General features: G+C 34.7%; 5 protein-coding genes and 1 long non-coding RNA gene across 15 annotated transcripts in view; 3 read left to right on the forward strand and 3 right to left on the reverse strand.

Moving 5' to 3' along the window:
* Positions 1-1,528: 1,528 nt before the first annotated feature.
* LOC125682068 (uncharacterized) lies at positions 1,529-21,263 on the reverse strand. 4 transcript variants are annotated; one of them, XM_056153870.1, is made up of 12 exons: positions 21,149-21,263; positions 18,262-18,379; positions 15,713-15,930; positions 15,492-15,553; positions 15,287-15,391; positions 15,000-15,123; positions 14,674-14,841; positions 14,428-14,575; positions 13,889-14,028; positions 10,019-10,089; positions 9,774-9,923; positions 1,529-3,036 (listed from the first exon to the last, which is right to left on the reverse strand). In XM_056153870.1, exons 1-12 carry the CDS (start codon positions 21,187-21,189, stop codon positions 2,687-2,689), a joined length of 1,695 nt encoding a protein of 564 aa, XP_056009845.1. In that variant the 5' UTR covers positions 21,190-21,263; the 3' UTR covers positions 1,529-2,686. The 4 variants fall into 4 exon arrangements, with proteins under 4 accessions (XP_056009845.1, XP_048778411.2, XP_048778409.2 ...); XM_048922454.2 differs by having other exon boundaries at positions 10,019-10,104; XM_048922452.2 differs by lacking the exons at positions 18,262-18,379; positions 21,149-21,263 and adding an exon at positions 17,266-17,604 and having other exon boundaries at positions 10,019-10,104.
* Positions 21,264-25,655: 4,392 nt separating this feature from the next.
* Positions 25,656-93,521, reverse strand: LOC125682069 (uncharacterized). 5 transcript variants are annotated; one of them, XM_048922457.2, is made up of 8 exons: positions 93,392-93,508; positions 57,386-57,518; positions 48,176-48,604; positions 47,024-47,311; positions 44,730-44,829; positions 42,924-43,052; positions 31,015-31,131; positions 25,656-26,017 (listed from the first exon to the last, which is right to left on the reverse strand). In XM_048922457.2, the coding sequence occupies exons 3-8, from the start codon at positions 48,435-48,437 to the stop codon at positions 25,840-25,842; spliced, it is 1,074 nt and encodes a 357-aa protein (XP_048778414.2). In that variant the 5' UTR covers positions 48,438-48,604; positions 57,386-57,518; positions 93,392-93,508; the 3' UTR covers positions 25,656-25,839. The 5 variants fall into 5 exon arrangements, with proteins under 5 accessions (XP_048778414.2, XP_048778415.2, XP_048778416.2 ...); XM_048922458.2 differs by lacking the exon at positions 93,392-93,508 and adding an exon at positions 57,802-57,867; XM_048922459.2 differs by lacking the exon at positions 57,386-57,518 and having other exon boundaries at positions 93,392-93,521.
* Positions 54,131-79,645, forward strand: LOC125682072 (LIM/homeobox protein Lhx9-like). 2 transcript variants are annotated; one of them, XM_048922461.2, is made up of 7 exons: positions 54,131-54,148; positions 58,093-58,221; positions 58,367-59,021; positions 59,746-59,951; positions 65,579-65,931; positions 76,618-76,838; positions 77,723-79,645. In XM_048922461.2, exons 3-7 carry the CDS (start codon positions 58,872-58,874, stop codon positions 78,026-78,028), a joined length of 1,236 nt encoding a protein of 411 aa, XP_048778418.1. In that variant the 5' UTR covers positions 54,131-54,148; positions 58,093-58,221; positions 58,367-58,871; the 3' UTR covers positions 78,029-79,645. The 2 variants fall into 2 exon arrangements, with proteins under 2 accessions (XP_048778418.1, XP_056009846.1); XM_056153871.1 differs by lacking the exon at positions 54,131-54,148 and adding an exon at positions 55,913-56,062.
* LOC125682071 (serine/threonine-protein kinase Nek7-like) lies at positions 83,319-89,695 on the forward strand. The gene has a single exon (XM_048922460.2). It carries the CDS (start codon positions 88,218-88,220, stop codon positions 89,475-89,477), a length of 1,260 nt encoding a protein of 419 aa, XP_048778417.2. The 5' UTR covers positions 83,319-88,217; the 3' UTR covers positions 89,478-89,695.
* A 10,879-nt stretch (positions 93,522-104,400) lies between the features above and the next one.
* On the forward strand, positions 104,401-114,117 carry LOC125682073 (glutamine synthetase 2 cytoplasmic-like). 2 transcript variants are annotated; one of them, XM_048922463.2, is made up of 8 exons: positions 104,401-104,689; positions 105,212-105,281; positions 105,546-105,710; positions 105,994-106,155; positions 111,011-111,157; positions 111,533-111,660; positions 111,856-112,055; positions 113,130-114,117. In XM_048922463.2, exons 3-8 carry the CDS (start codon positions 105,554-105,556, stop codon positions 113,419-113,421), a joined length of 1,086 nt encoding a protein of 361 aa, XP_048778420.1. In that variant the 5' UTR covers positions 104,401-104,689; positions 105,212-105,281; positions 105,546-105,553; the 3' UTR covers positions 113,422-114,117. The 2 variants fall into 2 exon arrangements, with proteins under 2 accessions (XP_048778420.1, XP_056009847.1); XM_056153872.1 differs by lacking the exon at positions 104,401-104,689 and adding an exon at positions 104,925-105,026.
* Positions 114,118-141,872: 27,755 nt separating this feature from the next.
* LOC130051639 (uncharacterized) overlaps positions 141,873-144,179 on the reverse strand; it is a 5,429-nt gene continuing 3,122 nt past the window's right edge. The window contains exon 2 of the long non-coding RNA XR_008799906.1: positions 141,873-144,179. This exon is cut by the window's right edge and continues 671 nt beyond it. This is a non-coding gene — a long non-coding RNA (uncharacterized LOC130051639).

Below are 144,179 nucleotides of genomic sequence, written 5' to 3' on the forward strand. Positions count from 1 at the left end.
AAACATTCTATATGATTTTGCGGTGGAAAATTTTGTGTTTAATAACACAACTAAATGTTATATGAAACAAGCATTCTGAGAGTATTGCATGGCAATACATAGTCCCCTACCGGTTGCAAAAATTACTGTACCACAACATTATTCAAAGTTCATTATGTAGGTTATGGTAAAAGGGAAAATTGGGAAACCAGGATAGGAATGGTTGGAAATCAACTACTATTCGAGTAGAGACTAGACCAGGAAAAAAGACAAATTTGTAAACAAGTCAATAAACTGCGATATGTAGGAGATCATGAATAATTTAGTTATATTACTATGCTAGAAGTTTTAATGAGTGTAGTACTTTTTTATCTACAGAGATGAGAAACTTGGATGTAAACTAACAATTCATGCGATTTTTCTAAGTTCAAGGGCCATAACTTAATGAAAAATCAACGGACCGATACAAAATTCGAACTTGATCTGTAACTTGTTATGGCAAAGCAATCTACCAAATATCAAATAAATATCTGATAGCACATCAAAAAAAACAACAACAAAAACCAAAGTGCGGAAAACTGATAATTCATGCTATTTTTCAAGTCCAAGGGCCATAATTTAGTCAAAAATCAACGGACCGATATGAAACTCGAACTTGATCTGTAACTTGTTATGGCAAAGTAATGTACCAAATATCTGCAAGTACGTCAATAAAAAAAAATAGGTCCGAAAAACTAATAATTCATGCTCTTTTTCGAAGTCCAAGGGCCATAACAGTGAAAAATCAACGGACTAAGACGTAACTCGAACTTGATCTGTAATTTGTTATAGTAAAGCAATGTACCAAATGAATATCTGCGAGTACAACCAAAATAATTCTGGAAAACTGATAATTCACACTATTTTTCTAATTAAGTCCAAGGGCCATAACTAAGTAAAAAATCAACGGACCGGGACCAAATTCGAACTTGTAGCAATGCAAGGGTCCTGGGTTCATACCCCGATTCTTACAGATTTCTCTCTCCTTCTTTGAATCCCATTAGAGTAGGTCCTCAGTACGCCTTGCTTGTCGTAAGAGCCGATTAAATGGGGCGATCCTTCAGATGAGACTGCAAAAACCGTGGTCCAGTGTCACAGCAGGTGTGGCACGATAGAGATCCCTTCCTGCTCATAGGTCGTAAGCACCGAGCATAGCCTAAATTTTGCAGCCCTTCACCAGCAGTGGTGACTTCTCCATATGAAAGAAAGATTCTCGAGAGGGACGTTAAACAATATTCAATCAATCTCCTTCTTTGCTGCAGTAATGTCCATTTATACAATTTACTGTAAAACAGAAGAGCTGAGTTTACATCTTACTTACAACAACCAGGGACTATCAAAACATGCTAACTCTAAAACAGACATGGTAATAGGCCCCAAGGTTTTTTGTAGAAACGAGATAGAACACAAGTGAATTGTACTGAAATGTCACGAAAAATTATACATATAACCATTGAGAATTGTTGCATATGTCATTAAGCTTAAACAACAGAGTAATTCACAGAAAAAAATTAGTTTGTTGATTTATTTTAAAATAACAGTAACAAAAATCACAAAATATTTTTTTGCAAACTGAACAAGTCATAACACGTAGATTGATAAGTTTTTCAAGGTTTACACCAAGTCCGCAGTACATGTATTTCAAGACACATTGGTTATTACAGAAAATGAACAAATCAACATAGCACATCTAAATACAATGTCTTTTACATATATACATTGTGCATCCAGCACAATTTAAAGTTTATAATATCAAAATAATGTACATTAGTATCATGTCAAGTGTTAGTGATATATAATTCACTCACCAAGATTAGACAATGAAAAGGATTTTTCTTCCCACCAAACATCAATATTCGTAAAACAATATTCATAATATTACTTGCATCAAATAGTACAATTCGTCTTTACGCTACAACAAATGACCTGCATTGCAGCATTCACCCCTATCTAGTTCCTCAATACTTGACATAATAACAAGTCTGTTAATTTACCTGGTACATTTGTTTTCTTCATGTGAGCAAAATTTAAAAATAGAAATCCAGCAAAATATCCAACAATAACTGTCCTCAACAGTGTCAAACAAAAAAAGAAATTTGGTTGAAGTAGCAACCAAGAGAAACTAAACAAATAATCTTAAAAAAAAACTACATAAAAAAAAAAAACAAGAGGCCCATGGGCCATAATGCTCACCTTAGTTACCTTTGCCCTGGTGTTCTTCAGAAGATTTTTAGCACCCTCATTCATTCCCTCACAAATTTTGACCACATATCATGACCCCAACCTAGCCCCGTGGCAAGGCTGGCTGAAATTGGCTCCGTTATTCTGGAGCAAATATTGAAAATGTGTAAAGTTTATAGACAGATGTAGAGACAGATGGACGCCATACAACAGGTGATCAGAAAAACTCACCTGAGCTTATAACTCATGTGAGCTAAATATATTAATTTTCTCTAAAGAAAATACAACCAAAGTGCAATAAAACTGTTGAGATATCTCTGTTATGAATGAATGGTACTTTTCAATTTTTATTTCCTTGTCTAATGTAAAGTTTGAGTTCTGCTTACAATTTGAAATGCTACTTACAATCCCCATTAATTTCCTTTATAGAGTTTTTTTTTTTTGTAAACCACAAATCTACTGCGCCAAGTGATCAAGTCGATGGAAATTATTCAGGTTTGGCATGAGAAACTGGGGAAGATTGCTCACAAAGTTCATCCGATTTGATTTTACTGTAAGCTACAGGCAAGACGGCATTGGGGTTGACGTAATCTGTCAAACCACTGACATTGTAACCATTGGCGAGCGCTCCACCACCATAAAAGTGGAACAGCATCTGGTTATCCATGTACATCCCATCCCGTTCTATCTGCTGTTTGTTGGGGTTGGTAGGATTGTAATAAGGAGGAGCTAAGTACCCTTCATAAGCACTGTACATTCTGCATTGAGGATCATACTCGCTGTATAACATCTGAGAGGACAGCTGGTGGTAAGGATAGCCAGGATATGTGGTATGATCTTGAAATGAAAATGGAGGGATTATAATGCATATTTTATAAGTGTTTGCTAATTATGTGCCATTTACAGACCAACAACTATTAACCAGTCAGCAAGGGTCTTACTAAGTGTTACATAGAAGGAGTGATAATCATAACCACTGAAGATTTTTTATCTTTGTCTCTAATGACCTTGACCTAGTGCAGATGACCTTAGGTAGGGTTCATTATACAGTTAGTTATCCTGCAAAGTATTCTCTAATTTCAATAAAAGACTCATAGGCCAAAATGTTCAAGTGAGTTAAATTAACTTTACAGATGAATAAAATTCTAAAGTTTGATCACAAATGGTAATATGACATAAACAAAAGAGTCTCTACATTAAAATGTAATCTAGTAGATCCAATGTTTATCATTTTTGAGCAATACTACAAAAATGATTTCATAATGGTTTGAAATATTGCAGCTTTTGTTCTCCCAAGATATTTTAAAGTATATGTCCCATTGTATCTCAGTCCTATCCTAGGAAGGGTTGCAGCATTTATATACACTCATACTCCTTTTTTCAGTTAATCACTTTTTATAATCTTATATACATAAGGTATTCAGGGTATAGTATATGCAGACATGCCCTTTTAATTGTGACATAGGCCATATATAAATATGCCACAAATGGTCCTATTTTCAAGAAACATTTAACCCTGAAATGGTTTATCAAAAGTAAAACCCCTGTTTATTATAAGATACAATAAAATCACCATTACAGACCCTGAAAAGTTCTACTTTCACACTTCAACAGCAAACGACAGTAAGCAAACAGTGAATGCACACATGCACCGTTGTAGAGAAGAAGATTTTTGAAAATTGGTAAATTTTTGCACTGCCCCTAAGGCCCCAAAGGTGCAGGAGTCCTGAAATTTATAATTTATGTCCCCTTGTCCTATAGATGCTTCATACCAAATTTGAAAAGAATTGAAATAATAGTTATCAAGAAAAAGTTAACAAGAGGCCCACAGGCCTTATCGGTCACCTGAGTACCAGTGAAAAGGTATCACTACTCCCAAGGGCTATGAAATCTAGAAAAAAATTCCTGTTCTGAATATCTAAGCTAAATTCTAATGTTCGGCAACAGTATAAAACAAGATGTGTTCTTAAAACTTCAATGCCCTCAAAAGTGTATACACTGATGAAAGGCTTTACATAATATATTAAGAGTATTAACATTAAAAGATACGACTAATTTGGACCCATCCTACAGTCAAAACCCTAGGTTGTAAAAGTCACAATTTTTTTGGTACATCCTTTTCTGTTATTCCTAAGTATGCTTTCAGATTTTATACAGTATCAGCAAAGTTACACATAAACACTATATACTAAGTTTGGCCCCACCTTGGGGTCAGAAACCTTACCCCAAAAATCATCAAACTTAATTTTGGTAGAGGTCTTCCTGCTCTACATCACTATGCATTTAGCAGGTTGGGAACACTTCCCCTATAGCGAGATATTCTCGCTAAAACGTGATTATCCCTCTCTAGCGAGAATAAATATATTCCGTACAACCGAAAAAAAAAACACCCACGGAGTACATCTCTTCGTGATTCACATGAAAAGAAGAAAAAGTGCTAAAATACTTCTGCAAATACATGTGTATGACTCAAAACAAAAACACTCACGATGTGTATTGGATTTCAGACTGCTTCCCTCTTACGCAGCAACTTTGATATGCAATTTCATGACTATGTTGTCAATTTCATAGAAACAATATGCATTATGTTGAGTGCGTGTCGCACTTATTCCGCGTTGCACGGGATTTGCCATTATTTTCAATAACGACGCCAAAACACCTGTTTATGGTAATGTTTATTTCTCGCTAAAGAGGGATAATCGCGGGGTCCTTATTATCTACCACTAAATGGGAACATGATCTTTTCTTTGAACAAATTTGAAAGCAAATTACCTATGGATTTTGGTTGAAATTGGCTCAATAGTTCTCAAGACGATTATAAAACGTAGGATCTAATCATTATCAATTACCTGTCCTTGAAAGAGTTATGGCTCTTCATTTCACCGGCAGTGGTGAAGTCTCCATATGAGTGAAATATTCTCGAGAGGGACGTTAAACAATATTCAATCAATCATTTTAACCACACAATTTTCAAAATGGAAAAATTGGGGGTGAAAATAAATTGAAGCCTGGTTACAGTTATGTATTATATATACGCATACAGGACGGCATTTTAATATGTAAAAAATTCTCCTTGGGTCATTTCAGGTCTGCTTTTGATAAAATTGTCACTCGACAGTTTATCAGTAAAATTATTGCAGGGATATAATAAGAAGTCACTTTCTACATGTATTTTATATCTCTTGATAATTTAATTTAAGTGAGTTGTAACAGTATGATGGGCCAGGCTCATTGAACTGGTAGATTGTATTTTTCGATCTTAAGTCAAATAAGTGTATTTTTCAAAATAAAAATGTTTGGTACATGTAATTTCCATTTTGTAGGCCTAGTGTAAGTAGATGGAACCAGCGACAATTTACTGAGATATACTTTCATCGAAAATTTATTTTGTTAAAAAACATTGGAATGTGCGAGTATGATACAACGTCAGTCTACAAATGTTTTCAGCTTGTTATGGAGAATCAAAAGGAATCAAGCCCCTTTTCTATTGTTTGTTTTGTAAATATTAGATTTACCTTATTTTTTTTTTAAACATCTCAAGACATTCCTGGTAAATGATAGTCAATACTTATTGATGGACCAGTCTATGGTGTAGACGGTGATTGTGTATTCATGATTCAAAACGATCTCCCCCCCCTCCCCCCCCCCCCCCCCCCAACATTTGAAATAAAGAAGTGAACATTAATGATATTTTAAAAGAAACAAGAGATCTTTGTAAAATTGATGCAACATTGAAAAGGGTTATACACACACATCAATTGAATTCAAAATACTGAACAGACAATATCTTCCTATGTCAAAAGTAGATTGACCATGTGACCTAAAAATGAATAGGGGCCGTCATCTACTCCTTATGCTGTACCAGTGTACCAAGTTTGGTGTCAATCAAGCAAATAATTCTTAAAGGCATAGGGTCTAAGATATTGGTAAAATTTTCCATGTTCCAAAACGGTGGTGAAATTAAAGATCATAACTAGAAAATCACAAAAAGTTCTTTAGAATGTTTACAAACACACTGGATACGATAGTAATTACAAAATAATTCTCATTTGCCTAAACTGGTACCCTGTTGACTCCGCATCTCTTATGTTTGTGTGTAGCCACCAATCAGCAGGGTACCACCTTAATATATTGTCCTCCAGACAAACATTTTATAAAGGACTAAAATGTCAAAATTACTTCAATTTCACAGCACTGCAGCTATAGATAACTCATAATTAATACCACAAATTTGTATTTTGGAGTTCTTCTTGTAAAATATTGTGATGTCATTTTTTAGATAAAAGATAGACCCTATGCCTTTAAAATATAGGAGACATTATTATTATATCCAGTTTAACCCTTGACCTTTGACAATGTGACCTCAAAATCAATAGGGGTCATCTTCTCCTGAAGGTGTACCAGTGTACCAAGTTTGATGTACGACAAAGGGTTCTCAAGATATTGAGTGGACAGTATTTTCAAATGTCCAGTTTGGCCCTTGACCTTTGACCATGTGACCTCAAAATCAATAGGGGTCATCTTCTCCTGAAGGTGTACCAAGTTTGATGTCCATCAAACAAAGGGTTCTCAAGATATTGAGTGGACAGTATCTTCATATGTCCAGTTTGACCCTGACCATGTGACCTCATCAATAGGGTCATCTTCTCCTCAAGATGTATCAGTGTACTAAGTTTGATGTCTATCAGGCAAAGGGTTCTCAAGATATTGATCGGACAGTATATTCCCATGTCCACTTTGACCCTTGACCATGTGACTTCAAAATCAATAGGGGTCATCTTCTCCTTAAGACGTACCAATGTACTAAGTCTGATGTCTGTCAAGCAAAGGGTTCTCAAGATATTGAACGGACAGTATATTCCTATGTCCAGTTTGACCCTTGACCATGCGACCTCAAAATCAATAGGGGTCATCTTCTCCTGAAGACGTACTGGTGTACCAAGTTTGATGTCTGTCAAGCAAAGGGTTCTCTAGACATTGAATGGTCAGTATATTCCTATGTCCAGTTTGACCCTTGACCTTTAAACATGTGACCTCAAAATCAATAGGGGTCATCTTCTCCTTAGGATGTACCAGTGTGCCAAGTTTGATGTCTTTCAAGCAAAGGGTTCTCAAGATATTGAGCGGACATTATATTCCTATGTCCAGAGTAGATTGACCCTTTGACCTGAAAAACAATAGGGGTCCTCTTCTACTCATAACCAACCCACATATGAAATACTATTATCATCAAGTGAATGGTTCAAGATATTGAGCGGACAACATGTGGTCTACCAATCGACCGACCGACCAACAGGTGCAAGCCAATATGCCCCTCTTCTTTGAAGGGGGTGGGGGAGGGGGGGGGGGAGCATAAAAATATTTGCAACAAAAATGTGTGTAATGTGTACTATTTTATTGAAGAGAAGCATTGTAACTGATAGTGGCACTTTTTAAATTTTTCAAGACATGTATACAAAGCAGGACATAGATTTATTACATTTACATGATTAGAGGGCATTTACAATTTCATTGTTTAGTTCAGAATTCTATTTTCTTTACAATATTAACATTCGAAGATGATGGCAAGAATTATGACAGTAATTAGATGACTTTTATGTTAAATATTTTTTACATGATTTTGTGTTTTGGTACATGTATGTGCTGTCAGATCATATTTAAATCCAGACCTAATAGACAAGTGCGAGTTACACAATGGACAATAAGCATCAAGCTGTCCTCAATCAATAAATCCATGTAGAGTAGTTTTCCCAGATTTGTGGGTACATCGTTTCTTTTTGTTGGCATTTCTGGTGTCCTTGATAAGGATCTCTTCTTGGTAGAAGCCATTTTACATAACAACTTCAATCCCCGATTTGTCAAAACAACTCGCAGATAATTGTTAACATCTACTTTGATAACTTATCTGTAATGTACACGACCATTTATGTAGATCAAAGCTTGTGTTGCAAACTGGAAATAACACGCACGAACCAAATCTGGAAATCGGGTGAAAGATATGACCCGCTGGGTCATAAAAAATAATCGGGTTACAGGTCGAAAAATCGGGTGTAACCCGACAAAATCGGGTTAGTTGGCAACTATGCCTTGACCTTTGACCATGTGACCTCAAAATCAATAGGGGTCATCTACTCCTGAAGATGTACCAATGTACCAAGTTTGATGTCTGTCAAGCAAAGGGTTCTCAAGATATTGAGTGGACAGTATATTCCTATGTCAAGAGTAGATTGACCCTTGACCTTTTGACCTGAAAAACAATAGGGGTCCTCTTCTGTTCATAACCAACTCGCTTATGAAATATCAATGATCAAGTGAATGGTTCTCAAGATATTGAGCGGACAACATGTGTTCTACCGACCAACATACCGACCGACAGGTGCAAAGCAATATGCCCCTCTTCTTCGAAGGGGGCATAAAAATAAAATTAAATAGTGTCTACAAACATGGCACACTGTACTTAATGTTTTATATAGAAAGGCGGCAGTACGCGTCCGCATCGTTTCAATATTCGTGGTGAATTTATTGAAGGTACACATACTCAGGTATGTCCTGTTTTGACACATGAAGACAGAGATATCACAGAAGTCAGCTTCACCTGAGGCGTGGTGGAGTGCGTTCCTGAGGCGTGGTGGAGTGTGTTCCTGAGGCGTGGTGGAGTGTGTCCCTGAGGCGTGGTGGAGTGTGTTCCTGAGGCGTGGTGGAGTGTGTCCACTCATCCGTTTGGAAGTACACTGCTGCTCTAGCAACTCAGAGATTTCTTAATTCACACCCGCACTTACAAACTTGAAGTAAACATTCCAACAATATCGCCAAAACAGGTGACTTTTTCCCCAATTCAATATCAATACATGTACTTAAATTCACTTCACACTGAGCATATGTAATTTGAAATTTTGTTTGTTTCAAAACTCCTTTGCTGTCCAAGATGGAATAACATCCCCTAAAACACAATATTTTTTTTCTTTGCTTGTCTTCTAGAAATGGAATGCTGAACCGAATGGTGTGGGAATGAAGCGATTATACATGTAATTGGTTCAATTGGTGTAGTAGCACGCTTCAGGGTCTGAAGTTTAACTCCTACAACTTTATTGTGCATGGGGCTATTCTTATCAGCTCAGGCAATTCCATTCAAGTTTCACTGTCAAGAGTTATTTCATACTACACATATGAAAATTAGTCGAATTATCAATATTCAAGTCTCATGATTCTGGTATCACAAAAACTGAGAAGCATCAAAATCAAAGTAACCTCTCTTAGTAATCAACATTTCACATTCAATTTTAATTGGTATAAAGTCCTGAAACTCCAAAATCACAAAAAGGAAAATTGTGAAAATGATTAAACCACTGTTTAAGGTATTGCATGCATACTGTAAGAAGTGCATAGTGCTCGTAAAAATTGTGGACAAATTGACAGAATTAAATCTGTAGGGTTCATCATAAACCCAAATTTGGACAAATTCTAATCTTTAACTTCATTTCTCAGTATTTCTGACTTTCAACGTCACAATTATATCTCAGCTTATATTTGAGCCAAGGGAATTTTTTTTCGAAGCCTTCAATATCTACACATACCAGGGAAGGCATTTTCTGTTTTGGGAACTTTAAGAGCATCAATGGAGGGTAGCACAGCCAAAGGTTTCTGGACGTGGTTATACTCCTCTGTTCCCGACTGGATCCGGATTCTCTTCACTGGGAATATATTGCCATTACCTTCCTCCAAGTCTGTAAAATATTACTTTAGATTGTAATGATATGAAATGGAGTACTAGTAGTATATGAATAGAATTCATTCTATCTGAAATGCGATAAATCCTTACCTCTTTTGAAACCAGTCTTGATTTTGTCTGTATCTGCAGGCTCTCTGGAGCTTTCTTCTTTGCTGATTTGTCTATGACAAGCATATCTACATTGACTAATTTCTTAGCAATAATCCAATGTTGTATCAATGCATTATATTTTTCAATAAAAACAGACTTTTCAATTTGATATCTAAATAAGTTAATAACAAAATGTAATGTATTATAGGAATATCAAACAAGAGGCCCATGGGCCATATTGCTCACCTAAGCAGCAATAAATTACCTTTAGAACTGACTGAATATTGTTTAACGCCCCTCTCGGGAATATTTCACTCATATGGAGATGTCACCACTGCCGGTGAAGAACTGCAAAATTTTGGCCTATGCGCGGTGCTTATGGCCATTGAGCAGGGAGGGATCTTGATCGTGCCACACATGCTTTGACACGGGACCTTGTTTTTTTTCGGTCTCGTCTGAAGGACCGCCCCATTTAGTCGCCTCTTACGACAAGCAAGGGCTAATGAGGACCTCTTCTAACCCGGATCCCCACGGGATTACCTTTAGGAAAACTATTATTAAACCAGCACCTTGGTTTACAAATTTTTTTTCAAAGGTAACCACTAAATATTCATTACTTGATTATTATCTCCCCTTGAAGAGGATTATGATCCCTAATTTGAACAAACTTTACCTAAGGATGCTTTGTGCCAACTTTGGTTGAAATTGGCCATACCGGTAGTGGTTCTGGAGATTTTAATAAGCTGTCAATGTATTTTCGCTATTATCTCTCTTGGAGAAGGGTGTCGTCATTGATCTGTAAAAACCTAAATCTTCACCAAAGGATTCTTTGTGCCAAGTTTGCTTAAAATTGGACCAGTGGTTCTGGAGAAGATTTCAATAGTTGGCAATGTATTTTCACAATTTCACTAATATCCCCCTTTGATACAATTGAGGCTCTGCATTTGTACAAGCTTGAATCCCCTTCACTTAAGAAAGCTTTGTGCCAAGTTTGATTGAAATTGAACCGCCGCAGTGGCCGAGAGGTTAGAGCGTTCGCCGAGCATTCGCCCCGCATGCGGTAGGCCGGGGTTCGAATCCCGGCCGCGACAGACCCAAGTCGTTAAAATGGGTAGTGATAGTTCCATCGCCAAACGCTCAGCATCAGGTGTGAATGTCACGGGTCCTCAGAGATGACCTTAAAAATGGATGTCCCGTGTCACAGTAGGTGTGGCACGCTAAAGAACCCTCACTGCTCAATGGCTGTAAGCACCGAGCATAGGCCTAAATTTGAAGCCCTTCACCGGTCTTGGTGACGTCTCCATAGGAGTGAAAAATTCTCAAGCGAGATGTTAAGCAAGATACAATCAATCAATGATTGAAATTGGCCCAAAGGCTCTGAAAAAGATTTTTAAAAGTCATCAATGTATTTTCTTTATTTCACTTTTATCTCCCCTTGGAGAGGGGCATGACCCTTCATTTGAACAAAAATGAATCCCCTTCACCAAGGGATGCTATATGCCAAGTTTAGTTGAAATTGACCCAGTGGTTCTTAAGAGGATGACTTTTTAAAAAAAAAAGTTATTATATTTTCACTATTATTCATGTTATTATTGTAACATATGTTTTTTGTAACCTATGAGCAGTACTGCTTTGATAATAAACAATACAATACAATGTCCTCTTAGAATAGGGTATAAGCCATCTTGAGTTCTCTTTACCCAAGGATGCTTTGTGCCGAGTTTGGTTGATATTGGCTTACTGGCTCTGGAAAAGATTTTTAAAGATTTTCCTTATATATTTGCATGTAAAACTTTGATCCCCAATGTGATCCCACCCTATCCCCAGAACCACGATTTCAACAAACTTGAATCTGCACTATGTCAGGAAGCTTTTATGTATATTTAAACTTCTCTGGCCCAGTGATTCTCGAAAAGAAGATTTTTCAATTACCCCACCACATGGTCCTTCATGTGAACAAACTTGAATCCCTTTTACCCAAGGATGCTATGTACCAAGTTTGATTGAAATTGGCTTAGTATTTCTGAAGAAGATGAAAATGTGAAAGTTTACAATGACAGTGACAAACAAGGAACAAATTTTGATCAGAAAAGCTCATTTGAGTCTTTGGCTAAGGTGACCTAAAAATGAAAGCATGGGAAAATTTCCGTATAATCGGTTTTGCTGATAATACTAATTACCCTATATGTCTATTGTTTAACCCCAATGACACAAATAACCTAGATATGCATTCCTCAAGTAAAAGCAATAATTCTCAATTGTCCCATATGTAAAGCCAAATTTCTGCCCCATCCTTCCTTTCCCCCCAAAAACTTAGTGCATGATCTAATTAATCAGGACTGGAATGCACTAAAAATTATCAAACTGTTCAAAGATGTGTTGGGAGTGAAATGTGTGCAAATTTGACGGGATCTGGAAACAAAGAAAACCATCACCATTAATCTTCATCTTCTATAATAGCTACATGTGATCCCAAGTATTATCGGACGACCTTTTCCCAAAACTAATGGGAACAGGATCTTGACAGTTTTGTAAAGGTTGGTAATGGGAACAGGATCTTGACAGAGTTTTATGAAGGTTGGTAAGGCCAAGTAAAATTAATTAGGAGATTATCATTCCCGCCCGCCCCTCGAAAATCGCCCCACCCCGATTTTTTTAATTTTTCAAAATTACGATTTCCGGATATTTTTATGTCCGGTCTGGTATCGTAAACGTACTTTGTTTCACTTTGCCTTTTAGAATCCCAAATACACATGTAATTATGATTTATAAAGCCTTTTCTCAATGAGAGAAGGCATTTTCGAGGTCAAGAATACCATGGCGAAAAATAAAAAATAAAATCCTCCCACCCACCCCATTTTTTTGTGAAGTTTGAATGATAATCTACTAATTAATTTTACTTGGCCTAATGGGAACAGGATCTTGACAGTTATGAAGGTTGGTAACAAAATAAATAACATTGCTATAGCGTACATACATGTAGTATGCATATCCATCAAGAAACAAGATGTGTTTGTGAAACACAAATGCCCCCGATAATGGCCAATTCCGAAGATGGCCAAGGTCACAAGGGCAAATATCTTGGTGCCAGTAGAAAGATCTTGTCAAAAGAAATGCTTATGTACAATATGAAAGCTCTAATATTTACCATTTAGAAGTTATGACCAATGTAAAAAATAAAATTTAAGTAGGTCAAATGTCAAGGTCAAAAGGTTCAATACCCACGGAAAGGTCTTGTCACAAGGAATACTCATGTGAAATATCAAAGCTCTATCACTTACTGTTCAAAAGTTATTAGCAAGGTTAAAGTTTCAGACAGAATTACAGAATGACACACAGGACAAAAACAATATGTCCCTCGATCTTCGATCTGGGGGGCATAAAGACAGGACAAAAACAATATGCCCCCCGATCTTCGATCTCGGGGGCGTAAAAAATGTCAGCAAAAATTAAACTAGGTCACATTTCTATGAAAACGTCAAACATGGAAAAGTACCTTCTTAGTTTGTTTTTATTGACACATATCAAAATAAAATGCTTAAGTACAAATAATAGAATATCATTACTATTTTTCTATAGTCAAAGAAAACCATCATTATCACCAAGGGGGACCATACGGTGACTTTACCAGCAACAATGATGCCATATATTACTTTGTACTCTCAGAAGAATGAAAATAAAAATTGGCCATTATTCATCATTAGTGTTTATCTTTTAAAAATAACTTTGAATTTCCCTAAATGACATAAATTCATTAAATTTCTAATTCCATGGGTCTGTGCATACCCACCAGTTCCCAAAAATTAAAATTTGGGAAATCCTCAATGAAAAATACAATAATTTTATTTTTATCAAGTGAGTAATACCTACTCCGATTCAATGGATGACGTCACGGTGTTGGATTCTCCAGGGGACATTGGTATTTTGACACATTTCCCTCCTTTTTCACACCTCTTTCCACTCCTCCCTGATCCTTCCACGACAGGCCCCTTGGTCATCAAGTCAGCAATCTATCATTAAAAATTTAACATATTCATGCTACTAATAAACAAATCAATGCATTTGGTGCAATTACATAAAGGGCAACAGGGATCAAGAGCTCTTTTTTCTGCCTTTATAAGAGCAGAGTACAGTGAGAGAGAGGCAGAGCCAGTGGGAGATGGTTACAAAATATAGCTAAAGAAAGGAAGTCTTTGACTTTCCCTGACATTTTCAATAGGATCAAGGCAAATTTCTATTAGAGTTTTCTTCACAAATATCAAGTTTTTGGGAATGGGGAAAAGGTGGCATTTAAATTCACTCCTACACGAGGTGATGCGCAACATTTGGTCAGTTTGCAGATTATTTTTTCATGTCATGAAATGTTTCCTGTTTTTAAAGTCCACCTCACATCTACATTGTACACTTACCTGATTTTGAAACTCCTGAGGCAGAGCCTCATTGACAAGTTTCAAATATTCAACACACATTTCCAGTATGGAAGCCATGTCTGTTTTGCGGCCCCTGACATATGGCAGTAGTACCCTCAACTGGTCACAACTATCCTTAATCCGTTCTCTATATATAAAATTGAAAAGACAATTCTTTTAAAAATACTGTCCATGAAATGTTAATATATGTATAATAAACATTTAACATTTTTGGACAATTTTTACCTTCTAACTTTCTCCTTTGTAGTATGATCAATTGCAGTATTATTCTTAGGTAACTTGCCCTGTCTTAGCTTGGGCACCATAGCTTTAAGTTGAGAAAATGATGGCAGTTGGACTGTGCACTTATCCTGATGAAGAGCAGGAGATTCTATTCCACTATCCAAAGACATCCTGTACAATGTAAACAATTCATTTATACTATATAGTCGTCTGCTGTGTCTGCTTATCGTTTGAAATATACGCGTAATCAATTTCACTTGTGAAATCAACATCTTCCTAGACTGAGATTACCTGAAGCATCAACCGTGTTCATTTCTCATATTACTTACGCCACACTGCATCCATCCCCACTTTCGGAGGCAGGAGTGGAGGGTGTTGTTGGAGTAGTAAGTGTCGATGGAGTCGAGGGACTAGAGAAGTCGGGGAGTTCCGCATCCTGACCATCTCTTAGATCTACATTTTCACCAAAACTAGTTTTAATTACGCACCACAATGATCAACTCGTCTTTGATCATTTATGAAGGATTGGTAAAGAAAATTTGCAGTTAACTCTAATGCCATAATCATATATCAAATTGTAGGGGGGGGGGGGATAATAAAATATATTGCAACACACCCGTGTTAATATGTGTAGATGTCCACTTGGTGTATTTCTCGCATACGTCTTTGTTGCTCACCGGCTGTAGAATCATTTCATCGATCCCATGTAGTCTCAGATCAACTAAAATTGAGAGAGAAAAAATATATGTCCTGTTGAGAAAGAATGCTGATTGCCGTTATGAAGAAGAAATTTCAGAAAGCGGATGTTTGACACGACATACCAACAGATTGACCTTCTGAGATGCCAATAATAACCGTACTTCTATTGCAACTGCTTGCATATCTGCAAAAAGAAAATCTTACCTTGAAATATAATTATCATTCGATTTTCAAAAAGTGAAAAATCAATATGCTCCATTAACAAAAAATGGGATTATAATCAATATCCTCTCCAAAATAGGGGGATTGAACAGAATTTTTGACTTCAATAGCCTATCCTCACCTGATAGAAGTGGTGAAACTGAGGACCTCCTGTGTTACAGGCATGTCAATCAACACCCAGAGCAGCAGATAACACTGCGCATTACACGCTTCGAACGCATCCTCCAGCCGACACATACGGACCTCGTGTGCCACAGTCAATCTAGAGATCATGTCACAAAGGTCCGATGCCCGGGACCCCTCTCCAACAACCAGGGATACTGAGTTCATTCCGGGAGTCTGCAAGAAAGTAGACCAAATGAATAGAATGCCCCAGTTGTCGTGTGCAAAAGCCCTGGAGAAACTCTTTGATACTATGGTGACCTGACCTTGACATAATATTCAGGCCTATGTCACTGGTCTCCGTGGTGGAAAGAATTCAAGATACATGCATATCGCTTGATTTGATACGTTCGGATGCATTTAAGGTAGCTATTGATAGCTAGCCCCCAAAAAACCGCTCATTGAATTTTTTTCAATTTTATTTATTATAACATTTTGACTTTATCCTAAAACATATCAAAAAATCAACAAAAGTAATCAGGTTAATTTTAGAGGAAAGCGAGATTGAAATCCCCTCTTTTGCAGCCCCAAAAGGCAAAAAATGCCAAAATTGAGCAAATTAACACAAAAGCCAATAAAATTTTTATTGACACCAGAAATATTGTTTGTCATATACAGTTATATATAGTTATACCACTAAATGATTTTTAAAAATCTGCAAGGAATGAAACACCACACATTCAACATCATTGACAAACCAGATGGATGGCCATTACTAGTAAAAAGGAATAACACTACAGGAAAATTCGATATACATGATGAAAGGTGGAGGATACGTACAGTTATATTTTGAAATTGGAAACTTTCTTTACTTTCTTCAGTCAAAAAATGCAGTTTCAGTAGAGAGTAACCGGAATTTTTTTTAATCCATCAGCAGTCACACGTTAACCGACTGAGGTACCCAACTAGGCCATCAAATTTAAAAGGAATATATAAATATTGCTGATCATTATGTTTTAATTCATGATTAAAAAGGAAGTCAACCATTATGACGATGTTCATGTAGTATAAACCTCCTGAGTAATTTTTCTTCAAATAATCAGTGGCGGATACAAAAAAGATGGGGTGGGGGGAGTCTGTACCTTTTCCGCTTAAGAATAGGGGATGGGGGGGGGGGGGGGCGGGGGCTGAAGACACCTAAATGGATAAAAGACCTGTCTTTAAAAAAATTGTTCAACCGGGGGGGGGGGGGGGGGGTAATCCTCCCAACACCAACACCCCCCTTAGATCCGCCACTGTAATAACACACATGCCATAGAAAGATTGTAAGATCGCAACGTTCAATACTAACTGGATAAGTAACCTATATATATATATATGTCAAAGTCGGTCATAGCAACCTCTACGGCATTTTACTAACATTTATTCCCCGCACACATAATATTGGAGTGAAAAGGGGTCTTGGATTCTACCATTCACTTTCATAGATAGAGGAAGTAAACGAAAACCTCAGGTACACAGTATATACACGTATTTATGAATATGCATTTTCAGTTTACCTCCCAAACCTACCAAATCTGGAAGTTCTTCCATAGAAAAGGCCATATCGTCTGGGGAATTATCGCTATAGGTCTCAATGTCGTCAAACTCGAGGAAGGACTCGGGACTTATCGGCAGTTCCACCTGGTCAGCGGGATTATCGCTGTTTCCATTGTCCAGGGACGACGATACCACCTCCTCTGTATCTCCACCAGTCTCCTTTTCCATCCCCAACAAATCCTGGGTCTTTTCCGTCTTCGTAGCCCTCAACCTCCCTTTCCGCTCACTTCTGCGCTTGCTTTTTGCCAAAGGTTTCATATTTTACTGTTCACCAGCTATTGTCGACAACACCACCATGGCTATTTTATACCGACCAAGGTCAACTTTTGTGTTTTATACAAACACAACCCTGTGGGGGCCCCGTCGTTCTTTCATTGGACGATACATAACATCAACATGTGTCCTGATTGTATTCGAAAGGTTATTCGTTCTTTGTGTGAGTATCACCCAACATATTGTTCACACTTCACACTGCCAACTTACACATGTGCACAATGTTAATGCAAAGTTTGCTATATTCATGAATACTGGCATGGAAGAGGGGGATATTCGGTGTACACAAATGTCTATGACAAATAAATAAATACTTAACCTTTTCCAGAATTTTACAAACTGCATCATGTATTCTCTTGTCTCAGACCTTAAGCAACTACCCATTACATTGTAACTTCAACCACAATGTACAATATAGTGAAAATCCCCTCCCCCTTTTCATAACCAGTCCCTTGCAGTATTTACCCGGCGACCAATTTACACATAAGTATACAGATACTCGCCGTTATAAAATATTCCTCTCGCGAAATAAACATGCACAATTATGACATTATTCAGACTTTCTTGGTGTCACAGAGATATTTTACGGGAATACATAAAATGTATACATGTATATAGTACCACACTCCACCCCCTTTCTCTGATACTGATAGTCTAGATTATTTTCTTTTGGGTGTTACATTATTTACAACCTACCTTGTAGTTGCTGCATCTCTTCGGAAGAAGTCTACGTTTCATCTCAACAAGGAATGGATATCTGGTGAGCAAGTCCTGAACGACAAACAGAATCTCCTCCCCTGGTCTAAAGTCTGAACTGTAATACAGAACCCGGCCAAACAACGTCAGACATATTATACATATTCTTTTATTTCAAAACACTTTCATTTTATCATTTTTTGAATAGGAAATCGTAACTTAATACTGGCCCATCTGAAAAGGGCTGGGATCTATGAATTTTACAGATTTTTCACTTCTAGATTTTGTATTCAATTTTCAAAACTTTTTATAAGTGTCTCTCACTTTGAAATTGCTTCATTTGCTGGAATATTAAAAAAATCATTTGAGTGATGAAATATTGGCTCCAACAAGAGAAAATAAAATCAATACATGTACATATGTACAAAACTTAGACTAAACTATATGATTAATGAGTGAATATTCACAGAGGTGTAGGAATTTTTTTGGGGGGTGGGGGGATCTTAAAGGGTTTTTACCACGATTTTTATTGTTTGTAAATTTATATGAAAATAATGGCGTTTTGAATCGTGCTATTATTATTTTTTCGATATAAAGCGTGCTTTAGTGATTATTTTGTGTCGAAAGTGCAAAAAGCCAGATATGCATATTCTCGTTAGAGATTTTCGCGCCATTAGTATGTGACGTCATACGTGCCAATCGCGGTGAAGTGAACAAGCATGAAAACATTAAAGTAAACAAGTTGTGAACAGCACATACAGCAGGCTATTGATACAAAATGGAAAGATTCAACAGTTACAAGTCCCATTATATTGCGTTGTACAGTATATACATGTAGTTGTAATAATCAGCACAAAAAAGACGATTTTCTTAACTTTTACCAACGAGGCAAGTCGGAGAAATTTTGTGAGCTTAGAACTAAATTTAGAAATACTTCAAGCCAACAGAAAACCATTTTCAATGACGAACTTACATATTGCATTCTAACCCATTTTAATAATTCATGATATCGACATTTACAGGGGCGTAACTAGGACTGTTTCAATGTGTAGGCACGAAAGATGAAACTGAAGGTTTCACCGAGGCGCGAAGCGCAGAGGGGGTAGGTGCAGGAGGGGTGGCCCCCTCTCGCTGGGGGTGGGGGTCGCGGGTCACCTCCGAGAATTTTTTCAAATATTAGGACTCATTTGCTCTACGCTGGGCATCAAAATGATTGCAATGGACATTAAATATTGAGAAAAAATTAAACTGTCAAGTTCGAGAGCGAGTCATTGTGATCATCAAAGTTTAGAAAAAAAACATATAACCATTATGTACAATACATTATAAAAAGAAAAGGTCCGACGGAATGATAATTTCATATCCGATTTCAAATACTAGAACAACTTATATTTTGCAAACATTTATGGACAAAAATGTGTTTTGAAAATAAAGGGAAAAAAATGTGTAGGCACGTGCCTACTTGAGCCTAATGAAGCTACGTTTCTGTTTACAAATTAATAGGCTCGTTGTCCTTCAGACTGGACATAATCAGAGACTGCCTTCAGTTTGAGAACTCTTATAGACTACCAGGTATTGAGGCAATCGGTGAAGTCGCCGCGGGTCTGGCAACCACAACTATTTCTGTGTAGCATACACTTTTTATATATATGCACCTTTGATTACATATACAACGATATTTTGGTCCCCCCCCCTGCGCGTTTGAAGTTTTGAGTATTGACACCATGTACGAAATGACTACACGGTCTATCAGACTATCTTTACACCCCCCCCCCCCCCCGATTAAAATAGTAAGAAAATAAAAAAAAGTCGAAAAAATGCCAGTTAATAATCGTCAAAAATGCCGAAATACGGCGGCTTTATATATATTTTTTTAAAAAGACGATGCGTGCCAACGTAGTGAAAAAAAAATTGCAACAATATAATGAATGATAGCCCCCCCCCCCCCCTATATTTTTGTAAGTAATGAGGGATGATTATAAGGTAAAGGTTACGACTATTGGCCCCAGGTCTCCCCCCCCCCTTCTCTCTCTCCCGCCCTCTTAAACACACACTATAGATTTAAGAAGTCGATAGATTTTCATCAGATTGGTAATTTTAAAATCTCCCCCCCCCCCCTTTTTGAAAAATAAGATTATAAATTAAATCGATATCGGTAAGTCGACTGTTTCCTTCGACACATTGTAGGTCAATGCATTAATTAATAGCAAATCTTCTCTACCTTCTCCAGTGTAAGGGTTAGAGAAGAACTGATTTTAATTAGATCAGCATTGGCTAGTTACGCATGTTACACTCTACATATACAGACCTCTAATGCTTTAAAAATATTATGATCTACAGGGGAACACAGTCAAAATGTTTGCAAACGAATTGTGTTATTCAGGTATTTACCAGAAGTTGAAAACGTTCCATCCTTTCTGTGAGCAGGATTTCCGTCCGAGTGGTCAATGCCGATGTAGTATTAGGCTGAGGGAATATTTCTTGAAGATTTGGATCAGCGGCAGGTTCAAATATGTATGGCGGAATATTAAATACTAACGGGATGTCATCGATGTCGGAACATTAACTATCCATTCTGTATAATTTATGACTTTCAATAGAATCTATTCACACACACATACATAGCTGCTGCAGCACATTGACACGTATGATGTCATGACATATCACATGACTAGATAGCTCATTAGTGACGATTTGAGAAGCGGAAGCTTTGAATATATGCAGATAAAATGCATGTTTGTATCAATTATTGGGAGTAATGAAACAAAATAACAGCAGAAACGTACTTTATTAAGGTTACTCCTTCTGATTTTAATTACATTAAAAATCGTGGTAAAAACCCTTTAACATTTTAAGTTTATCAATTCAACTGGAATACCTCACTAACCTTGGTTTCTTTTGCCTTTGCACGGGTAGTGCGAAGTCCATCGTGTGTATTGCTGATGTCAAAGTTATTGCAATAAGGAAATGTGCCAATACTCATTTATAATGGCCACAAAGATGAGTCACTTTCATTGACCGAAAAAAGTCAGTGATTTAGGTTCACGTGAAAACATGTTTAAACGCGTTTCAGATTGCACGGAATTCCTGGGAAACCCCTTGTTCTATTCATAGAAGAAGGGTAATTTGCATGGAGAACGCAAAAGTCTTGTATTAGTATAAGTATCTGAACTGGTGCTTACGTATTCAAATGAGAACATGTCATTTCATTAAGGCATTGAGCTCATGAATAAAATTACATATTAAATATCACTGTTGTGACCCTTTGCTCTTTGTACTTGTTCTCTGATAGTGTCCAAATTGGAAACTAACCTGTCCATTCTGAAGCAAACACTGCCTAATTTACAGAATTGGATAGTTAGTGGTATAAAACATATTTTGATTCCAAGAATGATTGATTGATTGTATATTGCTTAACATCCCGCTCGAAAGACGTCACCATTACTGGTGAAGGGCTGCAAAATTTAAGCCTATGCTCAGCGATTACGGTCTTTGAGCAGGGAGGGATCTTTATCGTGCCACCCTGCTGTGACACGGGGCCTCTGTTTTTACAGTCTCGTCCGAAGGACCGCCCCCATTTAGTCGCCTTTAATTACAAGCAAGGAGTACTGAGGACATATTCTAACCCGGATGCCCATAGGAATCAAAGAATGATTGAAATTCCAAATGCATTCACCTAGGCTATGGAGGGATATCAGTATCACAATTCTATTTTGATCTTCATATTTTCAATTCCAACTTCTTGTTTTTGTATTCTTATTTCTTACTTTCCCAATTTTATTTGAATACTTTTATTTCTTGATTTCCATCCTAACTTCCAGTTTTCTCAATTTCATTTTATTTCCAAGACACAAGATTTTAAAGTTATAATTAGAATTTTAGAATACCCAAGTTAGAATTCGAAAGTTGGAATACGAAAGTGGGGATAAAGTAAGAATTAAGAAATCGAAATAAGAAGTTAAAATAAGACGATAGAATTAGTTACCCGGATGAAATCTTGTTGATAAATCCTCTACAGAAATGTAATGTAATGGTACAGGACGGACCTCCTCTACAGAAATATAGTGTAATGGGACAGGACGGACCTCCTCTACAGAAATGTAATGTAATGCATGGGGCAGGACGGACCTCCTCTACAGAAATGTAATGTAATGGGACAGAACGGACCTCCTCTACAGAAATGTAATGTAATGGTACAGGACGGACCTCCTCTACAGAAATGTAATGTAATAGGACGGACCTCCTCTACAGAAATGTAATGTAATGGTACAGGACGGACCTCCTCTACAGAAATATAGTGTAATGGGACAGGACGGACCTCCTCTACAGAAATGTAATGTAATGGTACAGGACGGACCTCCTCTACAGAAATATAGTGTAATGGGACAGGACGGACCTCCTGTACAGAAATGTAATGTAATGCATGGGGCAGGACGGACCTCCTCTACAGAAATGGGCAGGATGGACCTCCTCTACAGAAACGTAGTGTAATGGGACACAATGGAACTGGCTAGCAATGATGGGTTATTATCTGGCGGCCACCAGATAAATTAATTATCATCATCTGACACCAATCGGCTTCCGTAACTCCCTGTTTGATTCTAGGTAAGATTTTTGACAATAAAAGTATCATATAAAGTATTCCATAATTCGATATCATGAATAGAAGAGGTGTTGTTATGAAATATTTTAAATCCAGAAGCCTCTAAATACAAAATTTCTTTTTTTATTTATTTATTATTTTTTTAAAAATATTTTTGATTCTCATTTCATCATTCGATTCCTAACTGTGTTCGAATACTTTTTGGTGCAGAAGAAATGTTTCCTCTTGAAGAATTTTGGTAAAACTGATTCGTTAGATTCTTCACAGGCATTTCATAGTAAACACATTTACCTGGAACTGTACATCCTTGTTACAGCATCAAAGGAAAACAAACCCCATTATTTTCAAATGACCTTGTTGGACGGCAGTCAATCAGTTATTCCTTCCACAGAATGAACTGGACAAATAGTTTCGGTCTTTCTCCTTTACTCCATTTACATACGCCAAATTTCAATCAGTTCAGATGTTTATCGTTGTCAAATTTACATATATGTTAAAACCTGGTAAATAAAAATAATTTAATGTTTCCAAAAAATATGAAAGTTTGACAGACTTGCACTCATAACCACAAATACAAATCCTACCACCTACATACATATCTTCACCTTGCATACACGAGTATGAACAAGCATTCTGTAAGTATTGCATGTCTCCTACCGACCCCAAGTTAAGTCGTCTGCGTAATATTCTGTGTGAATAATCATACGTCACCAGTTTATGCAAAAGAATAACCAGGTTTCATAAAATAAAAGCCATATATCATAAAGATTCAAATTCCATATTTTCTATGTTCAAGGGCCACAACTGAAGCAAAAAACAATGGAACGGAACAAAATTCGAACTTGATCTGCAACTTCAAAGTAATCGAATGTACCAAATATCAAAAGAATATCTGCAAGCAAGACGAAAAAAATGAGGATAACTCATTTGCCGGACTTACAGACGGACGGACGGACATAGTACAAACTTGAGGCTCCCCCGACTTCGCCGGTAGGGGACTAAAAATGGAAAGCACTTTTAAAATAATATACACGTACATGTGCTTTTAAAATTTATCTAACGCAATTTGTATGAAAGGTGAAGATAACTCTCATAACTCCTATAAGGAATACAAATTAGAGAGTTGGACAAACACGTAACCCTGGATATACCAGAGCTGGGATCAGGTGCCTATCTCCTGTCGACCGGTTACATCCGCCATGATCCATATATCTTGATCTGACAGGCAAACGAAGTAATCCGCAGTCAAAATCAGTGTGCCAAGAACGGCCCAACAATCGGCATGAAACACGTCAGACAGCACCCGACTCAATGACAGGCTGCACAGGCAAACTAAACCGCCACGACGATCACAAAATCTGCGAAATGCTGACCCCAAACGAGACTGTCGAAACTCCTGTAACATCAATCTGTTTGTCAGCAGTCTTTCCCGACCTAAAAACTGATCATACGCAGAACAAGCTATTGTGTATCGACCTGTTGAGAGTTATAAACACCATATGCAGGCGACAACGTATGAAAAACAATTTTGAAAAATTGTTAACAGTAAAACTGAATGGGATGAGCAATGTTTTTCAATTTTATACTGTAATGAATTTATGATGAGCAGACCCTGAACCTGAACCGCGAACAGAAACCACACTGTAATATATGATGAGCAGACCCTGAGCCGCGAACAGAATCTACACTGTAATATATGATGAGCAGACCCTGAGCCGCGAACAGAATCTACACTGTATTTCAGTCTGAACTACAATACTTACGTAGAGATGGGATCGAGAAAATTCCATCGCTTAAATCATTTTTATGTTACAAAAATCACATTACTAGTTGGTGTTTTGGTTTAGGACAGTTTCCTACAGGAAAGTGTAACTGAATACAGACCTTTACTGACAGAAGACTGTATCGAAGAGGAGGGGGGTATAAACTTTTCCGTTAAAAAATATTCATGTATTCACAACTTCCAAGAGAAGTAAAAATTGCCTATCCGAATGTCTCTCCCTATGAAAATACTTCCTTCACTGGAATAAATAGAATGATTCGTGCACGAAATTTTGGTTCCTACATCGTGGTTAGAGAAAAAGTTAGGCGAAATTATATACATGTAGAAAATTAAAATACAACCAAAATACATATGACTCAACTTTAGTATGAACAAAGGAAGATTACCTTGTCACAATTTGGGTCAGTTAGTCTTAGGTAAGCGAGTATTTCAGGCCTTTTTACATTTTAAGTACCGTCCAAGAACTACAACACCCTTGGTTTCTTTTGCACGGGTAGTGCGAATTCCACCATGCGTATTGCTGATGTCAGTCATTGCATTAGGAACAGGACATGTGTCGATATTCGTTTATAATGTCCTCAAAGATAAGTATTTTTCATTGATAAAAATTAGTGAAAGTGACATTAGCTTTCGTGAAAAAATGATTTGGCGTGTTGATCGCGGTTCAGACTGCAGGGAATTCCTTAAGCAACCCTGTACTATTTATAGAAGCATGGGAACTCAAGTTCAAGTATTTTAAATGAGAACATGTCATTTACATAGAAACCTTCAAGTCGTGAATAAAAGTAGAATTTGTCAATACAATATAGGAAACTAATAATTTATATACGCCAAATTTCAATCAGATCAGATAATACATAAACAGATGCCAAATCCTGGTAAGTAACCCGATATTGTCATATCTGTAAAAGTCTGCCAGAATTGCACTCTGTCCATGCATAATTAACCAAGGATACATAATACTACCACCTTTGCACAATGTACGTATAGATGAAAAGAACAAAGTCCTTTTAAATTGATATACGTGTATTTTAAAATTTATTTAACTCAATTACATTCGTAATCTTTTTATTATATATTAAATCCAATTTGAATAACAATAGAAGTGTTTACAGAATAATCAAATAGAAATTAATATTTATGAAAAATAAACGTTTTGTGTTGGGTAAAATTTCCTTCGACTAACAAGCCCCTACTTCTCAGTAAGTTTGATCGGGGATGCAAACACCGGGGTGATTCTGGCTAGTGGAGATTCTGGAGGGGAGGACCAGGACCGGCTAAGGTTCCTCCGTACGGACGGTGACCCGGGGGCACTCCTGGTCAGACGTAAGGGGGTCTTGATTGGTGTGGATGTCCTGTTCATACTGCCTCTGTAGTATACATAAAAGTAATCTTATTTACTTGTATGTAATATATAACATGCAAATATACTTATTTAGTAAGCAAGTACATGTAATTTGATTTAAGAGATTTTTGCGTGTCACAACTAAGTAATCATATTTTCAATGGGTTTTTTCCCCCCGCTTTTTAATTTATGCTGGTTTTCATTCAGGTATTTATGTAATTCAAAGTTTAGAAAAATCACCCCCCTCAAAAAAAATATTGTTTATTTTTTAATGAAAACATATTTCATTTAGGGCAATTGGGGCAAGTGGACACTTGGAGTATGTGGACACTTTTTGATATTGTTTTAAACACTGCAGTGAGCAAGAGTTACCAACCTTGTTCACCTCTAATGGTAAAGGAGGGAACAAGTGTGTAAACATTCTAGCCAGGGAAAATTCAAGGTCGGCTATAACATCTAAAAACGAGCGAGGAATGTTACTTCATCCATAAGTAATCTACACGAAACTATTTCTTAGTATTTTAACAGAATGCTACAATGCCTTATCAACTTTTCAATCTGTTAACCTTTGAGCAATATTTGAACAACCAGAATTGTTTTATCTATGGCGTGCTCTTTCAGTTGTTGACATCAATGTATTTTTGCATTAGGTTGATTTTTATTGCGTCATTAATGTATAAAGAATTTCATCTCACAGACAAAATGGCTACTGACGCCGTGAGATTGCGAATACTGTACATCAACAAACAAAACATAACTTGAGACGGCAAATGCCCGAATTCAAACCATAAAGGGATTTGTTTTTTTAAAATGAATGGACATTGTTTAAAAATATTGTACCGAATAACAAAAAAGGAGAATTTGATTGTTTTATAAGGAGGTTAATTAGGAGATATTTTTGCCTCTGCTGTATTGAAAGTCACGTGATAATGAAAGCACATTCTGCGTATGGATGGAGATGCAGGTCAATGCGAAAATTTATAGTCTAGAATTAACATTTTTGTATTAAATGTCAACATAATTTTAAAAAGTATTAATTTGAAAGCAGCAAGACCTATTTGGTCAAATAATTTGTCTAGATTAATTAAAACAGTCCCATTCATATTAGCAGTGTCCACTTACCCTAAAGTGTTGGGGTATCTGGACATAGTGTAAAACCCGCGAAATTTAAATAAAGTTTTCTCTCATGAAATATAATTTCCATATATAAACTTTGATTTTGTTAATGAAATAATAAAATGCAATTTCCAAATCACAATAACACTTACATATGTACTTTTTGTGAAATAAATGTACTATTTAAACTGCCTAATAAAGGGTATCTATGAAAAATACTCTGATGCTTGTTTGGGATTTTTAGGGGTATTCAACATATTTTTTATATTTGCAAAACATTGTAGATCTAATGGCCAGAAAGAAAAAGAACTGGACACCTACCAATCTAATTAAAATCAGATCTTCTCTTGTGTACTAATACAGTTACATTGGAGAAGGACGGTTAGAGAAGATATAGTTTTAATATTAGATTGGGACACCTACACAAGGAAAATGGGATAGTAAATCATTAAGTAAAGCTCTTCGAAATGTTAAAGCGGGGAAAATGACTAAGTTCAAAGCTCTGGATAAAAGTACTCAATTTGAAGACTGCTACTATGAATTAGGTTCGTCATCTGCATAAGTTTGTTGATTTTTTTGATTTGAATAATTAAAGGCTTATGTTTGGTTCTTTTAATGTTAGTTTTAAGTGTGTTTTGAATTATGAGTATATGTTTAATTTATATACAAAATTACAATAGAATATCTAAAGTAAATGGGTTTGTGAAAACAATATTTTTAGTATCTTTTGTCTCAAATTATAATGGAATTTTGAAGCAAAATAAAATGAGGAAATACATTCTTAAAGTGTATACTGTATATATGTATATGTACTCGAAATGACAAATCCAAAAACGCTGTGCTTAACTTTTAGCACTGACCATTTACCCCAATCACATGGGGTAAATGGACACTTTTATCCTATTCATCTTCAAAGGTCATATTTTTAAAACCATTCAAAGTAAGATGAAAAATACTTTACATTACAAAGGGATAAGAGTGACCTATAAGTTTATATAACTACGAAAAAAAATATTCTGAATTAGAAACCCACATAGTCTAATTAACCCCTTAATGTGTCTAATTAACCCTATGTACCGTTCCCTTCTGTACTAAGTGTACCTTTTTCAGTGTATTGACACATCCTGTCCGTCCGTCCGCCTATCTGTGCAATCGTTTCGAGATCATAACTTTAAAGTTGTATGGTCCGAATTTCGACAATTTTTTTCCACCTTGTTAATACGCTGTTAAATCATCGCACGTACGTATTTATGCGGCTGTACGACATGTCATACATTATTTCACCTGTTTTAACCAGAATTATTTGATTCTAAATCGATGGTTACAAACAAACGTCACACGGCCATTTCAAGTAATAGTCACGTGTTCAGTTCAGACTTTCAGTTCATCTGTAACGATGTGTATTTTGTTTTATCAGTACCGTGCCTCAAGTTTAAGAGAAATATTAATATCAAATACCTCTTAGTAATTCGTTGTTTTACGCTCTTTCAGCCTTAAAGTTAGACAGTTGGAATTGCGTTTGATTTACATTTAAAAAAAATTTGTTACACAATCCTTTGTCTTTTTAGGCTTTTATATAGAAGAAAGTCCACTTGTAGTGAAAAGGTTACCTGTACGTTTCCAATAAGTTGACAATTGCTGTCCATTATTTTTAAGAATGGACATACTGTCCGTTCTTAAAAATAACGGACAGTAATTGTCAACTTATTGGACAGTGCCAGGTAAACCCAATAACTTATTAGACGTCTACAGGTAGGCTGAAAATAAGAGAAAGACAATACGTTTGTCAAAGAGATACAAATTTAATTTTAAATCCCCAACAAGAATCAACACAGCTATAGGAAAAATCACTAAAACACTTAAAACGATATTTCCCGTTTAATAGTAGAATTCTCTGCTTCAATTTTAAGATTCACATTTTTTTTATTAAAAATTCCATTAGCCATTATCATATCACATAAAATCTTAAATTTGAAAGACATATTTCCATACTGTATTTGAATTTCTCTGGATTCAGAGGCACATTCCGAAACTTCTTCACAACGCTTTTTTTTTTTTATGTTTTCTTTATTAGCATATCCTAATTCTGAATTACTATTTTCGCTTTCATGAATAATTTCATTTCACAAGATGGGCGTATTGGGTTCTTTTGGCTGGCGTTATTTCCTCATCCAAATATTCGAAAACACAATGCTTTTCAGATCAAAATTTGGCTCCATAACTTTCTCACCCTCCATATCCATAATATAACACTCATTAAGATAATATTTGCAGTACTTTCATTAAAATCCTTAAATTTTGAATATACAATGAAAATGCTCTCCCTATCAGAGGACGACATTTTGATATGGCTCAGTGCTATAGAGCGAGTGAATATAAAACCTGCAGTACAAGACTACTTACCTGACACTGTTCAATAAGTGAACAAAAGAAACAGACTTCTACGCAAGACTGGTTATATTGTCAGACTATTCAAAAATAGCTTTATTCCTAATTTTCATTGTCAATGGGTTTACCTGAGCCTGTCCATTCTTAGAACAAAAGATGCAATGTTTTAAGTAGGATATAAGCCTCAAACTGTCCTTTCTGTTAGAGAAAGAACTGATCTCAGCCATACGGGCCTCGACCAGTTCTTTCTCTCACAGAATGGACAGTTTTGGCTTATATCCTTTACGTATATACATGTATACCTAATGTTGGGATTCCTCTGACCCGCGTGGGGTTATTTATAGACGCCTAACAGTACATTGTGTAATTTATGCGTACCCGCTATTTACTTTTTAAATAATCATCTCACTGTTTTCTTTTACATGCAAATGTTTTCAAGCATGTAATTAAGGGAAAGTTGATAACTTTAAAACTAATTTATCTACATGTACTTTGAATTAATTTTGTACAAAAATGATTTTACATGAACATCGGATCATTTAAAGCTTTCGAAAGAAAGAGGCAGTGAATGGTTATACTTTACAAAAGGACTGTTTATGATCTAAGGGTGTGTAATGACTCTCACCTAAAGCCATTTTGAGAAGGTCAAGGTCATTGAGAGAAAAAAGTTAAACTTCGTATACAGGTCATAATTTCGTAATAACGCAATATTGGAGGTAACAGTCATTTGGAACAAAAAACTCAAGGTACGAATTTAATGTGCAAATAATAGAGTACCCTGAACAATGATAGAAAAACACTTTAGATGAAAAACATTCCTCTTAATTTGAAAATGTTTCCCTGACGAATCATACATGTATATATGATGTAATTTACAAATATCAGTCTAGTTTCCAACCTGAAGACTCAATTGTCAATAAACTTATTGAAATATATGATACTATTATATCCACTCTTGACAAAGGCAAAGATGTAAAATTCATCTTTTGTGACATATCAAAGGCATTTGATAAAGTCTGGCATAAAGGTCTTTTATTAATCTGCAAAAGTATGGTATAAGTGGAACCGACTTAGGTTGGATTGAATTATTTGACGGATAGACAACAAAAAGTTGTGATACATGTAGATGGTTTTACATCTCCCCCTAAAGTAGTATATACAGGTGTTCCCCAGGGGTCCGTATTGCGACCTTTCCTATTTCTATTGTATATTGTTGATGATACTTCCTGATGATGTTCTCATAGATGATGTAGCAAGTGTGACACAATCACATACCAATGATTTACAGCGTATTGATAAATGGTCTAGGAAATGATTTTTGACACTCAATCAAGGTCATTTCTTGCAGATCAAGGTCGGAATCATAATGTAACATTCAAATATACTGTATTTCGAATAGGCCCCAGTATGGATGAGCCCTGAGGTGTACTAGTCCCGTAAGGTGAGGTCTATAGTGAATATTAATATTACAAGACTTTCTGAACTGAATGCCTGTCTGTCAGTATGTCTGCGGCTTACCTGCTGCTGTGGTGATGGCCGGATTTCTTGACAGGACTGTGATAAGATGCGTTGTAAATTTCTTCCTCGGAACTTGAGTCGGAGCTCGTTATGGAATAATTCTTGGAATCATCCATTCTGTCATCGTAAAAAGCACAAATGTATGGACGTCGACTACGTTAAGTCAGCCTGACTGACACTAAATGTATGATACAAATGATAGATATTATTATATGATCGAATAATTCCCTGCCTTCTGATTGGCTGATATCCAACTATTTAGAAAAAATAGAACGTTATATTCTACTGCACATGGAATATAGCATTTGATTTTCCCAATATCCACCGTGGCTAAACGCCATTTAGATACAACCATTCCTATATACGCAGATACAATCGTTCTTAACGCAAAACACAACCAACCTTTTACTGCAATTTACCATGGACAGTGGAGATGACCGTGAGGAGGGGCAAGAGTGACTCATATTTTTTTTATGCATATAATTCTTTATATATATATATATTCACTTAGGGTAGTTATATTCATTTAAGAGTTCATTGCTATTTCCGTGCATTATATAAAATATTTCGAATGCAATGTGTATCATGTATGATCCTCTTAAATGTACGTTAAATAACTGTATCCCATTTCCATTCTCAATGACCGTGTAGCGTGTGACAGCGTGGCGAGAATTCCATCGTCATCGAAAGCAAGTTTTATAAGACTTGCCAAGATGATCGAGCGGTCTAGTGCGCTGTTTACATGCTGCTAGGAGATTTGGTTCCGCAGGTCGTGAGTTCAACCCCGGGTAGGGGCGGAAGTGGGTATCCAATTAAAGTGAAATTTTCTGTGCTTTATATTAAATATATCTTCACTTAGGGCAGTTATGTTCATTTAAGAGTTCATTGCTATTTCCGTGCTATATTATATATATATCTGGTGACGCAATAAATTCTGGTTTGAAATATGTATAACATTCGGTCAAATCCCCTACCACTTGGTCAAACACTTCAACACAGAAAATTTCGTGTAAATTTGTCTCAACCAAGAATGCGTAGGAATGGTTTTATCCAAATGACGTTTTGGCCACGGTGAAATCAGGCCAAAAATAAATTGGGAATTTCAGAATTGATACGTTTTGGTCACTCAATGAAAACTCGCCTTTCTACTAACTTTCGATTATCTTGCATTATTTAAACAACTTTATAGCTCTTGCAGGTAAAGCGCATGGAAACTATATATGTAATTTTGCGCTATATAAATGAATAAAAAAAATAAGAATAATGATAATAAAATACTTTTTTTGTTGTTTCATCGGAAGATGAAGGTAGCAATCATTGCAGAAATAAAATCATAACCCGCGTAGCTTAACTTGTCACCGTATTTGGTAATGGTTTCCATATCTGAACGATGATAAAGGGAACTAGTCCAAGAAGGACAAACTCTAAACGCATAAAATAAACCATCCTAACAAAAATGAATATGGAATTGCAAGTTGATCTACATGCCACTGCACGCTGCTTTAACGCATTTGTTTTTTGGTTGGTTTTTATATATATATTTTTTTTTAAACATATACTTACAGTTACTTATATATATATACATTCTGCAAAGAAACTTGTACAAAATGTTTATAACAAGCTACCAAAGGTAATGGTATATGTATATATTCTTTTCTGAGAGTGAGAGAGAGAGAAAAAAAAAGAAAAAGAAAAGAGAGATGCATAGTCATTATCTAATATATTAAAGGTACATATATATTGAAATTTATTTTTTTTTAAGGAAAAAAAAAACACTCGATGAAATAATTGATTCCAGTGGTTCCAGCAGGTGTCAATCAAATCTTTTTCGCCATTTCTATATGCACTGTGTCTCTGAGTTTCATAAAATGTATTCATTAGCAATATCCCAACATTTACATTGATTTCGATTTCAACAGTATTTTATTCATGTTGTATATACATATAGAAAATACATACATAAATGGGATTAGGCAGCAGGCACAATGCCTATATAAGCCCTTTCCATAGGTCAAAGGTAGTTATGACAAAATTAATATAGTACATGAAAATATAACAAAAGATTGAAGAAGAAGACAAATAAATGAAAAAATAAACAATTATAAAAAGGGAGGATATGACTATGTGCCGGTTAAGTTAAGAATAACAATTAATACATACAATATTTTGGATTCAGAAGTACATGTATGTTTAGCTTTACAGTGAAGTATTGAGTGAGTACATATTTACATACATTTTGCACAAGAATATTAAATACTGAATCTTCGACTTTTTTCAATGAAGGAATGAACTGTATCAAATATTTTTGAATTAGTACTAAAAGATTCGCCATTGACACCATTTACAACATTTACATTCAGTGTCTTCCCTTTACATCTCATAGTGTAGATATAATATTTCAGCCAAAGAACAAGATTATTTTGTATAGTTTTCTTTTCATCCAAAAACCCAAAAATAAAATTATTTTTTGCTATTGATATTTGAAAATTGGTTTTATGTTCAAAACAAACTTCAAATTCTCTTACGAAATGCTGAACACTATCACATTCCCAAAACAAATGTTCAATTGTTTCTTCTTCTATCTGACAAAATGTACAATTCTTATCATCTCTAATTTTGATTTTGAATAAGTATGAGATTGAAGCTAAAATTTTGTTCAGAATTCTGTATTGAAACCATTGAAGTTTACAATTACTTGTAACTTTAAAGGGCAATCTGAAAATAATTTTCCATTCTGTGTCATTTAATTCAAATATTTCATACCAGTAGGTTCTGTGCAGTTTTGATTGAGAAGAGTATAAAATGGTCTTGATTTTTTGCATTGTAGAAGAGTATATATACTCGATATAATCAGAGGGTTTGTTAATTTAATTGATTTTTTTTTTTATCAAACTTAACTTTTTTTCATCCATGCTTTAATAGCATTTATAACACTCATATATTCTAAAAAATTAATTTTCACTTTTTGGATAAATGTTACAGAAAGATTCATAAGTCAGGAACAAACCCTCTCCATCAATAAGGTCATTAAGGTATTCAATATTATTGTGAAACATGGATTTATTAAGAAATGCTTTCCTACCCACAAGAAAGTTAGAATTGTAAAATATTGGAGTGTCTGCTGTTACTGTAAATGGATTTTGTTTATGCTGTAGCTCAATCCAAGAATCAAATACATCAACCCAAAATTTGTTTTTCAGCGATGACTTTATTTTTTTTATGTATTCTATTCCACATGTAGTAACTTTATTCAGACCTAAATTTGGTATGAAATTATGCAAACCCCTATCTGAAAAAAGGAGTTGTCTCATCCAAAACAATTTTAAAGAGGCTATAAAAACCTTTACATTGATCATTTTTAACCCACCATCCTCATATTGCTTTACAATTACTTCTTTTTTTAATTCTATGTTGAGAATGATTCCACATTGAAGAAAGAAAAGAATAGTTTTTCTCTCATATCTACGTATGTAAGATACAGATATTCTCAATCTAATTAAAATTAGATGTTGGATCCGCTCGCATACTCGCTACACAAACATCTAAAAACATCCCATAGAGGGTCACGTCAGAGGTCAAATTCGGTATCACTCTAGACTTATCGGCTTCAACAAACATTCAATGATTTTGCCAGCGGTGATTTCATTGGTCAATCGAATTTGACCTCTGACGTGACCCTCCACGGGATGTTTATTAGATGTTTGTGTAGCGAGTATGCAAGCGGATCTAACATCTAATTTCAATTAGATTGCAGATATTCTATGAATAGAATAGAATAGAATATGATTTATTTCCAAATTAGGGCCCTCTCGGGCATACAGCATACATTATGAAAGAAAGGTATGCAAGATATTTCTTTCTCTCATATCTACGTATGTTCTATGAAAGAAAGGTATGTAAGATATTTCTTTCTCTCATATCTACGTATGTAAGATACAGATATTCTATGAAAGAAAGGTATGTAAGATATTTCTATCTTTCATATCACGTGACGTTTATCTTACATATCCCGTGACGTCATAATCAATACACAACTAGCTTGCAACTTACCTCGCCTCGATTGACAAACACTAGCGTCTGCAAAGCTCTTGTACAAAAAATGACAGATTGTAATGTCCCTGATCATCTCCAGGTGTATGTGACCGGACACAAATATATACATTCCTTAAACAATTACTGCACACTCAACAATAGTTACAAATTCCTCGTACACCTATGTCATCCGGTGCATTATGCCAGTTCACAGAAACCCAGCCCACACGGTCTATTAGTTCTAGGCCTACCTCCACATTCACTCTGTCAACGTCTACTGTTCGTGTCTCAGGTGAAATAAGTGCCTTCAATGTCCATGAGACTCGAGTCCTTGCACGCGTGGAAAACGAAAGTCTAGCCATGCCCATATCCACCAACAAAAACCACTTGGAATCTCTCTTCACACACTCGTCATTAAATAACTGCTCAATTAATATCAATATCAATGCTCCTCTAAGAAGAAAAAAAAAGCTTCATATTCTGATTAGGTCTGTCAAAATGTTTCGCGCTGATTACGTCACGCATCACCCTGATTATTGATTTATTCAAAGAGGAATAACTCTAATACAATTCACTTATACACTCGTCGGCCGATTTTTTGTCGGCAACGTAGTTGCCAAAATGAGGGTCGTAGAATTCGATTCTGGTGTTATTTTTAATGTACAGCGAAAAATTAATTAATTGGGAATTTCTCAAAATGGCGTCGCTAGGCACAAGGAAAACGGAAAACTCTAGAAATATGAGAGAAAAATACTCTCTAGTTATGAGTTGCCATGAAATATTAAGGTGATTCCACCCTCGGGGTTGCAAAAAAGCGGTAAAACCCTCGGCAAAGCCTCGGGTTTCACAGCTTTTTTGCAACCCTCGGGTGGAATCACCTTATATTTCATGGCTACTCATAAGAGAGTCTTATAATCTTTCATATCACGTGACGTTTATCTTACATATCCCGTGACGTCATAATCAACACACAACTAGCTTGCAACTTACCTCGCCTCGATTGACGAACACTAGCGTCTGCAAAGCTCTTGTACAAAAAATAGTCAACAATAGTCACAAATTCATCATACACCTATGTCAGCCTGTGCATTAGGCCCTAAGCCAGTTCACAGAAACCCAGCCCACACGGTCTATTAGTTCTAGGCCTACCTCCACATTCACTCTGTCAACGTCTACTGTCCGTGTCTCAGGTGAAATAAGTGCCTTCAATGTCCATGAGACTCGAGTTCTTGCACGCGTGGAAAACGAAAGTCTAGCCATGTCCATATATCCACCAACAAAAACCACTTGGAATCTCTCTTCACACACTCGTCATTAAATAACTGCTCAATTAATATCAATATCAATGCTCCTCTAAGAAAAAAAACGTACAGCTGTGGATTCATATTCTGATTAGGTCTGTCAAAATGTTTCGCGCTGATGGACTGTCGAGTTACGTCACGCATCACCCTGATTATTGATTTATTCAAAGAGGAATAACTCTAATACAATTCACTTATACACTCGTCGGCCGATTTTTTGTCGGCAACGTAGTTGCCAAAATGAGGGTCGTAGAATTCGATTCTGGTGTTATTTTTAATGTACAGCGAAAAATTAATTAATTGGGAATTTCTCAAAATGGCGTCGCTAGGCACAAGGAAAACGGAAAACTCTAGAAATATGAGAGAAAAATACTCTCTAGTTATGAGTTGCCATGAAATATTAAGGTGATTCCACCCTCGGGGTTGCAAAAAAGCGGTAAAACCCTCGGCAAAGCCTCGGGTTTCACAGCTTTTTTGCAACCCTCGGGTGGAATCACCTTATATTTCATGGCTACTCATAAGAGAGTCTTAAAATCTAATTCTTTACTATAGCTGTCATCGGGATTTGAAATTGCCATAAAAATATGATTTAATAGAGGCAAGACCAGAGTTTTGATAACAGTAATTTTTCCTATTGGTGTCAAATGTCTTTACTCCCATTGATTTAAGATTGATTTTATTCTGCTTAACTTTGGCTGATAATTTAATTTAGACATGTTCTGTAACTCTACATCAAAATTAATTCCAAGTAGAGAAAACTTACAAGTCCCCCAATTCAGATGAAAGTCTTTAGAAAGGGTATCCTGACTATATTTTTTTTTTTTATCGAATTTGTTTATTTGAGGTCGGTCGTGGAATGTATATATTCATACGCGAACAGACGGCACTAAAAATATATAACAATCACAAACAATGGATGATATGAAATTTAAGGATAGGTATGACTTTCACCTTGGACCATCGTGACCATGGTGAAAAGATTCAGTAACGCACGGGTTCCAGATTTTTGAAGCGATTGGTCTATTCATTTTTCTCAAAAACAACATAAATGAGTTTTCTTTGTCTAAAACATATCGCAGGGAACGCACAGACGTATTAAGAACAGCACATGCTCCATACTTTGAATGAAAGTAGTTACTTTTCTCAAACACTCGTGTTTACTGTTTAATATTGAGTACCTAAGAAAATTCGCACAGATGTTTGCTTCATGAGCTGAATTCAAGGTTTGAAATGATTTGAGAAAGAACCATGATAATGTTTCATAAGAATATAAAAAGACAATTAATTTTTTTTACTAAATTGGGGTTCGTTATTTTGGCGAAATGCTTGAAAATGAAAATAACGCAAGGTGAAAAGATGGAAAATGTTACCAATGTGAGGAGATATCAAAGATTCCCAAATTGATTAATATCATCCCGTAAATTCACAATTTTAAAGTTTTTCTGTCGCATATCATATTCTGATTTAAAGAATGAATATATTTTTCTTTTCGTAGCGCATGATACATAGGTTTTCCTACCGTTTTTTTTCGCGATATACCACTATCCAACCAAAAACATCCTTATCATTTGCAGACAAGCTCTAGAATAACTGAAATCTATTCGTTAACTCTGCATTCCTTCTCGTCAATGAAACGATTAACAACAAGAGGCCCATGGGCCACATCGCTCACCTGAGTCACCTTGGCCCATATCTGAAGACTTTCCATATATATTTGCATGTAAAACCTTAGTCCCTATTATGACCCAAACTACCCTTTGCAAACTTGAATCTACACTATGTCAGAAAGCTTTCATGTAAATGTCAACTTCTTTGGCCCAATGGTTCTTGAGAAGAAGATTTTTAAAGCTTTTTCCTATATTTGTATGTAAAACTTTGACCCACCCCCCCCCCCCCACTTGTGGCCCCATCCTACCCCCCGGGGGCCATGATTTGAACAAACTTGAATCTGCACTATGTCAGAAAGTTTTCTTGTAAATATCAGCTTTTCTGACTCAGTGGTTATTGAGAAAAAGATTTTAACTATATATTTGTAGGTAAAACTTTGATCCCCCCCCCCCCTTGTGGCCCCATCCTACCCCCGGGGGCCATGATTTGAACAAACTTGAATCTGCACTATGTCAGAAAGTTTTCATGTAAAAATCAGCTTTTCTGGCTCAGTAGTTCTTGAGAAGAAGATTTTTCCTATATATTTGTATGTAAAACTTTGATCCCCTATTGTGGCCCCATCCAACCCCCGGAGCCCATGATTTGAACAAACTTGAATTTGCATTATGTCAGGAAGCTTTCATGTAAATCTCAGCTTTTCTGGCTTAGTGGTTCTTGAGAAGAAGATTTTTAAAGTTTTTCCCTATATATTTGTATGTAAAACTTTGATCCCCCCTTGTGGCCCCATCCTACCCCCGGGGGCCATGATTTGAACAAACTTGAATCTGTACTATGTCAGAAAGTTTTCATGTAAAAATCAGCTTTTCTGGCTCAGTGGTTCTTGAGAAGAAGATTTTAAAAGATTTTTCCTATATATTTGTATGTAAAACTTTGATCCCCTATTGTTAGCTGCAATAATGTAGCCTTCTCTGATTTTTTTTTTTTTTTTTTTTTTTTTTTAGGGAGAGGGGTACAACTCCTTAGGATCTCCGTAATGGTGCAAATGCGGGAGTGATTCACTCCCGCAACATTTGCGCTCATTCTAAACATTTCCTGACTTTCTTTACGTAAATAAAATGATATAATATGTTTCTTAGTCAATATATAAATTTACAACCTGCAACTTTAGATTTGTGAGGCTCTATTGTACCGTTTTCAACAATTTCGATAAATTCCAATTTCTCGATTCATATTTGTGCGCCATGTTTGATGTGCTGAAGTTTCAACTTCCGGTTGTCAAGTCATTTGCATATGCCATATAAGGTAGTATTTACTCAATGGACAAGTATGGAGGCGAAAGCTATTTCGTCGGTATTGAAAAGGTTTGAATTGAATATCAAGTTAAAAACCGAACAGCAGAGTGTAAATTCTTTCTGCAGCAATATGATTTTCCTTTCTTTGTCGAAGTGGCTCGAGTAACTACATTTTCGCGCTGATTGTCAATGTTTAGGCTTTTCATTAGATCCACCTACGAGATCTCGCGATAACAAGCATGGCGGAGCAGACGAAGAATTTTGCATGCTGTACATTATATTTAATGAAAAACACCTTTATTAGACATGCCCGAGCACAAAGTTGGTACTCCTTTTGGTGTAAACAACATTTGGGACTAATACACAGAGTTTATTGTCGGCTATTCATAAAATTATTTTGCACCATTACGGAGATCCTATGGAATTGTAGCCCTATCCCGAAAACGTCAGAATAAAAAAAATTGGATAGGGCTACATTATTGCAGCTACCTATTGTGGCCCCATCCAACCCCCGGGGCCCATGATTTGAACAAACTTGAATCTGCATTATGTCAGGAAGCTTTCATGTAAATCTCAGCTTTTCTGGCTTAGTGGTTCTTGAGAAGAAGATTTTTAAAGTTTTTCCCTATATATTTGTATGTAAAACTTTGATCCCCCCTTGTGGCCCCATCCTACCACCGGGGGCCATGATTTGAACAAACTTGAATCTGCAATATGTCAGGAAGCTCTCAGGTAAATTTCAGCTCTTTTGGCCCAGTGGTTCTTGAGAAGAAGATTTTTAAATGACCCCACCCTATTTTTGCATTTTTGTGATTATCTCCCCTTTGAAAGGGACATGGCCCTTCATTTGAACAAACTTGAAAGCCCTTCACCCAAGGATGCTTTTGGCCATGTTTGGTTGAAATTGGCCCAGTGGTTCTGGAGAAGAAGTCGAAAATGTGAAAAGTTTAACAGACAGACAGACAGACGGACAGACAGACGACGGACAAAAAGCGATCAGAAAAGCTCACTTGAACCTTCGGTTCAGGTGAGCTAAAAACGCAGTCAATCAGAATCGTTGGCACAACGAAAATGAAATTATATGGAAACCATATAGTTACTTGTAGTTACAGGTGAATCTGCCTGTACCTCGGTAACTTTTCTTAATTAGGACCCATTCGTTCAATGCTTTTCTTCATGTCGTCTTCTGACAATGAGGAAGTTTGTTCCTTTACATCTTTTGTGTTATTTGAAACCTCCAAGCTCATGACATGTAGGAGATTCGAGCTTCTACACTGCAGGTTGCCGTCCAAAGTCAGCTTCGTGTGCTCATTGGTCTCAAATGCTTGATGTGTTGTTTAAATGATATTCAACTTACCTTTGAATTATGTTGTTTTATTGAGTGTTTCCCTTATCCCCGATTCCACCCAAAGATCTTCGATCCCACTCTCTTAAGAAATATCAAATCATTCTCATATGCGAAATCAGATTTGACACCGCTTTCCTCTTTGGAATTTTTTACCAATAACAGGTAATTTTGAGCAATGAAGTTACATGTAGTTGATTAAAGGTCAGAACTTTACACCACCCCCCTCCCCGCGCTACAGAGTTTCACATATATCTATATTTCTGAATCGAATCTCTCTGGGCCGAGTGTCTTGAAATAGCACTCGAGGTTCTTTCGACACTTTAATTCCATGCCTTTTGTAAAATCGTTGTTAATCAACCGAGTATTTACTTTCGTTAGTCTTTCCTTTTGTTTTCGCGTATTTGAAAATTAGTTGTGAACTTTCCCTTGAAATATAAGGCACAAAGTCGTGACAGACTCAAGGAGGGGGATACCCCATTTGTTTTTTCATTTATTTTCTTATCCACTTTAAGATATATTGTTTGACATCCCCCCCCCCCACCCCCATTTTTTGATAGTGGTGTGGCGAATGGGAAGAAAGTAATCTTTAAGTTATGAAATGAACCCATGTGTAGATGCACGAACGCTAGCCCCCCACCCCACCCCCACCCCCACTTATCACGATTTTAAAAAGAAATTGTTGCAGTTTGGGCAAAAATGAGGTAGATTTAGCCACAGGGGCTTGTCTTCCGGATTGTGGAAAATGAAAAAAGGAAAATATGAATCCTCTTGAAAACCTCCGTTGAAGTAGTTTTGATAAAGATACCGACACGTTTCAGCAATTTATATGTTTAAATTATATACCCACAAGTAGTATCATTTCGATATGACAAAGTGGCTGAGTATTTTGGCTAATATGTAACCCCCCTCCCTGTAATTTTGGATCTGTCTCTGATTTTGACACATCGATTATGTTTGATTTATTTAATGTTGCATTTCTTATGTTTTCATCATTGAATAATTGTTACAAAATTGTTGCTTTTCTATGTTCGTGGTTTGGAAGTTGTAGTATGGTTCCGTGGAAATTACAGTACAGCTAAGCTCTTAGTTAAGTTATTGTATGTTGGGATTTCTGTCTGATTTAAAGTAAGGCTAAGATTAAAGTAAAAAATATCGCACCTTGACATCCTTTAAAAGATGTACTTTCACATTATACATGTGCCAACAATTCATCTTATTTGTAGCAATTATTTGTAATTTGTAATGGAAGGCAAACTTATGTATCATGCGCTACGAAAAGAAAAATAGATTCATTCCATAAATCAGAATATAATATGCGACAGAAAAACTTAAAAATTGTGAATTTACTGGATGATATTAATCAATATGGGAATCTTTGATATCTTTTCACATTGATAACGCTACATCTTCCATCTTTTCACCCTACGTTATTTTCATTTTCAAGCATTTCGCCAAAATAACGAACCCCAATTTAGTAAAAAATTAACTGTCTTTTTATATTCTTATGAAACATTATCATGGTTCTTTCTCAAATTATTTCAAACCTTGAATTCAGCTCATGAAGCAAACATCCGTGCGAATTTTCTTAGGTACTCGATATTAAACACAAGTGTTTGAGAAAAGTAACTACTTTCATTCAGAGTATAAAGCATATTATGTTTCTTAATACGTCTGTGCGTTCCGTGCGATATGTTTTAGACAAAGAAACCTCATTTATGTTGTTTTTGAGAAAAATAAAGAGATCGATCGCTTCAAAAATCTGGAACCCATGCGTTACTGAATCTTTTCACCATGGTAACGTGACGATGGTCCACGGTGACCCTGGTCACGTAAATGAAAAACATTAGGCTAGAAACACCACATCATAAATTGATAGTGGCTGTCTTTGCTTTACTAACCATGGGATCACTGACACCTTATTCGGTAAAACAAATACAATGGGGGGAAAAACAACCAAAAAACAACTCATTGTCACTATATTTTTGTCTAAACCACAATATCTGAAAATGTATTAAAAGGGTATCTATTCCACAGGCACCTGAAGTATGGAATTTTTGACGGAAATATATCTGAGGAAAACTTTAACATTTTTTACAGATTTTCAGGGGAGGACACTCTTCCATGCCTTTACCATATAAATAAATGATTTGGACACATTTGTATTAAGGGTCCCCCATACCAACTGTCCAATGTACCTGAGGATGGACATTAAAATCCAGAAAGCGCTAGTGATTTGAATATATATATATATATATATATATATATAAAAATTAAAACTACGACTACTAATGTGATAAATCATTTTGTAATTACTGCATCATTACTTACAACACAACGTATTTTCTGCCGGTTTTGGGGTCGTGCACTTGAGAAAGGGTAGAATACTGGCGGTCCTTGTAATTATCCGGCGGACAGTTGAAGTTCAAATCCAAGACTGTGTTACTGCCATTTTGTTTTCTGGAAAATATGTTACAATGTTGTACAGATAAGAGAAGTGTCAATATAGGGTAAAAACAATATTCCTAAATTCATTTTTAATCATTTCAACCACGTGTTAAAAAACCTTTTAAAATGTAGATCGGAGTTGATATCACACAGATATATATATATATATATATATATATATATATATATATAAAAACCTCTAAACACTTTGTAGAAATATTTCGACCGTGTTACATGTATATATATATATATATATATATATAGAGAGAGAGAGAGAGAGAGAGAGAGAGAGAGACTTTTTAGCCAGTCAGGTTAGGACTAACTTCTTTTCTTCAGAGTTCGAAAGAGACTGCCCCTCAGAAAGCTATACCATATAATACTACTGTTAGTTTCAAAGAAAGTATGGGGAGGAGTGCCATGCAGCTGGAGGAGAGGTTGACTTTATAACTGTCAAAAAAAAATCTTGAAAAGAGAGAGAGAGAGAGAGAGAGAGAGAGAGAGAGAGAGAGAGAGAGGGGGGGGGTATCTGATTTAAAAAAATAAATAATAATAAAACACTTATGAGATCATTTTTTACTCGAACTTCAAAATCCCCAAAAATGGGAGGTTGGAGTTGGTTCGTCCTTCACTACAATGACTTAATTCAACTCTTCAAACTTACATTGTTACCATCTAATGTTACTATAAATAAGAGGGGCAGCAAATATATCTTACTTTGAATGTGAAAATATCTTACTTTGTGTGTCAATTATACGGAAAATGAACGTTCTAAACGTGTCTGTAATAAACCGCAGGAGTAAATGGTAAAAATATTTCATGCAAATGTAACAGGAAGCGAGAAATGCAACTGATCAGACTGGGATTCGAACCCCCCACCCTGGAATCTCCAGTCAGGTGCTCTACCAACTGAGATATCTGGCCAACTGCGATCGAACCCGTCTGACCACCACAGAAGCAATTGCAATATTTTTAAATTTCTTTCTTCTTATATTTTTCTTATCATTTTCCCCCTTATCATTTTTTAAATTTACGCACTAATTAGGTCTGTCGTGACAGGGAACCTTAGTTTTTTTGAAAGACCCGCGACTCTCACTTCTAAATGCCGAACGTTTGGCAAAGAAACAGTCACTACATATTAGTCTATTACGTACTAGATTTGAGCTGTTCAGAGGATCAGGGAATCTATTTTACTTAGTTCGGATGGTACTGCAATCTTTACTGGAGACCTGGTATTTAGGACATGTTCGCGAATTGTCAACAGTAATTCAAACGAAAAGGAAAGGGAATCGTAGCATATAAAAGGAAAGGTTATTCAACACATGGAACTCTGCATATGGTAAATTTCCATCCTAGTCTGTGATTGATTGATTGAATATTGTTTAACGTCCCTTTCGAGAATATTTCACTCATATGGAGACGTCACCATTGCCGGTGAAGGGCTGCAAAATTTAGGCCTATGCTCGGCGCTTACGGCCTTTGAGCAGGGAGGGATCTTCATCGTGCCACACCTGCTGTGACATGGGACCTCGGTTTTTGCGGTTTCATCCGAAGGACCGCCCCATTTAGTCGCCTCTTACGACAAGCAAGAGGTACTGAGGACCTATTCTAACCCGGATCCCCACGGGACTCCTAGTCTGTGAAGTTGAGGTCAACTTTCAAATTAACTATTACCATAGAATTTGTACTGACCGTTTGAAGGCTCTGTATAGCATTACGATGATGTAACATAGAACGAAAAAAAAGGCAGCGAGACCACATCCGGTCACCATTCCGATCCACATTGCCTGGTCTGAAACAAGGAATAATGACAGTACATTAATTATTATGTAATAATATATATAAATGTATCATTTTACAAGATATGCCGTATGATTTAGAGTTCTAACTGAAAAGAAAGACTAGATTAGCCTGGAAACGCAATTGGACAACCGTTCAGCCTGAGAGAAAACCTCGGATGTAATACGTCACCGTTATTGAGCATACTCTGGGTCACATGACAAGAAAAATGGCATCGCTAGCAGTTGTATTTTGCAGTGGCACACTCTCATAACAGTCACAGTAAATTAAACTAATGTAAATGGACATGACTCTTAACTGAATAGGGATTTCACATCCTAAATTGTATTTCTTTTTGAAAAATTTATCAGACTTTTCATATTTTTGTATATTTGCCTACTTGGCATATTTTATTTCAAATATATGATAGATCAATTAGCTTTCAAATTCGAAAGTTTACGTAAGATACCATATATATATATATATATATATATATATATATACATATATATATATATATATATATATATATATATATAAAGTACCTATTTCTTGAAGTTTTATTCCACTAAAAATCATATCTACTTACATAAAACAGACCACTTGAAGATATCTAATATTAACAATATAGATTGCTATACGCGTAGCCGCAAAAAAAAGTTAAAGAATAAAAGTCCTATAACTCCTGTAAAATTTGTCAAATTAAAATGACGGTGCAACATGATCAACTACATATAGTTACTAACAATCCTACAAAATTTGAATAAAATTGATTGAGCTGTTTCGGAGGAGTTGCGTCCACAAACTGCTCCTATAGTGTAGCATAACTCCTGTAAAATTTGTCGAATCAAAATGGCGGCGCAAAATGTTCAACTACATGTTTGGTTACTAACAATCCTACAAAATGTGAACAAAATCCGTTGAGCGGTTTCAGGGGAGTTGTGTCCACAAAGTCAAGTGGGAAGAACGGACGCACATACGTACGGACACCGGTATTTCTGTGTCCTCGTCCGCGTTGCGGCGGGGGACAAAAAGACCAACAAAAATGACAGCAAATAGAGTTTTGTTTTCCCTTGCATTTGTCCTGTATTATCGGTTTCACATTTTCCCATGAAAATCATTGTATTCTGAACCGTATAATATCATAAAACACCAAACAACTGGTTGGTTGATTGTGTATTGTTTAACGTCCCGCTCGAGAATTTTTCACTCATATGGAGACGTCACCATTGCCGGTGAAGCCAAGGGCTGCAAAATTTAAGCCTATGTTTGGCGCTTATGGCCTTTGAACAGGGAGAGATCTTTATTGTGCCACACCTGCTGTGACACGGAGCCTCGGTTTTTGCGGTCTCATCCGAAGGACCGCCCCATTTAGTCGCCTTTTACGACAAGCAAGGGGTACTGAGGACCTATTCTAACCCGGATCCCCACGGGACTCCTAACAATTGGTTATTCAGTGGAAAGGTATGCATAGATCAAAATAGATTATTCAAATGCCACAATTTCACTACCCCCCCCCCCCCCCCCCCCCCCAAGAAAAAAGAAAAACGTGTCCAGTGTTTGTTTATAAAGCCATTCATTCATTCATTTTATTCGCTCAAACTAAAATGGAAATGGTACATGAGGTACAATACAGAAATTCCATGTATCAATATGAAGTAACGTCAGGGGAATGTATATAGGTATGCAAATAAACAAAGTGAAATATATACATAAATATGTACAAAAATTTGAAGTTATGTGTTAGGAGAACAGAATAATTGTTATCAACGATTTTAAACTGTCTTCAACATGCACCTTTGTTTACAGTCTTGAATAAAGTGCTTTGCCAGAGTACATGATACACCCGTCCAGAACGACATTATAAGTGTGAATGAGGCTTATCTATGCTTGCAAGTTGTGACATTATCAATTACGATTCCAAAGCGAGGCCACATTGACCTTCTTTTGGTTAGCAACACACCTTCCCAATAAGATAGTCTTAGGCTTCACAAAGTGAAAGGTATTCGTATGACCCGGATACAAAAAACAAAAATACTAACACGTACAGACGGACGGGGAAAGTCAATACCATAATATGGCCCGTTAAAAGAAGGGTGTTTAAAGAGGTATTATTAATTTATTATATATACAATGTATTAACAAACGTGACGAATCCGTTTAACTTTGTCATCTCTATATAAAATAAATATTTTATCCGTGTTTACCTTCCAAAAGATCACGTGGTATATCCCTGATCCTCATCTTGCGAATCTTCGATGTCGTAGAGAGTATGCTTTTAGGCGTGGTAGACACATTATTAGCCAGGGCTTTCAGTTTGTCTACAAGTAAGGAAAGGTTGGACAAGTTGTCATCATGTTGTGGAGAGATCTGGCTGCTTAAAATCTGCTTTTCTATTTTATTTTGGACGTTGGCAATGTAGTCGTCATCGGTGATCGTTGCTGTTGGTTTGATATCTATCACTGGTTTTGGTCCTTGATCATAATGGAACGAGACTGAAATTGAAAACCTAATATAAAGAGAATAGTTTTTTAAAACCCAAATCTTTCAAAATACAGAATAATAAAAAAAAAAAAAACAATTAGAAATTGTTTTTATGAAAAACAAATGTATCCCCAGTTCCCCAAATTGAAAGTGCTCCAAATTACAATTCCTTCCACTTAATGCACTACATAGTATGAAGCAGAAAGCATGAGCAGTAACAGAGACAACATGAACTCCGATAAACCACATGGAAGTGTTCACAAGATATCTAACACCCTCCACCCCTCAGATTCACTATAACTTTAAGGAAGACAGTTGGATCCTCCTGTCCATAAAATATGCACATCTGCAAATTGCATTGAAATATTGTAAAAAGTTTCATGTCTATCGGATAAGCTATATAAGAGAAGCATTCACAGGCTATTTTAACATCCTCCATCCCTCTTAGATCTACTATAACTTTTAGGAAAATAATTAGATCTTTCTGTCCCGGCAATATGCACTTCTACAAATGGCAATGAAGCATTGTACAAAGTTTCAAATCTATCAGATATTAACCATAATAGGAGAAGTGTTCACAAGCTATTATACATCCTCCACCCCTCTTAGATCCACTATAACTGTTAGGAAAATAATTGGATCCTCCTGTCCCGACAATATGCACATCTACAGCTGGCAATAAAGCATTGTACAAAGTTTCAAGTCTATCCTATAAGCCATATAGGAGGAGAAGCGTTCACAAGATTTTGTAACAGACGGACGGACAGAAAGTACAAAAACAATGTCTCCCTCTGAAAGAGGGGAGACATAATTAGATCAGATACACAACAACTTTAGATTAGTCTTGAGTCGACAAGTACTGTTATTCATCCAACCTTTTTTAAGACCATGCTTTCCCGGTCTTGCCTCCTTCGGTTTGAGCTGAATTTTCCAGCGCCCATCGGACATAATTTCATGCATTTTATCCAGCATCTTTTGATGCTCGTCCTGGCGGGGAGTGTGGGATACCTCAACAGTGACGTCATTTTTCCTGTGGGAGAGGACCTTCACAATTGGTTTCTCCTTTTTCTTTTGTTTCAATTTCACAATAATTTTTTTTTCATGATTTTTCATCAGAGACTTCCGAACTTCACGCATGAGGTTTAGAATTTTGGCATATTCCTGTGGTTTATTTAAAGGCGTGACGGTATTGGCAGCAAAGCTTGGAATCTTGGGTTGGTTTTTGATAATCTCAGTGGTTGGAATGGAGGAAGTGAACCAGGTTTTGTCTGGTTCCCAAGGGTCGCCGAGAATCCCATCACAATCTGAAACCCCCCAAAAAACGAAAAGATCAAAGAACGATAACTCGCACAATCAAACAGTTTGCACAGCCACACAAGTGACTTTACCAATGTTTAATCGGCAAATAAAAAGTTATCTATGGAAGAGGTAAATTGACAAATGATTATGGTAGACACATAAAATTTATTCCTAAAAACCAAACCAGATTATCAGAGCTTTATTGTAGCTTTTTAAAATAAAAATCAAGTAAATGATAAACTTTTAATGCATGTTAAGACCCTTAACCGACATCTTTGAGGGGAAAAGCTCAGTGGCCTTGTAGCTTATGGGTTTGTAACTTTGTCATATAAATTTAAAACTTTTATTTGGATTGTCCTATGCTGGAACTAGTCCCAACTACGTGTACACACATTAAAAGAAAAAAAAATGAAACAGCTGTAAATTAATTTATTGCAGCATGTCCACACATTTTTGTCGAATAAAGGGGAGAAATACTGTTTTATTCCCTTTTGACCTTTGGGTTGACCCTGCAAAGTGACACAGCTCATTTTACTTTTTGCAAAGTGTGGATGGGTCTATATCATATGCAAAATGTCCATTTTTATGCAGTTCAGATGTGAAATACTCAGTGTTAGTACCAAATATCTAGTATAGGCTTATGTTGTAATTCCCTGGTAAAAATAAATTACATGGGGTAGACCCCTTCTGAATCCGTGCAAGTATGCAGAGGGAATGTTGTAGTACTAAATCATAGTAAATGCTAGCCTAGTAGATCTATACAGACATGTGAAAGAAAAAATAAAGAGGACAAACTAAGCATAATTACAATTTTGTTTAAAGACTATCATGAATATATAACAAAACCGAACCCCAAAAAACTTACATGAATCAAGAATTAACATGAAGAGAAAAAGACGAATTGTCTTTAGCATTTCCAAACATTGCGGTCAAAGCACTCTTCCGTGACGTCATGTTTGACGTCATTTAGGTTTTATTTGTATCCCAATCCCGATATTGTATTTATTTGATGAAAATGATTTTTTTTTAAAAATCTCAAATTGAACGGATTTATATAGCTCTATGAAAGTGTGTAAGACATATTATATGTAATTAAAATCGAAGAATAACATCTGATTTCAATATAACATCGTTACAAACGGACTGAAAATATTTACACGTTTCTTTCAATATTATTTAAAACATTCTAAATGTAGATGGTAATACTGATTAGATAAAATGTATCAAATCGAGTCATTTTCCTCGCACCGTTTCAAAACGCAATATCAAAGCAGTCCTTTCCCGGATTTTTTTTTTTTTTTTCTATGTGCGCCTGGATCGCCGCACCTGTCGCCCTCGGCAGTCGGTGTTTGGAAAACTGACATGTGCAGTCTTGAATAAGGAAAACGGTTCCGTGAGATCGGAAGATTTACTCAGAAGAATACTTTCAGGAAAGGACCCCGAGGTATTTCTTCACGCAAATATAGTATCGGAAACGTCAGATTGTGTTCGTCAGACGAGCAAGGTGTAATCAGGGGAATAGCAAGCCCGCCATTGTCATTAACTTGCATTGTAAAGTTTTGCCGGAGCGTGGCTTTCTTTTTTGTTGGATGCTTCTGAACATTCTATTAACTTTTTGCAGTGGTGCTTAAGAAATTAAAACAGTTTGTTTTTCCCTATATTTATGAATCTTGGTGAAAGAATCAGATCACATATCAAGTATTTTTGAGCGCGTGTGTGAAATTTTGAGACTCTTTGACAAAAGTTATGACTTGAGCATACATAAAGTTTTACAATATTTATATAGTGCTCAGAAGCCAGATACAAAACAACTAACCCTATTTACCAAATCACAGAATATACACCACGGTGCATTCGCAGTGTACTATTCGGTGTATCATTAGGCCTATGATTTAAGGAAATGTGAATTTAGTTTTTTTTAAAAAATCATCTGGACAGAATTGAAAATTTAGGAAGCATCCACGTACGTTATTGAAGGACATCATGTTTTGTGGACTTCGAAGAAAGTTTAAAATGTTTAAGAATAATATTTTAAACACAGCCAACTGTCCAATCATTCTTTTTCCTACACGCATGGTGTAATATTTAGCGGAACTTGTCCCATTGTCTGTTGATCATTCTCTTTCTGATAAAGAATATTTTGTAAAAGTAATTTTCAAAATTTAAACACAGTTCGTCAAATAGTTTTGTAATAATCATTAAATCATCGAAAACATGGAAGACGGGGGCTGTTATCGTATCAACAGTATGGAGCAAATTCGATTGTCGCCTGGAACCATTCTAAATGTGTGACCAATTTGTAAGAACGGCTACATGAAACATTTCTAACGTCAGATTTTCTTTATTAATTCCTCGATGATGGTCATATATCGCTAGGAGGAGATGGGTAGCAGACGATAACTTGTCCTTTATATAATTAGCGCGTTTGATGCCACAGCTGAGGCAGTGCTGCTTCCGTGCGCGGAAGAACTATACGGGCGGATGTAGGAGATCTCGGAGGCCCCTCGATATCAATAAAGTGCGCAGTCGATGACAGTTAAATGACCGACCGGAGGGTTGGGGTTTCATGCGTTCAGTTTTTATTTCAAAAATTCCAAATAAATAAAGAGATATCTGCCAGGACGCCAATGGGACGTCGTGCTCGTATAAAGCAGATTTATTGTAGACGTGGGATGAAAACCTTGCTTTAGAATTAAGAAATTCCTAATCTGCGTATATATCTAGACTACATATAACTATAATTGTTTAATCTCCTCGTAAGATCGTTTGGAATAGATTTTTAAAAAGGGGAGTGGATTCCAATACCTATCGTTATGAATTCGAGAGGTTAAAGAATTTGAAATTGTTTTTGCCTTCTGAATTTACATACACCGTTACGCGTGGGTCCTACTCATAAAAACTTTGCCCCTAAATAATTGAAATCTTAATAAATAACGGAACATATATCAGTGTAGTAATAACGAAAACTGCGGATGAATTGGCATGTAATGATTAACATTTATTGTGGATGATGACGGCTCCCTTCTTCCTGCCACCCTCCTTATCACGTCAACAGGACAAGCTCCAGGAATAACAGACCCTCATGTACTGATTAGAAACAAATTAATGTCAATTTCACAGACCCGAAATGAAGAAATAATACTGTCGGAACCAATATTGGTATCTATGGCAGAAATTTGTCCGGAGCTTGGGACATTTATCATGCAATCAATTACTGCTGACGTTGTCTTCAACTAGCGCCTTTCACGGAAAAAGTTTTTATCAAAGTCCTAGCAAATGAACCTCCATGATCGCAGAGAGTGAATTCCAATTTGTCAAATCAGACGTGACCGACGACTAACGGAAGAAAGGTGTCCGTCTTTATCGAGCTTTGACGAGTACTGTGTCGTGCAAGAGAGATGTTAAAAATAATTTGACAGAAAATGGTTCCTGTTTTTATTTGGTCATGAAGTTTGGTATGTACAATATAATGTACATAGCCAAAACAATTATAACACCTTGCAGTTTAAACAGCAATAGTAGGTTATACCCGCAAAATTACTTTTCGTAACGAATAATCAACAGCCTAGAGGCGGATCAAGGATTTTAGATTGAATTTCTCGATGGAAGTGGCAACTTCCCAGATTCAAAAACTTTCATAATGCGTTCATATGTAACTGAAAATACGATAGAGACAGGATGAAATTTATTTTCTATCTTTACATGTTACTTCAGTTCTATCAAACTATTCCCAGTCGTTAAAATAATCGTTCTATATTTATCAAGATTCATACGCACATTGTTCATATTCGAGAGGAAATTGCTATCATCTCAATTGGTAATTGGAAATGTAAATATTGTTGGGTATACAAACAGTACTATATCGACACATTCATGGTGCATGTTTGATATTCTCTCTCTCTCTCTCTCTCTCTCTCTCTCTCTCTCTCTCCTTCATTACAACTTTCGCAGAGCCACCCTATTTTCCAACATACAAAAGAAAAGAAAGTTGATAAACATTTTTCTCTTTATTAGTTTCGTTAGAGATTTGTTTCCTGCAGCTTAAGAAATACCCCCATCAAGAAAAGACATCAGAGTCCATTAAATCATCGTTTACTGAAAGAGAGTTCCAATTTATAGATCTAAATAAGCGCCAGTCGTCCGCTGCCTTTATGGGCTCGAGAGACGCTCCGAAATCTTGAAACGTGGCTTTCCATTGATTTTTGACCAAAAGCGGAAAAATGCAGATTAATTTCAAGTCATTTTAAAGTAGACACGTGTTGTTTCAAGATGAAAATGTTAGAAACTTTCTGTCCCGTTTCCTCATTATCAAGTAACACTAACATTAAAATTTATATACATGTAGATAATTTCTCATTGCTCATGTACGTAACCAATATTGTGTTATCTCAAAGATCGACAAACACTCAATATGTAACTCTTTATTTTCATTTGTTTTATTAAACTTTTTATTACCCCAGTACATAATATACAGTATCACCTTAATTTTATAGCCAAGGTCGAGGAGCCTTAGAATTTAGAAGTTGATTTTATGATTTACAAATAAAGGTATTGTGACATGGTCATTTTTTTTAAACACACATTCCTACCCCATCCACACACACGCACGCGCGCACACACATACACACAGATTACACAATTATGCTTATAGTAAATTATGATAACAGTTCTTACTAGGTTATAACACATGCACTCTTCTGTTTGCAGGAATGGTTTAGTGGTATATATTTCTTATTTCGATTCAGTATTGAATGGAAACATATTCCATCTTTATTTCAAATTGTCACATTCAAGATTTCTTGAGTAGATAAATTTTTCACATTTATAGTACTTGTAGTATATTATTTCGTATTTAATTCCATGAAAGGATGGCTGTTCCTTTTTACACCTTTTTCTGTATACATGTCTTTTCACTATGTATATCATTACACTGAAAATATTACAATATTTGTGATTTCTAGTGTTCTCCGACAGCGTCTATTCCCCATGCACTCACTAATATGTCCTGTTCCCATTGAACGTAAATTAAGCCTTTTTCTTTCTCTGTACGGTGTGTATACATCTTGCAGACAGTAAATGAATGATTTTAGATTTCCAAGATATCTTTTTTTCCTTCTTAGCATCATTTAAACCCCGTACAGTATTAACAGAAGTTAGACTAAAGTGTGACATATCTCAACAATTGATAAATACTACATACACTGTGCATTTTTCAACTTCTTGCACTCTACATTCATACTAAAACACTAAGTACTTCCTGCATGCATATGTTATTTTAAAAAGGGGGGAGTGTAATATTTAGAAGAAGAAAATGAACATACTTGTAAGCATTCGAGGTTATATGATATGGTAAGCCTTTTCCTAAAAGGCCTTAAGTAGAAACTGTCTACTAGTTTTTAAATACATGACTCGTCCCTTTTACTAATCAAAATATCATTTAAGCAATCATTCCGTTGTCCTCTGGTTTTCTGTCAAATCCCAATGTGAAGTTTAGGCTTTACGACTCATGTTCACGCCGTTTAGAGCGCGCATGCACAACCGGAAGTCCAGTAAGTAACTCTTTATTACATTCCATCACATTTTCAAATATATGAAAAAAATATACAGGTAATCACTGAACTATAAAAACCATATGACATTATTTACAATGCCAAATTAACCAATCATATCAAATACTATGTACAGCTGTTCTCTGGCCATTACATCATATTCACCGACAAATTAGACGTAGTATTGTATCACATATGTACATGGAAGTTCGGAATACCTCAACATATATTCTATAAAGCGTGTATAATCATGAATATTAGAAAAATACTTATAAATAATTATAATGCGCGTTTTATAATGCATTCTAGTATCATATTTTTTTTTTTAAACCAACATTCTGAAAGTACGACATCAATAATGATAAAGATGATGATAAAAATAATGACAATGTTAACAACATAATTGGCAAGATATCAGATAGCTATTATACTAAAAATCATATAACAGGTTAAAAAAAAGAGTATGATTTATGTTAGAAATGACATTTAATGATGTCATTATGGTGTACATGTAACAGTATTTACAAGTTAACATGCCCAGTGTTACAGACAACGAAGTAGACACGAGAGATATGTAGAGTGAGACAAATCAGAGGGAGGGTGTGACTACATGGTGCCTGCTGAAGTCTGCTACAGAGTCCTTGCCTGAGCACACCCCAGTGTTGGAATAGCCCTATGAGTTGTGTGAAGAATTTAAATCTTCGCAAGGTCTATCACAGTCCTTGGTTTTTATTTTCACTTTGCAACGAATCAAAATTTCTCATATCACAAATCATTCATGCACAAAAATTCACGTAATATTCAATTTGTCTCAGAGTTTGTCATGTACATGTATATATCCAATAACCTGGTTAATCAAACGTTATATACTTGGTAAATTGTTTACCATTATCGCCAACAACAACCTAGTATTTCTTATCTAAATCGTATTTTAAACACTTGTAATTGGTACTGTATATACAACAATATTTACACGGCTTTCCAGTCTACAACACATTACAATATGATACAACCGTCATCCTTCTTGGTTGGTTGTGCGGCCGGACGCTGAGGTGACGCTCTTGGTTGCGTCTGGGAACGCGTGTTTTGCAGTCGGCTCCTCGGCTCGGAGGAAGCGATGCGGCTTGGACCAGCAGAGGTGGCTCTCTGTTGCGCAGGTTGCTGGGTAGATCTATCCTGCAACTTGGTGGAAATCTCCTCTATTCTGGACTGGAACTGCTTCATGGGTTCCAGAAAAAAGCACTCCAACCAGATATCCCTGAAAAATAGGATCTTCTGAACCCGTCTCGTTTGGCCCCCGATCATGATTTCTTCCGTCACGAGAAATCGGTGCGATACCGCGCTTAGCTCGTAGAACTTATTCATATCCATTCCACACATTTCCTCGTCCGGGAATATGCATTTGCCGAGGAGCACGTCCGGTGAGAACAAAACGCAAAGTAAAACCAGCTTGTCTGTTTCGTCATTGCTCAGTCTTCTGTAGTTCTTGTAATCTCGCAGCTTTCGGACGTTCTCCTCGGTTTTTTCTATGTTCAGGACGTAGCAGATACTGTCCAGGTAGTACATTAATTTTGCAGTTGGATTTTCTGCTACTTCGACATCTCTTCCAAACTCTTTAATGCCCACATCAGTTTTCCCTATTAAGGCAGCTGCCATATTTTACTTTCCGTTTGTTTTGGAGCTTTGAAAATTTTCTGTAAATTTACTGTACTTTCGTTATTGAAAGATTTAACTTCCGGATGAATATGTTATCGTAAATACTTTTGTCTAAATATAGACACAGTCACACGGGTATTAATTGCATTGTGTGTATCTCATCATAGACAGGAAACGGGATGTGATTTAAATGTTTTAGTGTATAATTGTATAATTTTATGATATCAGTTGATGAGGATATTTTCATTAATGCCACTGGTATATTATTCCATGCTTAGTTCAAATTCATGATAATTGAATAAGTAAAAATAAATTATGAATAAATAAATACAAAAGTTCCAAGTACAAGTTTTAGTTTGCTGGAAGTCTTCTTCACGGAATACAAATTGTGCATGGGATACTATTATATGTCGACAGTTTTCTGTTCAGATTGTGTATATATGAGTTAATTGTATAGACATATAGTTACTGGTTAATACATTGTTTTATAAATAGAAATAGGGATTAGAACGAGGGATGTATATCTATATGTGTGTTCCTCTTGTTTGTTACACATGCTGAGTTCAAACGGTTAACCTTCATTTATCAAATTTAAAACTGATAATTGGATTACATCACATTGCTGTTGTAGAGCATCTATATGTATGTTCACTGGCATAAGACAGGTGCCCGAACAGAAAAAGAATACACAAAATTGATTTTGCGCTATCGCACATTCTTTTGATAAGTAAATTAAACCATTGTGTATTATTTATGTTATAGATAATGATATATGAGCTGGAGTATAGGGTGCTAGTATTATCAGATAAGATTTATTCAAACAATGCACCATACATTTCATATTGCCATTCTTCTTTCATGTCATTGTACGATTTCTAACAGGTTTGTAAATTTAATCATTCATCATGTTATACCATCAACACTATTCCAGAAAAAATAAATCGAAAGTACATGTACATAACATTCGATTGAGCGAGAAATCAGCATACCTTTGAAAAATATGTAGAATCTTAAATGTCATTAAACTATGCATGTTTCACAAAGTTACACGTTTTTAAAACAAACAATACCACATTTAGATAGATATATATATTTAGGAAACTATTATATCTAAAATTTCCTCATTTAGACAGTTCATTAATTTCCATCGTGTATTGCATATGACGGAAATAGATTTTTGAGGAAAAGTCTGTGAAACCGACACACATTCAAGCACAGCAGTTTTTCCTCGTTTGTGTTAATGTTTCCGTGAAAAAAATAATACACTTGTATAGAAATGCAGTTTCTGATAGAAATATATTGATATACTTTCAATCTTTTTCTATTTCATCATTCTATTTCATCAAGATGTGCGTCATTTTGGTGCTGGTGCTCTCTCTCTCTCTCTCTCTCTCTCTCTCTCTCTCTCTCTCCTTACTTATCCTTTTCAATCCCAATCTAATCAAAATTAGATGTTAGATCCGCTCGCATCTTTAATTAGATTTCTTCAATCCCTGTCCACATTAAGCTGACACTAGACTCCTCTATTTTTATTGGTCACTACTAAGCATTCTTTTCTATTCCCCCAGAACTTGTCCATACCTTTTCACATCTGCAGTGATGGTTCTCCCCTGAGTGTCTTGAGGTCTTCCTCGCCCCCTTTTTCATCATCTGGTGTCCACTTTAAACCCGTTTTGCTTATTTCATCTCTGCCTTTCCTACTGGTCAACATGCCCTAAATATTTCCAGTGTGTTCGTTTGATAACAGATATATTTCATATTTTGTTTCACATTTATTCTTATTTCATTTTGGTTATTAAATAAAAACACTCCAACACACCAATAAAATTTATACATGTTTTATATAAAAATCATGCAATAATCATTTTTTAATCTGAATGCTTTTCAATTGTATTTACCATAAACTGCACACATGCGGACCATATCATTTCAATACATGTACACATAATTCTTGTAAACAATGTTATTTACAGCAGTAAGTTTACACAAGTGTTTACCTAGGGATTAGAGGGCCTGTAACATTTCCAACCCCTTATGTTCTTATGGAGGTATTATGCGTTTGCTCCTTGTCAAAGTGTGAAACATCACATTTTTCTGATATCCCCACTTGATTCTAAGCCGACAGGCGATGCGAGATCTAGATTTTATTTCAAATGATAGGTTGTTTTCATTCTTTTAGATTTTCCTCAATATATAAAAAAAAGTATATATGAAAATGTTAAACCGAAATACGTCTTTGCATTGAAATACGTATTTTTATTGTTCTTTTTGTTTAAATTCTTGTGTAGTGTGTAAGAAGACAAAACAGACTCAACATGGAACAGACTCAACATGGTGTCTGTGGGTAGCTGTTATTCTTTTTCTAATCCGGATTACCTTAGAAATATGAATAAAGAGAATGTTTCATGATTGACAAGGTAATGGCTTCGTGTATATAAAAAGTAAGATTTTCAACAATAAAGCAATACTGTTTCATACAGAGAACGTATCTGATTGAGAGACATTTCATTTTTTCTATATAAACTTCCCAGAAAAAAAAAATATTTCAAAAATATATTTCAGGAGGTAGTCCCGCCTTTTCTATCGTGAGGAGTTCAGCATGCTCTAGGTTGTTGACCAATCAGATGCCGTTATGCAGTGCTTAAGTTAACGATGTATCCAGCCACGCCGCGCGAGAGCATTTTCATGTCTCCGCCCCTCCCATTAGACCACTGAAACAGATTTGAGTAGCAAGAACATAATTCAATGCTCGACTTTGCGTTAGTCGATTTTCCAATGCCGGTTTCATTGGAAAATCACTCACTGTTTGATCAAATTTGTAAGTAAATATTTATAAAATACGGCCTAATCTTCTTTTTCAAAGTAAAAGGAAACGCGACAGACGAAATTATTTTTTAAGCGCACGGAAAGAGAACGATCTTCAGAATTAAGAGGAAACATCTTGTGAAGACTTTAATAAGTTGGACAGAGCTTGAAAAAACTAACCTAGCACTAAGATGGTAGAGACGTATTCCCTCGCTGACGAATTTGACTGGTGATTCAATATTGCACGCAACATCATCAATTTATGGTGGGAAGGAAACTTCAGATTTGGGACTACGGAATGGTAGAGAAGACAAATATGATTTTGTCAGACCATAATGGGTTTTCGGACCCCCCTCCCTGCTCTGGGGAAATGTCACATTTCGATCTTAACCAACATCAGCACCACATGCAGGTATGTCTGCTTAATCTTTTCTTTAAAGTTCTATGAAGAAAGTCAAGAAATTCAATGGAATGATTATGTAAAAAGAATTTGATACATATTTTAAAAAAAGGGGGAAATATTATATTTTCATAAAATTTGTCTTAAAGTCATTAATATCTAACTTCGTCTTTTAATGTATGATTTCATTTATAGCTGTATGCATACACCTATTCTCACTTTAAATGACATAGATTTTTAATCAGTTGAAATCATTGAATTATCAAAATCAGAAATATTTCATTAGATTCATGATATAACTAAAAGTAAAGTACTGTCAGTTTATAGGCCAGAAAGTTTATTTGTTTATATATTTAAGAGGAATAGGTGGGGGGGATATATGGAAAGAACATTTTCCAATCTGATACCCCGGAACAAGTGACATAACAGTCTCTAGATCAAACGATCGTTTCGTTATGAATAAACTACCGGAGTTTGCGGACGAAGTGCTAACTTCATTACCGACATAGGAGATTAGGTTAAGTGATAATTACCTTTCCACAAATAAAATCAGAAAAGTTGCGAACTTTTCTAGTAGATTCCATACATCATCTTCAAATGTTGACAGTATACAGAATGTAGCTTTATTCATGAAATTGATCTATCGAAAATATTGAATCGAATTACCAAAGAAACTTGTTCTTTCATTACAAAACTACAATATGCTCATACTTCTTATTCTCTATATATTTTTCAGACTATGCCGGTTTTGAATAAATTCGAGTCCCCAAGTTTTTGCGCTGGGTGTGGATCCAGAATTCTGGACCGATATTACTTAATGGCGGTGGACAAACAGTGGCACGTGCATTGCCTGAAATGTTGCGAGTGTAAAATTGGTCTGGATTCCGAACTCACCTGCTTTGCACGAGAAGGAAATATTTACTGTAAAGAGGATTATTACAGGTAAATTATTGAAGTTTTTGTATTGATCTTGTATTTCAGAAAGAAGGGGGGAAAAAAGAACAGAAATTCATAAGACTAAACGTTTCGATTGATTTCAAATTATTGTCCTATGCTCCTATCATGTTGAGTAGCTCTTAGAAATATTTGGTTGAAATTGTTTGCACAATCGATGGAGCAACGAATACGCAATTCATGTTGTCTCTCTCTTATCACAGTGTTTTTAGTAATTCTAAACTCCCAAGCACTGCGTGATGCAGTTTTTAAAATAATAATATTTTTGACAGACATCTAGATACGTTTGGAGTATTTTGCGATAATTGCGATAAGGGTTGCACTAATATCCGAAAAGACTTACTACACTCAAGAAAAGGTTCTTTTTCCTGTCGAAGAGAAGCCTGTTTTATCGAAATTCGAAGTGTGAAAGAAAGATAAATAATTTGACGTTGAGTTTGTCATTGTTTTCTCGTGTCAATCCGAATTTAGAAAGTTTTCGCCAACAAAACAAATGAACCGTAAATTTACTTTGATAATCATCTCAAATCTCGATAAGCCACTCAAGAGAGTATTTTTGTTTCAAGCAACCTCTTTCACAAACACACTTGATACTGTTATCAAAAATCATTTTAAAAACAAGAAACTAAGAGAATGAGAATTCTATCACTATTGCTACACTTTTGGAAGAGAAATATCTCAATACAGCATTAAGTTGATGATGATTAATTACAGGTTGTAATTAAAAAAAAAAGTATCTAACAATTTCAATTACAACCTGGATTATCAATGATCCTGAGGGCTAAAGCATCGTATTTCCTCCGCTGAAATATGAAATGGAGAATAATTTCTAACTGTAATAAATTATGACATGAACTAATTTTTCCTGGGTGGCATTCTAGATATTAATTTCCTGTTTATTTTAACTCAAATTTTTCTTTGAAAAATTTCTAATAGGGTGGGCGGTCTAACATTAGTCTGAAATCTAAAACTCCGAGCTACGAGTGGAATCATATTCTGACTTTCATTCTTCCACTTTATTGACATCTGTGTGTAGAAGCTTTGACGTTTTGAAAGTGGTAGAATAAGTGTGAGACTGAAAAGAAAAATTCTTCAAGACCATGCCACCGGATGGCGTAATAATACTACTGCGGCACACGGGAGTCTCGTCAAGTTTTCAAAACCTGCACCCCATGACTTCCATTTCTATACGGGGCGAATTTTTGTACGTTAGATAATGTCCGTTTATCGGTTCATAATTTTATAAGTCTTGAGAGATCAGGTTTCTCCAAGGCGTTTAACACCTCCGTGAACTAACACGGACCTCTTAGTTGAGATCAAACATTGCATAGGTGGTCTGAAATGCAATGTCTCTATCCCGTGTGTTTAGGCTGTGTGAAGGGGGTATTTTCTTCTTTTTTTTTGTTTTTTTCTTTAAACTGGGGTGTCGAGTTTTGTTTCTCTTTCGATAAGACAAGTTGCATTGTGTTGTGTAACCATCTTGCAATGCGACTAAATGTAGATTTTTTTTAGATGTGAAAGACAAAAAATAAAAACGAATTTAAGAACTCATGATATAAAAGGTTTTTTTTTCCAACTATTTGTTGAAGCTGGACGTTAGGGAATGGTTTATGTTATCAATATATTTGTATTTCATGTCGTCTTTCATTCAAAAATCTTTAATTCACACCAGATTTAAGGCGCAAAGTACATGTACTATTTGCATTTATATTTTCAATGAGGTTTTTAAAATGAAAGTGAAAGCTCGATTTACATGGAATGTTGATTCAGGCCCTGAAAATACCGGGGTCAAATTCTGTTGTTGAAATAAAGCCAGATGCAAAAACAATATGAAATGGAAATATGCAAGATTCAATGACGCAAAGCTCGATCTCTGATTGGTCAAACGTCGCCACTTCTTGGAAAGCATATGATTATTCCCTACATTTTTACTCCGCTTGATTTCAATTTTTCATACAATTTCGATGGTTTGGAGATTCTATCACATCTGCACTAGGATGACCTAGGTGCAATCGAAGACAATTGATTTTGCAGATTTTCAATATCTGTATCAAAATGCCATTGCCGACACTCAGTGCAAATTCCACTTTCCAATACGTCATATTTTTGCCATTTCTGATTTTTCGTATCTAAGTGTTTTGTTCATCATGTGATATTTTATTTTTCAACGTAATTTAAAAGTTATTGTCCTTTTTGGGGGTTCATGAGTTTAAAGTTAAACTTTACACAGTACATCGTCCGATGAAGTTCATACATATGACAATTTGTAATGTAATGATTATCAAAATATTTGTAGGTGTTTCTTAATGTGAAAAGCGAGAAGAATCAAGTCAATTTTACTACAGCGCAATTTGTCTGCCACAGGGCTAGATAAAAACCGATATTTCAACATTGAAAACCAAAATTTTGAATTATTGTTGACATTAGAGTTGTAATTTGATTTATATAATTAAAGAATCTTTCCCCCCTCATGTGACGCGTCAACTTCAATTTGGAATGCAAGTCACTTTAAACGTCATAGGTGAATTAAAGTTTTATCAAAATACAAAAACATCAATTAATCATAAATTAATCCAACACAAAACTAAATAAATACTATATCAGACAAGTATAAATTTAGTGAGAAATTCGAGAGTCAATCTCTAATGAAATAAGCTTAATCGTGTATTGTTTGCTATCACGCGGTATATAGTGCATCATAATTTGATATTATCTTATTTATTGGCTGTGAGGGTAATTGCTTTCACAAATTGAACAGCGGTAGGTCCTCCGGTTTATCGAAGAGATTGTAACTGCGCTATCATGTACTGTAATAGGCTATGTATTCTAAATCTAAATGCAAACAATAACATTTTCATATCGTATTTTTCAATGCATGGATTTAATAAAAAAAATTAATGATTTAGTTCAATATGAAATATGCTTTTGACTGATATATTATTAAGTATAACAGCGGTATTCATATTTTGTGGAATATATATTGCATGTGTATGTTTCTGCTATAATTTTGCTGAAATATCCATACTATAACTTGATAATAACGTCCATTCATTTCTGAAAGTTTCCCACGAATAATTAATTTTTTAGAAGAAATTTCATTATAAAAAATCTTTTAATGAAACATATAACATATCATTCATAAATTCTGATTCATGTGCATTAAATTAATGTGTTGAAGCAGAGATTCCAATTTAATTAACTCTTTATCTGAATTATCGTCAATGGTTGAATTGCATTAAAATGATTGATTCTACGTGCATATGTAAAAAAAAAAAAAAAAAAAAAAAATCATATCAAAATGGTTTATCCACGCAGTTTGTATGTGAAATTTGATTAGTATCACAGGCCTAGGTATTATATATTTTAGTAAAATGTATTCAGATATTGAATTTGTAGGCTGACATTATTCATATTATCAGTATTATGAAATGCCTTTCACATTAACATCGTGTATATATATATATATATATATATATATATATATATATATATATATATATATAATTGTGATTTACATTTCTTTGAAATGGCGCTTTGACTTCTGAAATAATTCTAACTAACCACTTAAAAGTTCTTTTCTTTGAACATTTAGCTTGTGTGTGATGAGGGGCTATTTCGAGCATCAGAATTGTTAAGTGATTATTAAGTCCGTTTATTTATTATTATTATTATTTCTTCTTTTTTTTCATTTTTTTTTTTTTTTGCATTAGCGGAGGAGGAAAGGGGAGGGGGTCGGGGGGTCCTTTCTATTAATTTTTCATTTTCCAACAATTGAAATATTCTTACCCTTTTTTTAAATTGCTTGTCAAGTAACCTATTAAACCACTGTCACCTTTGGTGACATCCTGGATCCACCACTGTAATGTGCCCATCTCAACAATTAGTTTGGTTGTTTGGAGTTTTATATTCTTTTGAATATATTTTACTCATAAAGAGTCGTCATGTTGATCTATACTAGGCGCCTATCACCATATACCAGTGACGATTCTTTATCATGTGATCACCGTCCTTGACATTGTACCTGCGTTTCTGATCGCTAAAGACGAAGGAAACGGTCGCTTCCTATTGTAAAGAATCAAGTCAGTCGCATCCTGGGTTCGATCCCTAGTGTCCCGCACATGCATCGAGTGCTCCATCCCCAATTTCAAAAATACATCACTAATTTTTATTTTCAAGGAACATGTATGTCGCTAGCAAGTGGTTTATTGTGACTTTCGAAGACAGCAGACGGACGAACGCTTGACAAAACGGTGCATGTGTATATGGCATGCGCAACACGTGATAGTATGAACTCTAATGATTTAAAATTAACATTGTTGATTAATATTAAGGTAGCTCTTCATTTCGTCATTTTTACCTCTTTATGACTGGTGGTCAAACCATTAAGATTACATAAAATGTCCCCAGTGAACCCGTCCGCGCCGAAGACGCACTCGATGTCTCGGCCGATTTCTGTAAGTAATCACATTAACCCGCGGTTATCCTTTATGTGTTGCATTTGAACTGCTGTTTGTTTAGATTGCGCGTGTGGTCATGGAACCATAATGTCTTCGCATTATCATCCGGGTATTTTCGTACACTAAAAAACCATTCCGTAAATAATTGCACAATATAGCCTTGATTCATGCGTGCCAAACCGGCACAGATGTGACAGCATCGTGGATGCTCCCTCAGTATACTTGCATTTATTCATCTAAATACGATAAAAACATTACAATGTATAACCAAGTACTTAAATGTATATTTGTAGTACTTTTGATAAACAGTTAACTCGCGCCCATTGGAAAACCAAGGAAGGAAAAAAGATTTCAAGGTTTTAAAGATGAGAAAAAGATATAGTACAATAAATTGGCATGCAAATTTAAGAACCGACTCGAGGGAAAAAAGAATATTGAGACAAAATGCAGATATTCCAGCATTTTCTTAAAACACAAAATCATCGCTGTTTTATGTGTTTCTGCAGTTTTATATACAAACAATATGATCGTGAAATGCGCTTGAAAACAATGAAAGTGCACGAATTTTACGAGCAGATGAAATTTTGCGCACCTGGCGGTATATGGTCTGCCCATATGGAATATCATTGCGAAAAGATCTCGTAAACTCTCGTTTGATCGTGATCCACCATGTTTGACTGATTAATGTCATAGAAGCCAAAAAACTTATTATCAGACAACTTCTGAGAACATTAGGTGCTTTGATCCATGACGCGAATACGTATTAACAAAGTTCTGTTCCACGAAAGTTTTTGGAACTTTCTTTTTTGCTTAATAATGAGCCAAAAATGCTGAAAAGTTTCATATTTTGAAGAAAGTTCTTTTTAACATGCATATGGCATGTCACATTACGCTAGACATGGGTGTTTTATCGAATATTGTGGTGAATGTTTTATGTTATAAGAGTTAATTATGCGTGCTAATTTCCCAATGAATACAGTGTAGATTAAAGTATCGCACAATCACGATAGTTTGGGGTTTTATTTTGAAATCAAAGAATATATTTCTATGATAAATCTAGTATTAGAAATGAGTGTGTTAAATTTGTAAATCTGCATGATACAAACAAACAATTTTAGAGACTTTTTTTTTCATCTTTTGTTTTTTTTTGGTTTTCAGAAGATACGCTGTCAAGCGGTGCTCAAGATGTCATCAGGGAATCACGGCGAATGAACTTGTCATGCGCGCAAAAGACTTAGTGTTTCACATCAGTTGTTTTACGTGTGCATCGTGCAATAAGACCCTCACAACGGGTGATCAGTTCGGGATGCAGGACGATTTAATATATTGTAGAAATGACTACGAAATCATTTTCCAAGGTGACTATTTTTCACGAATGCATCCAGCAATGCCGTGTCCCAATGGCGGACATCTTCCGTTTTACAATGGAGTCGGAACAGCGGTACAAAAGGGGCGACCCAGAAAAAGGAAGAATCACATCATTGATCATGATGGCTGCCCGCCGGGCATGGGTAAGGGATTTTTTTTCTTTTGATGCAAGAAGTTTCAAATGCGGGTGCCTTGAGCAGGTTCTAACGTTGTTTTGAGATCCTGTAAGGGTTGTTACAAATAACAGCTAAACACTGAGAGTATTTCAGCTTTCCTAGATGTGTCTGTGGGGATAGATTGATTTCATTGTTACTTCTCTCTGTGGGTTATTAGATTTTCCTAGTTTATTACTGAGAATACATTTAAGCTAGGGGAGTAAAGATATGTTGTGTCCACAACTTTAAAATCATTTACAAAATAAACAGAAAAACTAAAATCAATACGATCGGTATGGAGCAGCAGGCCCGTTTTTGTTTTACTCGTGATTCGTGTGTACAAAGTGTTGTTTAAGGAGAGATTTGTATTCAGGGACTATTTGTGCAAGTAGCACCGACCAGAAAAGCCTAAGACGAAACGCCGACGAACTATTTAGAATGCAAATACGAACCTGTCAGAAAAGATTTAAATATGTTATGACGGACAACAATGTCGATGGTCAGGCCAAATATTTACAATTCCAATCTTAAAGTATCCAGTGAATCCGGCAAATAGCGCCGTCTGGTGGACGGGACATTAAGGTTTTCATGAGTGATGTGGTATGATGACCAAGCTGAAAGCTCGACTGAAACTTTCAGCTTATGATGAATGATTCATTCTTTTCAGCATATTTATAGCTTAGCTTGTGACTTTTGCTTTAGGGTAAATTGTTGTTCTAGGTTTCTGGCAGATTTTTTTTATGTTCTTGAAGTATTTGTTGAAACCAGTCATGTCTTGCTATCTACAGAAATCCTTAGCAATTCCAATTTAGATTTTATATGACAGATGTAATTCTTCCCTCGTCCTCTCAGTAACGTTTTGCTTTTGGCATACTTCTTTCCGATTGAAGTATTTTCTTTCATTCGGGGACCCGTATACCAATCGGGCAAATTCCTTTTGGAAAAGGTTAAAGCCTTCATCAACCTATTTGTAAGATAGCGTCCATCATGCTGTTTCTTTGTTTTGCTTGCTCGCACCTCAAAATAAAAAAAGACCAAAAATTGGTCCTGGGGGTATCGGGTCGCCTCTACTGTGTGCCTATACTGTGTTACTTCACTAGGAACAATCCAGCTGTGATTCAGCACTACAGTCGTTTCAAAGAATTTACAACGAATATTATCACGTTTCAGTGACGAAATTCACATCGGAGGTTGCGTTAGGAAACGGGGGTGTTCACACTAAAAAACCGAGAAGTGTCCGTTTTCCTACATTTTTAATCGTCCGAATTACACGTGTAGACTAGCGAAAAATCCGAAGTACAGCAATTTAAGTGCAGCACCAAATAGATATCATGTCAAATGCATTTCTGTTTAACAAAGCCTTTTGTCCTGCAATCCTAGGGGTAAGTTTGTGAGGGAAATAAGAAAAGATCCTTATCCCTTTTCAAAAACGGTGCACGTGAAATTAGCTGTGAAATCTTTCCAGCGTACTGCACCGACACCCAGCGTGAATTTAGAGAGTGTAGTTAAGAACTGATTTATCGCCCTCATTTCATATCTCTTCAACTTATCTAACAACAATATAATCATGTTCGATAATTAATAATGGCACTTAAGTTTTCCAGACCGAACAACTGACACGGTTAAAACGCTATCTCCCGCCCGTCAAACGCAATCTGAAGGGGCCTTCGCCATAAAAAATGAAACATTTCGTAATCATTCAACTTGTTGAGCTCACGATTGCAATTGTCATTCATTTGCAGTTTAATTATGAAATATAGACCACACCAAAATCAGTTCCGAAATGATGGTAGTCATAAAAAAAGATTTTTTACTTGACACTTTAAATGAAGTTATAAAAAAATCTTCCTGTGTTCCCATCAAATCACAAACTTTCCTCTCGGGCCGCAGGACAAAGACTTTCTTAAATAGAAATGCATTTAACACGGGATTTGTTCTTTCTATTTTGACATAGATTATAAATACATGTACACTTTTGTCTATTTTAAAGACAGGATTTGTAAACTTGATGTCGTCTTTGACGTAAATTATATACACCCATAAATCTACTTGTGTAATTCCTGGTAAGGTTGATAGAAAATCCCACCAGAGTCTTAATCTGTCTGCGGTCGGCAAAATGCTTTTTGTTTGTTTTGTAAAAATATCTTCAGTCAGTGCAGATTGAAATATTTGCAGGAATGCATGTAGTGTTTTGCAGAAGTCATAGATGAAAAACCATAACTGCGATCTTTCACCACTTGGTTTCAGTATTAGAAACGTGTCGCTAAAATATGCGATGCTGCATGGAAAATCCGTGAGACATTAAGATATTAAATTGCATAATTGAGGTTTTGACCCTTTTATAAACTTGTCGTAAACACTCTGATAAATAATTGAATTATGCATTGCAAATAATTTTCTTCTTAGATACCTTATCGTTCTCTCCTTTACAATAAAACATATGCTGCTCTATAACCACAGTGGTACGACGGCAAATGCTATCAAACTTTCCGCAGCTGATAACGACCCCCTATTTATAATACTCACACTTCATTTTGTCGTCCTTTACAGCTGATTAAATTATTTACGTTTGACTATAAAAATATTATTTCAAAGTTGACTTTTTTGATCGAAATATTATAAAACTGAAAAGCAAGTATACGTGTATTGTTAATGTGTATCAAAAGAAAGAAGAGGGAAAAAACTCATTCAAAAGCACATTATAAAAATAAGATGCTGTTTCAAAAGAAATTAGATTTTTTTTACAATATGGAAATGATTCTGTAGTCAGCATTGGGTGTACTCCTAACATTAATTTTAGAAGGGAAAAAACAACATTAAATGAAACTTCTTTCGCGGTTCTTCTGTCATGAGTGGGTTTTTTGTCAATCATGCTTAGACAGAAAATCTGCAAAACGCATCAAGGCACAAAACTCATCTCTCGTGTCAAACAAATCTCACGCCCTTGCTTTGGATCGCCAAAATAATACGGCCACCAGTGAAGAAGGCGGCGTCCGAATTGCCTCTTAAAGCACATTGTTTTTGCTCTGTTGTTAATTCAACCCTAATTCCCTATTTATTTTGCTCCTTATTTGAATTTTTGTTTACTATTGAAAGGATCAAGATTAAGCTAAAAAATAATATATTAGATATTCTACAAAGAATGCATTCGAAAAAAAAAATCTAACATTTGTTCGTTGTATACTGTAGTTAATGCAAATGGAAGTGGCAATTTGTTCACGACATTCCTCTACAGGAAACTCTTAATTTTGACCACAAGACACAGGAAATTGACTATTATTAACAAGAGTTGACATGACCAAGATTTTCATTCGAATCGTCGAATGAAATCCAACATGGCGATCGTGGTTTGATTACAGTGATTATGTGTGAGAAGAAAATAAATTGATATTAGCTTGTTTTGGAAGAAAACGAAATTGAATGTTTGAGTTCATAATGATATCAAAGTAATCCGTCTGTCGTTGTATTGGAAAATATTTGGCATCTTTGATTTGCCTCTTTTGTGACAATTGGGAGAATTGAATTATTTGTATAAACATTGCGGAGTGTTTGAACAATGAGAACAATACTACATTGGACAATCTAAAACTCAATGAGTGGTATGCATGAGTATAAATCATTTTATGGATTTTAAAATTTGGAAAATATTGAGAAAAATTTCTTCCAGTGTTTGGCCGTTTGCTCTCAGGCAATTTACCACTAATTTGTATCGTCGAACAATTTACACTGCACCTTCTCCGTACAGCTAGCATTGTCTACTTTCTCAGATATTGGAGATACTAACGAATGTTTTATTTCCCCAAAAAATAAACACTTTAAAAATATTACAATTAAATAATTCTACTATATTCTGAAAATCAATTCCTGGTTTTTCACCCAATTTTTATGTAATATTTATTTTGGATTAAAACCTTTTAGTAATGTATAATTTTTGTCTCCAAAATAATAAATTTGGTAAAGATTTATTGTGTGAGAAATTCACAATATGTAGTTTTGTGGATGGGGTATCACATATAAACATTCTTTATCTTTTATCCGAAGAAAATCTTGATAAAATTTTAATTGTATGCTTGGCACGAGATTAATTGACAGAAATAAATGTAGGCAGGGGCAGCTACACCCCTTGCCTTATCTTGTTTCCAAACCAAAAACGTGCGAACTGCAATATGGGCCTTTGTTAATGAATCAGTAAACTGCAGATTAATCAATACCAAATATTTCCCTGTTTCTCTATAATGAATTAAGGATTACAATTGCCATGCCAAACTCACTCATTTTGATATTATAGAAGCCATGACCCGGTCAAACACTGTTTTCTCCCTGAAATTCGATTCCATGATTCAGATTACATATTTTTTTATTCAAGACTTTACCGAAATTATTTTAACTTAATACCTACGAAGAAATTTTATAACAAAATTTTCTGCTTCCACTTTTATTTCAAACAACTGTTTGTTTTCATCGTACATGTGTATTTAAATCCAGCTTTGCCAAGAGCATTCAAACCAGACATTATTATCTTGCGTACATGTTAATAACAGTTTTTAAAATTTCCATTGTCCATTAAAACCCTGTCTTTTGTTACGATGCTCGCCATAGTACGATCATCCCCACTATGTACCAATCACGTGATAAATTCCAAGTCACTTGAACCCTGGATTACTCAGTCGGGGTCCCAAACAAGCTTGGACACTTTAGCAAATACCCCTTTGTGAGGAAACAATAGAGCATTATTTGACATTTTTGCCGTGAAAAGACCCGAGGATATGTCCAGTCTTTGAAAACTTTATCAAGAGTTGATCGAATGTTACTTGAGGCGAAAACCTCTAAGGATGTCAAAATCGCCGCAAGACTTTCCTTTCTTTTTGATGGAAAAGTTTGATCCCCGACGTTTTAAAGTGGCAGGTAGCTCTCAAGGAATTCGTCACTCTACTTGAGAAAGACGATTTTTGTTATTTGAACATCTTTTTCTTTCATGTTCATCTTGGCGGAATATTTATAGAAATCTTTCCAAACCGGTGCCTTGCGTTATGTAAACCTGTGACGAAGTTATCACCAACTAATACCCAAATACAGTTGTCGCCTCGATGTTATAATAATGATAACCAAATAAGTTAACCATATTTTTCTGTATAACTAACAATATAAAGGAACGCACATTTGTAAGGCTCACAGAATTATTTCCCGCTTCTTTGAATTCCGTATTTCTAACAAGTTTCAAAGACATAGGTCCGTTCCTGTGATTTCTTGATGTTGAATTTTTATGTGGATTTTCTTTCTTGGGATTTGTTTTATCTATTTATTATATTCCTCTGCTTTCAATTAAAGTAAAGCGAACTAATTTTCATTACAAATTACTCGCGTCCCTCCCTCTTGACTTCCTTTCATTAGCGCGACCCTTTTGGTCTCGTTGCAACCGTCTGGATGCCGTCTTTGACAAAACGTTTGGCGTAGGCTTCGCTAATTCTCGAGATATTTGGGAATTAACCTTGCCTGTGGGATGGGACAAAGTTGTTAAAAAAATTAAAGTAAGTATGTGCGCATCGACGGGAAGCTTCACAAAACCAATGTCGGGGAACTTCACTTAGTGGAGAAAAGAACAATCAATGTCGGGGAACTTCACTTAGTGGAGAAAAGAACAATTTTATTTACTGAAATCTAAAATAGTATTTTTAAAAACATTGATCGTCATCAATTAATTTGCCATTCTTTTTCTAAATTATAAGGATATTGTTTTCTGATTCTCAAAAGTTTAAACCAAGAAAGATCTCAATTATTTATAAAAACTACATATGCAGATCTATATATGTATACATCTATGTGTTTTTTGGACATAGCGTACAAATCAAAGTTTATTTAGAACATTATTTATTGTTTAACCTGTTAAAACTGATACTTATTTATAAGAATCCAGGGTTTGGATGCATACTCAAGAAAAGTATGTGAGATATGTCTGTAGTCCTTTGAAATGCGATAAGTCCTGTCACTGACTCCAACACCCGCTATCACATCTAGCCAGCAGAAATGTGACCCACGCGACCTCCCTATAAACATCAAGCTTGAGCGATAAAGTATCTTAAGACAATAATATAAAACCAGTGATACTTAACCTAGCACGATAACCTGTGGAAGAAAAACAAAACCAGAGTCAATAATCTCTCTCTCTCTCTCTCTCTCTCTCTCTCTCTCTCTCTCTCTCTCTCTCTCTCTCTCTCTCACTCATGTAAATGTTTAGCTCGCCTGGATAAATCAATTATCAGAGAGCTGATTAAGTATACTTGAGTATAATTTCTGTAATTCTTCAGGAGCAATTACCACTGTCTCCTCCATGTATAATAATGAATCCTGAACAATTACAGAAACTAGTCGGGAATATATTTTATATAAATGTATATGGATGGATGGATATATAGATGGATATGCATTTGTGTGTCTGAGATCTAGATATAGATATATATCACCACCGTCAGCTGTTGGCATCTTTTAATCGGCTGCATCCCAGTCGCCATATTTGGTACAATTGTTGTTTTTGCGGTTTAGAAAAATGGTTGCTATACATGTAAATAATAATAATAATAATAAATTGGTATGCTATGGCCATCATGACATTTGATTTGCTAATTCTAAATCGACTTCCTCTCTAGAACGGCTGCATCCAAGTTACAATACTGATATGTTCCTCTTTTAAAAAAGATATTGAAATAGTAAGAGGAGAAAATACTTGTTTTATTCGGTGGCAGTACATGTAACATTTACAACAACTATTCTTGTCATTTTGTAAATTTTAACATGCATTTACTGCCAATTTATACTGCATGACACGTGTATTTAAAAACTTTGGAATACCTTTCAGATTTGGCTTTGACTAGCTTTTAAATATCTTTGTAATAAAAATTTATGTTGGCACTAGGCTAGGGTCTTTCCATAGCATTTTAAAAATTCTGCTTAATTTTTAGAACTCTTAATGAAAAAACTTTGGTATGTTGACCAGGTTGATAAATGGATCAACTTCTATCACTAACGTTTTAATTCTATGCCCGGCACGATACATGTATAATAAAGCTTTCCTTACGAAGGAAAACTTTGTTAAAAACATCTTTATATTTAGAAACAGGAAGGAAAACTAGAGTTGTCTAACATGAATTAGGAAATTGACACCTTTAACAAGTGTTTTTTCTAGTCGGCAATTGAATGGTAGTCGGTAAATTGGGGGACCGTGGACGAACAACACTCATCAAATCACCTGATAGTCTTCACGGGCTCCCTAATCCTGTTGATCTTTAATGTACTGTGAAAGGAAAGGCTTTATTTGATAAAGTGATGTAGGATGGTTTCTTAATGCACATAGTTTTATGAATGAAAAAGTCGTGACTAATATAAGTAGTAGGAGAGTGGCCACTAGTGGAAATCCACTCGACAACGATAAGTTCCGGATCCTTACTGGTATCTAAATTTTAATCTACTTCCGGAAAGCCTTTCAAGTTTGCCGCTTCGTTTTCTTGACATGGATATATTTCGTCTTCGGGAATAAAAAATATTCGCGCCTCCCTCCTCAAGATCTTTTCTCAGATCAAGTTTTGCTATTTTTCCCCATAATCTTTACCCCGGAAAGAAACATTTTACTAGTTGTACATGTACGTTTCCGGCAAAAACTGAAAGCTTTAGATGAGAAAGATTTGGAAGGAAAAAAGATTAAATTAAATGTCTTATTTGAGACCAAAAAAAAAAAAAAAAAAAAAAAAAAAAAACCAACAGAGATGTAGAAGAGAATCTATGAAAAATAAATAGAGAGACGTTAGCAGCTGAAGTTTGAAGTCGGCCACGTTTTCAGAAATGTCATTATCAATTAATTCTTTTAAAAAATCTTCAAAGACAACCGTGAGGGGTTCATAAATTAATCAGTTACTTTCAAAACTCGGTTAAAAATATTAAATTACACGTAAGCCCTCTCTAATTTTAAAATAATATCGAAAAAATGGTTGTCCGTTGTGTTTTTAAGTAGATGTGTTTGAATTTCAACGATGAATTTACTCTGATTTTCGACAAATGTTTTCCGAACTGTTGTCAAATATTTGCTTTTTCCGGACTGGTTTTCAAGAGTTCTTCGTATGTTTGTCTACAGGTTGGAAAGATTTGGGAATGGAACAGAAATATCAAATTTTGAACAAAAGAGATTTTAATCCTCTGGCCTCCTTCATGGTGTTTACATTCTAACGTTGTATTTTATCATTGTACTTCCTTTCATGAAAACAGAAAGAAACAATCGACGCATCATTGAAATAGTTAAAAATGAAGTTCTATGTGTAAACGCATGTTTGATCAATGAATGAAATAATTAAAATTCGACACCCTTTTGTTTATTTCAATCGGGATTTTTTGTTATTGAAATCGATAAGACAGCCTTATTTTTCGGGTACAGACGGTAACGCACGAATTATGATATTTATCTTTAGCAAACACTTCTAATGAATTGAATTATCTATATATATCCAACGAGTTATTTAATTCTTATTGACGATGGTGTTTAAAGATAGAATCATACTTCCGGTTTAAGAGATGGATGTGTTTGTACCGTGTGCTACCTATCATTGTGTTTCTCATACTTCATGGCATAACTTACTACAAAAGACACACGGAAAACATTTAACTCCAAAAAATACTCTCGTATACAATTATATGAGAATATATTTCAGAAAACGTTTCTTTCAAGACGGGGTTTATTTCGTATAGAACAATAATTTGTTCGCAATTCGGTTATGGTTTCAGTGTATATAAATTTTGAACATTACTCCTCGAGTCGTAAATATTTTTTCCCTTTTCCGTGACTTAGATAACAAGCGACTGATTTATGACCATCTTGATCAGACATGAAAATGTCAAGTTGGAAATTTTACCAGATGTTGAGAGAAAACAGAATCTACAAGCAAAACGCGCACAGTCATTAGCAATCAATGTTTCGTGGTTAAACTATTCGTTCCTCAGATAAACTTTTTAACATGCTTTAATGTTAATTGTTCTAACTACTGTATTTAGATTTATAAAAAAAAAAATATCAAATAGTCATACTATTTATCAATTTTTAATTTCCACACAACACATACATGCATGACCAATTTCTGGTGTTTAAAACGTAGATTTGATGTAAAATTGCATTTACTGCAGAAATGCGATTTACTTAGAGTAATGAATATAAAATATATGAAAGTAAATTTCTAGTATCAACTTGTCTTGAACATTTATTTGCAGTGTAGAGTATGTTTCTACAATATCGTATCGTATTAAATAGGTGTTATAAAAAGCAGAGTCGATAACGGCGCACGCAGATAAATCCGAACAGCTCTGGATAATGTCTGAATGATTGATACGAGTGCCGAGAAACCATGTGACAAGTAACAAGGAATTGATTTCAATATTTATAATCAAAGATAAACTTTATTTGACATGTGGCTGACTGACTCTTTATTTAGAATAAACAGTGTAGTTTTTGCAAGTTGAGTTTGAAAAATCGGTTGCAGCATTGCATACAGATTGAAAATGGTTTTTGGTTTTTTGCATCGGATGTTAGGTGTAGAATCTTTTGCTGATTTGTATTTACTTCTTGTCGTGTTTAGGCTTGATGGACAGTTGTTGGCAGTTGACAGAACATCCACAACAGGTGCCTGTTATTGTTTTAGCTTTTGTTATCGAAACCAAATATATTTCAATCATTTTACGAGACCCCCAAAAGATTGCACACGATAAATTATGCGGATCGGAGAGGGATACATAACTTTTTTCACGGCAGAGTGTTCCTCACCAAGTTTAATGAATTTTATGGTATCTTTTATCGCTTTCTAAGTTGTCTGGTATTAGAAAGTTTGTGGGAGGTCACATTGTATGCTTGTCTTTCTACAAAACAAAAGGATGCTCGTGGTCGTAATTTCACCCGGCTTTTATGTGTGCTTTAGATGCAGGATTGTCGTCTTACAAGCTGTAAAGAAATTACTAGTCACTTCATTATTTCGCCGCCTGTCTATCACAAGCGTTCCGTCGCTTATCACGGAAACTGTCTTGCCGTCAGATCATGTCAGGAGATATCATTGTCACCGCTGTGACGCTGACCAACGAATGGTCTGTGTCTTTCAGAAGCTTGTCGTAATGACCATTATTTCTTATCCCCGAATGACTGTTTCTTTCGCCACTCTCAGCCGATAATCGATGTTTCATATTCCGTGGCAAATGTCATTGTATCATTATCAATTATGCGAACGTGGCCCTTTTCTGAAAGTGTGAACAATTAGTGATATGGTAACAATTTAATAAGCAAATCCATACTACGAATTACGGCCAAAATAAAACAAGATTTTTTCTTGTTAATTTTAATTAGGAATCTTCTCTTCTAAAATCGTCTTGTTTCATTGGGAACCGATAATTATATGTGAAGACATCCAGGTGTAGAAAGATTTTGTATTAAATTGTGAAATTGTCATGAAAAGTCGCTGATTTGTTGTTAATTGGTACAGATCTATAATTTCACATTGCATGATACATCAAAGTTGGACAGCCACTTCAAAAGTTTTCGCATGTTCAGAACAAGTTGTAGTGTTTTGAAATTTGAATTTATTTAAAACTAGTGCCTGTTAAAATTCGTTAATATCAAATTACTGCAGTCTGATATTAGTTAAATCCTTGCAGGTCTTGGACATGGGGACGGTCCGGATAGAGGGGGCGATCTTATGAGACAAGATGGTGGATACGGATCACAGCCGCCCCCGCGACAAAAAAGAGTCCGGACATCATTCAAACATCACCAGTTGCGTACCATGAAATCTTACTTCGCTCTTAACCATAATCCCGACGCCAAAGACCTGAAACAGCTCGCCCAAAAGACCGGGCTTTCCAAAAGAGTTTTACAGGTACAATATCGATGTGATATGAATACACAATTGGACTCTGCTGATTATGTGCACTATGTATTGTTTAAAAAATCAAGAAACTTTTTAAATTTTTTATTTCAATTTCAGACATACAAACAATCACTCACATACACACATGCACACCATGGATGGAAAATATGGCAACAGACTATTGATAGATTATTACATACGTGAAATTGTATCTTCAAATAAACATCTCCAGTTCAACCATCTTGTTTTGAACACATCAGCTTCGTTCTTTTATTTATACATTTTTTCTTCAAATTTATAAGATGTTTTCAAGTACTGACTACATTCTGAAAAAGTAATTTTTCATTTTTCTTTTGGAATATATACCTTTTGACTAGCAATATTATTAGATTGATGGCTTCATCTTCTCTAGGAAAACCTAGTATTACTGTAATTGCATCAAATTTTAGTCTTTTTCTACATTTTTCAAATATCAGAAACTTGGCTTTCATTTTTGTAGCGTTGTACTGATTTTATAGTAAATAAACCCCTATTAATATATGATTATCAAGGGAGGATATATTATTTTCTTTCTATGTCTGTCAGTTTCTTTGTCCATATTTGTCTACAACAGTCATAATGTTTTGAAGTATACAACATAAGAAAGACTTCATAGTTGAGTTAACTGAAAAGGTTAAGTCCAAAGCTATGTAAATGATAAAGGTCAAGGTTATTAAGTTTAGGTCATATTTGCTACAATTGAACTTTCGGGGTATACTGTTTAACGGACACATCATGTTTCTTTCTTTTTCTTTTTTAAATAATCGGATTACATGTATGTAATCCTTGTATAGTTAACAATAAGTTTATCAAGTATGCAATAACAACAATGGATATCAACATGTTTGTTTCAGGTGTGGTTTCAAAATGCGAGAGCGAAATACAGAAGAAATATGTTAAAGAGTGACTCTGACAAACCGAACCAGGGGGGTAGCCAATCAAATGACCAGTCATCCGTCAGCCAAGATGATGACAAAATAAAAGACGACCAATCAATCTCCGAGTTGACGGAGCTTGATGACAGCCAATCGCCCGACGCCATGTCGGACATTAGCTCTACGCCATCTTTATCTGATCTTCACAGCAATCACATGGAGTCGGACCACTCAAGCAGTAGTCTATCAGACTTATTTACTAATTCAATAAACTCGCTTAGCTGAGAGATTTTCCGTGTCACTTGGTGTATTGGTGTGAAGTATAGACAAGTGCTCCTGTATTGTTCTCTAATGAAATGTATCTTTTATTGTAATTACACAACTTGGTCACGTGATCAGAGGGGAAAAATGAAGATCCTGATCCTTCTTGGATATCAAATAGCAATGGGATGAAAAACAAACACTTGTCATTGAAGTTTCTTTTTTTTTCTTTTTTGAATACCGATACGTCAAAAGAGGGTGAGATTGATATCCTTGAGTGGAGGCTACTCATTGACGAGAACTAAGAGAGGAACAAACTCTCAAGATATATTCTCGCACCTGGAGACCATAGAAATATCATCGATTCAAACGAATAATATGTCTCTAATCTGCACTGTATAGATATATTTTCTCAGGTGTCAAGTCTGGGGTGTTAACACGAAGTAAATCATAACGTACAGCCTTGTTTTCAGTAGATATATTGCTGACGATGTAGTGTCTTTATTATAAGCACATGTTACGTGTTTCACGCGCCTGCGCAGCGACTAATGTTGTCAGTCCGTTGTTTTTGTTACCAGGAAACTATTGATACTCAGACATTGATCTATGTTTGTTGTTTTAATGAGATCAGATTCCCATGCATGAAATATTTGCCTGCAGTCTTTGGAGAAAGGTCCATCTCGTGCAATATCCTCTGCCACATGGTGTAAGCAGCTTGAAATTATTATATAACACATCCGATATATAGAAAACGTAAATGTGGTGCTGGATTCCATTCCAATTAGCACCGTTAATGTATTTAACAGAAAATCCGTTTCGTATCAATACCCACCTGTTCACAGATTTGATAAAGATCAAATAAAGTAAGTAAAATATTTTCGAACATCAAAAAATCTCCTTCTGATGTGTGAATGTCTTGGTTTAATCTCATCTTACACCCAGACAAGACGTTTCAACCTTTTCGCCATGTTGAACACTTGCAAAAACAAAGTTCATACGCATGCCATCCATTTCGAACGCTTGTAGCATGAACACAAAATGCTAATTGTTACATTTGAAGCAGACGTCAGAAACGAAGGTGCCACGTGCGCTCCTCTTCACCTGCACCGGAATCGAATATTGTCGGAACTACAGACATATCATTAAACATAAAAAAAATATTTTAATCAAACTAAAAATGATATCCTTTCTGTGTAATTGCTGAAAATGTCAGGTATTTTGTTATTGGTCGTTGTTTTCTTTCAAATGGACTACAACGAAAATAATTGTTATCAATTTTGTCCGGATGTTTGTTTTTTCATTCATAAAGTAAACAGAATCGTACCTTACGCAACATCGCCGATGTGTACGCAATAATGCTGTTGTTCGGCTGTTATTTGGTATAAATCATTATACGTTTATATGTAGATACAATTAAAGTGGTTAGCGATTTACAGTACCTATATGTCAGCGGCGCCATCGCGCTGAAGTGTTTCCGCACTTTTTCTCATGTGAATTTTTAAGAACCATGTTCTTCAAGTTTGTCGTCTTGTTATGATATTTCAAAATTATTTAACCAGGACAAACTCCATTGTTTGATTCTCAGTTTAAGTGCAAATATATTTTTATTTTGTATTGTAAAAATAAAATGTATTTAAAAGAGTAACTGTGTTGTTGTTGTTTTATTTACTTCATTATCAAAATCAATAAATTCTATTTATTTATTAATTCATTTTTGGACTTTAAAAGAGGGAAATTGTAAGACGGGTTTTTTTTTTTTTCGTGCTGTGCATTTGTTGAGGGCGGGTATCATACTGATTAGGTCTGTTGTCTGCAGCGTACATTGTTTTGGTGAATTGAAAATGTCAAATAAAAGTTTAAATAAGGTTACAAGTTGACATTGGCTGTAATAGAATGTAGCTACGATATTGGTGTATAATTTCAGACATATCGTATACAATTTTTCAAAACTAGTCTCTGCCTGGATTGTCCACCTACATTGAAGGATATATATATAACTACGATATTGGTGCATAATTTTAGCCTCAAAACTTTATGAAGTTTTTCACAATAAAAGACACCACAGAGTCGTCCACTTCTGCTTCATACTTAAATATTTTATTGAAAGTAGATATTAACGGCAAACTAACAACTCGACTTTATGTCAAACGGGATGATTTCAACTTCTCCATCGTCAACTTCCCATATTTATGTAGCAATATTTCATTATCCCCTGCATATGGTGTTTACATGTTTCAACTGATTCGATACGCGAGAGTTTGTTCTGCGTAAGGTCAGTTTTTAAATCGAAGCAGGCTACTGACAAACAAGTTGATGGTGCAGGGGATCCAACGGTCTTGTTTAAAATCAGCATTTCGCAAATTCTATGGTCGTTATAACCATCTAGTTTGCCAATTCAATCTATCATTAGGTCAAATACTGTCTGACATGTTTCATGCCGATTGTTAGGCCGTTCAACACACTGATTTTGACTACGGATAACTCTGTTTACCTGATCGAGATATAGGGCTCACGGCGGGTGTGACAGGTCGACAGGGGATGGTTACTCCTAGGCACCTGATCCCACGTCTGGAATATCCAGGGGTTCGTGTTTGCCCAGCTCTCTGTTTTGTATTGCTTATAGGAGTTATGAGATTGATCACTGTTCGTTATATTCACCTTTCACAAAGTAACCTGACTAGAGACAGATTCGAATTCCGGTCTGGTCCGTTGCATTTCACCCCTTCCTTTCATATAGAGAAAATGATTTTGGATTATGACAATTGTTTAACTTGTAGATTTCGTATTAGAAACAAAAGTACATGTATATGGACGTGAAAGAAATTAGACAAGTTGATTAAAAGTCAAGGTCAAATAGCACCGTGACTCGTAGTGGGGCCCTGGATGGACTTTGTTTTCTGCGTATATTTCAAATTTTTCTGGAATGTAGTCTTCTTTTCATGAAATAAAAACATTTGACATTTAGTACATTAGATATGGAGGTAGAGTACTTATAGGTCATTGACTAAATATCGAGAATTATTATATACTTTCAATTTCATCTCTTCTTTTTTCTTTAAAAGTTTGCGGGCATATATCACACGATATATGACCGGAAACATTCCGGCTCGGAAACATTACGTCACAATCAATACACAAGCCGGAACGCCGTTGATTTTCAAATTTTTCGTGTTTTTCATCATTTACTCAGTTAAACCAATAAAGAAATTGTTTAAATATAAAATTATTGCTAGTTTCTAAATGAAATTGAAAGTATATAATAAAAAGGTATTAGATTTTGTATGGGAAAATATGACGACCTCGTTTTTTGTCGCGGACGGACCTCGCAAGCTCGGTCCGTCTACGCGCCAAAAAACTCGGTCGCCATATTTTCCCATACAAAGTCTATAACCTATAATTATAGACTTTGTATGGGAAAATATGGCGACCGAGTTTTTTGGCGCGTAGACGGACCGAGCTTGCGAGGTCCGTTCGCGACAAAAAACGAGGTCGTCATATTTCCCATACAAAGTCTATAACCTTTTTATCATATACTTTCAATTTCATTTAGAAACTAACAATAATTCTATTTTTAACAATAACTTTATCGGTTTAACTGAGTAAAAGATGAAAAACACGAAAAATTTGAAAATCAACGGCGTAGAAATTTGATTGTGACGTAATGTTTGCGGGCCGGAATGTTTCCGGGCATATATCGTGTGATATATGCCCGCAAACTTTTAAAGAAAAAAGAAGAGATGAAATTGAAAGTATATAATAACTTATAAATATGCCCGCACGTGGTTGTTGCGCGGTATCTAAAAGGGACTGAGCTTAATACGAGATCCACTTCCGTGAAACGACCGAAGGCGGACATATTTCCCGGTATCCAGTCAATATCCTTTTACATATTTTTCGAATTATATGCACTTCTATTTCTAGAAAGGCATTAGACGAAGTGTTTGTCTTTTATTATTTGTAAACATATGTGACGTCACAAGCATCGAGTTTTGAAAGCAGATGTGAGGACACAGTTGAGGTATTCAATGTATAACAATGAACAATTTTGATGGATTTATAAATCTAAATGAATGTATATTGTTAAATGCTGATGAAAGTGAAGTACATGAAATTCACATGACTGGTAAATGATTAGAACCTAACCTTTTTGCACGTGAAATTTTTTTGAAGAGTTATTTACCCTTTATAAAAGTAAGAAAAATCTAATCTTCTAAAAACATGTACAGTAAATGGTTAATTTATTTCACCTTTTTATAAAGAGAGATCGCCGCGGTGGTCTAGAGGCAGAACGTTCGCCCCGCATGCGGAAGGTCGGGGTTCGAATCCCGGTCGCGACAGACCTTTAGAAGTCATTAAAACAGGTAGTGACAGTTCCATCGCCAAACGCTCGGCATCAGGTGTGAATGCCACAGATCCTCGGAGATGACCTTAAAAACGGATGGCCCGTGTCACAGTAGGTGTGGCACTAAAGAACCCTCACTGCTCAATGACCGTAAGCGCCGAGCATAGGCCTAAATTTGAAGCCCTTCACCGGTCTTGGTGACGTCTCTGAATGAATGAAAAATTCTCGAGAGGGACGTTAAACAAGGTGCAATCATAAAGCGAAAGTGTTTTGTAACTTCCTACCAAGAGATTTGTGTGAAAATACAGTTCCCTTTTAAGATATTTTAATAATACATGGTCTTCCCAAAGACTTCAATGTTAAATTCTAGGTGAAATAAATCAAGTAGTAAACAAAATTCTGAAAATTCCTATGGTGGATTATTTTTATTTGATGAACCCTCCAAAATGATATTATGCTTACAAAAATGCCACCGTCCATTTACTAGATATGAAATGTGGTTGTTATACATTGAATACCTTAAGTTAAATTTACAATGAGGTCTTTTATAGTTCAGTACTTAAAAATAAACGTTGAAAGTATTCTCTATAGAATCGGGGAAATATCAAAATATATCATAATACATGTAAATATTGCTTCTTTGACGCGAGTCTCGTTACAGCAATATAAAAATAGAAATATTTTATTTGCCAATCAATTTCACTGGGGGCATAACATAAATATAACAAGCACGATTTGTTATACATATACATGAGGATAGCAACAAGTACTAATCCCAGGTGAGGCAGGTGATAAATAATTTGAATTATCTCCCTTAAACAAAGGAAGACGATGTATTGGTTATTAACAAACATATTGATGTGTTGCTAATCTGCAGAAAATATTAAGGAACGATACTCTATAGGATATGCATGTTTCAGCAGTTTGTAGATCAAATCCATAAAGGCAATGGAGAGGAATTTTATATACCTTCAATCTGTTACTCCAATCCTATTCTATGACTAAAATATTTATCAAACTAAAAATAATAGTTTTAAAGAATTTTTTAAGTTAGTCATTTTGTATATTAATTTTCATTTCATTTATTCATTTACGTATTGGTTTATCAACTTTCGACAGCATTTATGAAAGATTTATTTCTTTCCTTTTTTTCTACATTTAACTTGTCTAAATATTTGAAATAATATTGGCTAAATTAAAACGAAACAAAGACCATCTTCTGACACTAGGACTACTTATACATGCTTCATACTCGCCGATTGGTGCAAGAATATCAAATTAGCCTAACTTATATATCAAATTGGTACACCTGCTTGAAGAAAAGAGAATTTTTCAGCATTACCGACATGTGTTATTTCTTAGTATTTGTTGTTTTTATTCATATAAATCACGCAACAGTTGTGATCGTGTTGAAATTTTTGATAAACCAGGAGAATCCAACAGGAACATGCAGATTATTTGTCCTATGCATTCATGATTCACTCGAAAAATTTCAGACTGAACAGAATACAGTTCATTTGAACTTTACTTCATTCTAGATCAACAAAACGCTTTCACTTAATTTTTCGTGCATTTCGGCGTTGAGCTACTTCAGAAAGAATACAAAGTATATGTCGCCTAACGTTATCGTGAAATCTATGTTCTATACTCCCCCATTCTCCCCTTTTTCAAAAGTACAAAATCCTTCTGTGAACTCATTATTTAGATTGTAAAATTAAGTGGGGGATATCACTTATACCTTTTACTTCTTGAAGTTTTTTTCTGTATGAAAAGGGGGCGGATACCGCCCTTCGAAAATGGAAATCTTAACCGCGTGTTTCAGTTTGACTAGAATAGTCTACAATAGCTACAGTGCTGCTTTTATTTAATTTTTTAATTCGTTCTAAGTTTCTGTAAATAATAGACGTATTTGAAATTTGTTATCGATTGTATAGTAAACATTGAGAGATAGGCGAACGTAATAATCCCGAAACAGATGAAAGACTATATACCGAACATAGATGTTTGCATTAAAACACAAGATTACTTTATAAGAAAAGGCTCTAAATCCCCAGCACCGGAATTAAATCATGGAACAGTTTTCATAAACTAACTTGAAGATGGAGGTTTCAATTTCAAGAAACCCGATACGCGTATAACATTTATCCAACCATTTAATATCAACGTTTCTGCTGATCATTTCACAGAGCAAGGAGTCCTGTACAATATATCTAGTTCTAGAAGAATAGTGATTTTGTACGATTGTCTTAGTAATGAAGCTATATTGTTTCATTAATTTCTTTTCTCTCTGATGCGTAATTGACCTTAAAATTTGTCATAAGTTTTATCACAAAATATGAATATAAGGAATATATAGATTGTTTAAATAACGGAGCGCAGCTGGTAACTGTAGATCGTGTGGTCGAGTCCTGCAGGTTTGATAAGGTAACTCCGCCCTCATTTGACTATTGTGGGTTCAAGGTAGAAAAGCTGTTAATAATTTTCACTTGATAGAGTTTGATTTAAGGAGGAATAACACCTTGTCATAATGGCTGACTTCATTTGGAAGCATGAATGAAAATATAAATATCAGCAACACTTGTAAATCCCTAGTTGGATAGTTCAGAAGGTTAACGTGTCTACTACCGATCTGTAGTTCCTGGGCTCGAGTCTAGCAGGGATTTTAATTTCTGTCAGATTTACTTTCTTCTACGCTACATTTCTTAACTAAATAAGGTAAATTCATATAATAATATTATAGGAACATATCCTCCACTTTCCATCAATATCCGTTTTTTTATGGTGTGTCATTCCTCCATAATCAAAAACCAAACTACGAAAATGTATATGATCTCAGACATATATAAACAGAAGTCAATGTCAACATTAAAAAAATTCGCACATTTGCGTTAACAGAAAAATAAAAACACATAAAAAGGCCCACCTCTATAAATGTATATACATGTAATTAATTGTAGATATCAGGGAAAAGTTTATTACATTGTAATAGGCTTACAGTATTCTACTAAACTGCATTTCTTAACTAAATAAGTTAAATTTATATAATAATATTATTGTACATATTCTCCACATATTGTAGATATACAATATTACATCACCATGAGGGTTATTGTCCTTGAAAACATTTTTTTTTTTAATTTAGATAAGTCAGATAATTGATTATTTATAGAAAAAAAAAATTTTCAGTATCAAATTGTTTACCAGATTTTTCATTGTATCCAGGAAATAAAATCCCTATAAAAGACGTGTTTCTATCATGCATAAAGTTTGATTAAATAGAGATTTTGCAAAAATCTTGACGTCCTATGAGAGTGGAATTACTTTATTTTTTAGTTTTTAATTATTTCACGTTGAAACTACAATTCTGTGCTATACCATAGGTGTTACATATGTCCTACTTTATGTATCACTCCGCAGTGGAGGATCTAGAGGGGAGGGTGATAGGGTTGCAAACCGCACCTCATTTGGTTGAACATTTTAACAAGAAGAGTAATGTTTTGTCATTTTGGGCTATTCAATCCCCTTCTGGGCGGAAAAGAGGAGGAAAAGGTACATGCTTGGGTCGTAATCCCACCCCATTTTGAAAGTTTTCTGGATCCACTCCCGCTTCGCGTCCTTGTTAGAAATTGAAAGGGGCAAATACAGTATTGAATGTGTGCATTTTGCTCAGAGGATGTTTTTAAAAACGTAAAACAACTTGTTCATTTCCTTGTGAATTTTTATTGTGACCTCCGATTTTACCTTTATGAGCCAGTATAAAAAAAAAAATTAATAAGAAAAGTTACTATTTTAATAATCAACTACGTTATTCAATGTTCATTTGCCTAAGATTGTGTCGTTGGTGTATTTTAGATTTGATAGTAATATAAAACTGTATATAATATAGATTTTCCATATACTGCGTTTCATGTGCAGGGTGCTTATGTTTTTACTTATTGTAAAATATATTGTGTTTAATGTAATATGATACATGCCACTTTAATTAATCATTGCTTACTTACTGTAACAAAGTACGGCCATGTTACATGTATTTAAGGAATAAATGTCTTAACTATTTTATTATGATGGTATGAAAACAATGGAAGCAAAAGGTTTTCATATCTCCTTAATCAACATAACTAATCAGAAAAGGTTGGGGTTTTTTTCTATATAATTACATGTATCCGTTTGTCAAATTTGTATCGGTGCTGAATTATGTTTTGTGGGTTTCTTAAGCTGAGGCATATAGATGAACTACAAAATTAAATACACAAAAATAACAACTAATGGATAAAGTAAACAAATGGCAAATTAAATAGCTAATATATTCCAGTATTCAGTCGTGATAAGGGGGGTGGGAGTGGGGGGGGGGTGTGAAAACGGAGGGTACGGAAGAGTATGAGTAAGTGGATGTGACGAAAAGATAATAATGAATTCTTTGCTGAAGTTCACGACTGCATTCCTGACTCGTTATATTTAATCAATTTAATTAAATTACATATGTTCAAACCATACGATGAAAAGAAATATAATGTTGTCTTAAATTTGTTTACAAATTGCAATGCATGTATGCATATAGATAGATATAGTACTTCTATTTTAACGACTGGGACAGCTCCGGTAGAAATGAAAGTAGAATACAAATATAAAAAATAAATTTAATAATTTTTGGAAATTACTCGAGGATATGAACTGTAAGGCTTCACGTCGGTACGACTTTCAGGACGCGTTTCATGAAGTACGCCGGCGTGAAGCGTCGCATTTCATACCTTCGTGTATTTTCAAAAATGAAATATATTTCTTAAAAGTGCAATTATTCAAAGTCATGATAAACGAGATGATTAAACGAGCTTGGAATAGAGATCGAGAAGACTTGTCGAAATAGAAAAGAACGAGCAAAAGCGAGGAAGCAACTGGAGTCGGAAACTCGAGGCTCTAAAAAATCCATTTATGTTGAAAGAAACAAATTACTTCTCATATTTTGACATGATCACGCTTGTGTGAAACTTTTCTGGAGCGAGTTTGTAAAATGATCCGGTAAAATTGACGGAGATTATGATATTAAAAGAACTGTGTTACTTGGCAATTTTGGAAATTTTCTTTAAAAAGAGTCAAATATCGTGATCAAGCTGAAGAAATGAGCCCAAGACCCAAAATCAGGCATGTCTACATATCAAACGAACAAAGAAACTATATTGTGTTGATGTTTTATTTCTCATTGTTTTAATGTGTGGTGCTTAGGGCCGTAGCAGTGAGCGCTGTGTAAATGTATTCAAGAGTCGGTCCAAATTGAATCACAAACGAACCTTGTATAACATTTTCAAACTGTTGAAAAATATGTTGTAGATATGATGATACGTGTATTGGCTTTTTATTGATTTTTGTATTATCATTATTAATATTATTATTAACGAAACTTTGAAACCATAATTATGTTGCTTAATCTAAGTTTAAGTTGTTCTTGTTGAAAATCTGTTTTAATGCATTGTAGATCTATATGTAATGTGTATGCAGGTTTTGTAAAAAAAAAAAAAAAAATAAATAAAAAAAAAAATAAAAAAAAAATTAAAAGGAAAAAAAAATTGCATTCATTCATATATACTTTAAAGAATAGCAATGATTAAGATACATAACTTTTTTTTCTTTTCAAATTGGACGAATTAATGTATGCTCAAAAACACATCAAACTTGAGAGTTGAATTGTCACAAATTCTACTGAACACTAGTACCCCAAACGTCGCGAGCCACAATGTAGAAAGTTTCTTTTACGCCCCATAACACAACGTCACAATCGCTGCGGACGTCGTCGTTTACACAGAATATGATGACGTTTGTCCATTGTCTTCATGTTATGGAAGTTTTATATAGCAACAAGTAGCAAATGTTTACGATATGAGCTTCGAACCTGCACCTAAAAAACGAAAAATGGAACCACACATTGGAGGTGATAATGGAAATGTCAATAATGAAGCCTCGAAATCTTTTCAGAAATCTGCATCTCAGTCCGCGAGTGGAGATTTTGGTGTGGACGATCTTCATCAATATGTTATGGCATTACCAGGGGAAGATGGGGTCTCTAACCCAACCAGTTATAAGATTATTCGTCAAGGATGTGCACTTGGAGACGAATGGGTTCAGTCCTACCCTCCGCCATTAAGTTCATACCCTTCACGAATCGTGAAAACCGGAAACATGTTCTATGACAGTTTTGTTAACAACATGTCCAAATTAACCGGACTACGACCACTGAAAACACTAGCTAGAGGAAGATCAGGAATCATCATATTAGCACAAAATCTACACAGGATGAACCATTACAAACAGAATGAGTATACCCCAGTGGTCGTGAAACTCAATTCCTCCAAGCCTCGGCGGAAAGCCAAAGCTACTGTCAAAACTGACATGGAGGAAGAGATGAAGATTCTGAAAGAGCTGGAACATAGTAACATTGTCTCTTGGATTTGTAATATCAGCTATAATGGCCGTGTTGGTGTTGTGATGGAATTCTGCGAGAACGGAAATTTGGATCAGTTACTGAAACTTCACGATGCACATTTTCTTACAGAACCTGTCTGTAGAAGATACTTCAGAAATATTTTTGATGGGTTGGAATATATTCATCTACAAAACATAGCTCACAGAGATATCTGCACTCAGAACATTCTCATAACTTCTAAAAACAATTTAAAGCTGGGTGACTTTGGACATGCTGTTCATTTCTTTACGGGGGATCCGTTGCTTCAGGAAGAGTGTGGAACCTTGGGGTTTCAAGCCCCGGAAATCGTCAACAAGGAAGCTTACAATCCCAAAAACGCCGATATATGGTCCTTGGGTTGCACCCTCTACCTCATGTCCACCGGTCGTCTTCCCTTAGGGGTGATCCCTAATGAAATCAAGGAACGTGCATCTAAAGAAATCCAGTTTCCGGATAAACGAGTTCTGAACATTTCGCAACCACTTAGAGAAATAACACGAGGCGCTCTTGCCTTCCACCCGGACCTGCGATTCACATTGAATCGTATGAAACATGGCGAATGGATGAAGGATTCTAGCTGTAATGTTCAGATAGGAAACTTTCACATGATCCGGCAGCCCCGAAAGATTCGGGAGGGGGAAGTTGAGCAAGCGCTAAAGAAGCGATATGAAATCTAAATTCAACCAGTTTGCCTTAAAAATCATCAATCATGTATCACCATTTTGAAACAATTTCAATCAGTGCCAAACATTGTGGAATCCGTTTCTTTTTATAATCTTCGTATGCATGTATATTTTAATGGAAATCAGGTCATTCAAAACCAAAATTTGTTTCTCGTGTCTGACTTCATTTTATATTGATAAAGATTACTAATAAATTTCTTTTTAATAATAACCATTCTTTTACATCATGGAATGTATTATGCTAAACAAATCTTTTCATTCATCATTCGGTGTTTGATAAAAATTGTGAATCGCGGATTTTTAATGCAAAATATTTCTCACACTTTATTTCTTTTCTTTTCTTTCTTTCTATATTATATATATATATATATATATATATATATATATATATATATATATATATATATACAATAAATTTCTCCAACATATGTCAGCCTGGTATAGGTTAACAAATTTTGAAACTATATCAATTTCGGTAAAGAACAATTCTGTAAAAAGGTAGAAAAAAAATCGTCACATTAACGAAGGAGCTTTTCAACTGCATCGATCGCCTTGTTAACGAAGCTACTTACAATCCTGATTAATGGAGAAATGTCCACACATCCCTTTTCTCGGAACCAATAATGATCAGCAAATAATGGAAATATTGTCACAAAGGATTCGGTACAGTATTCTAGATAAAAAAAATCTTTTTGATTTCCTATACACTTTTCCATCTATTACGAAGCAACGTGCTCATTAATTTTACAATATATCGGAGAATATTGTACTGTCTTCAAAATGGAAGGGATGATTACACATAACAATGTGTATATATATTTTAAAATTTTTTGTATAATTGTATTTTTATTCATTTCTTTTTAAACGAGTGTCATTATAATGCCAGAATACCACGTGCCTGCCGTGCATGCTGAGTGTAAATGTATATAAAACAATCAAAATCCTATGTGAATTATGTTTGAAATAGGTATGCAGTGCTGTGTTTTAGGATATAATTCAGTGCATCATCTCATGAAATAGTGTTCTCAGTTTAAAAAAAAAATACAAGAAAATCTTGTCAGAAGCACGCGCTTGTTCACTTCGACGTTGTTTTGTTCGTATACATATTTCAGTCTTTATACAACTTTTAAAAAATAACAACAACCGATTTTTAGTAAATTTGTAATAATGTGTACTTTGGAATAAAAATAGTCTTGTAAAACTAAAGCGAACATTTCTTTAATATAAAGAGCTACACAATTGACTTAGCATACGTAGTGCTGTTCCTACTCGCAGAACCGTAGCTCTCTGGGAAATATTTGGGATAGACCAGAGAGCTACAAACCCATCCCTTACAAAAACTTTCGATTTACAGCGCCACTTTTTCTGCAAACGATTTTCTGGAATTTTTAATAGCCGCCTCAAGAATCTGTTATCAAAAAATTCCTGACATATTTTCCCACTTACATTTGTATGAAGACGTATCTTCAAGCATCCATTAAATCCCTATTTGAATAAATCTTGCCTGTTAATATGCGCAGAAAAAGTTGCACTGTAAAACGGAAGAATTTTTTTTTCAAAGGGGCGCATCTGTAGCACCTCTATGGTTTTTCCCGGAGAGTTACAATTCTGCAGCTATGTTTTCTCCTCTAATCCCCAAAGATAATATGGTTGAACTTTGTTGATAAAAATCGTCCAGGCTGTAGGTGAAGTGCCACGCTTTTGACCTATGCATGGAGCTCAGCATCGTAGCATTGATGGTGGGTTTTTTTTTGTGCCAACGTCTACCTTGACACGGAATCATCTTACGCACTGTCCCAGGACCTCACGGTTTCGAGTACTTCTTTTAAAAAGTCTTACAACTTTTCGGAAACTCCAAAATAGTCTCTTGTAGATCATGGTTGGTTTATTGTCGAAATCTCGACAAGGAATCCCTGATCATTCAACAGGCATTGCTCAAATATTTCTCCGTTGATTCCGTTATTATTTTAGGAGAAACCACAACTGCTTTTATTGTTTAATTATACCTTATAAATTTGTGTGTCACAATTCTTGGCACAAAAATTAATATGAATTCTGGTGTGAAGATGGATGCTGATATGTGGTGACCCTTGCGTTTTATGCTCTCGAGATATCAGGGGTGCTACTGCCTGCACAAAGCACATCGGTTATTGCTTCCGGACTGCTGTATGCGATAAACTTCATATAATGATATTGTCATGAGCTCTAGATACTAGCGAAGCCGATGTGCAGCCATGATGGACGGTGAACCATCAAACATCGCTCGAAATCTGAGGTAAATTTCGATCTTGTAGCCCTCAAACTTGGGAGTGAAGAGAATGAGCATCTGAAATTTCAACACTGCGAAGATACAGCTTCAAAGATGTAACACAGACAAAGGTTATATACATGTTTTCCTCTAAGTGACCTTGATATCATCTAAATTACCTTGGGAAGAAACTGGAACACATCCAATTAGGCAGGAGAAATAAAGTCAAATCAGAAAGAACGGACCCCTATCTGGTATTCCAGCAAAATATTCCACCAAATAGTAGTCCTCCGCGATACAAAATATTCCACCAAATAGTAGTCCTCCGCGATACAAAATATTCCACCAAATAGTAGACCTCCGTGATAAAACGGGCCCAGGTATGATTTTCTGCCGCGGGGTGGGGTATGTGCTAGTGTAGAATTTCCTCCTCGATTAAAGTATATATTTTCCCCATGTCGGAAATACCGTCTGAACTAGAATCCCGCTTTCGTTTCGGAATATAATTTCCGGATAGTTTCAACTAAATTAATAATATCATTAATATGACCATGGGATATATACAGTATGTATATACAATGTACATATAATATCGGACGCTCGGGTACACAAACAGACGTCAAAAGTGGCAAAATATTTCTTCCAGTCAACATCATGAGCTACATCTTTATAAACCTTTTGAAAATAATGAAAGAGCAAAAATTGGGATCATAGAGGCGAGCATATCTCTTTTTCTATATTAGAAGAATTGTGTATCACTATTTGTCGAGCAAATCGTTCGATTAATTAAAAAAAGGGGGAAAAGGGGGGGGGGGTGTCCAAGTTTATGTTGTAATTGGTTCCCCTTTTCGACACACAATTTTGACAAATATGTCAGTAGGTAACTTTAAAAAAATGTTTCTCGGACCAAGTTCATTTTCGATTTCAAGACTACTCTGATTTTAAATTTTTACGCCAATAAACTTAATGTCGCTTCATGTAACAATTCATAATTAGCATGTCCTCTACTGATATAGAATTAAATGCTCTATTTCTCGGAATCTTTGGCATTTATCTATTCTCCGATGTGAAACAACATTAGATTTCAGACATTTGATTTTTATTATTGGTAAACACTAATTCTAACTTTTACAGTTTAGACAAACATACGGGTATTTAGATTTATGCACGTATGGAAAACCTGAGGAGAGGTAGGGAAGCATATCACGTGTTTTTACCCTCGTCCAAATACAAAAAATAAACTCCAGTAATCAAAGCGATTTCAAATTTCATAATTTCATTTGCTACATTTCAATCAATCGTTAGGAGATTTTCAAATTTGCCCTGCCCCCACCCCCACCCCCTTCAAGCATATACACTTTTGACCATTTGGTCTTTCAAATTGTCTTTTGAATTTCTCAATCCATTTTACTACTGTGTAGTAAATTACGAAGTATCACACCGGCATTTTTTGGCAAAATAAGTGGTTGTTCGATGATCATTATAATATTTCTTTAAATACCGACTGACAAAATGATCTGAGTGTTAATTCCTTATTAATTAATTAATTAATTAGAAATGAAGGATCTCCGAGAGGTGAACCATTGATAAGCAGGAGTTATTAAGCTAACTGATATTTCCAAATTGTGCAAATATTTCAGACTGCGTGAACACGGCTTACCTTTACATTGCAGAAGAGAGAGAGAGGGGGTACTTTTGTAAATCCACCAGCAAATACACAACAAACAGGACAATTTTAAAATTATCACCTCGTCTTCGTAAGCAATTTATACCAAAATGAAGTCAAATGTACTTACAATTGAATAAATCAAGAGAAATGTGGAAAGAAACGTTATAAAATGAGCCAATTATTTTAATAATGTGATATGTTCGACCCTAGAGGAATGGGATCTGAAACTAATGAGGGTGCATTTGGGCACTGTGTTTTAATTAGCACTAAAGCACTGTGTATAACGAGTGAAGTCACAGCCAAATTTTTCACTAACGAGTAGGGACCATGTTTTTCCTACAAATCAAACCCGTCTTAATGAGACTTCCGTCTTGCAGAATCTGCCTTGTGTATTAATACATTCGGCGTTTGGCGGTATTTTATCGATATCGTTTATCAAAACGTCATTGATATACGTATCTTATATATCTACAAACACATAAACATGGACACAAATGAAGGAAGACCGAATGATTACCTCTGTCACGTGACCAGCTGACAGTATCTGTTATAGTACTCACTCTCGATTGGACTTAATTACCGATCCCGATCTGTTTAGATTGATACTAGTGATGATACATACATGGAAATGTGATCAGTATTTAACTTTAACGACTGGTGCGTGCTCAAATCCGGTTAGCAGCTGTGTTATTTTCACATAGTTTGGACAATACTTCAATTCCAAATCAAACTATATTTTCAGTAAGTTCCCTGGTGCATTGTAAAATGCAAGATCCTTGAATTCACATGACACTGTGCCTCGATTTTATTTTTATCTTGCATAAGCCGGAGGCTCAAGTGAGTTTATCTTTCCACACGTTCGGCTTTTCAAGAACTACTTGGCCAGTTTCTACCAAACTTGGCACAAAGTATCCTTGAGCAAATGCGATTTAAGTTTGTTCATATGAAGGAAAACGTTATCTTTTTAGGGGATACGAGTAAGAAATAGTGAGAAAAGGGTGGTGTGTTTAAAATATTTGTTTAGAAAGTAGGAACAACGCGACTAAGCATTGTCATGTAGATTAGATTCTAGTTTGTTCAAATCATGACTAGAAGCCCAGAGCAGGCCCACAGCAGGATTTACTTAAGAAATAATACATGAGGATATGAACTGATACGCTTCACGCTGGCATACTTAAATGAAAAGTATGAGAGTATGCAGTGTTGCAGTTCATAGCCTCATATTTTCAAAAATAAAATTTATTATTTATACTTACATCTTACTTTCATTTCTGTCGGAATTCCCAGCTATTAAGATAGACGCACGTAGTTCTGTATTCATACGCGAATTGTTTACGACTGCAGCGCGTTCATGAGATGCCTATCATTACAATTTGTGTAAAGATATCAAAGGCAAAAACATTAAAATGGAAATATATGAATATGTAGGAATTTTTTTTTTACAGACATTTTGTATATTTTTGTGTAGAAACAGTTTCATGAAATTGTTATGAATGCTACTATATCGTCATAAACAGTTTGTATGGAATTTTAATAACGCTGTTTAAGGAAAATTGCAATTTTCTGACCGTGATATATGATTCTGTTTATGTACGTCTCACATCTTAAAAAGTGTGATGACCTATGTATTTTATTTGATAATTTGTTAGTTTTAACTCTAATGAATAAAAATAAATACACATTTTTAAACTTGTATCAGATAAAACTGCGAGTATGGAGTTACCTTAATATGCAAACATCAGTCATATAGTGTAGATTTAAACTTGTTCAAGCCATGACCCCTGGGTCCAAGATGGGACACAAAATTTAGTCTGAAATATATAGCCTGGAGATGATTCTTGAAAAAATAATGAGTATGCTTAAAATGTATTGACTGGATCGCGGTAAATTGCGAAAAAATTAGTTTCATGATGATCATTTTTCCTTTAATTTTGTGATTATATCTCGTGTAATTGATTTGAGTTTTACTAATAACGAAGCCAAAGTTTGAGACTTGCTGGAGATTAACTACGACGTGAATCTATCACGTGGTATCTAGAATCAGGGGAACTGTGGGGGTGGATGGGGGTGATAATCACTACCCTCTAACCCCACTTTGGCAAACCTTATTTTTATTATTATTATTGTTATTTTTACATGCAAAGTTAGATATTTTCTATACAAAGCAAGAGATATTGGGTTACTCCGCCCTCCCCTTCCCCCTTTTTGTAGTAGTATACTGTATTGCGTGGTAAGACTGTATGGTTGAAGTGTAAGATGAATGACCCTACCTCACGATTTAGGATTTTGGGCAAATGTGATCTTTTTTTCCAAGTCAACTTGTCCTTTGACTACCCCCCCCCCTCCACACTTTGAAAAAAAAACGATGCTCCGTGACAGCATAAGGATCTCTAAACGCTTGCTGTAACACCATCTCGTTTGAGGAGGGAGGTATTTTGGGTTGGAGGGAGGGGTTATTTTTCTTTTTCCTTTAAATACCAATTATACCCTTAAACGTCTCAAAATGTAGTGTGTATTTTTTAATTCAATGACAATGATGAAAATTTTAATTAAGAATAAAATTGACAGGATGAATTGTTGCCTCTAACTGTACTGAGATATATTATGACAAAAGAATCATGCATACCCCTGGTTGAAACACCCCTCCCCCTCCCTTGTTTATGAAAACGTTTATGATATGTGCTTCTTTCCAACGCAAACGATTTATTTGTGATTGAAAAGTATTGCAAAAAAAAAAAAAGGTATGACAAACTTTTATTTATTCATTTTTTAAACAGAAGCTTGAATGTCCTTTTCAGACCTACGTCATTCATCAAGACATACTAAATACGGAATAAAATAAATAAATAAATAAAATAACAGGGAGGAAACTCAAGAACAAACAAACAAAAAAGAAAAGTCAACAGAAAACCAGAAAAACTGTCCACTAGTATTTCGAACTTCTATCACTCAAATATTTTTCCAAACATGCCGAATCATATAGGTCCACTACTAATATTTCCAATCGCTTACAAAGAGTAATCTAACACGAACTGAAGTGGTTATATTTACTCAGATGTTAGGCTATGAAATATGCTATATTTACACTTCTTACTCCAATTCAGAAAACTTATTTGCGCAAACTTTCTTGACAAATTCAACACATACACATCAAAACTTTTCAAGATATTAAACTTTCAAATTCTTACTAAATCTTAAGCATCGTATAAGGAATCGGGAAGGGTTCGAAACATCGATCCAGTGTACTGATTTTTACTAAGAACCTCAAGGAAACAATTTGTCCAATGACTATACAATCATCTTCATGTAGTAGTGTAGTGTAGTGTAGATCCACCAGTACTGGAACACAGTACATATGATTTATTTCTGTCAAAATCTCTTTCGGTCTTCTCATGTACAATCTGTAAAATTAGATATGCAGGCATCTTTATATGTAGTGCATGATGTGTGGATAGTTTGACCGAACCATGACCTTTAGGGTCAGGACATGACAACAAGGGAGACAACTCATACACAGGAATATACAAACCCTCATCTCAAGAATAACAGTAATGATATTGATAATAATTTTTATTTTTAAAGTCGGATATACATAATCAACAAATAATATTAGCTATATACTAGCCATTTTTACCGACTTGCACGGATGTTTGCGCTCAGGGGGCCTTTGAGTGGGGGGGAAACTGGAGTACCCGGAGGAAACCCACGTGTTCGAGTGGGCGACCACCATATCCTCTTACATACAGCCACTGCCGATCACAAAGATCGAACTCGGGTCGCAGCGGTGAGAAGCGAGTGCGTTAACCACTACTCTACCCGGACAACAGGGCTACATAACTGATAAGCAAGCGTCATGTACATTTTATTTCCCTCTTTTCACACGGGGAAACGTTTTGAAATTCTTCATCGCAAGAACCACAAAAGTATCATGCTAATTTCTCAAACAGGGTCAGCACAAGAAAATGCTGTATACACTACACGTATCAGGACAAACAGGGTCAGCATGAGAAAATGCTGTATATACTACATGTATCAGGACAAACAGGGTCAGCATAAGAAATGCTGTATGTATTAGGACAAACAGGGTCAGCATGAGAAAATGCTGTATATACTACATAAATAAGGACAAATAGCTGTATATACTTCATGTATCAGGACTGTTTGGAATGAAACTAGGATGAAGGGATTTTTGCCTATATTTAACAGCTTGGAAGACAAAACCAAACAAGAGTATCGCAAACGATACGACATACGCCCGTCGGAAAATGAAATTCAACCTGTAAGCACATTATGCATTCTGAATTGATACCACACATATTCTGAATAGAAAAGCCTTAAAGTATAGGTCATGGTGCACCAATCTATCTGACATGTGAACTGATCATGTATTTCTCTGAGAGATCCATGATGAGAAAAAGTCCAGGAAACTGTCTGACCTACTTTTAGTCCTAAAGTACAGATTACAGTGCACCAATCAAGTGATTATGTACTTCTCTAAGAGGAAAGTTGTGATAAAATTTCAGGGCAATACCTGTATCCATATAAACGGGGGGGGAAAATCTGAAAAGCTGTTTGACCTTCTTTTAGCCCTAAAGTAGGTTATGGTGCATCAATCCAGCTGAAATGCAAACTGAACTTGTATTCCTCCGAGAGGACTAAATTTCAGGGCAATCTCTGTATCCGTAATGAAAAAAAGTCCGGAAAACTGTTTGACCTATTTTAACCATAAAGTAGGTCATGGCGCACCTATCCAGCTGAAAAGCAACTCACTCTTACGCTTCTTGAGGGAGAGATTGTGACCACATTTAAAAGCTGTACATGCATCCGTTACGGAACAAGTTCCGGAAAACAAGACCTCGGACAGCCTGCAAGCCAGACAGACGGACGGACAGCGCCATAACATAATACGACGGGCGTATAAAAAGCGCTGAAAGCAAGCAACAAATTTGTAACATTTTGATATCCTTTCTACGGCCGCAGGGGCCGGACAATGTAAAGAATGTTCCGCTGTTCCGGTAGAAAAAAAATCATTAAAAAAATTATATGAACCACTGTATCCATACTCCCTCTGCAAAATGAGCATCGGGATCGTTCCTCTCGTGCCAAAGGCCACGGCGCAGGGGTCACTCCAAGAAGTATGCGCAAACGACTTTTGTCTTTTTTTTTAAAAAGGATTTTTTCCCCACATTTCTTCCTTCCCTTTCTTTTGCACTTGTGAGCTCGGTATCTCACTTGTACTTCGAGGACTGACACTCAATTTTTTCCTGACCATTAGAAATACCTTACTGAAACATTCTAAACATTAAAAATGGAGAAATAAAATTTGAAAATTTTCATCTCATATCGTGTCCATGCGCCTTTAAACTGATATTCAAATCTGACTATTAAATTCAGATTTCCCTTCGCTTCACTCCACTCCGCGTTTTACCCTAAGCCCTTTGAAAAGTATGAAACGTCGTAGTTCATGTCCTCATGTATTTTCAAAATGAAATTTATTTCTCCTATATACATTCTACTTTTACGAGTATGTCTGTCGAAATTCCCTGTTTGGTGATTGTTTGCTGGTAGTGAGCATTTTAACAAACACTATATTCGGACAAACTGTAACAGGGCAGCTCTCATTAAAAAAAGCATCGATATTTTCGAGCCTGGGAAATCTTGCCTCAGGTCTCTAGCTGAAAGTATTTCTCCTCCTTGGGATTCAGTACCAGGGCCGTAAATTAACCTTCAATTTGGAGGAGGCAGGAAATTAGGCGGGGGTCTGGGGGCCGCCCAGGCCCCCAGACGCTGAGCACATTTTGTGCACACTGAACACGTTTCGTTCAAAATCCTTGATTCTAGGGCCTTCTAAGATGTTACTTGACTAACTCATTCTAAAAGAAAGATTTGGAATGCTTTTTAAGGGAGGTATCATGTTCTTAGTTATTGGAAACAACATAAATTCTAATGAACTTTAAATTTTAATTCTTTTTTGGCTCAAAAGTTGGAGGAGGCAGCTGCCTCCTCCGCCTCCATGTAATTTACGGCCCTGAGTACTTACTGGTTTTTAAATGGAATGGGGAAGACAGACCTTGAAACTGGTTTGTGTTAAACACTGATTAAATACAGTAATCCGGTAATATATAATCTGACCTCGATGGACAGAAAATTCACTCGCTCCACTGCATCTTGAGCTTGACCTGAAACAGTAATGTAGGAGGATAACTATAATAGTAACCACCGTATCAGTGGCGGATCTAGAGAGTGGTTATGAGGGTTGCAACCCCCCCCCCCCCCCCCCCCCCACTATTTGGTCAATTTTGCCATTTGGGGGTCTTCAACTTTCCCTTTGAGGAAAGGGGCGGAAAAGGTACAAACATCGGTCGCAACCCCACCCCATTTGAATTTTTTCCTTGATCCGCCCCTGCGTATGAACATTCTCTAAAAATATACCTTTACTTGTGTTATCAGCTTTGGTCGGAAAATAGTTTTTAAGAGCTAATGTTTCTGTTTGTAAACCCGACACTAGATAAATATTATCTTTATCTTATCTGGTCATGATATGTTCTCAAGTACCCAAATTTAAATTCAATACACAATTTCAACATTTCCCGCGCAAAAAATGTTGATTTATTTGCGGATTTCGTAATTTTTCTGAGTAATACATTCAACCGTGTCCATTATTGTTTTTCATTTATATACAGACAAACTGAATATGATTCTACAAATATCTAGACATCGCAAAATTGGCATGCAACCGTTTTGGAAAAGTATGATTTTGCCTTGAAACAATGGCAATGGGGGCCAACTGCAAAAAAATAAAAACTGATACACTTCTTTAATGCCAGAGGAACATTTGTGCCAAGGATTTAGACTGTGGAGAAGTTATTTTTGTTTTGACCAAGACCTAAAGTCATTATGCAAGTCATACGGCACTCGGGATTGCATCGGTTATCACCACATGGCTAAGAATTGTATCGGATATTATAGCTTGACTCAGAATTCCGCCATGATATATAGGATATTACCACCCGACTCGGGATTGTATCGGTTATCCCCACCTGACTCGGGTTTGTACCGGATATCACTACCTGACTCGGGATTGTACCGGATATCACTACCTGACTCGGGTTTGTACCGGATATCACCACCTGACTCGGGATTGTACCGGATATCACTACCTGACTCGGGATTGTACCGGATATCACCATATCACCACCTGACTCGGGATTGTATCTGACTCGGGATTGTATCGGTTATCGCCACCTGACTCGGGATTGTATCGGGAAGTTATGATGACTGAACTTAAGATTGTATCGAATATCACAACTCGACTCGGGATATTACCGTGGAATTATGTTTTTAAAAACGTAGACCTGTATTCCTTTGCCCGGTATTGAAAGTGATCTAAACTTAGTCAGCGAGTGGAAAATTCTCAAACAAGGCAAAGCGAGATAACTCTGATCGGAAAATTTATTAAGATTGTTTCACATCAAGTTATATCTCTTGTATCTGAGTTTGGGAAATGTACGATACCTATACCTCTCAGCACTCATTTATCTAGGTGAGAAAGATAAATTTATAAAGGAAACTAAATATACATAAAATGTGTTACACATTTATGCCTTTCGTCAAATGATAAAGGGGCAAAGGTTCTCTTAAACTTCAGATAAGAACAAACTTTGTCGTAATTTTAAAAGTTCAAGTACAATATGATATGCAGCGCTTCTACTATCATGTGTGTTCATTTGTCGTTGTCCTTACTGTGGTTGATTAAAGTTTGTCATAACCTTAACACTACCGCGCGAGTCATATATGACCTATATAGAGAAAGCGGTGTCATATAAGTTATCAGAATATATATCATAACGGTAGTGTTTGATTATTTTAAAACAAAATATGTTTGGGACACGCTGTGCCCCAAGCATAGTTCAATTGTAGATAATTTGGCCCTCGTCTTGATATATGACCTTGACCTTTATCAGTCACGTAACTTTGACCTAATATTCTTTCGGTTTACCTAGCATGAAAATTTCTAGTCTATTTAGTTCAAAGTTGTGACCAATGTTAAAAATGCAGACTGAAACAGGTAGACTCATTTCAAATACCACCACCCACCCACCCCTGATCTTCGATCTCGGAGGCATAAAAATGGCACTGGTGTTGTCTTTTCTTTTTACCTATTTTGATAGTGACGTCATAGATATACGTGTTTAGTAAACACACTGTCTGACGTACCTGTAATTTGTAAACAAGGCCAGGGAAACAACAGTGAATTTAAGAGATGTGTATTTAGTGAACCTAAACAGTATAATAATCTTATTTCTTTGAGACAGCTGACTCATCTGGGTAAGAAGTACAATGATAATTACGGGTAATTCAGAGAGAGAGAGAGAGAGAGAGAGAGAGAGAGAGAGAGAGAGAGAGAGAGAGAGCGTAAATAAGTATTCAAATAAAAATCAAACATCAATGTCATTTTTTTTCTTAACATATGTACAATACACAGCTTCATAAAATAAAACAAGATATGTTCATACATTTACTATTCTAATGATTTTACCTCCGGTATCTTTACCAGTTGAAATGATGGCCATTTCGTCATGAGTGTGAGCATGGTGTGCGTATGAATCTTGGTAAATATAGTACGATTATTTTAACGGCTGGGAATAAAAGTAAAATGTACTGTAAATATAAAAGATGAATTTCGCTTTCGAAAATACATGAGGGAATAACAGGAACGCTTCACGCCGACATACTTTTTATGAAGCGCTAACGTACTTCGTGAGATATGCTGGCGTATTTATGAAGCGCTAACGTACTTCGTGAGGTATGCTGGCGTATTTATGAAGCGCTAACGTACTTCGTGAGGTATGCTGGCGTATTTATGAAGCGCTAACGTACTTCGTGAGGTATGCTGGCGTATTTATGAAGCGCTAACGTACTTCGTGAGGTATGCTGACGTATTTATGAAGCGCTAACGTACTTCGTGAGGTATGCTGGCGTATTTATGAAGCGCTAACGTACTTCGTGAGGTATGCTGACGTATTTATAGTCCAGTCATTCTACTGTTTATGAAGCGCTAACGTACTTCGTGAGGTATGCTGGCGTATTTATGAAGCGCTAACGTACTTCGTGAGGTATGCTGGCGTATTTATGAAGCGTTAACGTACTTCGTGAGGTATGCTGGCGTATTTAAGCGTCGCAGTTCATACCCTCGTGTATGTTTTTTTTTTAAAAAGGAAATCTATTTCTTAACAAGAAATGTTTGTAAAACATATATGCCCATGTGGTGTAAAATTGAAAAGGGTTATACACATGTATCATTTAATTGATAGTGGTGCTAAACCAATTCAATATATTGAGCAGACATGTCTTCCTATGTCCAGAGTGGATTGACCATGTGACCTAAAAATCAATAGGGGTCATCTTTTTAAACGATGTACCTGTGCACCAAGTTTGATGTCTGTCAAGCAAAGGGTTCTCAAGATATTGAGCAGACAGTATATTCCTATGTCCAGTTTAACCCTTTACCATGTGACCTCAAAATCAATAGGGGTCATCCACTTCGTAAGGTGTACCAAGTTTGATGTCTGTCAATCAAAGGGTTCTCGAGATACTGAGCGGACAGTATATTCCTATGTCCAGTTTCACCTTTAACCATGTAACCTCAAAATCAATAGGGGTCATCTACTCCTTAGGATAAATCAGTGTACCAAGTTTGATGTCTGTCAAGCAAAGGGTTCTCAAGATATTAAGTGGACAGTGTATTCCTATTTTCATAGTGGATTGACCCTTTACCTTCGACCTTTTGATCTAAAAATCGATAGGGACCATCTTCTACTCATACCTGACCCACGTATGAAATATCATTACGTTCAAGTAATGGTTCTCAAGATTTTGAGCGGACAACATGTGGTCTACCGACCGACCGAACCACTGACAGGTGCACAGCAATATGCCCCTCTTCTTTGAAGGGGGCATAACTATATCGCGAATATCAAGTATGATGTTGAGATAGGCATTCCCCACCTTCTAGCTTACAATGAATTCATTTCTTTTCTTCCAAGAATGGGAACGAGCACATTTTAAATGTATTTATACACAGGCAAAATACTAAGCTGATTTTCCACAAATCATGTTGATTTTTAAATTGATGGTTTACTATATGTGGAATGCAAGTGTTTTAGGAATATGAAAATAGCAGGAATCTTATTGGAATTAGAATAAGATGTTTGATCCGCTCCCTATTTGATACAAGAGGCCCATGGGCCACATCGCTAACCTGAGTCACCTTGGTCCATATTTAAAGATTTTCCCTATATATTCGCATTTAAAATGTTGATCTCTATAGTAGCCCCAACCTACCCCGGGGGCCCTAGTTTTTACAAACTTGAATCTACACTATGTCAGGAAGCTTACATGCAAATGTAAACCTTTCTGGCCCGATGATTCTTCAGAAGAAGATTTTTAATGATTTTCTCTATACATTTGTATGTAAAACTTTGATACTTAACAATAAACATGGTTTCAGTCAGGTCCTATAACCGACTGTAACATATTTACAAATGAATACATATATATGACATATTAAACTTGTACATGTATGTCTAAATACAGATTGTAGGTAGCAGTACTTCAAAGTAGTAACCTTGAAATGACGCTGTGACGTATCTCATTTCGGCAGGTCGTTTACACTGTTTACAACCGCGGTTCCTATCTGGTATCTGCGATGTTCTAGATCTCAAAAATATGCGTTACACTTTTAATCATCTATAACTTTATTAAACCAAAAGCAATTACAAAGATATTTTGTCAACATCTAGTGTATTAATATAAATTTTATTTGACAAAATTTAGACATAATTGAGAAATGGAAAGCAAAAAATAAGATTTCCTTCAGTAAAAATGTACATGTATCCATTTTACTTTCATAAACATAAATTCAATGTCCATTTTCATAATTAAAAAAAAAGTTTGTTTGTAGCAAGTACCGTTAAGAGGAGCCTCTGTTTGAGTGAGTTCAAATCGATACGCGGAAGTGATTGACACTAAATCAAATATGTTCAGATAATGCGACACTGACTCAAACAAATTAGGACGTCATGTATTGAGGCTTTAATTTGAGAAACTTTGGGGAATTGTTTACGTGACGTGGAGAAGTATGAATAGAACGGAGTGAGGTTAACTGCCATAACTGCCATTTGGTCAATATAGCATAGGATTATATTGTAAAAACAGTAACTTTGTTTCAAAGAGAAATTCCCGTCCACCCGTTCCCATACCAGTAGATCTTAAAAACACGCTGCGTCTGTAAGTATATATACTTATCTTATACGAGAGAGAGAAAAATGTATGTTATGCGTTCGCAAGGAAATCTTAAAGAAAAATTTAATTTATATGTATCCTTCATCTCTGCAAAAACGAGAGAGATTCAAGTAATATGTTTATCCTGAGAGAGAGAGAAAGAACTTTGGGTGTAGTAGGCCGCGAATGTCAATCATCCTGTTTATATATCCTACTATGACATCACAGTGTGCCTTTCTCGATCAGCTGATTTCCATCACGAAGTAAACAGCTGATCAGTGTGAACGAGTAACAATATAAAAAGAAGTAAATTTCATACAATGTTTGTTTCTTTTCCTCTACGGTAATATATTGCAATTGACTTTGTTTGCCTTTTACTTTTGAAAAAAAAAAAAAAATGAAATATCACTAGTTGATAAAACTGATTTATTCAGACTACATGCACTAAGTGCAGACATATTGCATCATCTATTATCGTTGCCTGGTGCGTTTAAAATGTTACTAGGACACGTCCTATTTCTTTATCAGTGAGACATCCACCCGACCTCGCTCTTTCCTATTGTGGTTGTGGTTCCAACCGGACTAACTTTTTCCCAAGGTATAAATTCACTTTATATAATGATTTGGAGGGGCGGGGTTTGATTTATTGTGGTCAATTCTACCTAATGAGAGTACAGGAGCACGTATCGTAGGCCATTTTATTATTCAATCTATATAAATCATATTTTAAGTGGTAATGCACTATATGTCATATGTGGGAAGAGTGCATTTAGGGAGTGAACATACTATTACAAAAATTATTTTTACTTTCAAGCGAGGAGACATTGGGAGAAGAATTTTATTTTCTGTATTCAATTTTCAGACGTGACTATGGCGGTGATGACGGAGAAAGCTTTGTTGAAGCGCTACATGACCCTCCCCCAGCCTGATGACCGGGTGATGTGTGAATACATCTGGATAGACGGTACCGGCGAGGGGATCAGGTCTAAGTGCAAAACCATGGACTTTGAACCCAAACACCCAAAAGGTAAGGCGGTGGTTTGAACACCAAACTATTTATTGATTTGTAACAAAAAATAATAATTTCTATTCTATATGTGTTTATTACTAACGAACTATCAAAGTTTGATTTAAAATGTATTTATGGGGAAAAAACCCGGAAGGATACATAGACTAGTAATAACCTATGAAATCCCTCTTTTTTTTCCCCTCTCTCAATTATACTACATAACAGATGAATCCTATACACTACTTGAACATAAAAAATATGATAGATTGATCGATAATCGTTGCATTTTATTTTCCTCCAGAGTGTCCGGTGTGGAACTATGACGGGTCCAGCACGTATCAGGCGGAGGGTTCAAACTCGGACATGTACCTTCATCCAGTAGCATTGTACAATGACCCCTTCCGGCTTGGCAAAAACAAACTGGTGTTGTGTGAAGTGTACAAATATAACAACAAACCAGCTGGTGAGTCAATATGTAAATTCATCATACCATCCTCTACAAGAGACCTAGTTTTCATTATCATGATCGAAGAAGGGGGGGGGGGTATTGTTTTAGGTCTGCCTTTATCTGTCTGCATATTTAACCTTGGTCGTAACTTTTGAACGTAGGAGATAGTGCTTAGTATTTGATAAAATGGAAGGTCAATGTCAAATTGCATGCGGCTGATTAGTCAATGTCATTTTGATAAAATTTATTTGATAAAAAATAGATTCAATAAAATTGGTCAAACTTGCCACAAATGAACATGACCACGCTCGGGGCCAGGCGCTGGACATAGTGATTTACAAAACAAAATGTTTTAAGACCTCATATTTAGTAATAACCTCCATCAAATTCGTTCATGTTTAAGGTTTAAATATTGATTTTGTGTATCAGTTATCAGAAATCAACAAATGCGCGGTATAATGTAATCATTTTTTTTATCATGATCGAAGAAGAGGGGAGGGGGGGGGGGTATTGTATTCGGTCTGTCTATCTCCTGTCTCTTTATCCGTCTGTAATTTTAACCTTGATCGTAACTTTTGAACCTACAAAATAGAGCTTAGTATTTGATAAAATGGAAGGTAACTGTCAAATTGCATGTGGCTGATAAGCCAATGTTATTTCAATAAAATTTATTAGGTCACCTGACCTATTGCAATTGGTTGTCGTCCGTCGTGCATTAACAATTGAACATTTTTAAATTCTTCCTACTAACTACTATTTCAATTCTTTTCAAATTTGGTATGAAGCATTATTGGGACAAGGGGGACATAGATTGTATATTTCAGGACTCAGCACTCCTGGGGCCCTAGGGGCGGGGCAAAAACTGCCCAAAATTGACCAATTTTAAAAATCTTCTCAAGAACCACACACGTGAAAGAAAAACTAAATGCATAGTGATGTAGAGCAGGAAGGCCTCTACCAAAATTGTAAATTTCATGATCCCCGGGGTAGGGGTTCTGAACCCAGGGCGGGGCCAAACTCGGTATATAGTGTTTATGTGTAAAACACTTAAAGGTCAAGTGTAATAAAAATAGATTTGAAAATAAAGTTTATAATTCATTAAAACCCGTTTTGAAAAGTTTATTGATGTGTTTATTATTTTTTTTAAATCCAGGTAAATGCGCAAAATACCTATTCCAAAATCGTTGTTTATAGAAACGAATGAAGGAATTATCGCCCTTTCTTATGACGTCATCTGAGACAATTGTAGTTGTTTACGCCTGTATATCATCGTTTTAATTTCTGTGAGAAATTGCCGTTTTAGCAACACCGTGGATAGTGACAGTGAAATACCGTAGATACACTTGAGTTTAGGGATTCAACCTTTTATATTTGTACCTGCACCCGTTTCGAAACCATCCGATAGTCTATGTTCGACAACTATCTCATAGGAATCTCAGTTAGAAATTATTTACCGAGCCAGTCCATAGAAAAGTGGGAATGATATTGGAAAAAATGTTCTATCAAAAGATAACCTTTGTATTTTACACAATCTAGGCTAATCAAAATCAGACTTCATAGATACTCGCCGTATACTCTATTGTAGCGATTGTGAGCGTATTTAACTAGATATACTCTCACGTTTGTATTTTTTTAATGGAATTTACTGGTATGAGATTGATCAGATTCAGATTATGATGTGTTTAGCTAGATATATATTTAATTGAAAAATGCCTTTTTGAAAAAAGAACAACAAAAGACAAAAGAAAAAAAAACTTATTGTGCACAACGTTATTTGTAACCTCCCCCCTTTTTAAAAAAGAAAAACATCTACATGTAGATACAATATCATAAAATGTAAATTAGGCCTATTAGTTCATGTAATTTCTTCACAACACACGTCAAATGCGAAATTGAAATATTAAGGCACAAAGTTAACGAATTGTAGCATTTTGAGGTGTGAAATTTTGCCTTAATGATTCATGATATATTAATGTACAGTCTGTAGCACTTAAAACCATATTAGGAAAAGGAAAAACTTGTACTTGTTTTCATAATGAACTTGAAGAAAAGGCTTTGGAAATTGGACTGACTTAATAAATAAGGTTTTATCAAAATGGGTTTTAAATTGAATTGATTTCCATTTTTACTATATTTTATTTTTTCAATATATATATATATAGTGAAGAAATGAAATGATGAGTCCCTTATAAATATAGTATGAGTACGACAATATTCGAAAGATATTTCATTTAATAAAAGAAATAAAATCAATTTGAACTAGGTAATGGGTGACATTAATTTTTATGTGCAATCGCAAACCCATTGAATACAATGTCGCATTAAAGCATTCAGTGGTGGATGTAGAGAGGGGTGGATTGCATCCCCCCTTAATTTGGGTTGAACTTTTTATATAATTAAAATACATCCCTCCACTTGTTTTGTAGGATGTCCAGTTAATCATCACTTTGCATTTTGTTCATAGTCAAACAGGATGATGCGTCGGGGTTGATGGAAACCTGATCCTCGTTAATTAAAGTGTCACTCACTGATCCTCGTGGATTGTCACAAATCTCAGTGTCTCTTTTCAGTTTCAGTGTCCAAATTCTTCGAAATTTAGGGTCTTTTGGGAAAAGAAACATACTTAATCCCTGTCCCGATTTGACATTGCAGTTCAAAGCAGCGCATTGTACCATGAATACAGGACTTTTCTATGTAAACACTATAAAACCCTATCAATGCAATCGAAAGTTGTCTCAGATGACGTCATAAGCTACGAGCGATAACTCATGTCACGACACATTTATCGATCGCTCAGGTAAAAGTTTGATAGCGCCGTGTACTTCACGACAAGTGATTTTTATCAAAATTGCCATGGAAATTAATCCATAAGTGTACGACAGACATTTTTCTGTGTAAAAGTAAAGTTTTAGGAAAATCACCGTACTTGACCTTTAAATAACATCTTCTTTAGTGCTATTGATACTAAATTGAAAGTAAATAGATATTAAGAAAGAACAGGTAGTCCTTTACCAAAATTGTAGATTTAATGATCCCAGGAATAGGGGTTTTGGTATCAGGGTGGGGCCAAATTGGTCAGTCATTAAATGTGTGTACAATATACATTTTTAACGTCTTCTTGATAACTATCATTCCAATTCTTTTCAAATTTGGTATGAAACATATTTGGAACAAGGGGGACATCAATTGTAAATTTCAGGATTTCTGCACCCCTAGGACCTTAGGGGTGGGGCAAAAACTGCCCAAGATAGACCAATTTTTAAAAATCCTCTTCTCTAGAACTGCACACGTGTAAGAAAAACTAGATGCATAGAGCAGGAAAGCTTCTTCCAAAATTGTAAATTTCATGATCCCCGGGGTAGGGGTTCTGACTCCAGGGCGGGGCCAAACTTGGTATATAATGTTTTTGTGTAAAACACTTGAATAACATCTTCTTTAGTGCTATTTATATTAAATTGAAACTAAATGGATAGAACAGGTAGTCTTTTACCAAAATTGTAAATTTGATGATCCCCTGGGTAGGGTTCTGACCCCAGGGTGGGGCCAAACGTTAGTATATAGTATTTGTGTAAGTTTGCTGATACTGTATAAAATCTAAATGCATACTTAGGAATAGCAGAAAAGGATGTACAAAAAATGGTGAATTTCATAACCCAGGGTTATGACTTTAGGATGAGTCCAAATTAGTTATATCTTTTGATGTTTTGTTGTTAATACACCTATTATTTAAATAATAATAATAATAATGTGCGGCATTTATATAGCGCATTATATAATTTGTAATTACTCTAAGCGCTTTAACAATGTAAAACATGATAAGATTAATCAGAGCATAAAATATAACATCCAAATAAAATAAAACAATTTAAACATTACGAGTTCATGCGACAAACCAGCCTTTACTTTAAAAAATATATATATTACAAAATATGGTTATAAGATTTCCTAAAAAGATATGTTTTGAGGTTTGTCTTAAAACTTTTGACAGTGCCACACGAACGGATGTCTATCGGTAAACTGTTCCATAGTGTGGCAGCTGTTACATCAAACCTTCGATCTCCATAGGTCTTTGTACGAACGTGGGTTTTTTCTAGCAATCGTGAATTGCATAAACGCAGAGATCGTTTTGGTTCGTACACAGTGATGAGGTCGCTGATATAGGCCGGTGCCAATCCGTTTAGTGCCTTGTATGTGTGTAGTAAAATCTTGTATTCAATACGGGAATCAACTGGAAGCCAGTGCAAGGACACAAGCACCGGTGATATATGGTCATGCTTCCTGACCCGGTCAACAAGTCGAGCTGCTGAATTTTGGATTGTCTGTAGCCTGCTCAGATCTATTTGGGGTAGCCCTTTAAATAGTGCATTTCCATAGTCTATCTCTAAGCGTGATAACACAAGAGAACATACAAGTGTCTTGCAGGCGTCATCATTGATGAAAGAACGAATCCGTGCAATTATTTAAATTTTATTTAAATTTACCTATTATTTAAAGCCTCTCATCAGTGTATGCACTTTTGAGGGCAGTGAAGTTTTAAGAACATATCTTGTTTTATACTGTTGCTGAACATTAGAATTTAGCTTAGATATTCAGAACAGGAACATTTTTTCTAGATTTCATAGCTCATGGAAGTAGTGATACTTTTTCACTAGTATTCAGGTGACCAATAAGGCCTGTGGGCCTCTTGTTTAATGAAAAATAAATTCAACAGAATTGGTCAAATTTGCCACAAATGAACCTGACCACGCTCGAGGCCGGGTGTTGTGTTTTACGAACAAATTTTGTTCTTAGATCTTGTATTTAGTAATATGCTGTATCAAATTTGTCCATGTTTATGGTTTAAATATCGATTACGTATATTATTTATCAGAAACCAACAAACGCACGGTGTGTAATGAAGTGTGCGAGAAAACAGCTGAACAAAAGCCTTGGTTCGGGATAGAACAAGAATACACGCTCCTGGATGTGGACAAATATCCGTACGGATGGCCAAAAAACGGATATCCTGGACCCCAGGGTTAGTAATTAATTCCATTGTATCCTGATTTATTAAAATATCTTTAAAAGGCCACTTTGATTTAGTTTGGTTTAAATAATCAGTTACACTTTTTAAAAAAAAAATGTACTGGCCAAGGTATAGCCGTTTCACGTTATCTGTGAGTGACTTCACGAAATTTTCTAAACACCCATGGAATTTCAAGTTTGTTCTTCCTGGTTGTGTAGACTGCATGACTTATGTGATATAGTTCATACTTTGCTTTTGAAATTTGGTTAACAATCAATTGAATGCAATCATACAAACTCTAGAATACCAGGTGCCGCTCTTTTTCACAGGACTATAATATTTTTATTGTAATCCTATGAATTACCAGGTGTTCCTTCCTTTTTGCAGGACCATATTATTGCGGTGTCGGCGCCAACAAAGTGTTTGGGAGGGACATAGTTGAAGCTCACTACAGGGCATGTCTGTATGCAGGCATCAAAATCGCCGGCTGTAACGCCGAGGTCATGCCTGGACAGGTAGGTCAAGGTCAAATTTTGATCACGGCACATGATACTTCAAATGTTCCAAGTAACGTGAATGTTTACATTTCATTCTAAATATATATATATTAGTATCTGGCATCTGAAAATTCCAAAAAGATAATAGTTGGCCAACAAGTTGCGCATGCTTATTAAATGCCCAATCAACGTTGCATTCCGTTTGTCTTTCAGTGGGAGTTTCAGGTGGGACCCTGTGAAGGTATCGCTATGGGGGATGAGCTGTGGGTGGCCAGGTACATCTTGCACAGAGTGGCGGAAGATTTCGGGGTTCTCGTCACCTTGGACCCTAAACCTGTTCCAGGAGACTGGAACGGCGCAGGTGCACACACCAACTACAGCACTTTAAAAATGAGAGAGGACGGGGGGATCAAGTGAGTTGTTTTGTATTTCTGATTTTAAATTTATTTTCTGTTATATTGTTTTTAAAAAAAAATTCTGTTATGTTGTTCAAAAATCGAAAATGTCTTTTGTGTACAAGACTTGCAGCATTGTTCCTCAGTAATTCAACAAACAAGCTATGAGGATGTTTTTTTACTAATAGGTCAGCTGAATCAGTCAGGTGATCTATAGCGATATATTCATGTGTGTTAATAACAGTGGAACATTTTTGACATCTTGTATACATCTGAACAAAACCCACTTCCTCCTCAAAAGCCTAGATGATGCATGATTACATGTATATACTGAGTGGGGGGTAGGGGTGCGAAATTCATAGGCCCTGTGTAGTGTATCAATCCCAAGGGCGAAGCTTTACAGCTTACGTATTAAAACAGAAAACCCCATTCCTTTCTAACCCTCTTCCTCTTCTTCTATGTTTGAATGAGTGCCTATTGGAATGGATGTGTGAGCAAAAGGTAGAAAAAATGACATGTACCCCTTAGTCGGGTGGGTTTGTACGGGAATGTTAAAACCCTGATTGTTATTAATGTATTAGTGCATAAATGTTGTGTAGGGAAAAACAGAACTTTCCCCTTAATTAGTAACAGACAAAATGGGCGCATTGTTCGAATTATCCAGTTCTTAATTTGTAACAGACAGAATGGGCTCATTGTTAGAATTACCCAGTCCTTAATTTGTAACAGACAGAATGGGCTCATTGTTAGAATTATCCAGTCCTTAATTTGTAACAGACAGAATGGGCGCATTGTTAGAATTATCCAGTTCTTAATTTGTAACAGACAGAATGGGCTAATTGTTAGAATTATCCAGTTCTTAATTTGTAACAGACAGAATGGGCTCATTGTTAGAATTATCCAGTTCTTAGTTTAAAAAGATGCACCCGTAGCACCCCCAACATGCTAAGCATGATACTCGGGTGACCGTTAAGGCCCACGGGCCTCTTGGTGAGAAAACAGCTGCTAAGTACTTACTTACAATGAAGTCGAGGTCTTCCGCGGACATTAAAACGTTAGTCGATGGTAATTTTCCTTCAAACTTTTTTTCAGATACATTGAGGAAGCGATAGACAAACTGTCCAAGTGTCACGAGAAGCACATCAGAGCGTACGACCCTAAGGAAGGAGAGGACAACAGACGACGACTAACGGGACTTCACGAGACTTCAACGATAAATGACTTTTCTGCTGGGGTAGCCAATAGGGGCGCCAGCATCCGCATTCCCCGCCAGGTGGCACAGGAAGGACAGGGGTACTTAGAGGATCGCCGACCCTCATCAAACTGTGATCCTTATGCTGTTGTTGATGTGATCTTAAGGACTACCTGTTTAGGGGAAATCTAGGTTTATATGTGTGTGAATATCTGACTTATTTGTGGATAGAATGTAACTCGAAGAATTGGAAGTCACGTGTCTTAATAGGTGTAATGACTTTATATGGAATCTTGGCAATATCCACTTATCTTACCAATACGAAGTGATTTAAACAAATTGTATGGTTTAATCCTTACGTATAGCTTTTTGTTTAATATTGTTCAGCTGTTTACAAATGTTTTACAGTAATTTTAGTTATGAAATAAGCTAATGCTTAGCTATATATTATGCTATGTAAAATGGCCTGGGACATATAATTGTGCTTACAAACAGCAAAGTGTGATTTCCCCAAACCATTTCTTATCGCATAATATGAGTAAGTATTTGTTTAGGTTTTGAAAACGTTTGATGCAAATGATATCAGTCCGAAAATATGAATTTAATGTGAAACAGAGCAATATCGTTAGAGCAACATTCTGAAAATCTGTGATAAGTCGTTGTTTAGTTCAGTTTATTGTTGAAGTACCCAGTGCAATAAATCAGATAGAATTAAAGAGAAGGAATCTTGCCATGCTATAACTATGTAATTTTGATATGGAATATTCCTCTAGCATTGATGTAATGGGGGTAACGTTGAATACGTGCGCAACTGCGTTATTGCACACATTCATGTTAGCGTTAATGTTTTTAAACTTGATGAGAAAAAGAATAAATTATCAACATAAATCCATTGAAATACAAAATGTATGCTTTAGCTGTAGCATAAAGGAGGTACTGAAGGCATTGATGAATAGTGACATTTCTGGGATGTGAAATGCGATCGCAAGCTCGTGCATTTCTACACCCAGTTCGTGCCAACATTCCACACTTCAATATTCTAAAGTACTGGTGAATTACACAACCTTTTATTCCATTTACTGTTAAACAGTAGACGGTACACCCGGCATTGATAAACAGCGCATACTCCTTATTTCAAAATGTTGCTTCCCATATATAGTACGAAGAGATGACGTGTTGAATTGAGATAGACGTGCAGCAGAGTTGTCAACCATTTTTATAAAGCTCACTCGGATGAACTATTTCTAGCCATGCCGGTCCGTCGTAGTTAACTTTTTAGACGTTTTTTTTTAAAGAATTGAACATCTTTTTGCGGTACGGAAACAAGAAATGTGTGAATTCGTGATCCCTACCCGTTTGAGGCTCCAGGGATATGACTGCTAGAATAGTACTTACAATCCTCTTTACTCCTGGCATCTGGCATAAAACTGAGTTTTACTGAGCATGAAAACCTCTACCAAAATTAGGAAGTTTATGGTCCCTGAGTGAGGGCGGGACTGTGTGTATCATATACTGAAAATACACGATTACATGTTCATGATTCTTAAAGATAATCTCTAACTCTGAACATCTAGCACATCGATTAGATGCATAGTTATGATGAGCATAAGATGTTTACAAAAATTATGAAAATCATAACCTCTGGGTTAGCGATTCTAGCCACAGGGTGGGGCTCCCTGGCTCATAAACTGGAAATACACTAGATATTGTTTTTATAAAAAACAAATGGCTCCCCAAATTGGAAGTGCTCCAAATGAAACCTCCTCCATTTAATGTACTGCATGGTAGGGAGGAGAAAGCATGAGCAGGACCATAGACAATATGAAATCCGATAAGCCACATTGGAGAAGTGTTCACAAACTATTTTACACCCTCCACCCCTCAGATCCACTATAACTTTAAGGACAACAATTGGATCCTCCTGTCCCTACAAAATGCGCATCTGCAAATGGCATTGAAGTATCGTACAAAATTTCAAGTCTATCGCATAAGCCATATAGGAGGAGAAGCGTTCACAAGCTATTATAATATCCTCCATCCCTCTTAGATCACTATAACTTCTAGGAAAATAACTGGATCCTTCTGTCCCGACAATATGCACATCTACAAATGGCAATGAAGCATTGTACGAAGTTTTAAATCTATCCGATAAGCCATGTAGGAGAAGTGTTAACAAGCTATTTCACATCCTCCACCCCTCTTAGATCCACTATAACTTTTAGGAAAATAATTGGATCCTCCTGTCCCGACCATATGCACATCTACAAATGGCAATGAAGCATTGTACAAAGTTTCAAGTCTACCCGATAAACCATGTAGGAGGAGAAGAGTTCACAAGATTTTGTGACAGACAGACGGATGGGCGGACGGACGGAAAGTCCAAAAACAATATGTCTCCCTCTGAAAGAAGGGAGACATAATTACATTTATAGGGATACTGCTTACTTCTGAACATCTAGTTCATACTTTGCTTGTGACCAAATAATACGCCAAGACTCTCAACCAAGGTTATTTGACGAAAAGCAAGCTCATTAGTCATTTCTTTTAAAAAAAGTTGTTTTGACATGTTTCCGAATCCTTTTCCAAATATTATTGAATGATGCATACTGTCCATTGAAGTTTGCAAGTAAATTAAATAATTATGGTTTTACAAACTCTTGATATGTACCGCAGTTTAGTATTTAAGAGATATTAGGGACTGAGGTTATGTATAATTAGAATGAGAAGAATTAACCATTCTTATATTATGATAGCATCAAGTTTTCAGAGTTTCTAAAGATGTACACTTGCACCATCTGGATTTCACGTTGTGTGATACTCGGGTTACCTTTATGTTTCACGTTACGTGATACTCGGGTTACCTTTATGTTTCACGTTACGTGATACTCGGGTTACCTTTATGTTTCACGTTACGTGATACTCAGGTTACCTTTATGTTTCACGTTGTGTGATACTCGGGTTACCTTTATGTTTCACGTTGGGTGATACTCGGGTTACCTTCCTGTTTCACGTTACGTGATACTCAGGTTACCTTTATGTTTCACGTTGTGTGATACTCGGGTTACCTTCCTGTTTCACGTTACGTGATACTTGGGTTACCTTTATGTTTCACGTTGTGTGATACTCGGGTTACCTTTATGACATGGACCTCCTTAGCTGCAATAATGTAGCCCTATCCAATTTTTTTTTAATTCAGACGTTTTCGGGATAGGGCTACAATTCCATAGGATCTCCGTAATGGTGCAAAATAATTTTATGAATAACCGATAATAAACTCTGTGTATTAGTCCCAAATGCTGTTTACACCAAAAGAGTACCAACTTTGTGCTCGGGCATGTCTAATAAAGGTGTTTTTCATTAAATATAATGTACAGCATGCAAAATTCTTCGTCTGTTCTGCCATGCTTGTTATCGCGAGATCTCGTAGGTGGATCTAATGAAAAGCCTGAACATTGACAATCAGCGCGAAAATGTAGTTACTCGAGCCACTTCGACAAAGAAAGGAAAATCATATTGTTGCAGAAAGAATTTACAGTCTGCTGTTCGGTTTTTAAATTGATATTAAATTCAAACCTTTTCAATACCGACGAAATAGCTTTCGCCTCCATACTTGCCCATTGATGTAAATACTACCTTATATGGCATATGCAAATGACTTGACAATCGGAAGTTGAAACTTCAGTACATCAAACATGGCGCACAAATATGAATCGAGAAATTGGAATTTATCGAAATTGTTGAAAACGGTAGAATAGAGCCTCACAAATCTTAAGTTGCAGGTTGTAAATTTATATATTGACTAAGAAACATAGAATATCATTTTATTTACGTGAAGAAAGTCAGGAAATGTTTAGAATGAGCGCAAATGTTGCGGGAGTGAATCACTCCCGCATTTGCACCATTACGGAGATCCTAAGGAGTTGTAGCCCTCTTCCTAAAAAAAAAACAACAACAAAAAACAAACAAACAAAAAAATCAGAGAGGGCTACATTATTGCAGCTAGGACCTCCTGTTAGCTCTATGGAATACATTCCTATAATATGATGAATGGGTTATGGATACATTTCGTTAGTGAGGAGGATACGCAGGACAGACTCGGGGGTTGGCAATCTTCACTCCTGTTTCTGTGATTGACAGGATCTGTCATCTTTGGGCTGCTCCCAGTAACAATAGTATAAGAAATTTGCATATAGATAAGAAGATTATCGAATATAAATCAAGATTTTCGCTTATGAATAAAAAGATTATCGAATGTAAATCAATATTTTCGCCTGTGAATAATAGGATTATCGAATACAGAGAGTTGAGGAGAACAGGGAGATTGAGGCCAAGTACTGTGTCGTCATTCGAGCAGAAGACATGAAAAAGTGTAATTTCGAGATGTTTTCTCGTAATGTAATATTGATATAATTACTAGCAAAACATTTTCATCGATTCGGTTTTCTTACCTTTTAGGCAAACATATTGTTAGAAATATTATCAAAAGTTTCAACTAAGGTTTCTGAGCTTTTTGATATTCCTCGAAAACATCACTGGATCTATGCAAACCTTGATCACCTATAGCCAAGTTTATTGTATGTATATCTCTTTATTGTATCTATATCTCTTTATTGTATCTATATCTCATTATTGTATTTGTATCTCTTTATTGTATCTGTATCTCTTTATTGTATCTATATCTCTTTATTGTATGTATATCTCTTTATTGTGTTTATATCTCTTTATTGTATTTGTATCTCTTTATTGTATATGTATGTCTTTATTCTATCTATATCTCTTTATTGTATGTATATCTCTTTATTGTGTCTGTATCTCTTTATTGTATCTATATCTCTTTATTGTATGTATATCTCTTTATTCTATCTATATCTCTTTATTGTATGTATATCTCTTTATTGTGTTTATATCTCTTTATTGTGTTTATATCTCTTTATTGTATCTGTATCTCTTTATTGTATGTATATCTCTTTATTATATCTATATATCTTTATTGTATCTATATCTCTTTATTGTATCTGTATCTCTTTATTGTATCTATATCTCTTTATTGTATCTGTATCTCTTTATTGTATCTGTATCTCTTTATTGTATCTATATCTCTTTATTGTATGTATATCTCTTTATTATATCTATATATCTTTATTGTATCTATATCTCTTTATTGTATGTATATCTCTTTATTATATCTATATATCTTTATTGTATCTGTATCTCTTTATTGTATCTGTATCTCTTTATTGTATCTATATCTCTTTATTGTATCTGTATGTCTTTATTCTATCTATATCTCTTTATTGTATGTATATCTCTTTATTGTATTTATATCTCTATTGTATTTGTGTGTCTTTATTGTGTTTATATCTCTTTATTGTATTTGTATCTCTTTATTGTATCTGTATCTCTTTATTGTATCTGTATCTCTTTATTGTATCTGTATGTCTTTATTCTATCTATATCTCTTTATTGTATCTATATCTCTTTATTGTATGTATATCTCTTTATTGTATCTATATCTCTTTATTGTATCTATATCTCTTTATTGTGTTTATATCTCTTTATTGTATCTGTATCTCTTTATTGTATCTATATCTCTTTATTGTATGTATATCTCTTTATTGTGTTTATATCTCTTTATTGTGTTTATATCTCTTTATTGTGTTTATATCTCTTTATTGTATCTGAATCTCTTTATTGTATCTATATCTCTTTATTGTGTGTATATCTCTTTATTGTATCTATATCTCTTTATTGTATCTATATCTCTTTATTGTATGTATATATCTTTATTGTATATGTATGTCTTTATTCTATCTATATCTCTTTATTGTATGTATGTCTCTTTATTGTATTTATATCTCTTTATTGTGTCTGTATCTCTTTATTGTATCTATATCTCTTTATTGTATCTGTATCTCATTATTGTATTTATATCTCTTTATTGTATCTATATCTCTTTATTGTATGTATATCTCTTTATTGTGTTTATATCTCTTTATTGTGTTTATATCTCTTTATTGTATCTATATCTCTTTATTGTATCTGTATCTCTTTATTGTATCTGTATCTCTTTATTGTATCTGTATCTCTTTATTGTATCTATATCTCTTTATTGTATCTGTATCTCTTTATTGTATCTATATATCTTTATTGTATCTGTATCTCTTTATTGTATCTATATCTCTTTATTGTATCTATATCTCTTTATTGTATCTGTATGTCTTTATTCTATCTATATCTCTTTATTGTATGTATATCTCTTTATTGTATTTATATCTCTATTGTATTTGTGTGTCTTTATTGTGTTTATATCTCTTTATTGTATTTGTATCTCTTTATTGTATCTGTATCTCTTCATTGTATCTGTATCTCTTTATTGTATCTATATCTCTTTATTGTATTTGTATCTCTTTATTGTATCTGTATCTCTTTATTGTATCTATATCTCTTTATTGTATGTATATCTCTTTATTGTGTTTATATCTCTTTATTGTATTTGTATCTCTTTATTGTATATGTATGTCTTTATTCTATCTATATCTCTTTATTGTATGTATATCTCTTTATTGTGTCTGTATCTCTTTATTGTATCTATATCTCTTTATTGTATGTATATCTCTTTATTCTATCTATATCTCTTTATTGTATGTATATCTCTTTATTGTGTTTATATCTCTTTATTGTGTTTATATCTCTTTATTGTATCTGTATCTCTTTATTGTATGTATATCTCTTTATTATATCTATATATCTTTATTGTATCTATATCTCTTTATTGTATCTGTATCTCTTTATTGTATCTATATCTCTTTATTGTATCTGTATCTCTTTATTGTATCTGTATCTCTTTATTGTATCTGTATCTCTTTATTGTATCTATATCTCTTTATTGTATGTATATCTCTTTATTATATCTATATATCTTTATTGTATCTATATCTCTTTATTGTATGTATATCTCTTTATTATATCTATATATCTTTATTGTATCTGTATCTCTTTATTGTATCTGTATCTCTTTATTGTATCTATATCTCTTTATTGTATCTGTATGTCTTTATTCTATCTATATCTCTTTATTGTATGTATATCTCTTTATTGTATTTATATCTCTATTGTATTTGTGTGTCTTTATTGTGTTTATATCTCTTTATTGTATTTGTATCTCTTTATTGTATCTGTATCTCTTTATTGTATCTGTATCTCTTTATTGTATCTGTATGTCTTTATTCTATCTATATCTCTTTATTGTATCTATATCTCTTTATTGTATGTATATCTCTTTATTGTATCTATATCTCTTTATTGTATCTATATCTCTTTATTGTGTTTATATCTCTTTATTGTATCTGTATCTCTTTATTGTATCTATATCTCTTTATTGTATGTATATCTCTTTATTGTGTTTATATCTCTTTATTGTGTTTATATCTCTTTATTGTGTTTATATCTCTTTATTGTATCTGTATCTCTTTATTGTATCTATATCTCTTTATTGTGTGTATATCTCTTTATTGTGTTTATATCTCTTTATTGTATCTGTATCTCTTTATTGTGTTTATATATCTTTATTGTATATGTATGTCTTTATTCTATCTATATCTCTTTATTGTATGTATGTCTCTTTATTGTATTTATATCTCTTTATTGTGTCTGTATCTCTTTATTGTATCTATATCTCTTTATTGTATCTGTATCTCATTATTGTATTTATATCTCTTTATTGTATCTATATCTCTTTATTGTATGTATATCTCTTTATTGTGTTTATATCTCTTTATTGTGTTTATATCTCTTTATTGTATCTATATCTCTTTATTGTATCTGTATCTCTTTATTGTATCTGTATCTCTTTATTGTATCTGTATCTCTTTATTGTATCTATATCTCTTTATTGTATCTGTATCTCTTTATTGTATCTATATATCTTTATTGTATCTGTATCTCTTTATTGTATCTATATCTCTTTATTGTATCTATATCTCTTTATTGTATCTGTATGTCTTTATTCTATCTATATCTCTTTATTGTATCTGTATCTCTTTATTGTATTTATATCTCTATTGTATTTGTGTGTCTTTATTGTGTTTATATCTCTTTATTGTATTTGTATCTCTTTATTGTATCTGTATCTCTTCATTGTATCTGTATCTCTTTATTGTATCTGTATGTCTTTATTCTATCTATATCTCTTTATTCTATCTATATCTCTTTATTGTATCTGTATCTCTTTATTGTATCTGTATCTCTTTATTGCATTTGTATCTCTTTATTGTATGTATATCTCTTTATTGTGTTTATATCTCTTTATTGTGTTTATATCTCTTTATTGTATCTATATCTCTTTATTGTATCTGTATCTCTTTATTGTATCTGTATCTCTTTATTCTATCTATATCTCTTTATTGTATCTGTATCTCTTTATTGTATCTATATCTCTTTATTTTATCTGTATCTCTTTATTGTATCTGTATCTCTTTATTGTATCTGTATCTCTTTATTGTATCTATATCTCTTTATTGTATCTATATCTCTTTATTGTATTTGTATCTCTTTATTGTATGTATATCTCTTTATTGTATCTGTATCTCTTTATTGTATCTGTATCTCTTTATTGTATCTGTATCTCTTTATTGTATGTATATCTCTTTATTGTATCTATATCTCTTTATTGTATCTGTATCTCATTATTGTATCTGTATCTCTTTATTGTATCTCTATCTCTTTATTGTATGTATATCTCTTTATTGTATTTGTATCTCTTTATTGTATCTATATCTCTTTATTGTATCTGTATCTCTTTATTGTATCTATATCTCTTTATTGTATCTGTATCTCTTTATTGTATCTATATCTCTTTATTGTATCTGTATCTCTTTATTGTATCTGTATCTCTTTATTGTATGTATATCTCTTTATTGTGTGTATATCTCTTTATTGTATCTGTATCTCTTTATTGTATGTATATCTCTTTATTGTATCTGTATCTCTTTATTGTATCTATATCTCTTTATTGTATCTGTATCTCTTTATTGTATGTATATCTCTTTATTGTATCTGTATCTCTTTATTGTGTTTATATCTCTTTATTGTATCTGTATCTCTTTATTGTATGTATATCTCTTTATTGTGTGTATATCTCTTTATTGTATGTATATCTCTTTATTGTGTGTATATCTCTTTATTGTATCTATATCTCTTTATTGTATTTGTATCTCTTTATTGTATCTATATCTCTTTATTGTATCTGTATCTCTTTATTGTATCTATATCTCTTTATTGTATCTGTATCTCTTTATTGTATCTATATCTATTTATTGTATCTGTATCTCTTTATTGTATCTGTATCTCTTTATTGTATGTATATCTCTTTATTGTGTGTATATCTCTTTATTGTATCTGTATCTCTTTATTGTATTTGTATCTCTTTATTGTATCTGTATCTCTTTATTGTATCTATATCTCTTTATTGTATCTGTATCTCTTTATTGTATCTATATCTCTTTATTGTATCTGTATCTCTTTATTGTATCTGTATCTCTTTATTGTATCTGTATGTCTTTATTGTATCTATATCTCTTTATTCTATCTATATCTCTTTATTGTATCTATATCTCTTTATTGTATCTATATCTCTTTATTGTGTGTATATCTCTTTATTGTATCTGTATCTCTTTATTGTATGTATATCTCTTTATTGTATCTGTATCTCTTTATTGTATGTATATCTCTTTATTGTATCTGTATCTCTTTATTGTATCTGTATCTCTTTATTGTATCTGTATCTCTTTATTGTATCTATATCTCTTTATTGTATCTGTATCTCTTTATTGTATCTGTATCTCTTTATTCTATCTATATCTCTTTATTGTATCTGTATCTCTTTATTGTATGTATATCTCTTTATTGTATCTGTATCTCTTTATTGTATCTGTATCTCTTTATTGTATCTGTATCTCTTTATTGTATCTATATCTCTTTATTGTATCTGTATCTCTTTATTGTATCTGTATCTCTTTATTGTATCTGTATGTCTTTATTGTATCTATATCTCTTTATTCTATCTATATCTCTTTATTGTATCTATATCTCTTTATTGTATCTATATCTCTTTATTGTGTGTATATCTCTTTATTGTATCTGTATCTCTTTATTGTATCTATATCTCTTTATTGTATTTGTATCTCTTTATTGTATCTATATCTCATTATTGTATCTATATCTCTTTATTGTGTGTATATCTCTTTATTGTATCTGTATCTCTTTATTGTATCTATATCTCTTTATTGTATTTGTATCTCTTTATTGTATCTGTATCTCTTTATTGTGTTTATATCTCTTTATTGTATCTATATCTCATTATTGTATCTGTATCTCTTTATTGTATCTGTATCTCTTTACTGTATCTGTATCTCTTTATTGTATCTATATCTCTTTATTGTATCTATATCTCTTTATTGTATCTGTATCTCTTTATTGTATCTATATCTCTTTATTGTATCTATATCTCTTTATTGTGTTTATATCTCTTTATTGTATGTATATCTCTTTATTGTATCTGTATCTCTTTATTGTATCTATATCTCTTTATTGTATCTATATCTCTTTATTGTATCTATATCTCTTTATTGTATCTATATCTCTTTATTGTATCTATATCTCTTTATTGTGTTTATATCTCTTTATTGTATCTGTATCTCTTTATTGTATCTGTATCTCTTTATTGTATCTGTATCTCTTTATTGTATGTATATCTCTTTATTGTGTTTATATCTCTTTATTGTATCTGTATCTCTTTATTGTATCTATATCTCTTTATTGTATGTATATCTCTTTATTGTGTTTATATCTCTTTATTGTATCTATATCTCTTTATTGTATCTGTATTTTTTTATTGTATCTATATCTCTTTATTGTATCTGTATCTCTTTATTGTATCTATATCTCTTTATTGTATGTATATCTCTTTATTGTGTTTATATCTCTTTATTGTATCTGTATCTCTTTATTGTGTTTATATCTGTTTATTGTATCTGTATCTCTTTATTGTATCTATATCTCTTTATTGTATCTATATCTCTTTATTGTGTTTATATCTCTTTATTGTATCTGTATCTCTTTATTGTATCTGTATCTCTTTATTGTATCTCTATCTCTTTATTGTGTTTATATCTCTTTATTGTATCTGTATCTCTTTATTCTATCTATATCTCTTTATTGTGTTTATATCTCTTTATTGTATCTATATCTCTTTATTCTATCTATATCTCTTTATTGTATGTATATCTCTTTATTGTATTTATATCTCTTTATTGTATTTGTGTATCTTTATTGTGTTTATATCTCTTTATTGTATTTGTATCTCTTTATTGTATCTGTATCTCTTTATTGTATCTGTATCTCTTTATTGTATGTATATCTCTTTATTGCATTTATATCTCTTTATTGTATCTGTATCTCTTTATTGTATCTATATCTCTTTATTGTGTTTATATCTCTTTATTGTGTTTATATCTCTTTATTGTATCTATATCTCTTTATTGTATCTATATCTCTTTATTGTATCTATATCTCTTTATTGTATTTGTATCTCTTTATTGTATCTGTATCTCTTTATTGTATCTGTATCTCTTTATTGTATCTATATCTCTTTATTGTATCTATATCTCTTTATTGTATTTGTATCTCTTTATTGTATTTGTATCTCTTTATTGTATCTATATCTCTTTATTGTATCTGTATCTCTTTATTGTATCTATATATCTTTATTGTATCTGTATCTCTTTATTGTATGTATATCTTTTTATTGTGTTTATATCTCTTTATTGTATGTATATCTCTTTATTGTATCTGTATCTCTTTATTGTATCTATATCTCTTTATTGTGTTTATATCTCTTTATTGTATCTATATCTCTTTATTGTATCTATACTTCATGTTTTCATCATTTAATATTTTTTGCTTGTTGTTTATGTCATTCAATGTCATGTTTTGACATGAAAGGAAAAAGAGCAAAAACAGGAACTGAAGTACAGAAAGAAGTTTAACGAGATAACGAGATCACGTAGATTAAACAGTAAAACAAAACGTCAAGGCATGAAATAGGAAATTGTATTTAAACAATGTGAATATTTATATGTACAAGTGGACAAACAGCGGAGTGACATAAACGAAACAAAACTAAAAGCAGAAGAGTAAATGGCAGATTTACAATATGAATGAAATAGATGTAAACAAGAAATAACTTATAATAATGAGAGAGGAATTTATATAAGTGTATACTTGTTTTTCAATCTCCAAACTTCAAATGATATGCACATGTATTTAATCATGTTCTTGTTTCTTTGAAATAGATACAGTTCAAAATAATCAATCCTACTAAAAGTATTATGCGATATTTGTAAAGTTGTGACAACTGTACCGAGTTTGAAGTACGTAAAAATTCTACTGTACGATTGATTTGCGAAGGCATTTTTGTGGAAAATATTTCAATACACGTGATTGACCCATTTAAAGTTACATAACACAAGACGTTTTCCTGCTCCGGGGCATCTCATGTAATGAATAGTTCTCTGATTCACATTTACAAAATCTTCACAGCTCCACTGATTTTAGAGAGGTTCGCATCTAAGTTTTGGAATATTGACATTTTCAAAAAATCGTTTTTAATCTCCACACTTGAAAAGAAAAACTGAGACCATGGTGCTTATTATACTAGAATTTATTTACTTCAAATTCAGTACAGTTGTACGAAATAAAAAAACGGATGTACTTGTTTGCTAAAAGCTAATGCATCAGATGGTTAGTCATTATGTATTACTTGGAACACCTAAGAAATAAAATTCAGGGTTTTTTGTTGTTGAAAATACAGGATAGTATGAACTGCAACGTTTCACGGCGACATAAGCGCGAAATGAAAAAAATATGCCATTTTACCGACACGAAGCGTACCAGTTCATTCTCTAATTATTTTTTTTTTTCAGAAATAAAATTTAATTCCTATATCTACATTCTACTCCCATATATTTTGAATTCACGCTAAAAAAAAAAAAAAAAAAAAAAAGAGGAAAAAAAGACGTACTATATCGGTATTTATCAAGATTCATACGCGCATTGTTTACAACCGCAACGGATTCATGAGGAAATGAATTCCATCACAATTTGTAAGGATATCAAAGGCAAAAACTTTGGAAATGTGAACATTCATATTACAGTATTCATTCCATCTCGTATTTCCTTAGCTATACAATCACCGTGGTATGAAATCCACCAGCGTGGTGATGACGTAGTTTACAGCCTCACTTTAACATAATAAATTGAAAATAGCATAATTACTAAATATTCCTGTTATTGCCAATTTGGCTAACAAGCCCTGTTACAAGATGCAGTCTCGGCACATGTTGATTTAGCAGAAATAAACTCCATTTTGAGACTACATACCAACTACATTCGTAAGGTATAAAATAATTCTCACATGATTCACCAATGTGGGGCCTACATTACCCATGTGAGACAGCCATGCGAAATTTTTCTATTTCATATTTATAATTACTGTTTATTGTGTTATATGATATCCCCTGAGGGGCCCCTCAATGTTGTTCGACAAGTGTGTACGGAGGTAAATTGACATGCTTAAAAACTCATTTCTGGGCACAGTTTTCACTTGAAACTTGTATACATTCTTTATTTCCACCCAGATTATTTGAATATTAGACAAAATTTGTTGGAAATCTATTAGATTTGTGGTTTTTGCATACTTTCGTTTTGATGAACATGCTATAAATTCACTCAACAGGGTCACGCTCGACCATTCAAGAGGTACAGGTTCTTCCAAAAGTTATATGCAATGTGAGGCATAAATTATTGTCCTGTGTCTACACTTTAACAAGAAAAAATGAATGGAATAAACGAAAACGATTGTGAGGATATGTACAGTACACAACCAGTTGATGAAGTTGATACAGAAATATATGATGAAATAAAAAGCTAGTTAGGTCAATATGACAAAGAAACATTCATACAAAATCTCGTGGAGAAATACAATGATGACCCGGATCAAATCAATGAAATTCGTCAAAGTATGTATGATTATACAAAATCTACATATGAAGAATTTCCTAGTGGATACCTGACTGAGCGACGACAACGAGGAAAAACGGGCAAAACTATTGGGGAGAAATACGCTACTGATGTCTACTATATCTTTGCTTTTTGTGAGGGCATTGTGTCAACGGCCGAACTCCAAAGAGAAGTTATGAGTAAACACAAAATGAAATATACAAGCGCTTCTTTGCGAGAATTTCAAATAGATGACCAAAATTGCGATGATGCTGAGAAAGTTCCACAAGTAAGTCTTTACTCGGACATTATGGAGAGTCTGCATAGTGAACTTCTTCCAATCCAAGAACAGTTATCAGAAATGAAATCTGCCTTTCAGGGTGAATTGCGTTGCAAAAGTAACGAGATTCGGTCACTTCGGTGTGAAAATGAACGACTGCAGTTGGAGCTAAATAACTGTACTGCTGAAAAAAGCAGACTTGCAGATTCAGAGGCACAACTGAAATCAGAGATACGATTCCTGAATCAGAAAATAAAATCGTACGACGACGACGAATACGATACAAGAACACAGATTATGAAAGAATTGAAAAAAATTCAAAGGACACAAAATACCCCACAGAAACAAAACAAACAGACAGAAATTAAAATACAGTGTGAACAAAAGAGTGCTAAACAAAAATCACTTTATTCAACTGTGGTAACTGGGAAAAGTCCAGATGGCGCGCAATTGATTGACACTGACTTAGATAAAAGTTATGAAAGAAGCAATTCTACAGTCTTTGGCAATGATTCATGTGAGAGAAATGTCCATCCTGAAATTCAGCAAGTGGCTGAAAGAAATATTGAACATTCACTTCAGTCTGTACTAGAAGCTTCTAAGCATCAACATACACGTAGCATTTCCACTTCAACGGTCACATCAAGTTGTATACAAAACATTCACACATCTGTGTCTGACCCAAAGAAGAAGGCTTCCATCTTAAAAACATCGAATGTCGGACAAAACGTCGACAGTGAAAATCCTTGCCTATTAAGAGCTACATCCCTTAGTAGGGAATTGGCACCAAATATCATCTGTGAATCACAAAGTGCCTTTACTGGATACACCTTTGTACGAGGGAAACGATCACCTTCGCGGCGTGTTGTTCTTGCTAATATCAAAGCCCGTGACACAACATTTGAAAGGGTCAAATCAGATATCATTGACTGGTGCAAAAGTAAAGACGTAGATATTTTTGGAATATTTCTTCTTGCTCATCATTCAGAACGCAAATTTCCAACATTCGTGATTAGGGCCAATATCGCCGAAAACGACTACAGCAAGACACATGAATCTGATTTTTGGCCCGACACCATTTCGGTCAGAGATTGGATCGTACGGAACGAAAAATATAAAGATAGCACAGAATTGTAACGGATTTGGGTAAGTAAAGGCAAATAGCGTGGGTGGGGGTTGGACTTTATATATGTATGGTATATCATGACTAGTTGTGTGGTGTTTAATACTTGAACCACTAGGTAATTACATGTGGATAATTTGAGATCCATTTCATCTATTTATTATTCATTCATAATGGTCATGTTCATTTAGTTTTATCTTTCCATATTTGTATATACACATATGTGGCCATTCACTTTGTACATATATTTAATATGAGCCATATAGAAGGGAAGACGTCTTCTAGAGCTTCATTAATTCATAGTGTCCTGTTTTACATTTCAGGAATTGCTTTGTTGATTTGTATATATTTATGTATATATTTACTATATATTGTAATAAGCTGAGATGGAATTCTTTAGCCTTTACCGTAGTCCAATGTTTACATGGTCGTGACCATCTACGAAGACGCCATTATTTGGACGAAGATGCATCGTTGCTGTTGTCGCACGTGCGACCACTTATGTCGTTATGGGAGTCGCTCCAACTCCTATCGTTTAAGAGACAGATCTCATCCTGGACAGATCCGAGACGGACGTGTTTTAGCTGTCGGTAAGCTATCCCCCATATAAATTACTCCCAATCCCAGGGAGATGTGCCAATCCATCGCGACTTGTTTGTAAATCGTCTTTAGTTTCATTTTCACTTTCGTTTTAACCATTTCCGTTTTGGGCTACAGAATTCCCCATCTTGTCTTAAAATAGCACATTGTTTTCATTGTAAATATCATTTCTATGATACTGAATCGTAATAAATCTTGATCAAATCTGATACCGCCTTGTCTTATTTACTTGAAATTCACTCGCTACCAGAGTTTTAGAACTCGATTCAATACCAGAATCGTATGCTACTCGCTACCAGAGTCTGAGATTTGTTTACCCTGACGACCACGTTACAGAACATTCTGATAGCTCATAATGGCTCATATCGCAATCTTACTTCCCTTGATGATTCTATCCACATGGAATGTCCATGGAGCCTTCAGTTGTATACCGGAAATTTCCGATGTTATAGCATTCTCCGACATTTATTTCATATCTGAACATTGGCTACCAAATAACTGCTTACCAATTTTGAGTTCACATTTTAAGCAAGACGTTATTTGCATTGCAAACCCCGGAACCACTACAAATAACGTAACAAGAGGTGGTGTAGCCTTTATTGTCAGAAAATCTAGGGAATACTTTGTTCGAGAAATCAAGACAACAAACAATCGAATACTGACAATAGAGATTGTGTTTGGGTCTGACAAACTATTTATCATCGGATCCCTATTGCCCTCGACAAATTTACCCATTAATGAATACAAAGGTGTTTTGTGTGACGTATTTGATCTCTGTGATGAACTCAGTGAATCTGGTCCTGTGATACTCTGTGGAGACTTCAATACAGATATCACAAATAAACCTACAAGCCCAAAGTCAAAACTTTTGACTAATAATATGGCAGAAAGAAACTTGTATAGTGTTTTTCAGACTGAGTACAATATTGTCTCATTGCAAACTAAAGACAAAAAGATTAAAACAGTACTGGATTACATTTCTGTTCCTGAATGGTTGGCGTCTGAAGTCAAATATAAAGAGATATATAAAGGTTTCAAATACGAAATATCTGATCATTTCCCCCTCTTCTCTGAATTCAACATCAAAAATATATTCAGCTGCCTTCCTCCAGATCTATCTCGTAACATTCCACAATGGTCAATTGCAGATTCAAATAATCTACAAGCGTACAAAAACACATGTGATCGTCTTCTCAGCACTTTTCAAGCAGATGGTGAACCGGATTATGACATTGACCAACATCTGATAAATATAACGGCCACTCTTTTATCTGCATCTGATTTTCACATTCCATACGGAAAATTTAGACCTTTTTTAAAGCCCTACTGGAAATCTAACAATCTAGATCATGCTCACTATAATATGCGATGTGCTCGACGCCTCTGGAAATCGGAGGGTTCTCCGAGGTCCAAGGAATCCGATTCTTTTGTTAAATTTAATGTGTTTTTCGAAAACTTCATAGATTAGCAGTAAAAACCTGGCATACTTCCATATTTGATGAAATTGAAAAGACAGCTGAATTAGACATAGGTACCTTTTACAGAACAGCGTGGAAAAATTCAAAACAAGCGTCCTCTACACTCCCTAAACATCTAAAGTACATGGATAGTACAGCCGATAATGTTATAGACATGTGCAACCTCTGGAGAAAATATTATTCTGATCTTGCCGAGGAGAAACACACTCCAAACAAATTTGATGATTCATTCAAAGAACATATTGATGAATATGTAAATCATCTAGATAGTGAGTCCAGAAGCTTCTCCCAATCTACTTTTGTACAGGATCCATTATCGACTGAGGAAATACGACAACATATTACAGCAATATCAAAGGGGAAAGCAGCGGGTCCAGACTTTCTTACAAATGAACACATCATATACGGCGGAAACAAACTCGTAGATCATTTATGTATTCTTTTCAACCACATATTGCAATGTACATATGTTCCTGAAATGTTTAAGGTTGGTAAAGTAATCTCTATCTACAAAGGCAAAAATAAAGATAAATGTAACCCTACAAACTACAGAGGTATTACATTGACTTCTGCAATAAGCAAACTACATGCATGTGTATTTGAAAAGGTTATTCTATCTCGCATTGAAAATGAATTAACTGAAAAGCGCATCTTATTTCCACATCCGTTACAATTTGGTTTCAGAAATGATCATGGTGCTATACCAGCCTGTTATGTCTTGAAAGAAGCCATTGGCTATTATGTATCAAGGGGTTCGCCAGTCTTCTGTGCTTTTTTAGATAACGAAAAGGCTTTTGATAGAATATGGCATAATGGCCTTTTATTGAAACTGCATACTCTTGGAATAGATCGTAGAATATGGAAAATCCTGAAATACTGGTACAATGGCAATAAATGTTTTGTATCCTTTGCTGGGATGAATTCGTCATTATACAATGTTTCACAAGGTGTTGGTCAAGGAAGAGTTCTTAGTGCTTTTATGTTCCTTGTATATATAGACGATCTCTTAAATTAAATTTGTAAACTCAACTATGGGTTATTGTTGGGTGATATACATATACCAAGTATACTGTTAGCAGATGATACTGTTTTGCTGAGTAATTCGCCTCGCTCTCTTCAAAGTCTGTTGGTTATTGTTGAGCGTTATGCATACAAATGGAGACTTCATTACAATCCATGTAAAAGTGTTTTTATAGTTTTTAATAAGTTTCCTCTTTCATTTGTAAATTATGAAATGAAATTATTTAATGATCATATACCATATTGTGATAGTGTCATATATGCAGGTTGTTTGCTTCAAGCAAACATGAAATGTGACAAATTGACAGATCGAGCGTGCAAGGCTGCAAGAACTAAAATACATTCCTTGTATACAATTGGTGTGAACAGTTTTCAGATTCATCCTATAGTTTCAGCTAAAATTTGGAAAAGGATTGTGTTACCGTCGGCATTCTATTCTTGTGAGCTATGGACAGCATTATCTAAAGAAGATCTGAACAAAATTGAATATATCCAAAGACATTTTTCTAGAATAATACAAGGTTTTTCAAAATATTCTCCATCTCTTTCGTGCATTGCAAATCTAGGTTTATGGACTATGGAAGGTTATATTGATAAATGTCGTTTATTATTATTCGGTAGACTGCATAGAGCAGATCAAAACTCTACTCACAATAAAGTATATAGATTTATCTCCAATGTTTGTGTTGCTGAAAAGTTTCTTGTGACAAAAATTATTACTGATACTCTGACAAAATACGAAATGTCTAATGTATTTTCTGACCATGCTGATATTGTTTTTGATAAACAATCATTTTCAAAATTAGTTTTTAAAAATGTATTTCTAGTAGAAGATAGAAAATGGCATAATGCAATATCACAATGTCAACATATGTCGTTGTTTATGAAAATTCATTGTAAATTAAGACCAAGTCATATCTGGTGTATCCTTAATGAAAATCCTGGTCAACGACGGTCTATTAATTGTCTCTTGCAACTTGCTTCTATGAAAATAGTTTCAAAAGAATGTACTTTGTGTGGTAAAAATGTTTTAAATTATAACATGCATGTAATGCTTAGTTGTTTCAATGTTTTATCAGAAAGAGAACATTTACTAGAGAATATATTGGATCTGTTAGACCTTGAAGAATATGTTAATTTTGAGAGCCAAAGTATTGAAACACAATATCTTTCTCTTCTGGGATGTATTAATGGTACTAGCTTTGGAAATTTGTCTCGTGATAAATGGAAAAAAGTAATTCAAATTGTTTCAAATTACGTTTTCAAATTGAAAAATCTCTTTATCTTTGATTGTCGTAAAATGTAGCTTTGTACATATATAATTATGTTTGTTTGTTCCTGTTCATATCTAATTATATAATGTTCTAGTTGTCAATTACTTAGAACTCTCCATTACCTTGGAGGAAATAAAGAATATCTTATCTTATCACTTTATTTTATATATATATCTTTATTGTATTTATATCTCTTTATTGTATCTGTGTGTCTTTATTTTATCTATATCTCTTTATTGTATCTATATCTCTTTATTGTATTTGTATCTTTTTATTGTATTTATATCTCTTTACTGTATCTGTATCTCTTTATTGTATCTGTATCTCTTTATTGTATTTGTATCTCTTTATTGTATTTGTATCTCTTTATTGTATCTATATCTCTTTATTGTATCTGTATCTCTTTATTGTATCTGTATCTCTTTATTGTATGTATATCTCTTTATTGTATCTCTATCTCTTTATTGTATCTATATCTCTTTATTGTATTTGTATCTCTTTATTGTATCTATATCTCTTTATTGTATGTATATCTCTTTATTGTATCTGTATCTCTTTATTGTATCTGTATCTCTTTATTGTATCTATATCTCTTTGTTGTATGTATATCTCTTTATTGTATCTGTATCTCTTTATTGTATGTATATCTCTTTATTGTATCTATATCTCTTTATTGTATCTATATCTCTTTATTGTATCTATATCTCTTTATTGTATCTATATCTCTTTATTGTATCTATATCTCTTTATTGTATGTATATCTCTTTATTGTATCTGTATCTCTTTATTGTATCTGTATCTCTTTATTGTATCTATATCTCTTTGTTGTATGTATATCTCTTTATTGTATCTGTATCTCTTTATTGTATGTATATCTCTTTATTGTATCTATATCTCTTTATTGTATCTATATCTCTTTATTGTATCTATATCTCTTTATTGTATCTGTATCTCTTTATTGTATCTGTATCTCTTTATTGTATCTGTATCTCTTTATTGTATGTATATCTCTTTATTGTGTTTATATCTCTTTATTGTATTTGTATCTCTTTATTGTATCTGTATCTCTTTATTGTATGTATATCTCTTTATTGTGTTTATATCTCTTTATTGTATCTATATCTCTTTGTTGCATCTATACTTCATGTTTTCATCATTTAATATTTTTTGCTTGTTGTTTATGTCATTCAATGTCATGTTTTGACATGAAAGGAAAAAGAGCAAAAACAGGAACTGAAGTACAGAAAGAGGTTTAACGAGATAACGAGATCACGCAAATCAAACAGTAAAACAAAACTTCAAGGCATGAAATAGGAAATTGTATTTAAACAATGTGAATATTTATATGTAAAAGTGGACAAACAGCGGAGTGACATAAACGAAACAAAACTAAAAGCAGAAGAGTAAATGGCAGATTTACAATATGAATGAATTAGATGTAAACAAGAAATAATTTATGATAATGAGAGAGGAATTTATATAAGTGTATATGCACTTGTTTTTCAATCTCCAAACTTCAAATGATATGCACATGTATTTAATCATGTTCTCGTTTCTTTGAAATAGATACAGTTCAAAATAATCAATCCTACTAAAAGTATTATGCGATATTTGTAAAGTTGTGACAACTGTACCGAGTTTGAAGTACGTAAAAATTCTACTGTACGATTGATTGCGAAGGCATTTTTGTGGAAAATATTTCAATACACGTGATTGACCTATTTAAAGTTACATAACACAACACGTGTTCCTGCTCCGGGGCATCTCGTGTAATGAATAGTTTTCTGATTCACATTTACAAAATCTTCACAGCTCCACTGATTTTAGAGAGGTTCGCATCTAAGTTTTGGAATATTGACATTTTCAAAGAATCGTTTTTAATCTCCACACTTGAAAAGAAAAACTGAGACCATGGTGCTTATTATACTAGAATTTATTTACTTCAAATTCAGTACAGTTGTACGAAATACAAAAAACCCGGATGCACTTGTTTGCTAAAAGCTAATGCATCAGATGGTTAGTCATTATGTATTACTTGAAACATCTAAGAAATAAAATTCAGGGTTTTTTTGTTGAAAATACAGGATAGTATGAACTGCAACGTTTCACGGCGACATAAGCGCGAAATGAAAAAAATATGCCATTTTACCGACAAGAAGCGTCCCAGTTCATTCTCTAATTTTTTTTTTTCAGAAATAAAATTTAATTCCTATATCTACATTCTACTCCCATATATTTTGAATTCACGCTAAAAAAAAAAAAAAAAAAGAGGAAAAAAAGACGTACTATATCGGTATTCATCAAGATTCATACGCGCATTGTTTACAACCGCAACGGATTCATGAGGAAATGAATTCCATCACAATTTGTAAGGATATCACAGGCAAAAACTTTGGAAAGGTGAACATTCATATATTCATTCCATCTCGTATTTCCTTAGCTATACAATCACCGTGGTATGAAATCCACTAGCGTGGTGATGACGTAATTTACAGCCTCACTTTAACATAATAAATTGAAAATAGCATAATCACTAAATATTCCTGTTATTGTCAATTTGGCTGACAAGCCCTGTTACAAGATGCACTCTCGGCACATGTAGATTAAGCAGAAATAAACTCCATTTTGAGACTACATACCAACTACATTCGTAAAGTATAAAATAATTCTCACATGATTCACCAATGTGGGGCCTACATTACCCATGTGAGACAGCCATGCGAAATTTTTCTATTTTCTATTTATAATTACTGTTTATTGCGTTATATATTTTCTCTGATTTACGTTACATGGTGAAGTAAAATTCTCTAAATTTCGATTTAATACAGCTTTTTTAAAAATTTATCTGCATGCTTATAGAGAGAGAGAGAGAGAGAGAGAGAGAGAGAGAGAGAGAGAGATTTACTCAAAATCTAAACCATTCACGTCGGGTATTCCCTGTTTGACCCTCTAATTAATCTTTGCATTTAATTAAGTTCAAATGAGTATTTTTTAATCATCTCGAATGAATACACTAAACTTTGGATAAAATGCGAGTATAATAATTCTTCAGTATTTACTCGTATAGGATTGGCATATTCAACCCCTGGGACAAGATTTGCAGTCTAGGACTTGGCAAAGCCTTGTCCCCGTCACTTCCGTGGAATTTCCCTAGCCCCGCACTCAATTTAATGAAGGATTCTATTCGTGTTACACTGTACTGCGTCCTTCATTATGGCTTCATATATTTTCTGTGATTTATGTTATATGGGGGAAAATGTATCGTTTTCTTCAGGTTTCGATTTGTGGAAGACAGACTTGTTTTCAAGTTTACGTTTACGTGAAAATTGTTTCCGTGTCGATCCCAGTTTACATATTCCATATCATGGTGTAGTAAAAAAGGATGGCATCACGAACTATATAGTTATTATATGTCGCCATTGGCGGGTGGGGGTGGGGCTATATATAAATAGCAATTTAGTGATATCACCTATTTAAAAAAGTGATACTCTTAAAGGCAGTAAATATCAAAACAAATCTTCAAATTCTCCATACCACTTTATTAGGATAACTAGAGATACATGTACTAGTATAATTTCACCTGTAAATTGTATAGAATAAATGTAACAGCATGATCAACCGCAAGGAAAGGTCATTTTAGGGGTGGTATAGAATTCTAATTGGTGAATATATTATTGAGTTATTATTTCAGAAACTACGTAAATAGTAGGCTTTTTTCGTGCATATCCTCTCATTATGATTATATATGCAGTTCTCTGGACCCAGGTGATCTAATGTGTTCAGTATGTTGTAATTTTTAAATGTACTTAAATAAAGTTTGCCAACTTTTTATTAAAGTGCAATATGAATACTCGTCAAAAAAGAGAAAATTTCTATGAAGCGCCAAATTAATATAAAGTCAAATACAATAGCCAAATAATTGAAGATCTATCGAATTATTTGAAGATATCATTAATTCATTTGATGCGCGCAACAATTCAATTAAAGACATCTTCAAATAATTAATTATCTCTGCAATTCTGAATTATTGCGCGCATTAATTGAATTAATGACAGCATTAATCATTCTGTTGAATTGATTCAACGAATGCGCGCAATAATTGAATTATTGCTCTCTTCAATTGAATTAATGATATCAGTAATTCAACTGTTGTTCGCAATAATTCCTACAGAGAGAGGAAATATATAATTAGAGATACATTTGTATCTTCAACATATCCACAACTGAATTAATGATCTCTCTAATTGAATTGTTGCTCTCTTTAAATGAATAAATGCGCGCATGAATCCCTTATACATAAACATTGTAAATAATTAAAGATATCTTTAATTGAATTGAAGAGATCATCAAATAATTTATACCGAGCTCTAAATTAAATTCTGCGAGCATTAATTCCACCACATTGTTGCGCGCATCAATTGAATTGATGAGAGCAATAATTCAATTGATGAGAGCAATAATTCAATTGATGAGAGCAATAATTGATTTGATGCGCGCATCAATCCAGTTATTGTGTGCAATGATTGATTTGATGATATTTTCAAATAATTAAACACATCTTCAATCATTTGATACCGGTCATGGTAAATCAGTCCTAGACCGTTCGCTTCGTAACCGGGAGGTCAAGAGTTGGAGCCCCACTCGTGCCATGACCGCGTCAAACCTAAAACGTTAAAATAGGTAGTGATTGCTCCTTCGCCAAACGCTCGGCATTTAGAAATAAGAAACACGGGTCTTTCGGATATGACCTTAAAAACGGAGGTCTCGTGTCGCGATAGGCGTTGACCTACAACTGGTGACGTTTCAATATGCGTGAACAAGTTCTCGATGGGACGCAAAATTAGTTAATCAATCAATTATTTTAAGTTTATGTTAATTTGGCGCTCCATAGATTTCTGTTGTTCCTTCTGTCAAGTTCATGCTTTCTAAGTCATTATTTTTATCATTATAACATGATTGAAGACTAAAATATAATAATTTAAACCTTTTTTATGTTGGAGATAAACTTTATTTCAAAAGAAATATCAAGAACTTAATTTTTGGTTTACCACTACAGTGGTCTCTTTCACACTTGCATGTAATCCACTACTTTTTTTTTTTTATTATTGATGTGTCTATCAGTTTGTTACATACGCCATTCTGTGCAAATATTCTATGCATTTTTGCCGACTTAATTCCCTCTTTAAGGATTTATCATAGGGCAACATTTGTCCCCATAGTATTTTTCTATTTTTGAAAATCAACATTTTCATATTTTATCATTTTGTGAACAAGTCCCATTTGTATAAGATACTTTTTCTCAGATTCAAATAAAACATAAATTCACACATCTTGATCATTATTTATTGTGTCTAAAATTCCGTAAAGAACTTTGAAAAAATATGTAACCTTCTTTATAACAATTTTCTTTGATCAGTTGTGAAACCAATTAGTGTCAAGCAAATCTCATGAAACCAAATTATTCTGTGAATTCGTTAAACAACCAACGTTGTTCTTATGTCAGCTACCCTTAGTTTGATCACTTATATGCTAAGCCCCAAGGATAATCGAGCTCATTGATGCCGATTCTGAGTCAACTCACTTCTCACGCAAACGTATGTGGGCATGATTAACTCAGGTGCCGGAAAGGTGACGCTCTCTTGAATTGTCAGATCACTCTTTCCTCGGACAGTCAAGAATAAAGACGTGAAACGTATGCTGAAGCCTTCTGTCCTGTTTGATAGGTAAACATTTTTTACTTACTTTTTACTTATTTCTATGATTTTGTATGTCTATTAATTTGCAGTTTTACATTTCGATTTGTATTTCACATTACAAGTTTGCACTTGCACTTAAAACATGTTAGAATCTTGATCCTAAATGATCAGTGTTTTCAGGAAAACGTTAGTCTTGTTTTACTTGTACAATTTAATTCCTGAAATTTACAATTTATGTCCCCCTTGTCCCAATGATGCTTCATACCAAATTTGAAAAGAATTGGAATGATAGTTATCAAGAAGAAGTTAAAAATGTCTATTGTTCACACATTTAATAAATGGCCATTTTGGCCCCACCCTGATACCAAAACCCCTACCCCTGGATTAATCAAATTTAAAATTTTGGTAAAGGACTACCTGTTCTTTCTAAATATATATTTACTATCAATTTAGTATCAATAGCATTAAAGAAGATGTAATTTAAGTGTTTACACATAAACACTATATAACAAGTTTGGCCCCGCCCTGGGTTCAGAACCCCTACCCCGGGAAGCATGAAATTTACAATTTTGGTAGAGGCCTTCCCGCTTTACATCACTATGCATTTAGTTTTTCTTACATGTGTGTGGTTCTTGAGAAGAAGATTTTTGAAAATTGGTCAATTTTGGACAGTTTTTGCCCCGCCCTAGGACCCCAGGGGTGCTGGAGTCCTGAACTTTACAATTTATGTCACCCTTGTCCCATTGATGCTTCATACCAAATTTGAAAAGAATTGGACTGGTAGTTATTAAGAAGAAGTAAAAATGTTCAATTGTTAACGCACGACGACGGACGAAAACCAATTCAGGTGACCTAAAAAGATATATATGCGTTAGCATATGTGCGTGAAAATCAAAAATGGCCGCCATAACAACCCTTTCGATCATATGCAGGTGTATAAATGTGTTTTTATTGGATTAAGTATCCGCAAATATGTACATTTGGACACCAAATTTAAAACTCTATGTCATTTAGAAGCCAAGATAATGAAATTTTACGTTTTCGATATCCGCCATTTTGAAAATCCAAAATGCCCGCTATAAAGAACTTGAAAAAAATTGGACACATATTTTTTCTACAACTTATATCATCCCTAAAGACATCCCAACCAGTGTCCAAAAATTAACATTTGAATTCAACGGGAAAACATTCGTTGCCCCCCCCCCCCCCCTAGTGACCCCATTATTCAATACACGACAATGCAACCAGGCTTCAGCATTAGTCTGGATCGTCCCGACGTTAGTGTAGGGAGTCGGCGTATATACAAACGTCGGGATGAGCCAGACTAGCTTCAGCATAAGTTTCACGTCTTTATTCTTGACTGTCCGATTGATTGATTTAATATTGTTTAACGTCCCGCTCGAGAATATTTCATTCATATGGAGACGTCACCACTGCCGTTGAAGGGCTGCAAAATTTACGCCTATTTTCGGCGCTTATGGCTATTGAGCAGGGAGGGTTCTTTATAGTGCCACACCTGCTGCGACACGGGACCTCGGTTTTTGCGGTCTTATCCTAAGGACCGCCCCCATTTAGTCGCCTCTTACGACAAGCTGAAGCAAGGGGGTACTGAGGACCTATTCTAACCCGGATCCCCACGGGTCCGAGAAAAGGTTCTCATTCGTTTCAGTGTAAAATCGGTTATCTAGTTTATTGAGTCTTTTATACCTAGCTGTTAAAACTATGATATATGTCGTATTCTTTGGATATAACCGTAGGAATAAAAAGCATGTGTTTTATATCAAGCTATATAAGTTATACATTTTCTGCAAATTATGCATTTTAACTAAATCGGATAAAAAAGTAATCAGGTTAATTTCCTATTTAGTTATGTATCCTCTGAGTCGCATAAGAACGCCCCATTTCGAAATATTTATGATCAATTGACGTTGCACGCGGATTTCGAAAGTAAAGACCTGAAGGCTGTTGATTGGGCACATTTAGCAATACAGACAGCAAGACGGAAAACAGGGTAGAGAGAATCACTTTTAACAATGGAAGGGGAGTTAGATTTTATGTTTAACACGAAATCATCATTCAGTACGACTATATACCATACCTCCCATAATGTTTCTAATAATATTTTTTCTCGCGCGCATGCGAACAACCACCGTAAACGTCACTACTTCATAAATATGCATTAGAAAATCATAATTTTCTATTTACATTAAGTAGACCTACCCATTTATAATTTGTCGAAATTGCCTGATCATATTTTTATAGCTTATCATACTGACCAAATTTTGTTCTGGTATTTAACATTAACAAAATACGGTTTAATACGGCACTTCAAACACCGCCGCCCTTTCTGATTACCGGAAGTTAAAATAAATTACAGAAGTTCCTTTGTTGGTTATGTAAACAAAACCATATGCTTATATTTGAGTTTGATTTACATCAACATCAGTCAAAAACATTCTCTCACTACAAAGTAAATTATGAAATCAAATATTTGAGTATATATAATTCCTCCATATCTTTGTGTAGCGGTCAGCCTGTAACAGTCAGCCGGGTTCGAGCCAGATAGCTTAGTTGGTAGATCACCAGGCCAGGAGGGTATAAAACTTTTACCGTACTCATACTCAAACTCAGACATGTTTGTTTTGAGTACAACTCTGAGCAAGCTTCGAAACATACTCGAAAAATCGTCAGCATGTACTCCATTTGAGTATGAGAATAATTTAAGTTTTAAATAACCTTCACTTTTGAGTACGAGTAAGATTTAGAGCACAGAGTTCGATTTGAGTATGAAAACGTTCTCAAGAAAATTTTTAACCTCCAGGCCTGATTAGAGATTCAGGGGGCCCGAGTTCGAATCATGGTCTGATGCGTTGAATTGCATTTTCAACCTTCCTGTTACATTTGGTGCCGTTTACCACCCCTGAACTTGCAGGCGAAAGTCCTGCCAGGGGCAAAAGGAAACTGGGCTGTGTGTCTTCGAGGGCGAAGACAATTTGAGGAGGGAGGACAGATTCGGTGGCCTGTTAGCCCAGATCACCTGGCTAAAGATTCACAGGACCCGTGTTCGATTCCCGATCTGTTCCTTTGCATTTCCTTCCTTACGGTTACAATTGTATAGAACTGAACATATTTTTATTTTCCAATCAAGGGCCCTCAAGGGGCAGCACGAAAATATATACAAATTCTGTACATAAACATATACAAGTAAAGAAAGAAGTGATTACATAACACATACATGTAGTTACATGCAAATACAGTGTCATATACATTGTTCAAAATAAATTTCCCAGTTATATTTAGAATAGATGGCTCTTCAGAACATGATATGTAAATGAATTTTTGTTCATCATTAAGTTTAGTAAAAAAAATTAACTGTTTTTTTCTATAGCAACACAAAAACTTTTCACATTTAATTAAAAAAATGAACCTCATCACCTAATGAACCGGATTTGTTACATATTCGTTCATTCCTAGTAATACCAGAATATCTACCAACTTCAATCATTAATTTATGAGCTGATATCCGTAACTTATAAATAGATCTTCTAATATCAAAATATTTTATTTCTCAAAACCAAAGTAATCCTTAAGGTAACTCCATACTCCCAGTTTTATCTGATACAAGTTTTAAAAGTGTATTTATTTCCATTCATTAGAGTTCAAACTAACAAATTATCAAATAAAATACATAGATCATCACACTTTTTAATTAAGATGCGAGACGTACATAAACAGAATCATATATCACCGTCAGAAAATTGCAATTTTCCTTAAACAGCGTTATCAAAATTTCATACAAACTGATTATTATGACGATATAATAGCATTCATAACAATTTCATAAAACTATCTTCACAAAAATATACAAAATGTCTGTAAAAACAAAGGAAATCTAACACATAATAGACTTTATAAAGAAAGAAAGAAAAACAGAGTTATTGTCCTTGGATTCAATATTTTAAAACGTATCATTGATTATTCATCTATAACTTAGAATTTTGAAATAGTTTAATCTTACAATTTTTTTTTTACAATAACTATCGGAAAAGACTCTAACAAAATTTATGTTCCTATCATGCATAAATCAAAATAAATCATTAATTTTGCAAAATCTGATGACATCACAGGAGGGTGGAGTTACTTTAAGTTTAAAATAAGTGCACAGTTTCCCATCAATTAATTTATTTCGATTATTGTACCAGGTTTCAGTGTATTTATCACAGATGTATAAGATGCCATATCATCGCCTCATAACTGTAATATCACAGGGGCTAAGCCAGTTTTGGGCCCGAATATCTATATTTATGGTATCACAGAGTTCGGGCCCAAAACGGACTTAGCCTCTTTGTGTAATATATAGAGTGTGTAACGTTTAGAGGTGCCCTTACATATAAAACTATTGTATCACCACGCAGTTTAATTTATTCCAGTATATAGCAATGAAGCTTTATAGCAATGCTTATTTGTAGATGAACATGTAGATGCTGTATTTCATGAGTATTTTGCACATAGCATATTGTGTAACACCTGTTGTTACAAATTTCTACTAAGACGTTGATACTATTATTTGTGTAATCTTTGTTTTGTTTTGAACATATTTTATTGTATATACTATATACAAAAGGATTAGAAACAAGTTCTTGCAACTTACGAGTTCTTCTCCTTATAAAAATAGAATAGCACACAATTGTCATTAATATACAGTAAATAGTTAATACAATAATGGAACATATAGGTATATTCTATAAGTAGTAGTACAATATAGCATTAATTGAATCTTTTGGTTTCTTGAATGTACGTCTGAACATTTGAAAAAATAAATTTATTTAGTTCAATAGATAAAACATTATCACCCCAAAGTAGTACATGTGTATCAATTATTACCAAATCATGTAATCTTAGCAATCTATCCATTAATTTATATCTAGCATTTGTATACTTATTACAAGTAAAGAAAAAGTGGTATGCATCTTCACGCATGCCACATGAACACAACGGGGAATCAACAATATTGCGTCTATACAGATCATAATTCAGAACACATGCATGTCTTAGTTTGGTATGAATTATATTCAGGAAACGAGAACCATATGAAAAGTATATAGGTGGTTTAGAATTATTGATATTATTAGAGCTAATTGAAGAAGCCTGTCTTGATTCAATACTAAGAGAATTCCACATTGATACAGCAACTGGAACGAATGATTTTTTATAAAGTTCAAGTCTACATTTTGGTACTGTATAGTTGTCTCCATTACGGAGATTGTACGTGGACTTTTTGTTTGTTTTTATTAGGTATTGTTTCTTTTAGATACTGCAGAACCTCATTATTATGAATTTTGTACAAAGTAATTAGTGTAATCTTTATACAACACTTTTTCCTCGGACAGTCGAGAATAAAGACGTGAAACTCCTGTCTTATTC

The sequence above is a fragment of the Ostrea edulis genome, chromosome 2, assembly GCF_947568905.1.
Source record: "Ostrea edulis chromosome 2, xbOstEdul1.1, whole genome shotgun sequence".
Lineage (NCBI taxonomy): Eukaryota > Metazoa > Mollusca > Bivalvia > Ostreida > Ostreidae > Ostrea > Ostrea edulis.

What these genes read in the sequence shown, in the direction of transcription:
- LOC125682069 (XM_048922455.2), bottom strand. Translation starts at nt 49,513, where the DNA reads ATGCTAAAGACAATTCGTCTTTTTCTCTTCATGTTAATTCTTGATTCA. An exon ending in AAAGCATGGTCTTAAAAAAG is followed by an intron (nt 47,312 to 48,175) that starts GTTGGATGAATA and finishes TTTCAATTTCAG; the next exon opens with TCTCGTTCCATTATGATCAA. An exon ending in ACCACGTGATCTTTTGGAAG is followed by an intron (nt 44,830 to 47,023) that starts GTAAACACGGAT and finishes TCCTTGTTTCAG; the next exon opens with ACCAGGCAATGTGGATCGGA.
- LOC125682072 (XM_048922461.2), top strand. Translation starts at nt 58,872, where the DNA reads ATGGTGGGAAGGAAACTTCAGATTTGGGACTACGGAATGGTAGAGAAG. An exon ending in AACATCAGCACCACATGCAG is followed by an intron (nt 59,022 to 59,745) that starts GTATGTCTGCTT and finishes TATATTTTTCAG; the next exon opens with ACTATGCCGGTTTTGAATAA. An exon ending in TGGCTGCCCGCCGGGCATGG is followed by an intron (nt 65,932 to 76,617) that starts GTAAGGGATTTT and finishes AAATCCTTGCAG; the next exon opens with GTCTTGGACATGGGGACGGT.
- LOC125682068 (XM_048922452.2), bottom strand. Translation starts at nt 17,550, where the DNA reads ATGAAACCTTTGGCAAAAAGCAAGCGCAGAAGTGAGCGGAAAGGGAGG. An exon ending in ATCTACACATATTAACACGG is followed by an intron (nt 15,124 to 15,286) that starts GTGTGTTGCAAT and finishes GTGAAAATGTAG; the next exon opens with ATCTAAGAGATGGTCAGGAT. An exon ending in CTCAGGAGTTTCAAAATCAG is followed by an intron (nt 14,029 to 14,427) that starts GTAAGTGTACAA and finishes TTTTAATGATAG; the next exon opens with ATTGCTGACTTGATGACCAA.
- LOC125682071 (XM_048922460.2), top strand. Translation starts at nt 88,218, where the DNA reads ATGAGCTTCGAACCTGCACCTAAAAAACGAAAAATGGAACCACACATT.
- LOC125682073 (XM_048922463.2), top strand. Translation starts at nt 105,554, where the DNA reads ATGGCGGTGATGACGGAGAAAGCTTTGTTGAAGCGCTACATGACCCTC. An exon ending in CGGATATCCTGGACCCCAGG is followed by an intron (nt 111,158 to 111,532) that starts GTTAGTAATTAA and finishes TCCTTTTTGCAG; the next exon opens with GACCATATTATTGCGGTGTC. An exon ending in AGAGAGGACGGGGGGATCAA is followed by an intron (nt 112,056 to 113,129) that starts GTGAGTTGTTTT and finishes ACTTTTTTTCAG; the next exon opens with ATACATTGAGGAAGCGATAG.